At 31.6% G+C, this 133,452-nt stretch overlaps 1 protein-coding gene across 2 annotated transcripts; it reads right to left on the reverse strand.

Annotated features, from left to right (window-relative positions):
• Positions 1 to 1,490: 1,490 nt before the first annotated feature.
• LOC134720582 (putative uncharacterized protein DDB_G0277255) lies at positions 1,491 to 120,377 on the reverse strand. 2 transcript variants are annotated; one of them, XM_063582916.1, is made up of 16 exons: positions 120,307 to 120,377; positions 117,110 to 117,239; positions 111,546 to 111,728; positions 87,332 to 87,454; positions 63,547 to 66,452; positions 59,109 to 59,234; positions 57,262 to 57,399; positions 50,267 to 50,458; positions 49,655 to 49,747; positions 48,986 to 49,096; positions 47,996 to 48,073; positions 47,126 to 47,240; positions 42,846 to 43,035; positions 8,898 to 8,994; positions 5,046 to 5,192; positions 1,491 to 2,594 (listed from the first exon to the last, which is right to left on the reverse strand). In XM_063582916.1, exons 1-16 carry the CDS (start codon positions 120,352 to 120,354, stop codon positions 2,151 to 2,153), a joined length of 5,121 nt encoding a protein of 1,706 aa, XP_063438986.1. In that variant the 5' UTR covers positions 120,355 to 120,377; the 3' UTR covers positions 1,491 to 2,150. The 2 variants fall into 2 exon arrangements, with proteins under 2 accessions (XP_063438986.1, XP_063438987.1); XM_063582917.1 differs by lacking the exons at positions 87,332 to 87,454; positions 111,546 to 111,728; positions 117,110 to 117,239; positions 120,307 to 120,377 and adding an exon at positions 83,511 to 83,811 and having other exon boundaries at positions 1,492 to 2,594; positions 42,846 to 43,031; positions 47,053 to 47,240.
• Between the last annotated feature and the right edge of the window lie 13,075 nt (positions 120,378 to 133,452).

Below are 133,452 nucleotides of genomic sequence, written 5' to 3' on the forward strand. Positions count from 1 at the left end.
ATAACATGACTTTCCCTCTGGCCAATCAGACAGTACATACCATATTTCTAATTCACCCATTTATTTGTGAATGTCGAGCCGACAAAAACATAGAAAATCCATCGCAGGTCTATAGAGAATTTCATGTAGTTTCTCAGCTCATATTGTCTGGTTTATGAAAATTTTTCAATTCCTTGGTGTTTATTAATTACAGTCTGAGGAACCATTGGTGTTACATGTCAATCAGTACGGAATATTTCTTTACGTTCTATACCTTATCACATGACATAAGATAGTCTGAGAAAATAGTACAAAAATCAATTAAAATTCAATAATTTACCTTTATCTATCTGAAAACAGCAACTTTATAAAATATCAAAGAAGAGATGTTTCTGAAAATATTCTTTTAATATCTATCGATGCATGGTCTTGCACTATTTTCATAAAAGGATTGGTTAGTTTTAATGAAATTTATAAACCATAAAGTTAAAATTACCTTTGGCATATATTTGTCAGATTAAAACAGAGTAAGATGTCGAGTACAGAAAGATTTGTTTCAAACGATAAAGATAGACCTCTTACATATTATATAATTTGTATTCCTTTTATAGCAACGAGGAAGTGCTACCTTAATGTAATCGGATAAATATATCGTTACATCTATAATTAAAATTGAATGAGTTTAATTTAATCCAGTATTGGCCATTAAATTTATCTTAGTTCATCCATTATGATTACATATTGTGCTTTTTAAAATGTCAAAAGCATAAATCAACTATTTTTTTAAATAAATGTAGGCTAATAAAACTGAAAATTAATTGGATGCAACAAATAGAAGGTTGTGAAGTTAAGACGAATTTCGAATTAAAAAAAAAATTCTGTTGTTTTTTGTTTTAATTGTAAAAAATAAAATCACAAAAATAGTCAAACTGAACTCTAGAACAAATCCAAAAAATTTTGTAAAATGTAAAATCTAGTGAATTTAACCAATGGATATATACAAATACAATACAATCCATCGTTACATTGTACCTATAAATAGATCTCCTTCAATACAAGGTATATTTTAGTATTCACTGCACACTGATCAATACTAGCATCCTCTTTCTAACAACAACAAGTTTGACAGGTCATTTTCATCCCAACCGTATATTCAACCCTATTCAATCTCAAAAATAATTATGATAGATATATTTCTCAGGTCCAAAATTACCCAACATTATAAAGTCCGAGATAAATATCTGATAAAATAGGCTGTAATTGTTATAATTATTTATATGCATCAGAATTACAGTAAAACCTGACAGGAAGAAGACAATTTTGTGTAATAAATCCTCTTTATCAGACCTCCGTAATTGTGGCAGTCAATATCACAGGAAAAAACACGACAAAAAACAAAGATAACTTGTTCAGATTTCATATCAGACGGTGCTTTGACTCATTTATAAAAAAAAAACATCAGTTAAACAATGTTTTATACATATTCTTTATATTTCTGTTCATACCTAATATGTTAAGTTTGACCACAGTAAATAATATCTAAAGTCAACCAGCAGTATTCAAATATCTGTGTAAAAATTACAAGGCACTAGACAAAAATACGCTGACCACAGAATGACTAAAATACTGTTCTTTGACCTGATTAACCAGTTACAAATCACAATTCTGTATAAACGTAATACATTGTATATATTTCTGACCTTTCCTATATATTAAGCAACAAAAAAATAACCAATGCATTTTAAAACATAAAGACAAAATTTAGATATTTCATATAATGTTCATATCCTTAAATTTTGTCTGTTTAATTCAGGTTGAAAACAGAGTAATTTGATAATGGCAAAAACTTAAGCATTTCACTTCAAGGAATTAAATCATTTCATAGATGAAAGACATGGACAAATATATAACATTGTATATGTTGTATTAAACATTTCTGGATCAGCTAAACGAATATGTTTAATACTGTCTTACTATTTAAAAGTCTAGATTATGAGAATTCTTCTGATCACCAGGTACATAAATACAGGTAAATACAGTAATTACAATGAATATCTTGTAAAGGATTTACTATGACAAAATGTGACACAAATTATAAATCTATAAATACCCAGGCAAGTGACCAAGAAATACTTATCAAGATGAAAAAAAGTTTCCATGGTAACACATATTTAGCTAAGAAACTGTTGATACCCCTCAGCTCCTGTAAATATGACATCAATCCATATTCTCATGGCTTCTGGTGAGGGCGCCACCATGTAATATGTCCTATCAAATGTCTTAACACAAAACGTCAGTTTATGATTGGGACTTTTAACTGTCCGTAAGTGATCCACGTAAACTTCCTCGATAGCTTGAAAATATATTCCCCCTTTAGCTCTTGTTTCAGTCTTGTCCGTGTAATACACTAACGATCGCTTTACACGATCAAACACAAACCAACGTTTATGCCATGTTTTGAACTTGTTCCCCATTTTATGTAAGAATCCCCGACAACTTGTTGGAGATACAGTCACATGTGGACACATGTCTAAATGATGTCCAGCTGTTTCAATGTGTGTCTTTAAATTAAACTCTGTGTTACGTACTGGTAGATATCTTGTTAATGGCCGAGCCTGAAATAAAAATAGATTTTCAAAAATTTTATACAGGTACAATTTGTATTGCAATACTCCAATTGAAAGAGATATAGTATATATCTGCTGTAGAGATTTTACTTTTTTCTTTTTTTTTCTTTCTATAATTCTTGTGTACCTCATTTGCAAGGATAAAGTAATTTCTTTTTTAAACATGTTCTTAACAAGAATGTGTCCCAAGTACATGGACATCCACATTATCATTTTCTATGATCAGTGGACAGTAAAGATGGGATAAAGTCACTTAATTGGCATTAAAAATTAGAAGATCATTCCATAGGGAACATGTTTATTAAGTTTCAAGTAGATTAGACTTTAACTTCATCAAAAAACTACCTCAACCAAAAACTTTAACCTAAAGCATGAAAGATGGAGGAACGGACAGACAACAAACAGACGGAGGCACAGACCAGAAAACATAATGCCCATAAATGGCGCATAAAAATTATAAGTAATAAATTATTTAGTGCATTCTTAAATGTAAATTGTTCTGGTTGGATAAACTAAGAAGAAATCAAAAAGGGAAATCCAATTTTATATACATTTAGGAAATTTAGGAAATTTAAAATTTTTTGTTTGTACCTGAATTCCAAAATGTATTTGAAATGGATCTCATGTTAACTTGTATTTTAAATCATGTTTTCCCATCTGTTTATCCATATTGTTAAAATTTCAATTGCTCATTTTGCCTGATCATTCTTTAACTAATTTAGTGGAAATTGCTTAGATTACAACAAACTCAAGTATTGTTCAGTTAATTGTAAAAATAAATTTTGAGCAAAAATCAAAGACGAGAGTAATTCCATGTTGATTCAATTAGACAGATTTATACAAATTACAAATTAAAAATAATTTTCTAAGATAAAATCAATAAATTTTAATTAAACCCAATTGAACATGATTACTTTTAATTAATAAAAATTAAAAAAAAATCTTATTAGGTCTGTTTGACTACTCCCACACTAGGATTACCATTGATTTGGCTCTAAGCTGAGCAAAGACAAAGAAACCAACAAAGTTTAATTAAAATCGTTTAGAAGATATAATCATGGGTAGACAACTCTGTCTGACTCTCCAGCCAGGTTAATAAATAAAACATGAAATATCTACTTTTTATAGTGCCATATAAAGATTTACTTGATGACTATGTGAATTATTAATGTTTGATCAGACTTAGCAATTGTGTTTAACATTTCCCATGAGGCTTTGTAACATGATAATGTATCCAATCTGCGTTTTTATATTGAGTTCTCAGAATATATACTACAGTATAGAACCAAGACTGTGCTTCCAGTAATAAAGCCAAATTAACGATAATTTCCTTTGAGAAGTTTTACAGTTAATATCTATTGTATTTTTATCTGGAAAGTTATCATAGTAACACAATGTTAATGTTTTTAACACATGTTTTACATTAAATATTCAAATCTTTTCCTGGTACTTTGTTACACAGACAGTTTATTCACAACTTAATATTGTGAACGAGAGGTCAATGTTCCTGAAATTTTGTGAGAGAAGTTGTGAGTTTCATAATAATTTCATACATAACCAATAAGTTCAAATTAAAGAAAATTCTTCTCACTGCTAAAAAAATTCTTTTAAAAGTTTTGGCTTTGACTAATTTGCCTTTTGCATTATTGAATCTAGGTCACTTTAAAGGGAAAAAAACTTCACCTTTGAAGAAAGTTGTGTAATGAAAATCTGGCTAATTCAAAAACCAACAGAAGTCACAGCTATGACACATTAAAATAGTAAGATGTCAAATTGGTTTTGGCCGTCAATAGTGAGATGTGATATTAGTTTTGATCGTCTGCTCAATATTTTGACTTTAAGGAAATGTATAACATGAGTGTTAACACTTCCTGGTTTAGTTCTTAAGAAGCCGAACAAGGCCTTTACTTAACTTCCCAATGATAACACAACTGTTTCAGATTATTCAAATATGGTTTCCTAATTTGAACACTTCATCATTGATCATTTATCATTAAAGAAAAATTGTGTGTTTTGGTTTAAAAAGAAAATTCACAAAATACTGAATTCCATGATTTAAAGCTCAAAATGGAAATTACCTAATCAAATGGCAAAATCAAAAGCTCAAACACATCAAATGAATAGATTACAACTATCATATTCCTGAATTGGTACAGGCATTTTCTTATGTAGAAAATGGTGAGTTAAACCTGGTTTTAAAAGCTACCCAAACTTCTCACAAGTATGACAGTTACAGCAATTTAAAGTGGTAGTTATCCACCTACTGGTACATGGTAGAGTTTACCAAATATTTTAAGAAAGTGGATTTTAACTTTACTCTTTTCGCTTCTTTAATATTTTGTATGATAACTAAATGACTTGCAACTGTTTACATTTTGTGATTATGCATTGATTTTGGTTATCGTAACACGGGGTCTGTAACTGATTGAAGCAGTATACCTGTTTAACTTGATGATCACGCATCTTAATTTGTTGTTGAACTAATTCTTCTCGTAACATTGTTTCTTCTTGAAGTTTCCTCTCCAACGTTTCTCTCTTTGAACGTTCCTCATGCAGTGCTTGCATTTCTGATTCCCGAAGTCTGACCTGGAAAATAAAAAAGAAAATATAGGTCGATTTTTTTTTATTGTTTAAAAGAGACGCAAACTAAATTAACTTTGACCTCATAACAGCTAGTTTCTAGTCAATGAAATAAGGAGAAATACATGGCTCAAATTTGATATGTTCTGCAAATTAGATGTGTTCTGCGATCTTAAAAACTTGTGTGCTTAAACAACTATCTGATAATGCCAATATTTTTGTAAGGTGGCTATTTAAACAGTTTGCCTAGCTGTTCTATGATTGACATAAGAAAATCTTTTATCAATACTCTGTTGTTTAACGTTAACATGTTGATACAGTAGGTCATGATCTGATATTGAAAGATGATCAATTTAATCATTTCATGAACAGATGTTTTAGAATCTAATTTCTTTTTAAAGAAAAAAAAAGTTAACAATGTAATTGTATGGGGAAGACATTTTTGGAAGAGTGACTTAGTAACATAAAGTCTGTGAACCGTATGCAGGGCAAAAGTCAAATTGACTCTAGAATTGGTAGAAAGTTTAGAATATGAATGAAATATGAGACTTGTGGTTAGCAACTTTTTTGTCAAGCAAGTACCGGATTCAATGAACTAGTGCAATAACTTGACTATTTTGGACAAAATCTAAGATAGGAATAAAATACCTTTTATATTTATGTGACTGAAATACAAATGACTAAGTCTCTAGGAATAATTATAGCTTGTGACCACAGCTGTTTAACCATAGAACATCAGGTTTTATAATGTCAGTCTGTGTCAATTTACTCAACTGTCATCCCTCTTGTAACATGTAAGTTAATTAAAGGTCCAGTCCCTGGGGACTAATTAATGGACTATTGGTAATGTACTGAGAATCACATAGAATGGACAAATCATAAGGTCAGACACTAAAAATATCCATTAATTTCCATAAAATGATGATCTTTATATCAAATATCATCCAATGCAAACTTGACATTCTAATAAAATCTTATTGTAAAATTCTAATAAACATCCCTTTAATAGCAATAAACTTAACTTTAGACAGAATTACTAAGTATATAAACATGCCTTGTTTGATTTGTTTCTCATTTGTAATATGGTGGCCGTATATAGTTAACTTATAATGCGGTATTTGTTTTGCTCATTGTTGAAGGCTGTACAGTAACACATAGCTGTTAATTTCTGTGTCATTTGGTCTCTTGAGAAAAGTTGTCTCATTGACAATCATACCACATCTTCTTTTTTATAAGTATGTTACTACCGAAATAGGGACCAAATTAAAATATAAGGTCCGACTGATGAAACAGGGCTTAAAAGGAGAAATATTTTTGAAAGTGGTCTAATATATCAATTTGAGACTTGATGAAATAGGCATTTGAAAGGAGTAGTCTCCCCTGAAGGAACTATGTTGATAAAACATTGCATGAAAGTCTTTCTGTAATATGATAGGGTCATTTGATAGGAAAACCACCTTAATTTGTGTTAAATTTTAAGTCAGTTCTTTCAGAAAAAAAGACTTTTGGTTATTTCACTATGCCTACAGTCTGGTATGATTTTCAATATATTTATATCCTTGTTGTTTTCAAAATTTTTAACCAACTGGGGAGTTTTTTGTGTTGGCTGCTGAAAATATGACCATAATACAATAGACTCTGAAATGACAATTGTCAATCGTCAACACATTAATAACTTTTTCATGTGGAATTATGTATGTCCTAATTTACTCTGGGAATTTATTTAATAAAAAATAAACGTATCCAGTCACGATGACATTTTGTTAGACTTAGTATAGGGAATACTCATTGAGAGAAATGATGAGAGTGAAACAATGTTTTCCTCTGCTTACTAAATCATCAGAGAGCACACATTAAAATGAGACAGACATATCAAATTTCCCCATCTACAATGGCTGGGACATGATCTTACTAATAAAATTACAATCGTGAAATGTCTCTTCATTTTAATATTAAATCTGTCACCTTGTAGAAAAATAATATTTTTTTTAATTTTAAATCGTGCCTACCATTAACAATTTATTTGTCATTAGTGCCTGTAACAATTTGCTGGAATGATTGTAGGACAAATTGGTTTGTATCCTGTCATCCTTCCATTAAATCTCCAACATTATCAAGTTTACTAGTTATGAACAATTAGCTGATATTGTTCAATCATTGATTTGTGGAGCTATGGAATTCTGATTCTCTAACTGTTAATAAAGGACTGTCAACACTGATGGTAAGATTAACATCTGACAGTTCTCAACATCTTATATGAAAGTGTCATTTACAAAAAATCATTGTACGGGAGGCTATAGGTGACATTTACAAAGGTTCTGATCTCAATAAATTATATGCTCGTTATGTGACATTTTCAAAATAATAATTTTCAACAAGCAGGGAGATAATTATAGCTGAAATTTACATACACACATCCTTACTTTAAGCTTCAGCCAGTTTCATTCTAAGTTTCTAACCCAATCCTTGATCACTGACATTTTCTATTGCCCTAAAGCTGAGCTTGAGCCAGTTTCTTTTCAACTTCCCCTCCCGATTCTCTATCAGTGATTTTCTGTTGCTTTAAGTCTGAGCTTTAGCCAGTAACTTTATGAGTTTCCTAAATGACCCTTTATCAGTGATATGTTCTTGGGATCGAATGCTGATCTTTGGCTAGTAACTTGTCAAAATTCTCCTCTATCAGTGAGATTTTCTCTTGCTCTAAAGCTGAGCTTGAACTAGTTATCTTTCAAGTTCCCTACCTGATTCTTTATCAGTGACATGCTCTTGTGCCCTAATGCTGAGCTTGGGCCAGTTTCTTTTTCTTAGCCATTTTCTTTTCAAGCTTTCTACCTGAATCTCCATCAGTGATATTTTCTCATGCTCTAATGCTGAGCTTAAGCCAGTTACTTTTCATGCTCACTACCTGATCCTTTATTAGTGACATTTTCTCTTGTGCCCTTATACTGAGCTAGGGCAAGTTCCTTTTTTTAGCCAGTTTCTTTTCAAGCTCCCTACCTGATCCTTTATCAGTGACATTTTCTCTTGCTCTAATGCTGAGCTTGAGCCAGTTTCTTCTCTAGCTCCCTAGTCCCTATCCGATTATTTATCAGTGACATTTTTCTTGCTCGAATGCTGAGCTTGAGCCAGTAACTTTAAGAGTTCCCTACCTGATCCTTTATCAGTGACATTTTCTCTTGCTCTAATGCTGAGCTTGAGCCAGTTTCTTCTCTAGCTTCCTAGTCCCTATCCGATTATTTATCAGTGACATTTTTCTTGCTCTAATGCTGAGCTTGAGCCAGTAACTTTACGAGTTCCCTACTTGATCCTTTATCAGTGACATTTTCTCTTATTCTAATGCTGAGCTTGAGCCAGTACCTTTTCATGCTCCCTACTTGATTCTCTATCAGTGAAATTTTCTCTTACTGAGCTTGAAATACTTATCTTTAATAAAACTCTTTCATTACAATGTTATCTTGCTCTAATGTTGAGCTTGAGCCAGTAACTTTCAAGCTTCCTACCTGATCCTTTATCAGTGATATGGTTCTTGTGCTTAAATTCTGAATTTAAACCAGTCACTTTTCAAGTCTCCTACCTAATCCTCTGTCAGTGACACTATCTCTTACTGAGCTTGAACTAGCTATCTTTCAAGTTCCCTATATTATCCTCTATAAGTGACATGACTTAGTGCTCTAATGCTGAGCTTGAACCAGTTACTTTTAAATTTCTTACCTGATCCTCTATCAGCGACATTTTTTCTTGCTGAGCTTGAGCTAGTAATCTTTCAAGTTCCATTAATTTCTCCAAATTATCTTCGCCACTACTTAAACTGAAATAAAGAACATTTATAATTAAGAAGAATAATTAGCCTATTGATTTTACTCCCAGTAAGGATTCTGACAACACTACAACAGAGTTTATTGTCCTTTAATTTGTTTTTAACCATCATCATTACATCTATTTTGAGACTATATATGGAGACAACATGATAATTTTCTGTCAATATAAAATACATCTTGACAAAATAAAGATACCACATATAGCTGTGTTTACAACAGATATTTTCAATAGGAATAAAACAAAGGACCATGTCACAGTATAAATAAGAAGATATGATATATGCTGGTCAATGCTATGGACGTAATAGATAGGTCTTTCATAGATATAAGAAGATGTTGCATAAGTGGCAATGAGAAAATATACTCTCAATCCAAGTCACAATTTGTCAGGCTTATTCAAGGAACACAAAATATTTTAATCTGCAGCGCAATGAGGACATCAAATGGGCAAAGACGTATGTCCTTGATCAAAGGTCACAAAGGTATGGAGCAAGAGGTCCCAGATCAATATACTCTGTGTTTGTTTTTATCAGAGGATTATTTTTAATAAATCTAAATATATTGAATCACTTAGAACACTCTTTATCCAAATCACAATTCAACTAATAGTAAAAGCATGTTTTGATGTTCAGTTAAAAATCAATTTGTTTTGGACGCAGATGTCCTTTAATCTGTAATTAAAGACAAATACAAATAGGTTTTCATGTTCACATTTCAAAAGGTTTCATTCACTTTCCAATGTTCAATTTACATGCAAAACAAGTGGTTCCATTTGCCAAAAGCAAATGAGATAACATTTCTTGGAATTATTATCAGTAGAATAAACAAAGTTAACCACTTCAGGACAAAAAGTAAACGCTTTGTCAACTTCAATTAAATCAAAGCGCGAAAGCGCTGTAAAGGCAGTTAATTACAGGTTGTGTGTATTTCTAGTCCAGTTATATCATTATCTTCCATAGAACAGAGGTGGTTTGTAGTATTTAAGATTTAGAGTTCTTTTGTACCTAGTTCACCTATATCTATAGTCTACTGTTTACAGTATATTTTCTGTGCCTCCCATGAAATGCATTTTTAGCCATGGTCTTGTCAGTTTGCTTTAAATTTATGAGTTTGACTGTCCCTTTTGTGTCTTTCGTCCCTCTTCTTTAGACATATAAGAACTTTTTCTTTTCAATATAAATAGACTATTTTTAATTATTGATTGTATAAGCATATTCTATGACTCCCATAAAAAATAGTTCACAAAGATTGACTAGTCTCTGAACTGTGTGTATAGCAAGAACATCAAGTAACATAATGGTAAATGTACATAGAAACATGTCAACTTTTTTTATGACCATACCTGCCAACTGTCAGTATTTGCAGAGTATTTCCCCCATTGAGCTCGAGGCTCCCAAATGGCAATTTTGTAGAGCAATTTTGTCGACTATTTTAAAGAAAACAATTAATTCAACAATGGCTATGAGCTTGTTAATGCACGAAGAAGCCAAAAACCACATTAGAATATATTTGAAGGAAATCCATGACAAATCGTCCCACTTTTTCACTAACTCGCCCCACTTTAAAAACAAGAGTGTACACACTGAAATGTCTTGCCTTCTTTACTAATCATTGATATTATGTTGATAGTCCTAATAATAAAGCTTTATTACAACTGTCACATAATCTTAACATAAACCTAGAAAACTAAACATTGACCTTTGGACCATGAAAATGAGGTCAAGGTCAGATAAACCATGCCAGGTTGGCATGTACAGCTAACAATTCTTCTATACAACAAATAAAATTGACTTATTGCTTATAGTTTAAGAAAAAAAGACCAAAACACAAAAGCTTAACACTGAGCAATGAACCGTAAAAAATGAGATCAAGGTCAAATAAAACCTGCGCGACTGACATGTAGATCATGAAATATTTCCATACACCAAATATAGTTGACCTATTGCATATAGTATTAGAAAAACAGACCAAAACTCAAAAACTTAACTTTGACCACTGAACCATGAAAATGAGGTCAAGGTCATATGACACCTGCCAGGTAGACCTGTACACCTTACAACCATTCCATACACATTATATAGAAAACCTATTGCAAACAGTATAAGAAAAACAGACCAAAACACAAAACTTAACTATAACCACTAATCCATGAAAATGAGGTCAAGGTCAGATGACACCTGCCAGTTGGACATGTTCACCTTACACTGCTTCCATACACCGAATATACTAGACCTATTGCTAATAGTATCTCAGATATGGACTTGACCACCAAAACTTAACCTTGTTCGCTGATCCATGAAATGAGGTAGAGGTCAAGTGAAAACTGTCTGACGGGCAAGAGGACCTTGCAAGGTATGCACATACCAAATATAGTTATTCTATTACTTATAATAAGAGAGAATTTAACTTTTTTTTCAAGTAGTCACTGAACCATGAAAATGAGGTCAAGGACATTGGACATGTGAATGACGGAAACTTCGTAACATGAGGCAACCATATACAAAGTATGAAGCATCCAGGTCTTCCACCTTCTAAAATATTAAGCTTTTAAGAACTGAGCTAACATCGCCGCCGCCGTAGGATCACTATCCCTATGTCGAGCTTTCTGCGAAAAAAGTCGCAGGCTTGACAAAAAAACTGCCCCAACCTGGATTACCAAATCGCCCCACTTGTGAACTGTGTTAAATCCCGTTAATATTACTCCTGCCAACTGGTCCCACCTAATGGAAATCGGTGAAATCTAGATTAATATATTATTAACCAGGATGAATTTAGTAATGCCAACTCGCCCCACTTATGGAAAAAGATGTTATCCCATTGAATATAAGTTCAATTCCTTATATTGCATTATGATACATTTAACAGGTTTCTTTTTAATTGTTATGCAAATAACTAAGCTTCAAAACTTACAGTTATTCTTCAACAATCAGGTTTTTTTTAGAATTATATATAATTTCAGTATATATCAATAATAGTAATTAAATTAATTTTCGGTTTGTTTGTATTCTGTGTAGATTAGTTTTCATTAAAGTGGTGCGAGTTTTTATTTTTAATTATATATATATTAATCTTAATATTACAGTTTTTTTATAAGTAGGGCGAGTTGGCAGGAGTAATATTAAACATGATTTAACCAATTTCACATGTGGGGCGATTTGATAAATCAGTTTGTGGCGGTTTTTAAAAAAGTGGGGCGATTAACCAGTGGGGCGACTTGTCCTGCTTCCATTTGAAGGCCCCCTTGAAGGTTTTGTATGACTATATGAACCATCTTTCACGTAAAACCCCCATGTGCATTTTGAAAAGTTGTCAGATATGTTTCTTACTCCAGACAAAATCTACCGGTATGAATGAAAAAGAAGTTTCGATTAAGGCTCTGTGGCCATAACAGCTGTCTCATTAGCATTTTAACCACTTCCCATATTTGCAATTAAAACAATAGAAGAAAATTATTCAACGCAATAACAAAACTTACTTGTACATATGAAACACATCTCCTTATTTTCATAAGCATTCCAATAACATGAACAATTGTAATTCAATTCTATATACCAAAGCAAAATGAACTGCACCACTTTCATTCACTAGTATGCATCTTTTGGCAAAATACAAGTTCTTAAATGACACAATATATATTTATTGATAAAAAAAAAAAAATTTAGTATACAACTCTTTCACAGGTATAAAAAAAGCACAGCTGTGTCATAACTTGTGAAATCTGTGCTGAAAACATAAAAATTGATGGTATTTGAGTAATTCCATATGTGAAGCTCAACATTAGCTCGTCAGTTGGTGGTGGACAGTTATAGTTCCTTCCTGCAGGCTTAGGATGAATGACTTTTCAGGAAAACCAATTTCACAAATCAAAACTTTCCTCTAGATTTCTCCTACAATATTCATCCAGTTTAGTTCTTTTGTTTTAATTGAACACCGTCCTGATTTTTAATTTTGCAAACCATTCAGTCTCTTGCTTGCAAATGGTGCATGAAAATAGGATGGGTATGGCAGTAGAAAAGTTTCTTTAATGTGGGTTTGTGCCCTGAAAAAAAGTTTTATAACTTAAGTTTTTTTGAAACTTGTGCGACACACATACCTAAATAACTATAACATAGAAGAGAGCATCATTCGAGTCAATGTTTCGTTCCTGTTTACATTGTCATTGATATTTTTTCAGAAAGCCTCAGGCATAGCTCATATCAGCATGATATACGTACACTATCATTGTACAGCCCAAGTCTTCAGTATATACAATTGTTGCATTCATTCACTCCTGTGTTCAGTCGTTCAAAAATATTTAAACATCAACAAATGAACATGAACTTTAATAAGTACAAGAAAACACTAGAAAAGATACGTACATACAACCCGTGTTTTATAAGTGTATTTGAAAGAGAAATATATCTGGTTAAACGATGTATAAAGGAGAAATATATCTGGTTAAACGATGTATAAAGGAGGAAAAATTGTAGATATTGCATAACGATGCTTTCTACCTAATAGCACGTGGATATGTTTACATATTTAGACTTGACCCAGTATGACCCGTACCTTGTAGGTCACCGCCGTCGTTTAAACACTAGACTACAGTCGTGTATAAGACAATAAAAAGCTTAAGCCTGTACTATTTGTGTGAAGTAAATGTGTTTGTTCTGTACATTTAAATTGTTTTACCTGATAGCAATGTATATCTATCCGTTTTCTTCTCAATTCACTTTGTCAAATTCTTCGAACTACTTCAAAACATACGTAGTACTGCGCCCAGAAGTGAGAAAAATATGAGAAATCCTCGTAAAATAATGCTATCTGCAATCTTATGGAATCCATTTTGTTATATTTATTATACAAAGATAAAAAAAAGTTACGATTAATTATGAATTTGCATATCATTATACGGAACGTTTATGGACTATTTTCCATAGCTGTATGTCGGTCATTTTGGCGGGAAATCATGTACACATACACACGTAGATTGGCTGGTACCCGATCGTAATGTTACACATCACATATATCAAATAGCTAATACCCGGAACGTAGTACCGGGAACCAGGATAATACGTAGACAACATACATAACTGATACCGAAATTGAAAACGCTTTACGGTTTCTCGTTCATAAACCGAATTCCGCTTTGATTTATAGAAGATGCAATATTAATCATGTTCAGTCGACTTTTCATTGTTTTATCAACGTCTGAAAGAATCTTTAGATGTCAAATAACACTCGAAATTGACCCGACTTCTTTCCACACGGAATACACATAATGATAGTTTGTAGTCAGGTTGACTGCTCATAATGCAAAATACACACTAATAACAAGTTCTATAAAACGAACAATACACACTGATCGTTTCTTTAGTCCCCAATGTAAATGAAAGAAACAAAAACCATATCATACCATAAAAAGAAGAGGAGAAATTCGAACATTTCCGGATCTATTTCTGGCAAAAAGACCCCCTGCAAAGATTGCGTATGAAAAGATGAACCTCATGCCTTAAAAGTCAGGCCTTAAAGCACTGCCTTTAAAAAAACTCTCCCTAAAATATTGTCTTGTCTCATAAACAAAAAGAAACCTTGAAAACTTAGATTCCTTTGAAATGCAACCATACAACATTGTGCAACTACCCTGAGACCATTTTTTCTCCTATAACATTTTAAGCCCAGCTAGACAGCCAAATAAAAATAAAATTAAACGTTTAATTGTCCATTAATTGTTTATTTGACAACAGAGCTCCATTATCCATCATTAAATCATGGTAACAAAAGCTCTGTGGAAATAGATACATATATTGTATTAACACAATGGACACTCAGGGACAACTCTCAAAATGCTCCCAGTAAAAACAATTAGTAAATGATGGCATACTATATATAATCAATTCGCTTTTTGTAAATAATTTACTGCAATATCATATCAACTTATTTCATTGTTCTAAGTTCTGAGAGATGTTGATTCATTGCAGCCTAATTATAATTCATTTATCATTCTATGTTTTTTTAAATTTCACAATTAAAGACCATACCTTCTATATTAAAATTGTGTTTTCATTTTAATTACTTTTTTTTTTACCTTAAAATGGTCTTTAGTGAGGCAGGCTATGTGAAAAAGAAATTGTTTTTGTAGGAACTAGTTTACAGACAAGTTTTCCTTATTCAAAGACTTTGTGCTTGATTTTTGGAAAACAACTAAAGCACTCTTTACTGTAAATTTTTTAAATTTTTTTTTTTAAAGTTATAACGGTCTTAAATGGGACAGGCTATTGTTTTTGTTTGGACTGGTTTCAAAATAAATTTCCTTGATCAATGGTTGTGTTTGATTTTTGGGAAACAACAACTGAAGCTCTCAGTATACAAACATGAGGATTTGTAAAGCCTTCCTTTGTCGGTTGTTGTCAGAACTTGTGTAATCTATAACTATCATTCTATAGCCCACAATAACACCTGAGACTACGATCAATAGTATTTGTTTTTTTCCTAGATTTTAAATCTTGTGTATTGATTCTAAATCTAAGTATTAACTACAAATCAGATGCTATAAGTACCAGGTTAAGTAGTATATGACAAAGTATAAACACTGGCAATATAGTGGAATTATAAAATGTGTCAATGCAGCACAATCACTTTTATAATTATCAAGTATTCAAAGAAACTATGATATGATATGAATTCACATGTAGTGATTTTCTAACTTTGATATCAGCATACTATGTTAAGCTATTTATGATACCAATTGGGCCAACAATACTATACTGGTTTGGCCAACATAGGCCAAAACCATGAAAATCTCCAGATTTGGTATGATTGCCAATTAGACAAGTATCTACCCAAAACTGAATGATTAAAACGTAAGTAATCAACTATAGATTATCATATGGCCTTAAAAAATTAGCAAAACCCATGGGCTTGTTGAGCAATCATATTCCGATACCAGTATGTTTTTTGAGTCCTCATACTATGTAACCATTATATCTAAAAAAAAAAAAAAAATGAAAAAAAAAAAATGTGGTATAATTGCCATTAGACAGCTTTCCATCAAAGATAAAATGATATAGTTGTAAGTAACTATAGGTAAATATTTACCCTTCAAGAAGGAGCAAATGTACATTTTGAGACAAATTACTAGTAGTGTACCAGTATACATTGTTGGGTCTACTCATATTATTGTCATTTTACTGACCAATGCATCCATACAATAATTCCATCAAACTTTTTTTCTCCCTGCATATTTTATCATGCCACCTTTTGAAAGATATAGACATGCATGTAACTTTGTGCATCATTAAGAAAAAAATCAACTGCAATGAAAATGTAGCAAAAAGTTAAACAAGTAATTATTAAACAAGCAGTTGAACCAATAATTAGGCAACATGTAGTTGAATCAGTAATTATTCCACATGTAGTTGAACCAATAATTAGTCAACATGTAGTTGAATCAGTAATTATTCCACATATAGTTGAATCAGTAATTTTTCAACATGTTGTTGAACCAGTAATTATTCCACATGTAGTGAATCAGTAATTATTCAACATGAAGTTGAATCAGTAATTATTCAACAAGTAATTGAATCAGTGATTGTTCAACAAGTAGTTAAACCAATTATCATTCAACCAGTAGTTCAACCAGATGGTTTTCAACAAGTGAGACATTATTCAACAATTATCTGAGGTAAATTTAGTTCTGCACTGATCTTAATATACATGTAATTTTCTAGACATCAAGTACACATCAGAAAATGTTTTATCAAAATATTTACATAACTAACACAAAAAAGTCAAGTGAAATTGACAGTATATAATTCTGTCAATATGTTTAAGTGAATTTGATATATAAGCTGTGAAATTTGTGTCACCATACTTTGTATCTTTATATTTTTTTGTATTTCTATTCAAAATACTTAATTGTTGAGTGACCCATTACAATTAGATGTTTTTGAAAGATATAATCATTTCAAAAGTAATTTCTGGGTTAAAATGAAAATAGTGAAAAATAATTCAACGTTATTGCTTATAGTATATTTATTTGCATGTAGTCATAAACAAATTGACTGATTAGAAAAAGAATTTTGAAATTTGAAATCCGATATGGAAACATGTAGCATTTTCTTATATAGCAAAAATGTTCAATGCGGACAAATTAAATTATGACTTTAATGTGACATATAACGGATATGAACGACAAATTAATAAAATGAGCTGAGATGGTGATTCAGTTAACTTTTTACTCTTACAAAAACACAACATTACAGAAAAGAAACCCTGTAAATGAAAATTTAATTAGAAGAATTTGCTGTAGTGTGTGTCTTGAGGGATTTTAGGTTGTTAGTTAGACCATTATATGGAATGACTTTATTTATATGACTGGCTTACGGCAATGAGAAGAAGACAGAGACTAGTTATTCATTGTCGACTAATGAGTTAAAATTCTACGGGAAATCATATGGCAGATACAAAATCTGTGCTTTAATGACATGAGTGTAGTAATATGATGGAATGATAGTAAACCAGAAAATATATCAGGCATATCACACAGACTGTTTCATATTCACAATTTAGCATCAATTTTCGTAATAGTAATAGTATGCTAGGACTGATTTACTGTCGTATGATGAAAACAGCTCTTTCAAATTCAAAGGCAGCAATGTCTTTGAAAAATATGAAATCTGTATTTCAGATGAAAGACAATTGATAAAACAGTAAAAGCTGACCATTAAAACTTGAGCCGTGTCAGATAGAAATCGAACTTATGCAAGTACATGTACAAATGTATATATGTACATGTATCATTTATATGACTTTGATAGATTTTAGAACATTTATTTACAAAATAAAAGATGAATATAGGTCAGTTTTGTAGGGTTCTTACATTTAATCCATTTTCAAAGAGTTACAGAATCTGTCTGCATAGAGATTTTTAAATTGGCACAATGATTTTAAGGAACTCATGATTAAAGAAAATCCACATAAAAATTCAACTTAAATTACTGCATATTCATGGTATAACCCCTTTCAAGTTCAATTCAAAAATCTAAAGAACATTTGTTTTACAGCAAAACATTTGACCAAAAATTTAACAATTTTAGAGTACTTCTTTTCCAAAAATATTGAAAACATATCAAAATCTGACTATTAATCAATTTTAGCTCACTATTACCCAACAAACGATAACAACAGAAGCATGTGCAGCCTCTTTTCTAATCATATACGATTTAAACAATTGAGCAGTCTCTTACATCCCCAAGTTTAGAGAATAGAAAAGTCTGATTGACATAGAATTTAGTTACAATGAAACTTTTTTTTTATATGAGTTACTAGTTAACCATTGTAATGCAGTAGCATTTTGAACTTAAAAGCCTGTGAAAATTTATTAAAGAAATTACTAAAATATGCAGAATGAGTCTATGATTGCTTAAATTGAAGAAAGATGCTGATGTCATCATTTAAAAATTCACTTTTGAAACAAAGATTAATAATCATACCAGACACATATAGAAGTACTGAATTGGAAAGTTATAATTTACTTATTTTTTTTTAGAAGATAAATATTGTGCTTCACCATGGACTTACCCTTGAGGTTCACCATTCATTGGTCTCCCACAGAACCAACAATAATCCAACTGAAAACCTCGCGAATTAAAATATGATGGAACTAATTCCATATCATCTATATCACTTTTACTGTTGAATTCTTGTCGGCTTTTCATTTCTTTTCTAAGTGCCAAGTTTTGAAATAATTGATTAAAATTCTGATTTTCTGGTGAGAGTACAGGCCCTTGTTTTCTCCTATGTTGATGTCTTATAGACGGAGATAATGAATTTTCTGTTTCCATGCAGTCATAGTCTGTATAAGAACCAGCATGACCAGAAGAATTCAATCTTTTATGTAAACAATCATTTTTGTCCAAGGTTACATCAAGGTTAAGCTCCCTCCTTGGTGAGTTTACCACCTGCTTTTTTAAGCAGCTCATTTTCTGTGGTGTTCCATGTTTAGAAGAACTACCACTGCTGATTTTCTGAGGAGTTCCCGGTTTAGAAACACATATTCGTACATTTTTCTGTGGAGTTCTGACCAATGGTGAACCTTGACCACTGTAATTTTCTGTGACCCTAGAGATAGCCATATCTCCTGTACTTTTCACTCTATGATGTGATAGTTTGGAGTCTATAGAAGAAGTTGAATCACTATCATTGGGACTAGATATATCCACAAATCCATCATCTACCGTGTTACTTAAGTTAGACTGATTTTTGTCGGAACTTTTGACATGATGATCTGTCGTGGAACACTTGCTGTTAATTATTTCAATACCTGAATCCCGTTCAATATCTTTAACTCTGTCGTCACGTTGATGTGAGAAAGATACATGTAATTTATCAGTTGATGGAGTAAGACTATATTTATCCCCATACATCAAGTTACTAAAACCTGGCATAGCTGCTTTACCCACATCTCCGACCTGTTGTGAGATACCATTCTTTTTTCTATATTCTGATAAAATTCCACTTAAATCCATTTTTGTTCGATTAGTAGAATTCTAAATTGAGAATTAAAAGCACTAACAATATGTTAAAGCAGGTGCTTATTTCCATTTGCAATTAGATTTCTGTCCATATTTGAAAACTCAATGTAATGAGATATAATGGTACCTGATAGCGTAATCAGGAGTAAATTCTCATCAAATAACAAGTCTTCAAAATACAATTTCTAAGTATTGTAAAATTAATATTGCTCATCATGAATATTTAACTAAAATCAATAGAATATAAATTTTTGGTGAATTATTTTTTGATGAACGAGATGCAGTTAATTATCCTGCAATATAACTGGCAATGCTATTCACTTTACCAGGTAAGATAATCGTAATAGATGCTATTGCTGCATGTAAATATCTAATCGTGACAAAAATAATATCTCCACAAAATAAATATCCTCTTCACAAATAAACAATATTTACACGTCACTAGTTTAACAAATATTTTTTTAATCATCCAATTCTTTTTAATTAAAACTAAGTATGATGAAGAATAAATTGGCAATTGAGTTTTGTAAATTGTAACGATCGTAGGTTACACAAGAGAAGTAGATTTAAATGGAGAAAGTGGTCCAATCAGGTAAACTCGTATAATCAATCCCATTAGTATTATCTATTATTTTTAAAACTTTTCTTTTTACAATTGTAAGAATCAATATCCACTAATATCGTCCAGGATGTTGTCTCTCGGTTTTTATAGCATCCTTCAATTATGAAATGGCTCAACACCTTTTACACGTTTATGACTTGAATGTTTATAATAGTATCATTAACTGTCGACAAACGACACGGTGATATTATTATGGATTTTTCACTGCCGTGTTCTAGCCAAGGGATCATGTTTGAGTTCTAGCAACATAACAATAGTCATATTGTAATGACCACTCACCCCGGGATATAAATCTAAACCCTCGGAGCACTCTTATCCAATCAGATAATATTTTCTATTGTCTTATTGATTGGACAGAAATTAGAAACTTTTTCTGTAATGATAGCCGTGTGATTATTATTAAATTTCACAGTTTGTAACAATTACATGGAAATCATATTTTATCTCAAAATTGGATAGCTTTGTAAAGAATTATGGTTTCTGTATGGTTACTTAATTATAGCAATTCTAGAAATGTGTAGAACTTATTTTTTATGAAAAAAAGTACAGCTGTACCATGTTGTTAAAACCACAAACAATTATTAGCTGCATAAAAAGTTTTTTTTAGTTGCCTGTTGTCTGAGACCAGAACAATGAAAATTTGTGTTGCCTGAGACCAGTCCAATAAAAATTTGTGTTGCCTGAGACCAGTACAATGAAAATTTGTGTTGCCTGAGACCAGTACAATAAAAAATTGTGTTGCCTGAGACCAGTACAATGAAAATTTGTGTTGCCTGAGACCAGTACAATGAAAATTTGTTGCCTGAGACCAGTACAATGAAAATTTGTGTTGCCTGAGACCAGTACAATGAAAATTTGTGTTGCCTGAGACCAGTACAATACAAACTTGTGTTGCCTGAGACCAGTACAATAAAAATTTGTGTTGCCCGAGACCAGTACAATGAAAATTTGTGTTGCCTAGACCAGTACAATACAAACTTGTGTTGCCTGAGACCAGTACAATGAACATTTGTGTTGCCTAGACCATTACAATACAAACTTGTGTTGCCTGAGACCAGTACCATAGATATTTGGGTTGCCTAAGTCCTCAACCATAGATATCCAGTACTGTGAGCAGGTGGTTATCTTGGCTTTATATCTAAACCTTTTTTCTTCATTAGGGAATTTTGTATTGCCAGTATTCAGTCTGTTGGATTCATTGCAACTTTATCAAGACTTGTATTGTTTAGCTTAACTGATGTCATTTAGAAGAACCTAAATAACTTTTCCCATAAAATTTATTCTCTAGAAAAAGGACCCTTCATTTATTTCTAAACATTTTGTGTGAAATGTGAAAAAAATTAACCTAAAAGGTGGGTTTCATTCAAGGTGATTCTCTTGAAAGAATGGCTCCATTTTATCTTGAGGCTATGCAAAGCAGTAAACAGGTGTGACCGTGTGAGAGTGTAGTGATATATACATCAGAATTAACAAATCAGTGCCTATCCTAGAGGTATGGGTTACAATATTGCATGTTAACTTTTACTCACAATTAACCAATCAATGGCTGATAAAATCATTTCTATGTTTAATTTCAAGGTGCATTCAATACTTTAATGCATTTTAAAACAAGTATATCAATGTTTGTAAAAAAAAAGATCAATTATGCAAAAATTTCGATTACCCAAGTGGCAACAACAAGAAGGGGATCAATTATACATTAGAATTTACATATTTTGAATTAATTTTCTGGTTGACATTAATTAAACATTAGCACACTTCACATGACGGTCCGTGACGGGGAAACTATAAACAATACTATCTCTGATACTGTTACATAATAGTTTCCACATGAATGATTTTCTTAGGATATGATATTTGATAAGTCGCATGATGTCCGCGTGAGAGCAGCTTAGAAATGCAACAAACATGATGTGTCCTGGGGTGCATGTGACGTGTTAGAGCATGCAAATAAAGATCAGAATGAGTCAAGAATGATTCTCCTTTATTTTAAAGAAAATATGACTTTAAAAATCTGCCCTAAACACAAAAGTATTTCAATGCTCATTCATTTTATTGTTTTTTATAATTGAATATCTGTCAGTTAAGTTATATCTCAGGTTAACAGAACTGGGAATGAATAAATGAAGGATGAAGAACCAAGCTATGATCATTTAGAAAAGGTCTCTATATAGTCATTATAAGTTTATACAACTGTCCAAACAAATTAAAAACAAAGATTCTAGCTGGAACAGAAGGCACACACTTCCATTAAAAACATGGCAATGTAATAGCAAAGCAGCTCAATGATTAAAGGCTATATAAGTGTGAGAAGGTAACACATGTCACAATGACTATCAGAAAGCCCCGTTGATTATATAATTTCTGCGTACTACTACCACTAATTCTCTTCATGCTCGATGGTATATATTTTATACATTTTCAACTGACTACTACCACTAATTCTCATTATACTGGTTGGTAAATATTTAATATAATTTCTGCTTGGTAGACCACAATACCAACATAGTAGAAAAAATATAGAATTTCTGTTAAACCCTTAGATGTTATAGTAATTCAATGCAAATTGATTCATAAAGGTAATATATTGTGTGCTTTCTTATGAAATATATCATATAACAACTTCCTTATAGTATATATAATCAACAACTAAATGAAAAAGAAGGGTGAATAAAATTGGTATCAAAATTAAGGGTTTTGTATGATCACTAATAAAAAACAAAAACAAAGTTGTTGTTTCAAACAAAACAAGTCTAGATTTCTATTCTATATAAAACTTGAAAACAAACTTCAGGAACCCTCATGTTGTAGTTACTGAGAAAGATAAAGATGCAACGAAAAAAAAATCATTGGAGGGATGGATAGATAGACAGACAGAAGTAAAACAGTATACCTGACTTTTTTTTAAAGCAACAGGTCAATACAGGATACTGTTGTCATAGTATTGAAATAATAGTTTCACTTGAGTTAAATAATAACATGCAAATAAAGGATCTAGTAGTCCCTTATATTGAAATAACAGTCTCAAAGGATATCAAATTAACACGGTATTCCCTAGACCCAAGTTTTGCAGGAGATGAAAATCACAAAACCAATAACCTATTTATTAATACCCTTTAAAAAATATGTTACATTGAGGAAACAGTGGTTTGAAAAGATAAAGCTGGATTTAATAGGATGACATCAATGCAATTAGCTCCAATTAAAGAAAAATTTGAATCATATAATATAACTGACCAAAATAGAATGTCTTTTTTCATTACCGTTTCATATCAGTTTTTCATTAAAGCAATACATAGGTTTAGCATCCATCACGTTTATCTTTTGTGTTTGCTCTATGACGTAAACTGCTCATCAAATGACAGTGTATCAAGTAGATAATTCATGTTAGGTTAAATTATCAGAGTTTTAATGTAGCCAAAAGTATTCTCATAAAAAACATTGATCAAATTACTTTTTAAAATTACAATCAATGTCTAAAAATGGTCTAATTTAGTAGAAAATAAATATTAAAGTCAAAATTATAAATATTTTAGATAGAAATAAGTGATCTTCTTTTCAGGAATTTCTATAAATAAAATTGTAAGACTGTTTATGATGCACTAGATTACTTTTCTGGAATATATCTTATACCATGGACGGGGGTTTTCTCCCTACTTTTCTGGAATATATCTTATACCATGGACGGGGGTTTTCTCCTCACTTTATATTGTGTCCAGTGAATGGCTGCTTATATCAGTTATAATGGGGATAAATATTTCCTTCAGTTTATTATTTAAATGGATGTTTTCTTTGACTTTTAACTTGTATATTGGTGATTTTCTTTCTCTATTATTCTGTGAAATGGTGTTGTTTTGCTCTGTTTTATATTGTGAATAGGTATTTTGAATAATTTGATCCCTTTTTTCCTGCGGATGGTTGTTTTCTTTCACCTGTTATTGTGGTATTCATTTATCACTTTTATATTGTGAATATATGTTCTTTTCCAGTCCAATTATATCTTAATTGTTTGATACTAGAAAGTTTCTTATCGAGTATAGTGCTCATGAACATTTCTGTACAACTTCTAATCAATTTTAGTCATTAAATCTTTTACGTTATTTTTTAATTGCCTTGTAGTTACGTGCATTTGATATTTCCAATTTGATATACATACGGTCAATGGACTTCAACCATTGTAGAACATTTTTTTTATAAATTAATCTTATCTGAATTTTTACAAAGTTAAAACAAGAGTGCACACACTGAAATGTCTCGCCTTCTTTACAAATCATTGATATTACGTTGATAGTCCTAAGTAAGAAGCTTTATTAAAAACTGTCACATAAACTTAACATTAACCAAGATAACTAAACAAAGACCAATGAACCATGAAAATGAGGTCAAGGTCAGATGTACCATGCCAGGCAGACACTTACAGCTAACAATGCTTCCATACAACAAATATTGTTGACCTATTACTTATAGTTTAAGAAAAAAAGACCAAAACACAAAAACTTAACACTGAGCAATGAACCATGAAAATGAGGTCGAGGTCAAATAACACCTGTGTGACTCACATATAGATCATAAAATATTTCCATACACCAAATATAGTTGACCTATGGCATATAGTATTAGATAAAAAGACCAAAACTGAAAAAATTAACTTTGACCACTGAACCTTGAAAATGAGGTCAAGGTCAGATGACATCTGCCGCTAGACATGTACACCTTACAATCATTCCATACAACAAATATAGAAGATCTATTGCACAAAGTAGTAGAAAAACAGACCAAAACACAAAAATCTAACTATAACCACTGAACCATGAAAATGAGGTCAAGGTCAGATGACATCTGCCAGTTGGACATGTACACCTTACAGTCCGTCCATACACTGAATATACTAGCCCTGTTGCTTATAGTATCTGAGATATGGACTTGACCACCAAAACTTAACCTTGTTCACTGATCCATGAAATGAGGTCGAGGTCAAGTGAAAACTGTCTGACAGGGATGAGGACCTTGCAAGGTACGCACATACCAAATATAGTTATCCAATTACTTATAATAAGAGAGAATTTAACATTACAAAAACAAATAACTTTTTTTTCAAGTAGTCACTGAATCAAAAAAATGAGGTCAAGGACATTGGACATGTGACTGACGGAAAGTTCGTAACATGAGGCATCTATATACAAAGTATGAAGCATCCAGGTCTTCTATCTTCTAAAATATAAAGCTTTTAAGAAGTGAGCTAACGCCACCGCCGTAGCCGCCGCCGCCGGATCACTATCCCTATGTCGAGCTTTCTGCAACAAAAGTTGCAGGCTCGACAAAAAACCAAGACAAATATGTCAAGTTTCGAATAATCCTAAATATTTCACCAGTTTTTGAAAAATAAAAATAAAATCTAGCCGAGCCTTGAACCTTAAATATCCTTTTCATCCCCTGCAATAAATTAGAAATGAAAGATCTAAAGTTTTCTCATTGGCAATCATACCACATCTTCTTTTTTATATACTATTTTATGGCAGCTATTAATTTTCAACACCATCATCCCCCTAAAAATCGAAAGTTTGTCCCCTAAAATAATTTCTAAATAAAACCAGACAAATAAATAAAACCTACCTCATGTCTAGGACTTTTACAACGAGGATATTTGAACATAAGTTGTGAAAATAGTGCATCTGTTACAACATCAGACCAATGAAACTTTTACTCTAACGTTAGGTCATGTAAACAATTATTGACTAACGGGGAAACTTTTACTATAACATTAGGTCATGTAAACAATTATTGACTAACGGGGAAATTGGAATGTCGTGACAACTGGTAGACCAACAAAGGTAGTGGGGACAGAAACTATAAATATATGCTCATATGCATATGTAGTATGATACCAGAATTATATGACCATGAACACCCCCATTCTTTAGTCAATTCAGAGCTGTCGTACAAGCAATGTAACAATAATGTTTTTATAAATACCAGTATATAGGGCTACAATTACAACCTGTTACATATGTGATGTTGTCCTTGAAAGATATAATGTAAATTAGAGAATAAAAATATCAAATTGGATTTCTGGTGAACACACATGCTGTCAGTAAGTCTATTGAAGGGGACTGCATTTAAATATTGATTGATTGTTGGTTGCTTTACGCCACATTAGCACAAAAAGGCTATAATAATCATGGCGATGCATTTAAAAAATGATGTGATATGATTGCCAATGAGACAACTCTCCACATGAGCTCAAATGAAACAGAAATTAACAACTATAGGTCACTGTTCAGCCTACAACAATGAGAAAAAGCCTATACGTCATAATCAGCTATAAAAGGCCCACAAATCACCAATGTAGAACAATTCAAACGAGAAAATTAACCTCCCAATTTATGTTCAAATAAACGAACCATTTTAATAGTTTATGTATTCATTCAGCTTGGACCAATATTGGAGGATTGAGAAAATATTATGAATATTTGATGTGGTTTAGCAAACAAGCATAAAGAAAATTTGTACTTGAAGTTTGTGGTTTACCCATGAAATCAACAGAAATTTGTATCCTACTAATTTTGATGAATCTATAGTTTTTACCAATAACAAATTTTTTTTTTTTTTTATTCAACAACAATTTATCACATGCTGTTAATGCGGGGTTCACACATTGCCGATTATTGCTCCCGTTTGAGATCAGACAGCGATACGACACGAAAAGTGAAAAAGTCGGATTAGTATCCTCAATTATCTGGAATGTCCTATTATTGTCTGAACGCAGTCGTTTTAGTTCGTAACAGATTCCTACTGGTCGGGAAGGGTCCGAATAGTTCGGCAAAGCACCCCGACAGTTAGGTGCGTCCCGTAACATTCGGGGAAACTCAGCCGATTTTGTCTAGTCGGATTACAATCGTGCCTATGTCGTGACAGATTCTGCTGTATCGGATCAAATTCCTAACAATGTTCTGTGTATTCGGGACGGTGTCCTGTGGAACGGGAATGATCTGGAGATGTCCCGACAATAACAGAATACAATACGACTGAGACCAGACAAAGCCGTTTGCAATGCGATAGAGCGGACCGTGATAGGATTACTTTCCGACAGTACCTGATCATCCCGATTATGCCGACAGTTTTCGAACGGACAACTTCCGTCAGCGTCGGTTCACTGTCTTGTCACTATCTGATCTCTGTCGGATTACATTCGGTAGAATCGGGACGCAGTCGTGACAGACTCGGTCGAATTTTACCTGGCGAAAGATACAAATCGAATTTCCATCCACGATTCACAGGATCTTGATCAGACTTTTGACAAATTTTAATCGGGAATGGTCCTGTCAAGGACGGCAGTAAAAATCGTGAATGTGTGAACCCAGCTTAACAGATTTCTTCACTGGTACAGCTATTTCAGTAAACAACTTATATCATTTGTTATTAGACTTTTTATATCAAATAAATGAAATTTTTCTTAAAACAATGATGAAGCATAGTTTACTATTTCAAATTTATATATACAGGAGAGAACACATTTCTTCATCAACTTTGCAATTTTTATTAAAGCGAACATTTGTGATTTTTATACATAAAAAAACATAAAGTATTGAAGAAATTCAGGTAAGTATATATAACAGAAACCCCCACAGCAGGTAAGTATATATAACAGAAACCCCGACAGCAGGTAAGTATATATAACAGAAACCCCGACAGCAGGTAAGTATATATAACAGAAACCCCGACAGCATGAAATTGCATCATCAATTTAGGAAACATTTTTAGCAGACTCAATCATTTAAAATAAACATATGCTAAATTGCACAATTCTCAAAGCTATTTATACAATTCTGAACAGATTGTTACTTAAGACTGCTATATTTACAACCCTGAACAGATTGTTACTTAAGACTGAGGATATTTACTAACTTCATCAGATATTTTTTTGGTATATTTGAAATGATTTCAATGTAAAAGTTTTGATATACTGCATAATATATAAAATTGAGAATGGAAAGAAATGGGGAATGTGTCAAAGAGACAGCAACCTGACCATAGAAAAAACATCAGCAGAAGGTCACCAACAGGTGTTCAATGTAGCGAGAAATTCCCACACCCGGAGGCGTCCTTCAGCTGGCCCCTAAACAAATATATACTAGTTCAGTGATAATGACTAATTTTCCAAATCATACACAAAAAACTTAAACTAAAATAATACAAGACTAACAAAGGCCAGAGGCTCCTGACTAATGGGACAGGCGCAAAATTGCGGCAGGGTTAAAATGTTTCTAATATTCAAGATCTTAGTTTTGGTTATATACCATTTTGATAAATATCAATAAAGTCATAAAAGAAAGCATGAATAAAGTATAGCAAATAATTGACAATCAGATGTGACGCCTTTACATTCTATTTACATCATTACTAATCTACTTTTATTTTCAGATATTAATAATGCACCACAGAAGCCATATAAAAATATTTATAACGGGTTTTATTGTTATTAATATTACAATATAACAGGCAGTTAGATCAGAGGGAGATGTGACTCTTGGGACGGCAGATAAAAATGTAGCAGCCAATCAGGATGTTCCAATATTTCAATGGCCGACCTATATTTTCTCAAATTTGAATTTTGACACACAAGAAATGATCAAATGATATTCATGAAATTTAAGATCATAAGAATCAAGATGGGGATCATACAGAATTTTTGTTCAAAATTAATTATATTGATAATTAAATTGAAAATGGAAATGGTGAATTTGGTAAAAGAGACAACAACCAAAGTAAAGAGCAAAAAACAGCCAAATGTGACACATTAGTCTTCAACACTGAGGAAGAACATCTAACAGCTGGCCCCTAAACAAAAATGAGCACTAGTTCAGTGAAAATGGACGAATATTAAATATATAATCAATGAATCTTGATTCATTTATAATAATACAAAAGGAACATACAGAAGCATGATTCTTTGTTAATTTTTTGCGTCAATTTGTTATTTTCTGATTATGTTATCACTTCCAAGTTTCTGTAGACAAAACCTTTTGCCCACAAATGTAGGATAAATTTGTTTAAACCTAATCCAACTTATTTCAATTGAACACTCAATAATAGTATTAATTCTTAACCTTGGGCTTAAAACTTTTTGTTTAAATAACACTTAGTATTGCAAGTCAGTGTGATACATTACAACTTTAAAACTTGTGATTATGAAAATTTATTACCTCATTAATTTAGTTTATTAGGAGGGATAATAATAAAATAAATAGAAATACTCTAGAAACCAAATAAAAGGTCAAAATCAATATGAGAAAATATAAAGGAATAGAATACAGTATCATTATTTTCAAACATTTTAACTATTGTTGAAATATGATTTTATAAATAATCTAAATAAACTGTGCTTATAGTTGATTACTGCCTGTAATAATGAGGGGGGAAAGGAGGGGTCCTGATTCTGAAAACCCGGGATTAAAAACATGAAATAAATTTAAATCCTGACATCCCAAAATTAAAAAAAGAATTGCCAGATTACATAAGGATCAATCCCAAAATCCTCAGCATAAAAACACCCAATCCCGGAGTCTGGATAAAGGTCCTATCCCCCTCAACAATTGTTTTGTCATTAATCAGGCCATTAGTATTTTTAATTGATTTGTTTCACATTTTGTCATGTAAGGGCCTTTTATAGTTATCTACAAGGTTCGGTTTTGGTCATTGATGAAAATAGTACGTGCCCTATGCTTACATTCAAGTCCTCATATGAACTCTGGTCAATAGTTGTCTCATTGGCAATCATACCACAAATTCCTATTTTAATGTTCAAGCAGGAAGTAATGTGTAATAAAATCGGCAAATGCCTTGTACCAAAATAACCCTTTATTACAAGCTTTAAATAGTCAAGACCAGGAAAAAGCAAACAAATGTTCCACTGGCAGAGATTTACTAGTAAGTAGACTGTTGAACCTTAAAGCCAGTGAACACCTACAGAAGAAGTAGACAATTATTGATAAGATGGAACGTGAAAAGAACCATCCTTATTCCTTTAAGTGGAATGATTCAATCAACTGTTTATGATGATGGCTCTGACAATAGAAGGTTTTGTGCCAATAACAGAAGAAAACATTGTTAATTACTGTGACAATCACAGCCTGCGATGATTATAACGAGAAAATAAGTTTCATCAGGTCATCCAAAAGGCTAGTTATTATTAATCAATGGTTACTCAGACGTCTAACTGACCGTGTAAACCGTCTTTATCTGTGTGGTAATCGTGAAGGACAATCAATTATCCAAATGTCAATCTTGTTAATCTTCGGTGAAAGGTACCTACGACAAGTAACACAGGACTTTAGAGAACACTTTGTTTTCATGAATAATTGATAAACTTCTACTAAAAAACAATTTTCTTTACGTCCACATATTTTTTAACTGGAGGCTATGGGATTTACAGAGAATTACAAGAACAGTTATGTCTACTACCACGACATTTTATAAAATATAAATGTGTGATCATTATCTTTCTTAAAATTAAAATAACGAATCTTTGAAACTTTTAGTCCATGTGACGTCAAATTTTAAAGAAAGCAGCACTTTAAATCAAATCTTTATGATACTTAAGTTCCTGGGATGTCAATTTTTGTCAAGTTAATTAAATAAAACCAGCAAATATAAAACTAAAACTAGGTTCCGTAAATTATTTTACGATGAAAATTACATGTTCATGATCACCAACAGTATGAAGTTTGCCACGATGATTTATCTTAAGACCCATCAATCTCGTCAATAAAGCATGTTTTCAAGTGAGTCCTGATTTAATTAACTTTACCAAACATGGATCAAGTGTTTAAATGATTAAATTTAATCCTAAATTCACCATAGAATAAACACATAACAAGTATTAGATAATAGCTTTGGGTTTTGTTGGGATTTAGAATGAACTCTGATTTATCTGCTACTGTGACGTAGCACAATAGTGCAGTGATACTTATAGTCTCTATAAAATAATCTGATTGATTGCTAATAACTTGTTGAACATAGCCAGTGGCAAATATTTCAAGCCAATTTTGGATTATCTGATATAAGAATAAGAATATAAAGAAATTGATTACTATTTTAAAAAGATGTGACTTTTTTTTTTAATTTTGTATTAGATTTGGTATGGGGTTAAAGTTTCAATATGAAAAGTGCTGTGCTGATTCGGCAATTTGATCATTACAATTTTCATCCAAAATAAAAAATATTTTTATGAATGATCTGTCCCCCTTGATCTGTGGACATTGGATTGAAAAGGGGGCTCTAACCATTTAACCATCCTTTGATTTGAAAACTCGGGCATACCATTTAAAAACCATTTGAATTTGAAAGGGGGTAGACCATTAATACCCTTTGAATTGGAAAGGCAGCAGACCATTTAAATATCCCTTGAAATGGAAAGGTGGCAGACCATTTAAAAATCCTTTGCATTGGAAAGGGGACATAATATGACCATTTAACCAACATTTGGTGTCCACATAGCAAACTATTAAAATTGGAGAGGGGGCATTATAAATAAGACCATTTACCCAACCTTTATCTCCACATCAAGTTATGCCATGCCAGTTCTCTATTGATTTTATAAACAGAACGTTAAGTGTCAATAGATTTTTTTACAATTGTCTCTGACAGATTTTTTCATGCCAAGCCACATTACTAAAACTCTTTTCTCAATTAAAAAAATAACATCTTTGACCTTTAATTAAAACTGTCATTTCTCATTAATTATTTATATCTATAGAATATACTGCTCTTCAAAGATCAATCTAAAATAGATTTTTAAATTTGCTCTTAGCATTGCCAACAGAAAGGCTTTCCGTATGGATTTTTGATAGACTTACACAATGGACTGTCAGTAGAAGATTTAACCATTCCTCCTACACACCATCACAACCTTAAGTCACAGACAGCACCAAAATTATACGCAAAACTAATTGATACAAATTATCTCTTGCTTCTAACTTTCAGATAGAATTTAAATTATTTCTTGTTTCTTACTTTCAGACAAAATTCAAATTATTTCCTAAATTCTGAAATTCAAATTTTTTCTACTAACAAGTAGAACTAAAAAAAATCTGTCTTGATTGTTGGTTGCTTAATGTCCAGTGGCAAATGTTTCATGCATTTTCATGATGAGTCTTCCAAAGAACTTATACAATTAAATTTGTATAAAATTTAAATGTTGATTTGGATTTACATTTAAAAGTGTCATTTCCATTAATTATTTATACTACCTATAGATTCCTCTGCTCTTAGAATAATGGTAAATAGATTTTAAATTTGCTCCCTACAACCAAATGGCTTTCTCATAGATTTGATGTATTTTTCAATTAAAAACATACAAAAGGTATAAATATAATATTTATTTTGTTTCTCCTGATTACAAACATGAACTTTAAAATATTTGTTTCATCCTTGTCATTTTGACCTTGGCAAGAACAATTCTTCAATGGAGTTTTTTGTCTCATATCTATACATGTAACCTACAAACTTTTGTCGCATGTGCTGCTTTTGTCATAAAACTTGACTCAGTACCAGAAGTACAGAATTTGAGCTTGGCCAACAAATCCAGTCATTTGATTGGTTGATTTCTGAGTCGGAATACAAGAAAAGTATTTCAAATTATTATGACTGCAAGGCCTGATTATCAATGTGCCTTTTTAACTTTTGTTTACTGATAATCAATATCTATGAACTTTTTGTCTCACAATTATCGTTGTGACCTATGAACTTTGAAAGTCTTTCTGAAAATGTCTCTGAACTGTCCTTGACCTTACTACTTCTGTTTTCATCACCATTCAGCACAATCCTGCAAATCTACGTTCAAGATTTAAACGCTGACAATAGTGATTGTTTTATAAGACAAATCATCTAGCCTCCTACAGGGAACATTTGTCAGACTCTACTAATCCCTAAAACACATTACTGGGCACCACTTTGAGTCTGTTTAAATACGTCAGATAAAGGTTAGATCCAAGTCTGATGATATTTTAATGGCCAGGGTATTAATTAACTTCCATTGTTGTAAGTGAAAATAAATTGAAATTTTCTGACTGAACTGTTTTTAATTGGAATCGGTAAATATGATATTATATAATCAATTAATTAAATTCCTCTTTATTACCTGATACTTCCAGACATCAAAATGAGGTAAATATTGCAAAATCATCGCAAATTTTATTTAAAACTAGAATTGTCAATAATTTAGCCTGTTCACTGTGAATTATCCTGTGAATTGTACATGTAAATCATTTGATATAATCAGCTAAAAATGCATTTTACTTTGCATTTAGTGCCCGATTAGAATCTGACATCCTTAATTTGGGTATTCACACATAATTTACATAAAATCAGACTTGTAAATTATAGCCATTAAATAGAAAAAATAAAAATGTCAACAATCAACTGGTGACCTTAATATCCATGGAGATTGTATATTGGTTACAATACTATAGACCAGGAACCTGTCTAAATGATAGAGATATGAAGAAAGAATACTGTCATGTCTGTTATAAGAAGGTGATCTTTCTATAAAGATTATGACGTAACATGATGTACCTAGGTGGCATGTTATTTATCCAACATTTGATGTCAGAAAGAGGAACTAAAAATAAAAGAGGGACAACTCAAACACATATGATGTATCTTGGTGGCATGTTATCCTTCAACGTTTGATGTATCTGGGTGGCATAGTATGCCTCAAACAATTAAAATATCTTAGTGGAATGGTATGCCTAAAACAATTGTTGTATCTAGGTGGCATGGTATGCTTCAACGTTTGATGTATCTGGGTGGCATGGTATGCCTCAAACAATTGTTGTATCTAGGTGGCATGGTATGCTTCAACATTTGATGTATCTGGGTGGCATGGTATGCCTCAAACAATTGCATTTTTTAGTGGCATGTTTGATGTATCTTGGTAGTATGGTATACCTTTATATTTTGAATTTATAATATTCTGTCCATTATAAGCAGGTGGTCTTTGTTTGCAGAGGTTATCTATTTTTTCAGGAATGATTCAAAAAACCTGTCTACTATGAATAATATCAATTATTTGGTCACAATAAACAGGTGCTCATTAACAAAAAGCACTCAATGCACTTCACCAATCAAATTTTAGTTCTACTTCAAATAGGTAGGTATTTCTTGTAAAATAATATAGCTCCTAGAAAATTCACTCTATATACAAAACCAGGATTAACAGTTGACTACATTTAATTACCTTATAATACAGTAATGAATTATTCATTGGACGGAAGATAATTTACATCGGCAGAATTCCGATGAAGAGTTTTATTGTGTTAAATAGCTAATTACGTACTGAGGTATTGTGATGTGTCTCTAGGGATGGACAAACGGTGGCATATTAACCAATTACAATAGTAGATATATTGATCGCAGAGACTTACTCAAATATACGGCTGCTAAACATTATATTAAATAAGAAAAAAATATAATTTGGTTTAATCGGCATGAAATCCCAATAGATAAAATTTGAAATTTGAAATGTAAAAATATCTTCTATATTCCTATATTTACAATGGATCTTTGCTTTCAGTCTAAACAATGTATTTCCAAATGTATGTCAAAGTAATAGATCACTACAATTAGAAAGTACAAATGAGGTCCTTTGTTGTGTAGGTTATATATATCAGACTTCACAGCAAAAATTGTTGATGTGGTTCATAAGTGTTTCTTATTTCTCGTTTTTTTAAATAGATTAGACCATTGTTTTTTCCCGTTTGAATGGTTTCACACTAGTCATTTTTTGTGGCCCCTTATAGCTTGCTGTTCACTGTGAGCCAAGGCTCCATGTTAAAGACTGTACCTTGACCTATAACGGTTTACTTTTATAAATTGTGACTTTGATGGAGAATTGTCACTCATACCACATCTTCTTATATCTATTTGTTTTCCTATCTATTTACCTATACAAGTCAATTGAATTACACAAATTATGTAACACGTTAACTGTTGTAGGTCTATAACTGTGAAAAATGAAATTTATATCATATCAGAATAGTTTCTTAATTGTACGATACTCGGTCAAGGAATCCACAAGAAAGTCAAACTGTCTAAATCATATAAAAGTCTAAATATAGCTTGCAACAGAAACATTGATCATAAAAGACAATTATCTTCATAAAAATTACTCCTGCTGTTAAAGTCTTGGTTCTACAAGTCTATAAGACTGAGATTCTATAATAGTATCATTATTATTAGGTTTTATTACAAATACTGTCAGGTCAAAATTCTTAACAGTCAATATTGTTTCATATCAAAGTAAAAATAAAAGTGGAAACATTTCCAAGATAAAGAAGAATTAGAGGAGAGTCAACAAATATGGACCAACTATACAAAGTGGGTAAAAGTTAAAACCAATCCCCTTGTTTAAAACACTACATTTAGATGAAATTAAGCAGATGTTTTGTGAACTCTAACACTGTAAACAACGGTATAGTTAGACAAGTATCACTGTTAATACAATAGGGTATGAATAAAGGAAAGAAGGTATACACAAATCTAACAGACATCAGAAAAAAATAGCATAGAAATGAACAATGAAAATGACAAAGAACACATCATGATCAGATGACAGTTCTAAAGCTCTAACAAATGTCAAATGACAAAGAACACATCATGATCAGATGACAGTTCAAAAGCCCTAACAAACATCAAATGACAAAGAACACATCATGATCAGATGACAGTTCAAAAGCCCTAACAAACATCAAATGACAAAGAACACATCATGATCAGATGACAGTTCTAAAGCTCTAACAAATGTCAAATGACAAAGAACACATCATGATCAGATGACAGTTCAAAAGCCCTAACAAACATCAAATGACAAAGAACACATCATGATCAGATGACAGTTCTAAAGCTCTAACAAATGTCAAATGACAAAGAACACATCATGATAAGATGACAGTTCTAAAGCTCTAACAAATGTCAAATGACAAAGAACACATCATGATCAGATGACAGTTCTAAAGCTCTAACAAATGTCAAATGACAAAGAACACATCATGATCAGATGACAGTTCAAAAGCCCTAACAAACATCAAATGACAAAGAACACATCATGATCAGATGACAGTTCTAAAGCCCTAACAAACATCAAATGACAAAGAACACATCATGATCAGATGACAGTTCTAAAGCTCTAACAAATGTCAAATGACAAAGAACACATCATGATCAGATGACAGTTCAAAAGCCCTAACAAACATCAAATGACAAAGAACACATCATGATCAGATGACAGTTCTAAAGCTCTAACAAATGTCAAATGACAAAGAACACATCATGATCAGATGACAGTTCAAAAGCCCTAACAAACATCAAATGACAAAGAACACATCATGATCAGATGACAGTTCTAAAGCTCTAACAAATGTCAAATGACAAAGAACACATCATGATAAGATGACAGTTCTAAAGCTCTAACAAATGTCAAATGACAAAGAACACATCATGATCAGATGACAGTTCTAAAGCTCTAACAAATGTCAAATGACAAAGAACACATCATGATCAGATGACAGTTCAAAAGCCCTAACAAACATCAAATGACAAAGAACACATCATGATCAGATGACAGTTCTAAAGCCCTAACAAACATCAAATGACAAAGAACACATCATGATCAGATGACAGTTCTAAAGCTCTAACAAATGTCAAATGACAAAGAACACATCATGATCAGATGACAGTTCTAAAGCTCTAACAAATGTCAAATGACAAAGAACACATCATGATAAGATGACAGTTCTAAAGCCCTAACAAACATCAAATGACAAAGAACACATCATGATCAGATGACAGTTCAAAAGCCCTAACAAACATCAAATGACAAAGAACACATCATGATCAGATGACAGTTCTAAAGCTCTAACAAATGTCAAATGACAAAGAACACATCATGATCAGATGACAGTTCAAAAGCCCTAACAAACATCAAATGACAAAGAACACATCATGATCAGATGACAGTTCTAAAGCTCTAACAAATGTCAAATGACAAAGAACACATCATGATCAGATGACAGTTCAAAAGCCCTAACAAACATCAAATGACAAAGAACACATCATGATCAGATGACAGTTCTAAAGCCCTAACAAATGTCAAATGACAAAGAACACATCATGATCAGATGACAGTTCTTAAGCTCTAACAAATGTCAAATGACAAAGAACACATCATGATCAGATGACAGTTCTTAAGCTCTAACAAATGTCAAATGACAAAGAACACATCATGATCAGATGACAGTTCTAAAGCTCTAACAAATGTCAAATGACAAAGAACACATCATGATCAGATGACAGTTCTAAAGCTCTAACAAATGTCAAATGACAAAGAACACATCATGATCAGATGACAGTTCTAAAGCTCTAACAAATGTCAAATGACAAAGAACACATCATGATCAGATGACAGTTCTAAAGCTCTAACAAATGTCAAATGACAAAGAACACATCATGATAAGATGACAGTTCTAAAGCTCTAACGAATGTCAAATGACAAAGAACACATCATGATCAGATGACAGTTCTAAAGCTCTAACAAATGTTAAATGACAAAGAACACATCATGATCAGATGACAGTTCAAAAGCCCTAACAAACATCAAATGACAAAGAACACATCATGATCAGATGACAGTTCAAAAGCCCTAACAAACATCAAATGACAAAGAACACATCATGATCAGATGACAGTTCTAAAGCCCTAACAAATGTCAAATGACAAAGAACACATCATGATCAGATGACAGTTCTAAAGCTCTAACAAATGTCAAATGACAAAGAACACATCATGATCAGATGACAGTTCTAAAGCTCTAACAAATGTCAAATGACAAAGAACACATCATGATAAGATGACAGTTCTAAAGCTCTAACAAATGTCAAATGACAAAGAACACATCATGATCAGATGACAGTTCTAAAGCTCTAACAAATGTCAAATGACAAAGAACACATCATGATCAGATGACAGTTCTAAAGCTCTAACAAATGTCAAATGACAAAGAACACATCATGATAAGATGACAGTTCTAAAGCTCTAACAAATGTCAAATGACAAAGAACACATCATGATCAGATGACAGTTCTAAAGCTCTAACGAATGTCAAATGACAAAGAACACATCATGATCAGATGACAGTTCTAAAGCTCTAACAAATGTTAAATGACAAAGAACACATCATGATCAGATGACAGTTCTAAAGCTCTAACAAATGTCAAATGACAAAGAACACATCATGATCAGATGACAGTTCTAAAGCTCTAACAAATGTCAAATGACAAAGAACACATCATGATAAGATGACAGTTCTAAAGCCCTAACAAACATCAAATGACAAAGAACACATCATGATCAGATGACAGTTCTAAAGCTCTAACAAATGTCAAATGACAAAGAACACATCATGATCAGATGACAGTTCTAAAGCCCTAACAAACATCAAATGACAAAGAACACATCATGATCAGATGACAGTTCTAAAGCTCTAACAAATGTTAAATGACAAAGAACACATCATGATCAGATGACAGTTCTAAAGCTCTAACAAATGTCAAATGACAAAGAACACATCATGATAAGATGACAGTTCTAAAGCTCTAACAAATGTCAAATGACAACACAGATAAGCTATTAAAGCAAAGAAGTTAAAAAAACCATTGACAATTAAATCAATCTTTTACCTAAAAACACCTACTATTTGTTCAAAAGCATCTCTAATAAAAGTGGATATATATAACTGTATTGAGAGTTTTACAAATACTTTGCTATCAGTAATTCAGCTAAATAAACACATGTATCATGTCCTTTGAAACTTCTTTTCTCATAAAACTACGTATATGTACAAAAATAACTTAAAAAACTTATATTTAGAATTTTACAAATAATTTGTTATCAGTATTAATTTAGCTAAATAAACACATGTATCATGTCTTTTGAAACTTCTTTTCTCATAAAACTGTGTACATGTTCAAAAATAACTTTAAAAACTTTAACAATCAGATTTCTGTCATCCTACATCTTTAATAGACAGGATTTTTTTAATGATTTTGTTTATCTACTACTAGATCATCTCTACACAAAAACGTTGGCACACTAATTAAAATTTTAAAAGTATTTATGGAAATTTATTTACGTCATTTCTGAAAAAGAAATGTTTATTATGGTATTGTTTTCTGACATTGTGTCACTTAAATAAAATGACTAAAACAGAATATTATATATCTGGCATCTTTATGCATGTTTAATTTTCTGCTATATGTACAGTGGGTTATTGGGACAATTAAACTGTAATTATAGCATACATGTGATGGACTGTGAAACTCAGATCAGGAGATTTGGAAATTTTGGTCAGGAGATTAGAACTCAGATCAGGAGGTTTTTTATCGACATTAATTTTGTCGTAAATGTAACCATATGATGTAGAAATTGTGTTTTTTCTTCAAATTTCCATCAAATTGTAATATGTTTATAGTACCCTTATTGCCTTTCTACTTGAATAAAATAAAATATTAAGAAGAATCTATTTCTTGTTTTGTTTTGTTTTGTTTTTGATAAATGATTGGTCACTGCTTGCAAATAAATCATTATATTTATTTATCTTATCTGTATAGATTTTTATTCATGTCGCCATCTCCTTGTCATTGGTAAATGTATAGACAAATAAGAAAGAAATAAGCTCTACATGTATATTTGCAACATCATAAATTAATTAAAAAAATAACATACACTAACACTAGCTAGTACTGCATGGCTTTTAAGCATTATGAAAGTCATATTTGTAGAAAACTTAAAAAGACTTGAACAGTGTAAAATGTTTTGCTATGTTTTAGCTTACACAATAAAATGTAATCTATACTAACATCTACTAATTAGAACTTTTCTAAATGTACATAGAGAGCCAAGGCTCCGTGTTGAAGGCCGTACTTTAACCTATAATGGTTTACTTTTTAAATTGTTATTTGGATGGAGAGTTGTCTCATTTGCACTCACCCCATATCTTCTTATATCTATATACCAATCATATTGGTTCTAAACAGATTTATAATATAAATTTCAATTTAATCCTTGAAAGGAGGTCTAGATTGCTAAAATAATTTATAAATTTATATTTTTTTATTTGTCCCAAAACATTTAAATTCATTTAATCAACATCCTTTTATGATTATTTGATTAAAATATTAATCATTTATAGTTTTTTTACAATTTACATTTTTAAAAGCAAAATAACTGAAAACAGGATAAAACAAAGGGAAGTAACAAAAAAGTATTTCAATATTCCCAATACACATCGTTTTTATAACACAACGGCAGTTAGCCAGAGGTCAATATCGTCGATTACCAGTATGTTTGACACCCAAGCTGTCAAGTGAAGCCATATAATTATACATCTTCTTTGATGTACAGGTAAAATTTAACACAGGTGTCAATTACACCCGTACAGTAGTAAGAAATGATCAAATATGGGGTCTGAAAATTTTCATTCAAGAAATATTTCATACACGGGAGTTTTTGCTTCTAAACGGGAGGACGGGAGGAGACCCCTGAAAACGGGAGTTTTGTACTCCCGTCGGGAGGTTCACATGTATGTTATAGAAATGAATCTGCCTTTTTAATTGCTTTGGAATTACGTATAACAAACATTAATAGTCAAAAGGTAACTTACGTTGGTTTCATTGGTGTTTGGAAATTTGTATTATTTTCAATAAAAACCTGGCCTATTTTTATACCAAGCTATGTCAGAAGCCTGCTTTATACATACGGAAATAAATTGATACAAACTTATATGAGCTAGAGTTTGAGGTGAGAAAAACTGTCTTAAATCTAAAGGTGAAACTAATAAAGACTTAAAGTCCAATAACCTGTGAACAACTGACTAAAATAGTTTCAACATTGAAAGAGAACTTTTTTTCAATGAATTCAAATATTTCATAAGAAATTTATTATATTTGTTCAAAGCATTCTATTGTTTTTGTATAAAAATGTAGAAAAAATTAAAAGGAAACCCACATGCCTATGACCATTTCAATTTTTAAAAATCATTATTTATTTGGGCATTTCTGATGAAATCTATATATTCCTCTAATATAACAATGTTACATCTCCTTATTCAAGGAGTCAGACTGAGAAGACATAGGAAGGAGGATTTCCATTCAAAAATTTCATTACAAATTCTTTTTTTATTCAATTTAATTTCATTATCTGACTGATATTAGCATCTCACATCCGTTATTGAGGTTTTCTAAAGTTTACATATTTTGAAGAGAACAAACGTACCTAAGGCTTCTTTTCAAAGATCTGAATATTATGCCACAGAACAGAATACTCATTTTCAATTATTTAAAAAATTGTTTGTTTGTAACTTTCCCAATTAAGAATTTTCTATATCTCATATAAATGATTTGAAAAGCACAATAAACCTTAATTGGAATTTTAATTATTTATACCAGGAACTTAAATGTGGTGTCATATATACCATAGTACAAAATATCTATTTAAATTCAGAAAACAATGGAAAACGTTAAAAATTTAATAAATGAGCACATTTCCAACACTAAAAGTTATATAACTGGTAAAATTATCAATTTTAAATATTTATCACTTTGTGTCTATTTGATTGCAAATGACAAAATATTATTGATATAGCTCCGTGACAAAATAAAACATGTACATTTGTTTTCTAATGTTCAATTCAAATAAAGCTGTAAATGTGTAAATTAGAAGTGAATTACGTTCCGTTGCTAATACCCTGGGAAATAAAACTAACTTTAAATGACAATATTTACCAAGGCAACACTATCCATCACGATAAATTGAATAATGCTATAATACATCAGATTTTTAAGACAAAAAAAGCAAAAATCAACATTTTTTCTAATTTATGATCATGATGATTTAGAAACTGTTTACAAATAGCATTTTTTTCCATCAGAAAACAAACAAAGCATTATTTTGTATATACAGTATGGGTCAGTGTCAGATGTGATAAAGTGATATCTGGTAAAGGAAAACACGCCCATTACTGACCAGTCACCACTGTATACCAGATACTGCTGATCATACAAAATTCAATGATGATCAAGTTTAAATGCATATTCCATTCAGATTAAAATTTAAAGGACTGCCTGCTTTTGACCTAAGCATTTCTACACATGTGGGGAAAAAATTGGAAAATTTGATTTTTTTTATTTGAGGATGTTTTGGGTGATGGGCAAGGATAGGACCTCAAAAACATTCATTTCATTGGACTATGTGGTGTGTACTAACAAAAACAGGTAGAAAAGATTGACTGATTGCTAGCAGTTTAAGGCCACTTTCAACACTATTGTGCCATTACATGGCAGTCAGTTTTTATTTGTGGAGGAAGCCTGAGTGGTCAGAAAAAAAACACAGAACATTAGTAGGAATACTGACAATCCCATGATCCTAGTCAATTGAGATTTGAGTCAAGTCTACTAGCCCATTGTGGGATTTGAACTCAAAATGTCAGTGTTCACAGTGATTTAGTATTTCCACTACTTAGACTACTCCGTCACCTAGAGAAAAGACTGTAACATAGCTAACCAGCCAGTGACTATATAGATTGGATTGAATTGAACCTTTTATAATCTTAACCTCCAAATGACATTGAAACAAAGGACAATGGGCATTATCTTACCTCGTTGTTTCTTTCTCTGACGGTGTTTCACAACTACTGGCAACGCTGGAATCTTCTGATTCTAATGAATTAAAACTTTTACAATTGGCCTCTCGTAGTTTGCGTTCTTCCCACTGAGCACGCCCCTCATCAGCAGCCCGCCTTTTTAGTTCCACTAGCCGTTTCTTTTCTTGTTCAATAAGAGTACTGCCTGAAAACATCATTGCGGTATTAAAAACATTTAATCAAGGGAAAAAAACTTGAGAAAAAACCACAATGAAGCATTATCTGGAAAAATATAAACATGTACCAGTATGTATAGATGCATTTTCTCACTGACCTATTTAAACAGTATAAACTTTCTGTCTGTTTATACTAAATAGTTATTTTACTCTCATTTCAAAAATTCATGCCAAATATAGATATCTGCATGCTTTTCTATAAATTTCAAAGTATTTTCATTTATGATTTAAGGGAAAGAACAAATCTAATGTCATTTTTTAAAAAGAGTTAGAAAACTTGTAGAAAACAAAGAAATATAATGAGTTAAGCTATTCATAAATCAATCATACGACGGCAGAGAATAACATCTCAGTGTACTAGTCCAGACTTAAATTATTTGATGCTTAACGGAAATAGGACCAGCTTCAGTTTGTCATTAGATGCTGATGAAGGTGTCAAAAACTCCTGATATATAGTGTCGCATGATTAAATAGAAGCCTTTGTCTACAAATATTAATTAATGTCTTGTATCATGAAATATCAATTTAAGTCATAGTAGTGTTGTAAAAGGTTAAGATCAAGATGTTATTTGAATAAAAGGAGATGTGGGGTATATGTCAATCTACAGAGGACATCTGAAGGTCATCATCTTTTACAGCAGAAAAGTGTTTCAGGTCAAATTAAATTGACCAGAGTCAAGAAAAGTTTAGAATCATTTCAATATAGACTATTAAAGATCAATAGTCTTTTAAAAATGTTTAATATCCATTTGATTGTTAATAGTATGTAAATAGTGTTCTGAGTAAACGTATGTACATTAATCAGTGAAAAACAATGGGCAGCAGATCAAAGTGGATTCCTTTTAACATTAAACAAATTGATAAAAACCAAATTACATCAGATTCAGTAGAGTTTGTGCGAAGGACAGATTAATCATAGATATTTTTGAACGACACTTATCTTAAATAAGTCAATTTAATGGTTCATCAATAAGTCCATTACGTAAGTCAGTACAAATTATCAAAGTCTTTCTTGTTACCGCAAAAATTACATATCGTAAATAAATCGGTAAATGGCGATAAATTGATTCTCTCATCCTTAGATCATATTTCTTTCGTTAATAATCTTAATGCGTAATAACTTATTTCTAAATCAAAGGATTTTCAGCTCAGATTGCATTGCAGGAGATTAAATATATCTTATGTAATATTTCAAATGCTTCAAAATAAATAGTTCGTTAGAAGTGGTATGGCGGAGATAATACATCACTACACGATAAGGAAGGTAGGCTCTGCTAATGAAGAATGTTAATCAATTGACAATTATTTAATTGATCAGCTGTGGGTGTACTCTATTAGTAAACACTTCCTCCATCTTAACTCATTTCTAACACCACAGAATACATTCAGGAAGTGCTATTCTATTATAATTATAACATCTAAATTGGTACTATTGTTAAATAAGTGAACTAAATGCTATTTGAACTATGAAAATTAAAAGGATTGTTCATTTTATGAGATTCATAGAAACTATAAATCATAACACCTCTTTCAACTATCAATTTAATGTCTGCCTAAACTCCTACCAACTTTTTAAAACCCACTTTAATCCTGGTATACTTTTTAAAAATAATTTAAAAAAAAGAAAAGAATTATATTCTTTCATTTTTTATGATACATCACTGTCAAATTAAATATATAATCTAATGTAATGTCGCATGCTCATTCCTCTTTATATATCCATCTATTTTAATGCTTAAATCTTTTTATATCTATATAAAGAGGAGTTTCACTATGCACATGCTCAATTTCCTTTAAAATTACCAAAAAAAATGAAGAGCCAAAAGAAAACCAATTACATTTAAGTGCTTTTCAATGATTATTTCTGCCTCTTCCAAAGCCAATATAAAAACTTTATAGTTAAATCATTCATTAATTCTTATCCAATGAATGTACTTTATTTTAAAAACTTGTTACTCCAAAGCAAAATTTATCCATGCAAGATTAATGAATTATCTAATTATAAAAAGAAACACCATGTACAAAATCAGTCAAATAACATATTAGAGTTGTCTTCTCTTTGTTAATCTATGAAATACTGAGGAAATCTGAATAACAATCTCTGTAAAATAGCTTAAACCAGATTAGAATACTGTAAGTTTATCAATAGTAAAACCATGTTAAAGACAAACATTAAAAAGTTAGGGTGTACCAAATATAAAAGGGTGCGTAAAAATATTACCCAAATCCAAATTAATATGAAATAACAAAATTATAAGTTGAAATCCCCTCCTCCATGATAAAAGAGCGATCTGACTGAAAAACAGCTCCTGTATCTGCCCTTCTTCATACACAGATCTAGCAATGCTCCATACACACTTTCTCTTATAACTATTGTTCTGTCAACCAATGAAAATTCATGTTCTTTTTAAGTTGTAAACAATAGGACAAAAGCTGATGATTCCCTAAGGTCTTTTAAGGACAGTAGAATAGAGAGTTGTTAGTTCCGTGTAAGGTAAGTTTGGACACAGAATCCGTGTTCCGATCAGATTGTGATAAAATAAAACCAAATAGTTAAAGCAGATTATACTGGTACAAACATTTACCTGACTCGGGTAAAACTGCTGAATACCAAAATAAAAACTCATTTTTAATCATTAAACCTTTTTTTTTTGTAATGAATTATTTATCTTGGTATATAACAAGAAAAGCAGTCAAAATTATCACAATACATCTACAGTGTTACTCTCTACTGATATACTTTTATTGTCATAAAATGTGCAGATTCAAAGATGATCAGAAGTGTTTAAAGGCTTATAACTTTGGTATTTTATCCTTTTCCTTATTTCTCATCAACTGAGCATCTACTCTTGTTTACTGTAAATTAGAAACTATAATGTGTGAATTTATTATTGCGATTTTGTCATTTCAGACTAAAATCGATTTAAATTTTTGTGATATTGACAAAAATCCTGTTTAATTCATATAAAAAAAATCAAAATGTAGTGTGATTTTAACTCTGTAGTATTTTTTTCACAATAATTAAAAAAACATCACAATAATGTCAGAAGGTAAACGGAACAAGAAGATAAAAATATCAATAAATATATTTTAAACAGAAATTTGAGCTGTATTGACATGAAATGAAATGCAAAGCCATCCAATTTAAAAAACAGTGTTTTATAAAATTCAGCAAAAAACATAGATCCAAAAGCCATTAAAACTATATCATCTGTGTGTTTGAATCTGTACTGTTATTAGTAACACTATAACAAGCATTGGTACACTGAGAATTTAATTTGTTATCTTATGCTTTTAGTCATGCAATTTTATTTACATTCCAAAATTGATTTTGTAATATTTTCTTCAGTAGTGAAAGTTGTCAGAGTTCATCAAGAGTTATCTCCCATGGGTGAACTATTTTATGTGATGATGAAGTTACTTTTAATCTTACAGTATGGAATAAATCAGGATTAATAATTAAAATATTGATATACATAGGAAGATTACCTTTATTCAATACTAAAAGTACCTACTATGTGTAGATATGGAGAACAAAACAAGACTGCATTATACAATCACCTTGAATAGCTGACCGTGCAAGACGTATCTCAAGGTTGTTAGAAATCCTATATGATCATCAACTTTGAATATTACTTTTTGATTTTAATGGTTCTTAATTAAAATAAGTTCAATGTTCTAGAAGATCAAAATTAAAGAAAAGTAAATGTTTCACACATTGCAAAAAATGATTAAGTTTATTATTTTCCTACATCATAAAATGTGACATTGATTTTAATGAGTGATAAATGTTTCAACAAAAGATGGCAATAATTTTATCACAACTTCAATGCCATTACAACCTTGACAATCAATCAATTCAGGAAATTAATTATTTCATGATCTTTTTTATGAGTGCATTATTATTTTAAAATGATTAGATGGGAGATAACTCAACTAAGGGAGACAACTCTGACAATTTCCTGTATTTCCAGTGTACAATGTACTTGCCTTGTTGCTCTACGAAAAGTGAATGATTTTTCTCTATCTCCAGCATCGTGGCTGATTTCTTTCTCTCACCTTTGGCAGAATTTGTGGGGCTTATTAACCAATTAGTTACTGTAGTTGTTGAACTTGAATGAGAAGATTTTTGAGAGGAGTTCTGGTTGATGTCTGAATAACTGTCGTGTTTTTCCTGTAAATGTAGAAATGTTAAAGTTGTCAAATTAGTGGTTGGAATGTGTTTCTTTTTCAAATAAATATATTTAGGAATAAAACAGTTAGAAAAGATTTTTAAATCATATTACTTATTGACAATCAATTTTAATAAATGTTTAGCATTAACACCACAAAAATAAATTCTTACAATGAAAAAAATGAATAAATTTAAAAATATTTTAAACAACTAAGCTCATTTTTTTCTCTGCATAAAACTTTGCCAATGCAACTGATATTCAGATAATAATTGACTTATTCTTAGGCTTCTCTTTATTTTCAAATCATATATTGCTATGAGGCTTATTTTTCAGAGAAGCCAGGTATTGTATATCTATACATTGAATCAGATTCATTGTAATTGATACATGTATATGCTATTTTGTATAAAACTGATATCCTGTTATATTCGTTGTGTTATAAAAATTCTCACAACAAAATACAAAACTTAAGAAAAATTTAGTACTAAACCTTAAAGCTGCCATGCATGCTTAAAAATTCATTTTAATTACTCGTCAAATAAAATTATCAATCTAACTTCTTTTCAAAGTCTACTGGGTAAACATTATCAGATAAGAATTCTAAATAATATTCTATTATATGATATAAAGTTTGGTTTTTAAAATAATAAATGTCTTCTGATAATTTAAGAAAAACTTCCTCCATACAGAAAACTAATAAACATAATTAGAAGAAACAATAAGAAATAAAATATTTGTCCTTGACATTTAATACCTCGTCAGATAAGATGTCTTCTGCTGTTTTTGTCTGTGTTTTTATTGTCTTCTTCAACTCACTTAATTTTGTATTCTCCTGAAAACAAACTCCAAAACTAAACAAAAAATTCCCTAATCTAATGGAATAAAATAATATAGGTTAAACAAAAAACATTCCATAATATAAAATAAGTCAAACAGAAATAATAAAAGCACTAAAATAATTAAAATATTAAAATATTATAACTGAAATACTGCGGTATAAAATAAATAAAATTAACCAACATTTCAACAGTCATTTTCATTAGTTATAAAATTAGCTGGGGACTTTCTATACTAACAGCACGGTCACTTGTAATGATGTCTATAAAATTGTCAGACTGATCTCGGCTGTAGCTGATGTCACGTGACCTTATAGCAAATCATTTCACATTCTCGTGTTTTCTTCATACTTTATATGTTCAAGTTTAACAAAAAATCGTTTTTATGAAACTTTATACATCTTGTCATTGCAAAATGCTGTTTTTCTAATTACTAATTCATCATTCTTTCAAAATCTTATATTTTTTGTCATCGTAAATGGCTATTATTCAGATTTTGTATTAACAAATAATAATAATTATATAACAACAATGTACTGTGAAATACGCAAATAGCTACTAGCATCATATATCAAAGATATGAAACTAAGTTTATAGTTGGGTGCTAGCTCTCAAGGGGCGGCGTTGTGAATTAATTAAAATCAACAGAGATGAGTCTCGTTTGTATAGAAAGTCCCTGCCCGGTATATGTATATATTCTACCATATAACTGCATTGATGAAATATTTCTCTACTCAAGAGAGTTAAATTTTAAAATGACCATTGAAATGCAGGATGGCATAAATAATCAAGTTCTACAAAATAAAACCAAGTCTATGGGCAACAGATAAAGCAAAAAAGCTTAAATCTAAATGACACCATAACAACAACCATGTGACTATATCATGTGGCCAGATCATGTGACAAACCTTCTTTAGTTGTTCTACTAAGACCAGTCGACTTTGTTCCAGATTTTCTATGTCCTTTCTTACACTGGATAACATGTCATGTTGTTGTGAGTCAATCTGCTGCAAACGATTCTGAAAAAAACCAATAAGATTAATGGTCAATCGTTACAGCTATTGTAAACTTTGTTCTATGTTTTTCCATGTTTATTTCATACTTGGCAGTTCTACCAGAAAGGTATTAGAATAAACATAACATCTATATAACTGTATTCCTTATTTTGTTATTCTCTTTACCAATCTATAATAAAAGTTCACAGTAAGTTTTTCTTCATAAATTTAACCAATTTTCATCCATAGACAATATCTAAAGGGAGATAACTCAAAAATTCTTAATGATCAATGTCTATAATAAGAATTTCTAGTTTTATATCCCCTCAGGAGTTTATTCATTATAACATGAAACTTCTAGCCTGTTTTATAACTGTCCAAAAGGTTTTTTATATTAAACAATATTTTTTTTACTCCTTCTCTTTTAACTTATACATGTAACTTCTAATCTCCTTATATTTTTAACACCAAAAAGTTTCAAACTGTAACTTCTGACCACTTGACTTTACATTTATATGGCACCAGAAGTTTAAACATATAATTTTTAATACTTCTAGTTTTATAAAACAAGTATTTTCTAACCTCTCTTGATTTATATCTCTCCAGAAGTTTATTTTGGTCAGTCATTAACTTTTTTTGTAATTTCTCTTTCTCTTCCTCATATCTTGCCTCAGACTGAAAAATAAAACTAAACAATAAGAACTTTCCTCCAAATACAAATACTCCACAAATACATGTACAAGAAAATATCATAAACCAAATATTTCTTTTAATTCTAACAAGAATAATTCGGTCCCTTCCTGTGATGGACTCCCCCCCCATCCCGCCCCCCATTCAGGTGGGCCTCAACTCTTTATAAGAAAAAAAAAAGACCTAGAATTTATCTAAGCGAGACAACTAAGTAATCAGCTGATAGCTTTATGTTATCTAGACACTAAATTCAGATATTATTGCATGTATTCATTATTTCATGGCAGACCTACAATGTGAGAGTAATAATTGTAATGAAAGAACAAGACTTGAGAATGTGGATTCCTATTGTTGCAATACTCAGCCAGTTATATTACTCTCAATGATAAAAACCTTAGGTAAATCCAAAACTAATTCTGAATGATTAAATGATGATTTTCCATAGACTTCGCTATTAGGCTTATTAAAGCCTTCATAGAAATCTGAATAATAATGAAAGTTTACCTCAAGCTGTTTGAATTCTAGATCATCAAAATCTTTATGTTTCTGTTCAATTGATTCCTGTTCCCTGTCGAACTGTTCCTTAATCTTTTCTTTCTCCCTGTCATGACAACTACCCAACATTTGTTCTGTTTCAAAGTGTTTCTTTTCAAGGTCAAATAATTCTTCTTGTTTCTTGTCCATTATTTCTATTTCCTAAAAAAGAAAAGTATAATATTTTTCATCTTTATCAGATACTCAATGATTAAGTGTGTAATGCAGTGACATGACTGAGATCAACTAAGATCATCATTCAGATTCAGTTATATAAACCCAGTCACAATACATAGTATAGCCTATCTAAAAACACATCAAAATATTCAATATCCTGAATATAAAGAAGTACAATATAATTTTAGTGCATTAAGTTCACACATTAGTATTTTATCCTGAATATATAATTGATTTTTTCTTAGAACCACATCCCTGAAATATCATTTATGCACTCTCATGAAGGTTTTGTTAATAAGTCATGTAAAAAATCCAGCTTATATTTTTAATCAAGTATTAAAAGTTGAAATTTTGTCATATCCAACTTCAGTGAACCAGTAATTTAGCCCAATTAAACTGCCATCTAAATCCAATTTTAGCCATTTCAATTGTGTTTTTTAGGATTTGCCACTGACAAAATGAATTTTTGTTTTAATTCTAAATAATAAATTTTTCTAACTACAATTGCTGTTTGAATAAGAAAACAAAAGCACTTCAATCAGAAAGTTTACACTCTGCATGTATAAGATTATTCTACACCCTACATCTCTTCCTTATTTATAATTATTGTATTAAATTGTTTTTGAAGGCCAATTCTCCACTACTTCAGAAAGAAATGGGAATCCTATACTTGTATCATTTTTTCTATGTATAAAACATCATCCAGATAAGTACAAACTTAAAGAGGAGTTCTTCATATTCCAATGTTAATATCTTTTACAAGAACCAAAATTAATATGTAAAGAGACTCTTGAATTCATTTTTTTTTTTATCTATTTAAGGGCATATCCAACAGTTTATTTCTGACGGTGAGAATTTTTTCCCTTTAAGATATTTTATTCCTCAATTGACAGAGAATCAAATTTTGCCCAAAAAAATATATGTTGTCGATTTCGTTTTTGTAAAAAATGCTGCTGAAAAATTGAACATTTTTGGAATTTTGGAGTAAAAAACGTTTTTTATTTAAAAAATTTAAATATGATTTTTTAATCAAAATATACTTATATGATTGGGCTCAAATTGAAGCAAAATAATTCAAGGTGGTTAGAAAAATCTAACTTGACCATTTAAAGAATTAATTCTTACTCAAATAAAGCCAAAAACGTCATGGTTACCCCCAAAAACGGTAAGAAATGAGCATTTGAAATGCACATTTTAGATTTTTTTAAATATTTCTAACGGTGTCGATTTGACCAAAGTAAGATATGTTATTCTTTGAAAAAAATGGAACGTCATAACGTTTTGAAAAATATTTGTCACCGTATTCGTTTTTGAGAAAAATCGAGTAATATCATACTGTTTACTCAATCCCTTCCGTAAGCCTCACAAATTGCGCCAAAAATAAGACGTTTCGGAACGTAACGTTATAGTTCCCGCTAATTTTTCATAGGCAGTGCGACGGTGTTGCAGACAAATGTATTTTTACACTGTGACTTTGTTGGATAGTTGTCTCGACAGCAGTCATGTCGCCTCTTCTTCTTTATAATGGACCAGTATATGAACGAGATAATAATTCAGTAAGCTCTACTAAAGTGTTCGTCAAAATCGCCGGGTGTGAAACATGCAAACCATTAACCCGAATAATTCAGTCGTTATATTCCGCTGATCTACGATTACTACCTAGCAAGTAGGAGAGATCGATTACGGAGAGGTACTGAATTATTCGGTTTAGCAAACCATGGAATAACAAACTATTAAAATAGTCCCCGGCTATCGTATACGGTATTTCATCCCTCTTTTACAACAAACGAATTACACGTTAGAAGTGATTAGTCCGTTTCTGTGTGTCGGTCTATAGTACAAAGCAGGGTTAATTTTCATATTATATTTACATTTGATGTTTTTCATTTAATATGCCACTTGACGTCCGTCGTCATTATTTATTTTACCGTTACTTTACTAAGAAGTGTTTGTCTTACACTGATTTACATTACATTGTCTATATAATTTCACATATCGAAATCAATAAAGAGAACGTGAAATTTTGCAACCAAACACTTGTCTAAAATCTCACCCACTCCGTATTATATATTCCTGTTTCAGTTTTGGCTTTTTCTCTTTACAGGCTTCTAGCTATAACAAAAATCTGTAGGTTGACTCTTAGTGTTTTGAATTATATGTGTCGTTGGTTTGCTGACGTATTAATGTATACCTTTAAAATCTTTATCATTAAATATGGATCGATTGGGTATAGAAATATTCCGTCTCTGGACTGCTCCTGTCCGACAGTTACGTGTATATATTTGCTAAAATTGGGTGCGGCCGTTTAGCTGCTCGGATGTATAAATTTGCAGCCTCATTTAGTCGAAATAAAAATGTCGTAATATCAGATGCATAGAGTAAGGAGAGTTTCGCGCTATCTATACGCTAAAATACCATCTAAATAAATGATTGAAGGGATAAAGGAACTTCGAATAAAATCTATAAACAACAACAAAGGTCACATGAAAATTGAAGTTGCGCCTAATGCAGTTGTAGATGAAAACATACTTTGATGAACAAAACAGATCAGTTTGACATTAACTTGAGCATAAACAAAACGACCGAAAAATGTTGAATGTTAAAATAAATGGTGGACATTTTTTCGTGTGTTTTTGCTTTTATGACATATTTACTATAATTTATATAAGTATATGAAATTGAAACTATGACAGCATTTTTTTCACCTAAAAGAGCCTGACTGCCGTGGTTTTACGCTTCAATATAAGAGTTATTGCATATACATGTGTATACACAATGGAAATTGTTTTCTGTTCTACTGCCCTCTACATAGTTTGGCTGTATACAATGTAACCACTGATGTAGACTACTAGAGTGGAGCGCTCATATTCGCCGTGGACACAATTACGCCGTTTTATAATTTTAAGGTGTAAAAACTTCAAAGGATGGTTGAAATGGAAGAAATATGCCGATAAATTATATTTTTAAAACAAATATGGTTATTTTTGAAAATGAGACATAATTTCGGAACTAACCGCAAAGGACCGAAAAACGGACATCGATTTACAGCCAATTTCCTGAATGAAAAAAAAATTCAAAGAAATATTTCTTAGTTATTTTCTTGACTGATTGCCCAAAAGTTTTTTACACCTTTCAAATGTCTGCTATTCATCTATAATGAAATTTATTTGATAAATATTGTTTAAAGCTGCAGTTATTTGGTTTAAAATAGATATGCAAAAACGGCGAATATGTGTCCCCCGTTGACAAAAAATCAGGAAATTTCAAACACCCTTTAATCACACTTTTCAGATGATTTTTCTCAAAACAAACACGTTTTCAAGCTAAGAATAATTTGCATTTGAAGTTATCTTCATATAGAAATATCAGTATACTTCAAAAACATAAAGACCTGAACATAAAATGAAGAAAACATGGAAAGATATGGCGAAATTGAGCACCCCACTCTATATTATTATTAATTATTCAAAAAAGTGAATTCAAAGAGAAAGATGCGGAAAGAAATTCTAAAATTTTCGTTTTGAAATAAGATATAAAATAAAAATAAAAAACCAAAACTGGAACACTGTTTGAGACAATTATCAGTTGAGAACTAATGATTATGCATCACTATATGAAACTGATGAATTGATTGCTGCCGTGCTCCAGTGGCAAATATATCACGCATATCTACGACGAGGCGAGAGTGGATCGATTGATACATTATCAAGATATAAAGAGTGTACTAGCGGTAAAACGTATGCCGTACTAGATAAAGTTGAATAATGATCAAAATCGTGAGTAAAGCTATTAGCCCCCCCCCTCCCCATTTTGAATTATGGTATTTTGTCAAAGGCTGTTTTTTCCCATCATGTTATGAACCTGCTGACTGAAAAGGGCGTGTCTAATTAATAAAGACACCTACACTGGTGTTTTTTGTGGGTTTTTTTTATATTATATTTGTTTCCTCATACATAAGTAAACACCAACATCGTCAGATATTTTCTACTTGTATGTCAGTGTATATATTACAATGTTTTCCTATTTCAATATTTTTTTATTACTGTGTCATCTTTTGTTTTACATTGTTTACCGGTTAAAGTTCATATTCATTTAAAGAGCTACTGTATATCTATTAGCACTTCAACGCAAAGCTAGATGCATGATAAATGCTATTTTACGCCGTATTTATTTTTTCTCAAACCTTTTTTTTTCATCTTTCTCAAGTAAAACCAAACTTTAAGTTTTCTATCCTGAATGACAAAATCTCGGAAAAAGTTGATAAAGAACTAATTACAATTTGTGTTACTTTCTTATGCAATAATAAATCATTATGCATTTGCTCTCGTTGTTTTCTACTGTATTGAAGATAATTTAATAAAACGGAAACTTCAGTGAGTATGGTCTAGTGATGATTAAGATAATTGCAGTTCTTTTATAATAGACCAAATGGACAAAGATATCTTTTAGTTTTGAATTCTAGTTCTGCTAATATTCTGTCTGATTTTTTTGCCGATTCCCGCCGTGCCATTTCCAATGAGGAAAGAAACCGCTCTTTCCAAACGGCCATTATGACGTCGTTGAAACACCGTGAAATTACGGGAAACAATAGACGACGTTTATGTTTGTTATTACCTCCCCTGAAACTGTTGGATATGCCCTTAAGCTATCCTCTGTCAGTTTATTATGAATCACAACTTTAAGTGTTCCAATGACATAAACTTCTACTTGCTTGTATGTATAATTTGACAAAACCCCGTAAAACAAGCTTCCAAAATGTCCATGATTCAATTAGTTTGTACAATAAAGTTTAAATTACAGTAAAGCCAAGTGGAATGTAAGGGCCTTTTTTTGTTCATCTAGTGTAAGATCAATGCATTGGGATATCATCATTTCTTAATAAATGGCAGGAAATATCATATAGTCATGAACTTATGGAAAATTAATTGAATTCATGCAAAATGCTATTAAAAATAATAAATGTACCTATATAAAACCAAACCTGACTGATTTACATAAATTATTAATCACCTGTTAATCTATGAGTCAAACTATTTATTAAATTTTATGTTAACTTAACATGCACATGCAAAGTACTTTAAATCATGATCAAAACTTAGTAGTGGTCACACCAGTTCAACCACTCATTTTACGGACCCCGAGAAGTGATTGGACCTGCCTCCTAGGCTAGTTTTGAAGAGCAATCTATGAACACTGGCACCATAGCAATCAAGCAAATTTAAACTGGTACCCATTTCAATCTTCAAAAGCTGGTTGTTCCCATAGCAATCTATGAAAACTGGTACCCATAGCAAGCTATCAATACAGGTACCCATATCAATCTATCAAAACTGGTACCCATAAGAATCTTCAAAATGAATGTTCCCATAGCAATCTACCAATACTGGTACCCATGGCAATCTTCCAAAGCGAGTTGTTCCCATAGCAATCTATGAAAACTGGTACCTGTAGCAAGCTATCAATACTGGTACCCATATCAATCTATGAAAACTGGTACCCATAGCAATCTATCAAATCTGGCACTATGAATGTAAGAACTTTAAAAGTGGTATGCATGCAGGAAGGGTGAATAAATGGATACATTACTATAAAGAATACAAACTATCTGAAATATCAAAACATGCTACTTAAAATACAATATGACTAAATTATAGATCCAGTAGAAAGTTTTGTCTTCCCTGTTCATTTACTATTGCTTTTTGTATTATTTTTTGGGGTCAAAATACCTAAGCAGCTGTATGGGGTTTGTTCATTGTTGAAAGCAGTACAGTGACCTATAGTTGTTAATTTCTGTGCCACTCAGTCTCTTGTTGAGAGTTGTCTCATTGGCAATCATATCACATTTTCACATCTATGATATTTTTTTATATTATATCATACATTTCATGTTCATTTATATAATGATCAATCTTGTAACCAGCTGAAATATTTCAATGTACAATTTTTCTATGTTTACTTGATATTCAGTCTAAGAAATTGCTAAAAAATATACAAGACAAATGAAAAACCCATAAAATAAAATTAAGCTGACAAGCATTAAATTATTCACACTTGTAATTCTGAAAAACAACTTAGTTTTGATCTGACAACATAAAAAAGACAATTAATTACATATGCATGACATGATTTAGGGAGAAGTAGGACAAGGAATAAACACATTGACCATGCATGTAACAATAACTTCATGTGCATTACAAAATGCTATACTGACCAGTAATAAAACCTGTCCAATAGTAATTTATAACATATATTTCTCAGCTATAAAAAACTTATCAAGTGTAATATGTTATTTTACTTGTAAATAACACTGTATAGAATTGTTTGTTATTACATAACTTGAATGACAGTAAGGTGACGACATTCCATTATAATTTATTTCCTGAATTTTTTGTTTGTATTGTACAGGTGAAAATAAAGTCCCTTTCACAAAAGTTTAGAGAGGCAAATATTCAGGTGAGATTTTTTGTAAATCTTTCTGGTTAAAAGATGATAATGATATTTGATTAATTGATTGTTTGTAGCTTAATGTCAAGTGACAATTATTTCATGCATGTTTATTTAGATATTTGAAGGATTGCAACTCCTATGGAATGCTGAACTCCAAGATGAAACTGATATTTCAACTAAAAAGCTCCATTTTTTTTCTATATGTCCCTGTCAGTATAACAAGTGCCCTCCACTTAAGCCTATTTTTTACCAGTTTAGTCTGTTGAAACTTCAGAACATGTGTACTTTTTACTCTAACAGTAAGATTTCATTTCTGTTTTGAATTTATAGAATTTACCTACTTTTTCTCTTTCTTTAGCTGATCTTTCTATGAGTTCTGCCTGTTGAAGTTTCAAAGCATTAATTCTGTCTTGCTCTTGTTGTAACTCCTCCATTTCTGTGTTATGCTCCCCCTCAAGTAAAGCTCGCTCCATCTCCAACTAAATAATCATACAAATCAAAGTTAAAACTATTTTTTCAACACAGTTGCACAGTCATGAATGTCATTCTTGCTCAATTTGTTAGTTTAACATATTTAATTATAGACGATTGGGAAACAAGTTATGCAACTTATAATAATCCCTGTTCACTTTGCGGGTGCGAGCGCTGCCTTGTAATCTACAAGGGTGTCTTTAACGTGCAAGAGATATGGCTCTCTCTTAACATGGGTCAGCAATTAATCCTCCCCTTCCTACGGACTTTCATCATTTCCTTGTGACCATACTCGCAAATGGTGTCAAGGGAGGGCCAATAATTAAGTTCCTATAATTTTCATCCCAGACAGGAATCAAACCAGGAACCTTTGTGTTAGTAGTCCGATTTTTTTTTTACATTAAATCATTTTTGTAGTTCCATAGCTTATATTTTAGTGTTAGAGGACATAATCTATTTTTAAACATTTAGAATAGTTCTCTATAGTTAAGTATCCCAAGTGAGTTTTCAGACTTTATTGCCACATGTTTTTTGTTTCATCATGTTTCTATGGTGGTATTCATTTCTCAAATGATTTGTACATGAGTTATAGACAAACTTAATCTTTCTTTTCCAGTGATCCTGTTGGGGTGGTCAGATTTCAGAATAATCTTGGACTATTATTCATTTTTTTACATAAATAAGGCCGTTAGTTTTCTCGTTTGAATTGTTTTACATTGTCTTATCGGGGCCTTTTTTAGCTGACTATATGCGGTATGGGCTTTGCTCATTGTTGAAGGCCGTACAGTGACCTATAATTGTTAATGTTTGTGTCATTTTGGTCTTTTGTGGATAGTTGTCTCATTGGCAATCATACCACATCTTCTTTTTTTATATTGCAAGGATAGCAGAAATTGCTGGTTTCAATGTTAAAATCGTAACAACAGTATTAGTGATGAATCAAAAGAATTAAAAGTTTAATACATTTACATGCTTGCTTGATATATTCTTGCTGATAAAGTCTGTTTCAAAAAACAAAACTGTGGGTTTTTTTGGGGGTGGGGGTAAAAATGTGAAATAAAATTAACTTGTCATTAAAACTATTTTATGCATACAAAGCATTATGATAATTGTTCAGTTGAAACTAAATTGTTGTAAGACATTATTGTAGAGTATTTTCGAGTATCAGGTCCTGTCCATGATATAAAAAATATTAGGCAGTAAGATCAAAGGGAAAATGTACAAATTGCTGATAAAGATGATAAAGAAAGATGACAGATGTAAAGTAATACTAATAGTTTATACGATCTAGATTCCCTATGAACCTTAGTATGTCTCATTATAAGGACATAAAGACTGCTCTTTATTGAACATTTCTCAAACTTTATATCTGAACTTTAAAATTTAGAAAATTATTAAGAAACTTTAAAACTCCTTCAAGCAGTCGATTTCTAGCTTTCTTTACTCTCTTTTTTTTTTTTTGGGGGGGGGGGGGGGGGGGGGGAAGACTCTTTTGGTCATAAAACTCTCAAGTTTTCAAGTGTCAAAACAACCTTAGCATACATGTGATTCTTCTGGCGGGAGTTAAAATCTCCAGCTTTTCAAACCCTCTTCCATCCCTCCCAATAAAAGTTTATTTTTCAAATTTCGTGTCTGATTGTTCCTAATGATGTTAAATCCAGAAAAGCAAATGGAGTGGACCATTTTAGAAATTTCCTTTTTCCTTTTAAAGCCATACCTCTCTAATGGCTTCATTCTCTTGTGTTTCTATTTCCACAATTTGTTGTTTTAACGAGGCAATATTCTTTATAAGTTCAGCTTTGGTATGTTTCAGTTTATCTAACTGCAGGCTTGTACTGGACTCCTGCAAAAAAGGAAAAAAATCTTTTAAACTATATGATTGGATTAACCTTCAAGGATTTAAAACATAATATGGTTATTTATGATTTGTTGCAGGTAAATCAATGTCTTTTAGATATTTGTTTTTATTAGCAATCATACCACATCTTCTAGACTTAATTTCACATGAACATCCCCCCCTTTTTTTTTATGATAACCAAGTTTCCTTTACTACAGTATATAATCTGAATTGAAGTTAGTATGCATAACCTAGAGAAAAAACACTTTTCAAAGCAGACTTATTATTGACTTAAAAAAGGTAGACATTTAAACATTAAAAACAGAAGGCCTTTTTAAAATCTTAATGAAGGATCAATGAAATTATCAAAAACCTTCCATTGATAAAAAATTAAAATGTAAACTTACTATACAACAGCATATGACATTGTAAACCCTGTATAACTTGTATTTTCCCATTTTATGACCCCTGTGTAGAGGTGTTAACCATTGTTCTGAGCACATCAGTGTCAGATACTGTCAAAAACACACTTATTACACTGACATAGTTTGAAGTTGTTAACAAGTATTTATCATTTTTTACAGAGTAGGTGCCACATAATTATTATAGACAGAGTTAACATGTACAAACAGTTATTTCCTGGATGATGGGTGGTAATAAGGCCAAATTATAAATCCTAGTTTCACTCATTCAAGTGTAAGAAATGAAGACATTTCACTTTGTTATAAAGTATTGACAGAGGAAGTATATCAAATTTATGCATTTATTTGAATTTCGAAGGAACAAACCCATGAAACTTGTAGTTAGAAAAGCAACCCAATGACAAACAGTTCTGCAGCTAGTCATAAATGACCTTCACCTCTTGTTATATTTCTAAAAAGTTTAGAGATTATAGAAAACTTTTAAATTGTAAATTTTCCAGTTTATTTCTGATGTCACACTGCTTATGTTATTACTTCACTGTAAAAGTAAATTGTTCAATAATTCCAATGACCTAGGGTCAACTTGCTTAACTGGCGTAATTGGCTCAACTTATTCATAAAAAGGAATTTGAATTGGTCTATTGGTTTGTCTCAAAATAAATGCTGATACTTGTAACATATATATAGAAAGTATTCTGTGAATGCAGTAAGGATTAAAAGTGCTTCTTTGTTATAAATAGGACTGGTAGCAAAACTCCTTAAACTATGATTCTTCTTCATTTTATATAAGACCTACACTCATTTTGTCTATTAAGTTAATAAAATTTGTTCATGTAAGCCTTAAGTGGGTGGGTGTCTTTCAGAAAAATAAGATAGTTAAAATATCTTTATTTGAATGACTTTTCACATATAATGCTTTGCTAAGAATAAGGTGGTGCAGTAAAAATAGGCTCAGAAATTTGTTCATCATGTTCACAACTTCACGTAAGCCTTAAATGGGCATCTTTCTAACAAGCAAAAAATAAAGTAAACAAATCTTTATTTATTTGATTTTCATCATAATACTTAGCTAAAAATGAGGTAGTCGATGGAACAGTCAAATCTGTTATATCTATATGTCATGCAAATAAGTTGTTCAGTGTTTTTTGGGGGTGGGGGAGGGGAGGGGGGCTATTTAATATTTCAGACTTGGTTTTGAAGTTTAAAAAGTGAACTATGCAAATCATTAATTATAGAAAACTCATTTTCGCAACAAAATCAAAACTACTTGTGGACAAAATTCAGTAATTATCCAAAACTTAATACAATTATTTTCCTTGATTTTTGCAGTCAATTAATAGAAAAATTAGAAGATGTGGTATGATTGCCAATGAGACAGCTATCCACCAAAGTTTAAATGAACTAGATGTAAACAATTATATGCAATCATGCTTCATCATTGAGCTCTCAACTGTTTACTTTTACAATTTATAAATATAGAAAACTTTATTTTGATGTAAAATATTTGTATTTATGTCATAACTTACTATTAATGGTAAAGTTGTTCTCTATTTCAGACAAATACTTTATTAAGTATAGATAAAGTTATAATTTCTAGAGACAACCAATCCTAAAGTTCACTTAATACAAACAATATTTTCTTCTTATCATAACACTTGTCACTTATAAATTAAAAACAAACATACAACCAAAAACAAAACAAGAATTTCACCATTATCTACCCAGTAATGATTGTTCTAAAAGAGTAAGATGTCAACGTCTTTCTATAATCATGATAATTAAGAGGAAATTAATTGTAAAAGTTAAAATACATACCATTTTTGGAAATTCCACTCATTTATGAATTAGACGCTTAGTTCAAAGAATCGGCCATTAAAAGATAAACCAAAATTTGATAATATGTTATACAGGTAAACCCAGGTAAAAATATGTTGACGGATCAACTTAAAACATAAATATCTAATTCAGACAATTTAACCGTCAAACGTAGATGACCCAGTGTATTACGATCATTGACTATTTAACTTAAAGATCAAGGTTTTAGTACAATGACTTCCCCTTATCATAGTGTCTCTATTTAATGATTTTTTTCTTTGATGTTAAGCATGTCATAGTTTTTCGGAAGTCAAAGTTATTATATCATACGAAAAAAAAATTGTACCACTCCTTTTTTCATTTAAAATTTATACATGTATTATCATAAAATACACATTGCACATTATAAACTTATAAAGAAGACAGAAGTAAGAAACCAGTTTAAAATTTTAATTTTTATTCTTTTTCATCCCTATTAAGCGAACCTTAACACTTGAAAGAAAGATGTAACTTCCCTTATAACATACTACTTAAAATTAGTCAACACTCAAGTATTTTACAAACTTTAAAAAATATTTTAAGTGAATTTTAAATTCAGTTTTACTTACTTGAAGTTAAAATTTGATATTCCGTGATTAAATTAGATCAGAAAACATGCACCTATCTATTGACATATGCTTTTGGTAACAGACGTAATTTTGTTTATGAGCAATGGTGTTGTTTTTTGTACAGGTTTTTGACATCTTTTACCTGTTGTAATATATGACTTTTATATAATTACATAATATTGATGAATATGAAAAGACTTTTTAATTGGTTAAAATCAGTTTTTTTTTATTTTCTATTGACTAATACCCATCCTGACCATTTGTTTTATGTCACAACTATGTGTGGTTTGCTTGTATACTGCTGATTATCAATTAAAATTCAATTAGAACAATACTTTTCCTAAATATGTAATATATAAGTTGGTACCATCCCTTATTGGGTATAATTAAAATTTAATCAATGGTCACTCAGGTATTATTTACATTTCACCTTTCATTCACTGGTATGGTTATCCAAAAGTTAGTCCTCAAGATGTGCATTTTATGTCTATGACTTTTATGTACTAATACAGGGCCAGTTAAATTGAACACACAATAATTAATAGTTAGCTAATTGACATATTTACAAGATGGGGACAGAATGATCAGCATCTCAACCTACTTGATTTTTAGAACACTTTTTAATTGATAATTTATGTTTCTTCACAGAAGAACCTTAAGTATTATTACTAACTACTAATGAAGTTCAATGTTCAAAGCATCTGGAATCACTCAGACACTGATCCAGTGTTATGCCATGGTTCATGCAAAAAGGTTATGGATGTTATAAATGTTCTGGATGTTATAAATGTTCACTTACATTTTCAAATTTAATAATTCAACTCTTCTGCAACATTACTACCTATCATGAAACCCAGGTGAAAAATTGAATTTGACTTGATTTCAGAGTCATAAACCACTGAATGCCTGTGACCACTTTACCTTCCCCTCCTTATTTTGTTAAAAGAAAATTACAAAAAAAAAGCGAACATAACTACATGAAACTTAACACAAATACCATAAAGATTCATCTGAATTAACAATTTGAATATCAATCTGAGAGGAAAATTATTAATATCAAACATTTATAAACTTTGTTATTTCGTTACCAACATTGGTTCTCTAAATTGATGAAATTGTTCTGTGAACTTAAAAATATTCTTATCAATTCTTTGAAATAAATATTTCTATTAAATTAATTAAATTTATCCAAAGAGTTTTAAAATATAACATCAATTTAAAATTTGGATTCTCATATAAGATAAACATGGTAAAGACGAAGAAGGTCCTTTTCTCCATGTTTTCAAAACTAAGGAAGGAAATTTACAATTTTGTGAGGGGGGGGGGGGGTGTCTTCAATAACCTTGACTATTGGGATCCCCTTCCTTAGGAGGCAATTGCTTAACATATCTAAGGTGCATGCTAGACCTTCTTAGCATTATTCTAAGGAAGATTTTGAAAGATTAAACAAAACATGTATAACTTTAACCTTACCATACTAGAATCTGATCTCAGACGTTCTCTACTTTTGGAAACTGGAGCCTCATTATTTACTGGTGTCAGCCTGTCGTCTGACTTCTTACTTCCTGTTGATCCTCCAGATAATCTGGATCTCGAAAATGATTGGTCCATTTCAATGGAATTACTTTCTGGGGACTGATATCCATTTACCATTCTAGTATTTGTTACTGAATTATTCCTACATTGAAGATTTTCATATATTCCATAACTCTGATTGGTCACATTATTTCTCTGGTTATCATATGACTCATCAATGAAAGCAATTCCATGATTCTGATTGGTCACATTATTTCTCTGGTTGTCATATGACTCATCAATGAAAGAATTTCCAAGATTCTGATTGGCCAAAATATTTCTCTGGTTATCATATGAATCATCAATAAAAGCCATTCCATTTACTGCAGAATTGAAATAATCAAATGAGTTTTGAACACTTTGAGTTTGTTCTGTAGGAGACGTGAGTAATTCATTAGACTTGTCATCTGCCTTAAAATGACGTCGAGTAACTTGAGGACTTTTGCTGCCCATGCGGGGTGAAAGACGTGGACTTTGTAATGGAGATCCTCCTAGAGAGTTTTCTTTGTTACGATTTAATTCTGGTCGACGTTTAATAGTTCCAGTATCTTCAGAATTGGTTCCACTTGTCGATTCTTCTTCTGAGTTTGAAGAATTTGAACTACATCGTCTCATTTGGAAACCATGCGCCACATCTTTATGAGGATTATTTGGTGAATTCAGCATTGCTAATGAACCATTGGTTTTTATTTTTGTCATAGATCCTCTATATTCAGATTTATCTTTTCTGTCTAAAGAATGAACTTCTTTTGTGAAGTCATGAAAACTAGGTAATTGATTTGGTCTTTGAACCTGTGAGATTTTGAATGAATTTTCATCAAATCTTGGAGACTGATTCTCACTTGATACAGTACAATGCTTAGGACTAGCATCGTCAGAGACATACATTTCTTTTTTATTTGACATCACTTGTAAATCTGAATTTGAATTTTCCTGAGAGTTATTTCCCTTGGTCAGTGGCAAGTTATGCCCCTTAAATTGTTGTTGTCCAGCATGACTACTATCCATTGTTGACATACTGTATGAAGGTTGTACAACATTTGAAGAAAAAGAAACAGATTTTGCAGAATCAACAAAATCATTTTCATAGTCTGGAGGTGAAAATCTTTTTGAGGAGTTTTCTTTTATTGATCTATTTCCTAATGGAAGCCCTCCATTGTAATTTGAGGTAACAGCACCAGAAAAGTTATCCTGATCCCCAATATTTGTTGGTGTCTTTGACCGTACTTGATTAGTCCATTGTTTAGACATCGTCACAGGGGTACTTTGTTGTATCAGATCATTATGAGCAGAAGTAGAAAATGTATCAAAACTTTTTGTCATGACAGGTTTTGGTGACACAGGAGGAGGTGTTCCTTTAGATGGAGTTACAGCATTACTTGTGTAAGAATTGTATGGTCCATTCATCATAGGAGACACATTACTTATAGTGTGTGGAGATTTCACTTGAGAAGAAGATGATGTATATGTTGGAGAATAAGTGTTAGAAAATGTCTGATGACCAACATGAGAAGACACTGGATAAGAGGCAGTAAAGGACTCTTGTTTATGTGTTGAATGAGAGTACTGCTGTCCAACCCCATAAGCTAGACTGTCTTTAGGCAATGTTTGTTTCTCCACTTCAGATGATATGTTATTTCTTTCTAAAAACTTTTGCATTGAAAAGGCAGTAGTTTTAGGTTTTGGACTTTCTTGCACAACTCTTTCATCTTCTATTTGTTTTTCATAATCAGCACACATGTTTAAAATTTCTTCCAATCTTTGTTTTTCTATTTTCTCTTGCTCTTGTTCTTTCTTTCTCTCTTCCACATTTTCACGATGTTTCATTGTTAAATCTTGTTGACTGGCAGTTAATTCGTCAAAATTAAAGTCAATACCATCAAAGGTGTTTCTATTACTAACTACGTCACACGTTCCAAGGAAGTCACCATTTATAATGCTCTCGGCCAAGAGGTCAGCATCAGTGGCGTTTCTCACTCTTGATGTTGCAGATTCAGTAAAATTGAAAGGTTTTTTCTCCTTTTGTTTAGGAGTAATGGCAACACTGTTGAGTGGAGATCTAGAATTCGGTGAATTACCTTTACTTCCAGCAGGAGATATATGAACAGTTTTGTCACTGGATAATTTTGGAGAATCAGAATTCCACGATAATGTTGCTCCACTACTGACACTTGTTAATGAGCTAGAACTTGTACTTCCTGTACTTGGCACACGCTCAGTTGTACTTTCTGTACTTGGCACACGCTCAGTTGTAGATTTCCCACATAAGAAACTAGCAGGCACTCGTGTGGTTACAGTTTCACGAGTGAAAACTTTTTCACCTGCATGAGACGAAACACCTGATGAACTATTATGTCTCCTAGTTAAAGTATTTACTGGTGACCCTTGGTAAGGAGTATCAGGTGGCATAACTCGCATAGGAGATTTTACTGTTGGTGAAGTTCTATTATGCGAAATAAGTTCAAATTTTGACACTTTGTCAAGAAATTCGGTATCATCACCGTTATTAGTTACTAAAGTTTTTGGTGAATTTTGTTTTGGCACATTTTCATAGAATGAATGTTTTGGTGATTTTTCAATTACAGATTGTTTCGGTGACTTTTCTGAATATGAATGGTTTGGAGATCTCTCAGAATATGACTGGTTTGGTGATTTATTCAAGTATGGAGGTTTAGGTGATGAACATGAATTATTTGAAGAACGGTCCAGGTATTTCTGTTTGTCTGAACCAGATGATGATCGTTTCTGTACATTAGCAGCAGCGTCAGATATCACTTGCATATACTCCGGATTCACATCCAGTTCTGAAAAATAAAGATATTAAAATTAAATAAAAAGTCTTGCCATTTGATTATCTTTTTGTACTTTTAAAAGTTCTATAGATTATGATAGATATGGATTATACTAAATTCTGTTTTTTTGTGAATGTGTGTGTATGATTGCTGTCTTACTATCGTTAATTGTAAAATCTTTCAATATTAAATTTACCATGTGCAATATTTGATTACTGTTTATATATTAAGTAAAAATTCAAAATAACTGTTAAAACATCCATCCTTCCAGTACCTTCTATGCAGTTTGAAGAATCCCCAAATCAAGAGAAATGTTTATCACAGTTTTAACTGTATTTCGTTTCTATAATGCTATTGAAGTGTTATTTGTGCAAAAATTTGTTCATAAATTGTTAAGTTTCTTGAAAACAACTTACTAGCAAACTTTTAACTGATTTTATTGAATGATATTTGTTTTAATCTTAATCTATAATTGTATTGTCATGTCAAATGTTTAAGTCCTTCAGGACCCTTAATTAAAAAAAAATATTCTTCAGACTTCTGCAAAACCATAAAAATGTGTGACCCAACATAACAAAAATTCTCATTTAATTCATTAAAGTGTCAAACAAAAGTTCTGAACCATCCTTTTCTTCACAATTTATACATCTGGAATATAATCTGACAACTTGTTTGACTTTTAATTTGTACCAGAAATCCTAATAGAGTTATCTCTCTTGGTTCACAGATCAGAAATCAGAAAATATCTTATGAAAGAAAGCTCCAATTTGAACATATAAAATACATAAGTGTGAAATTAGGAGACAGTAATTAGAATAAAAATTAAAATGACATTTACTGTTATGAAATAACAATCATGTACTTATTGACAAAAACTCTAAATACAATCATGACCAGGGGCATGGAGACAACATTTCATGTTTTACATAGAAAAAAATGCAAAATGTTCATTTTTTCTTCTTCTGCAAGCTATCAAAAGATAAGACTTACATATAAAAGTCTTTTATAGTTTTGACCTAGTAACATACTTCATTTTTTGTATGACACAAATACAACTTTTAACTTTCAATAACATGACCTACCTGAAATTCTCTACAGTTTTTTAAAATACCGATTGCCCCCGCAAATTACATATTTAACTTCTCAGTCCAAACAAAACAAATACTTATATTGATTTTTTACAAATCTAATAAAAAATGGGAATGTTTGAAAGCCTATGTTTACATTGATAAATGTCTGTGCCCTGTAATTGTCGGTAATAACATAGATCTAAATGTAATAGCCAAGTTTTTGACACCTAAATCACATGAATTGTAATAGCTTGTCAAACTGATTTAAAACATTTGACATGTGCTTTAAACATACATTGAACTATGGGCAATCAATTTCAAATATAAAATCACAGCTTTCACATTGGTCTTTTGAAGTACAACTTATTCCACAAATTTACAAACCTTAAGTTCTCTTATCCAAACGATAGTAAAAGCTTTTTATTCCTATCCTAAGGATGTATTCTCACTAAAATTTGATATGCCTTTATACGAAAAGATGAAAATATCTAACTAGTGCAATATATTTCCATTATAGAAATAAAAATTATTTGAAACAAATTCAAGAAATTTCAGGACATTTGTGATTTACATGCACGATAATAAATTAATCAAGAAGATGCGGTATGAGTGCCAATGAGACAACTCTCCATCTAAGTCACAATTTGTAAAAGTAAACCATTATAAGTCAAAGTACAGTCTTCAAAACAGAGCCTTGGCTCAAACCAAACAGCAAGCTATAAAGAGCCACAAAAATGACTAGTGTAAAACCATTATACTGGGAAAACCAAGAGTCTAATCTATTTAAAAAGAAGAAAAAGAGAAACACATATCAACTACATAAACAAAGGAAAACTACTGAACATAATATTCCTGACTTAGGAATGGTGCATCAAATGCAGCAGGTTTACACATTTTAATAAATACCAACCTTCAACCTTACCCAAAACAATAGTGTAAAATCACAACATCAAATAATACCTGTATTTGTGTCTACTGGACAATGTGCAACAGATACAAACATGTTATAAAAGTGCTTCAACAGTATGTATAAGCAGCAGCTTGACTATTAAACACATTATATATACTATGGATTAATTTAGTTTTTGTTGGTACAAATTTCCATTGGTTGAAGTAAAAAATTTGAGTGGAACGACTTAATTTTTGCAAGGACTATCATACTAACATGTATAACAGTCCCAGATTTGAGTAAAATTGTGAATAAAAGCTTTTAGGTTTGTGCAATTTATTTAATTCCTGGTTCACATAATTGTACTCCATATAAATTATTAACTATGAATTCATATGTCTTCAGTCAAACTTTCTGCTAAACCTTTCACATCAGATATTAACCAATATCTTTACAAATATGAATTGTTATCCACTTTTTATGCATAAATCTAATATAAAATAGATTCACCTTAATATATTCATTGATGGGTTTCCATGTTCAAATCCCATCTACTTAACATTAAACTCCTATATAACCAGAAGTTGATGACAGATGAAAACATCAAGTCCCCTGCTTCTGTAGGTATACTCATCCAACCATATGTGAAGGGATTTATCAGTTATTTGTGGAAAGTTAGGGCACATTGTGCAATTTAGTTTCCTCTAAACCATTTTATTATATACTTATACATACTGTGGATTCTTTTATTTTTCGTGGGTATAATTTTTCGGGGATTGTGGAAAATTTGCAGTTTCGTTAAAAATAGATTTCATGGTTTTGTAAATCTTATCATGCATGCATAAAAAGCCTACAGAAAAATTGTAATTCCTTGAACTTTGAATACAACTGTTTGGATGAACCAACAAAACCCACAAAATTGATATCCAACGAATAATAATGAATCCACAGTAGTCAAACAAGTGGACAAACTTATACCTATGAGACTCAAAATGTATGCAGGAGAGTAAACATTATCCCCATGTTGCGCCCCTGAAGCTGAACATTTATGGGTTTTAGATTGGTCATATGATGACACTTAACAAACAATTTATTTGTGATAAAAACTGGACTGTCCATTCATCTGTCATTAAATACACCTGACCACAATTAAAGAGATAACCACATGTAAGAAAATACATACAACTCTTAAATCAATTTATAAACTAGTTACCTCAGGGGGTCATGACAAACAAAAATCATTCTTAAATACCAAAAAAATAGGATAGTATACACTATTCAATATTCCAATATATAAATATACAAAAAACATAATAACCACACAAGGTTATCAGCTATGTATTCAACCATGCATGTTGAAAGTTTATAAAGTTATGGAAATGGGTCAAAGACTCAAATGGCCGGTTTTCAATACTTGTGGTTTGCAAATTGAAAGGCTATATATGAAGTAATTACAATAAAATTTTAAATGCTTAACATGCTCATGGGAGCATCCCTTTTAATATAATATGGAGAGGTGATTCTTCTACAATTTACTAAGAAACTCTACTGACTACCAATAGAAACAAGTCTAAGCAGAAAATGAGCATACATTGGTAACCAAAAAATGTGCTGCACTTTCTAATAAACATGTTGCATCCATCAGCATGCCACAAATCAGCGCTTTCTTGTGAACTTTCAATAACTTCAACAACTTATGACCTTTCAATTAACAGACTACAGGCAGGGGCGGATACAGCCATTTAAAAAAAGGGGGGGTCCAGCTATATGTCCCCATTCAAATGCATTGATCGTAAAAAAAAAAGGGGGGTCCAACCCCTGGAACCCTCCCCCTGGATTCGCCATAAAGAGGTACTCTGTGTACCTCTTATTTTAGAAAGACTAAGTACAATTACATTTATTTTCTTACTATTATACCCTTGTCTGATTTGCAAAATTCAAGACCTCCAAGTTACAATATTTTTATTCAGTTTTAAAGTTTTCAGCATAAAATAAACACTGTAAAATTGTTTATTATATTTCTTAATCTATGTTTATCCTACTACATGAATTTCCGCAACAGCTGTTGCCAATTGACTGGCAAAATAACTTCAATCATTTTGTAGTTTAGACTGTTTACAAAAGGAAATGTGAGCTCCCGATTTCAGTTGAAACAGTTATAACAATTATATGCTTTCCTTGTTCTTAATGATTCCGCTTTAGGCAAACAAATCACATTAAATTAGTTGCTGGCCCTAATCTTCTTTTCTTTATAAAAATAAGAAGATAAGGTATGATTGCCAATGAGGCAATTCCCCACCATGGAACTGTAATGACATAGAGGTTCCATGCCATAATCATTTTAATGCAATATATAAATTTCTTGAGAAAAGTAAATGAAGCAATCGAAACATTTATAAATATACAAATCATAATAATAAAACACTTCACAGCTTTAACTTGCAATGAAATCACATTTGATAATTTCAAAATTTTAAAGATACAGCAAAATTGCAATAACCAATGTCTGACTGAATAAGTATGTTACGAAAATTCCTTAAGTTCTGAGATGTAACTTTTGCAGATTTATTTATTTGTTTGCAGCTTCAATTCTGACAGATAGCAACAAAAAGTTAAAGGCTATTGACATCTTTGAATTGATGTTTAGGAAGCAGTAAAGCAGGAAACCAGCCAACACAGCTGGTTAAATGAGTTGTCTCTCCTGATAACTGACAACAGCTGATCAAACTAACATCTATTTGTCATAAGATAATTATTTTTGTGTATTTGGATGAAAGATCTTTTGTTTTGACATAAAAGAACCTCTGGCTGTTGGTATATTATGGTGATTTGTTAAGTAAATAAGCGTTACTCATTGGGAAGACTTGCACAACTGCTCTTGAGGAAAATACAAAAAAGGTTTATAGAAGATGTGGCAAATCCAAGGTGAACATTGTGCATATCTCGTTTACTAACTAAAGTCTAATAAACTCCACAACAAACTTAATGTAAATGAACAAATATTTAATTATTTTCACGTTGTCCTACACTGTTAAAATGACAGTCTTACAGCTTAGGGTGCATTGGCAAATATTATAAACATTTTTGAAACTATCACAAATTTCCAATAATTGAATAGCTAAGATTGACAAGAGAAGTTTTTCTATCAAACCAGCCACAGAAGGACAGTCTCTGGGAGTTGTTTTGATAATTCTTTAAAGTGAAGAGCATTGAACTTTGTACTCAACCTGCAGATGTTTTCCTTTAACTGGTAAAATATGCTTTCAAAAGTATTTTGATTATGCCAAAGTCTTGAAAACAAGACAATAAATGTTCCAAAAGACTATAAATCAGACTTGATTCTCCTGTCCTATGCCTCTTAAAAATTACAAAGAGATACAAGATATGATTTTCAAAAGAAATCCTACATGTTCTTTTCATTAAGACTACAAAGTAAAATACTCATCAATTTTAAATGTGTATACAGTACAGTAGACAAACTGATCTACAACCCCTGAAGCAACAAACTTATCCAGCAGTTCACCTCTGATGCTTGACCAATAAAAAACATGGTTGGATTAACATGCCAAGATTTTGACACATCTTTCTTACATGCTTCATTTAGTTTGGTGTACCCTTGCACCATATTGTCAAAATAATAATGTATATATATATTGCCAAAACATACATCTCCTAAGTGTGAATAAAATTATGTAGGGCACAGCAACCTACTGACTAGAAGAGAAACAAATCCAACAAACAAGAGAAAAACTAGAAAATCAAAAAGGACAAAAATGTTTATTTACTTACTATCCTTTCTAAATGGCAGTTCATTTGGAATTTTATCATGCAAGATGTGAAAAAAGATTTACGAGAAATCTATTCCATAGGTTGATCAACATCTAAGGTGAAAAAATGAACAGTCAATGGAACAAAGGCATGTGTAGGTCTGTAATTTTGCTTTGAAATCAGTCACAATTTGCAGATTCTATTAAACATATAATGTATATACAAACAAAGCAATCCAAGTTTTTTTCACCTTTAGATAAAAATAATAGAATAACAGACTAAAACCTTAATTTCCTTGTAATCAAGCTATAGAATATAGTTATCCCTACAAGTTTATCTACCAGATCAACCGGTCTCCCTGTGTTATAATTACTGGTTTCCTACTTTTAATGTTCGTCGTTTAGTATTAATTTTACAAAATTACAGAGAAAATAGGATCAAGGGGGTCCATTTATGCTGAACTCAATAAACTAGAAGTACAAATTATTTCAGGCAAAAACAAAAGACGGATGAAAGATTTAGGTTATATGTCTTTTTATCAAAGAATTATTCTAAACTTTATCACATATATTTGGTACATCAAATAATGCCCTCATCCTTTCTCCTCAAATAAAATGTTTCCTATCTTTAGTTTGAAAAATGTCAACAATTCCCCAATGGCCTTATTACTTTACACAACCTGTTTTTTTATTTAATTTCTGTTTTCCCCACATCTCATTAATGAATAAATTGACTAAGGTATAAATCTTTAAAATCAAGTTTACAACTGCAAAGCAGTATAGAGGCAGTAAGCAGCCTTGTGTACAATATTGAATAATTAAACAGATTATTGTTAATTACTGTACATTCAAATTACAGGGTATATCCAGGAGGCTTTGCACTATTACTATACCAATAGCTTACAAAACACAAGCACACAGAGATCAAAGGTAGTTTGTGTGTAATATATGATGTTAACACAGTATGTCTTTAGTCTGTTTGATGCATGGTTCACAATCAAACAGTAGGTCCTACATCTGCAAGCATTTGTGGTATACACTGGTCTGGTTTCACTGAAAATTTCCTCATCAGTATAATTTATCATCTTCTTTAAAAAGCCAGGTACAAGTGGAATACAAAAATAGAAGTACATGTATTAAGGGATTGAAGGGTAAGTTTCCCCACCCCTAATTCTAATGTCTCCCCACCACCTATATTCTGATCACAACCTGTTATCTGTATAAGTCTAAACTTGTTACGCTATAAATAGTATAGCAGTCTATCATTATAAAATAGGGTCCAGATAGAACTTCAGAGTTATGACAGTACAAGAGTAGATACAGCCAATACGTTCCAAATATATATCCCTATTCACATGCATTGATCTTCAAAAGTTCCAGGGCGTTCCAACCTCTTGAAAAACACCCCTCCCACTTTTGGATTTGCCACTTCAAAAAGAGAAGCCATGAAGAATCACAAAGAGACTAAGATGATTGAATGTTATATTCAATGGTTCCTCAAACTTATGTGACTTTGAATGTCAAGCTATTAAACATACCCTGTTAACTGTTTCCAAAGCAGTTATCTTTCATGGACTTAAGACTCAAAAAGGAAATAATAGACATGGTGATTCAGAGCATGGAAAATATAAAAGATTTTATGGACACTATATCTTGTCATTTCAAACCATAACATGAAATGTCAGTGTGCTCAAAATTATACCTTATTTAAATGTTGTCCACAGAGGGTTGAAGTGTTACGACCTTTAATTAAGGTCAAATATATATAAAATTATGTTAGGTATAGTTCTGAGCACAATGACCTGTCTCGTAATGGTTTCAAATGACAAGATAAAGCCTCCATAAAGTATATCATTTAATAAGCATAATATTTTTTTAATCAGTTTATATACTTTTTTAAAGCACTATATACAACTCTGCTGTAATTAAATATAGATAGTATTCATGCTCAGTCACCATATAAGTATGCAGAATCTGATAACCTTAAAGGACTTTGTTTAAAATAACACATTTCATATTCAGACCTAAATATAGAATTACACAAAACAATTTTATATCTCATCTTCCATAGCTTTGTTTTGGTTATTTCATATATGACCAGCAGTTTCAAAGCCTTTTTTTTTTAATAATTGCAGTTTCAATCAGACAGACAGACAAGACAAAGACAGACAGAGTTCCAGTAAAGGGTTGTTTATATGTTTATATAAGTTCAGTTAGTCACTGTTTCTCTCTAAACTTTTGACCCTAAATATTATTAAGTCTTATAATACAATTTGAATATGTTCTTAAATATTTTAAAATTGTCTTTTCAGATGGTGTAACAGAGGGTAACCTAGCTTTACTTATAAGATTGAACTCCATAATCTTTCCCAGGGAACCTTGAATGACCTTTACTCTGATGTGAGGTATTCGCTGGTGTCCCTATAAATGCTCAGGATCAATGCCTTGTAAGTCCCACACCTGGAGTTAACATCTGACCTTGTCGTATTGTATGTTCCTAATACCCCCACTATAATTATAAGAGATTTGCATTATTATGTGATGTGTGAGGCAATTAAATAGGAATAATTTCCTTCAAGACATCTGACATGTGGTCTTTATATTAAATGTCTAAAGACAAAATTGTGACATGTACTGTCAACTGCTATACAATGGTGTAAAGTCTTTAGTTTTGTTACCTTTTCTTTTATATAATAGTGCTGGATTATAAAAACTTTAGTTTTGACAAAGACAACTAGTGTTTAAAAGTCTTTAGTTTTGTAGTCTTTCGAAGTCATTTCTTTTATATATATGTCCGGGATTATAAAGACCCTCTTCCTTGTTGTCTCATCTAAAAAGGCCATCCTTTATATCATCTTCACTAAATTATTATCTTTATTTGTATGCAAAATATACATTATAAATTCTTTTGATAAAGCTTTGCTACAAAACTTTATAAAGTATTTCAAAATTTGCAGACTGATATGAGCAAAGGAACACTAAACCTACTATACTAATCCTTATAGATTACCGTTGTTCATCTCAACAAGATTGAATATCTCACTTGAGCCTGTACAGCGAAACTGAGAAAAGCAATCAAGTTGAGATGACCAATGATAACCTGTTTATTGCTATTTTACCTAGGACAAGGTTGTCATTTTCATGTCAATTTCATTGACAATGCCACAAGCCCCTTTAGTTTCTAGCGACAATTTTTCATATCACTCTAGTCCGCTGAGAAAGGAAATTATTAGTCAGCAAGATCTAAGGAAAATTTCGTAAAATAGCGATACATTAGTTTATAGTCATTTGCTTGAAAATAGAATGCATATTTCAGGACAATAATACATATTCTGATAGAAAGTCTCAAAGTATATAGGAAACGTCTCACAGATTCCTTACAAAAAAGTCAGCAGTAGAATTCAAGATATCTTTTTTTCTATTTCTTCAAATGATTCTTTTTAATATTAGTGTTTTTGGGTTGTTTTTTGTGCATAATTTAACATTAATGTTAAGTTGGTATTTAAACACCTCTCCATTTAATATCTTCAAACAAAATATCAACAAAACTAAACCACAACTATAAATTTTACCAGACAAGAATGCTGGGTTGGCGTTTGTGGGAGTAAAGACCCTGAAATAATGTTGTAAATATCAACATAGCAGGGGGTCATTAAAGGGATCCAAAAGGAATATATTGTGACAGTAAAAAGCAATGTTTAAATCAATTGAAGCCTTCATTTGTAAAGTTAATGCATCCATATATCTTCCACAGAAAGATCTTGATTGCAGGTCAAATTACAATTTTTGAACTGTTTTCCATATAAAACCTCATCATGAAAACACAATTTACCATTTATTATAAAAAAAAACAATTCTGACTTTAATCTACAATGATCAGGTATCACTTACATATCTGTGATGTTACATTACTAATAAAAGTAACAATATCATTTCCATATGTTTGCATGGACTTCTATTCATGATATTATGAAGAATGTTTTTAGAAATACTGACACACCCGTGGACACACCAAAACTGAACAAATCTGACATTAGAAAAAATCATTGTAATAAAATTGAGAATGGAAATTCAGAAAGTGTCAAATGGACAACAACCCGACCGAATAGCAGACAACAGCCACTACTTGCAAGAGAATCAAGCACTTGGAGACAGGCTTCAGCTGCGCACAAATCATTGGGGGATCCAGGGGGGTTACCCCCCTTTTTTTGGACAATCAATTCATTTGAATGGGAACATGTAGCTGGAACCCCCCCCCCTCCTTTTTGTCCTGGGTTGGGAACCCCACCTTTTTAAAATGGCTGGATCTGCCACTGCAAATAGACTAATCAATGCCACAAAGAAGTACCACCACTTGGTTTTGCAAAGAAAAATTGCTATAACTTTTGAACAGACAATATAAAATATGTTTTGTCAGCTTAACAGAACAGAAAGGTCTATAAATGACCTAGGTGTAACTCAAAGTATAATATGGATTAACATAAGATAGATTGTTTGTCCCTGGTTTAATGTATGTTTTTGTAAAACTTGGTCAGCCTTTGAAAACTTTCGCAGTCCTTTTAGGTCCCATGTTAACAAGGATAAGCTTCCCGTTTATAACAAGTGTTCACCTTATTTACATTCAAATGTACTTCCATAGTTCAATAGAAATATCTTGAAGAAAAACATGTCACCAAGTTTGAATTTTTTTCCGTTTGAATTTTTTTCCACCATTATATAAATATTTTTCTTAAATTCTTTTCTTTCAAAAAAATGCTGCAAATTTTAATCCTGACAGATTTCATTTTCTTAAAATATGTGCAAACATTGTCTTGATCCTTTAACATATTGTATTACAAATTGTATTTAAGGTCTTTCCTCTCCGCGAGGAAAGACCTTATTGTTTTTCGCATGTTTTTTTTTTTTTTTTTTTTTTTTCATCCAGCATTTGTTTGACATGGCCTCCCCTCGTTTCTATTTGAGTTATCAAAACCAAATATGGACAATCGGTAGACCTCATTATGAAGTATTACCAGATGAGGCTGTGTAGGATTTTATCATCCCCTTTAGAAGTTATCTCCCTTTTATTGATTTTTTTCAACATGGCCCCCCCTCGTTGTTTTTAAAGATATCATGATCTTATTTGGACAATAGGTACATCTCATCATGATGTATTACCATATGAGGCTGCATAGAATTTCATCATCCCCTTTGAGAGTTATTTCCCCTTGAAACAATTTCTTTCCTTTGCTCATTTCTCAAAAAATGTTAGAGATAGAATCGATTTGAAAACGGCAACATGTACAGGAACAGATGGCAATGTTAATGAACATATACAATCATTTTGTTATTAACCCTTATAAGGAGTTATTCCCCTTGAAAATTTGTATACAATTTTAGAAAAAATCTATTTCAAGAACTGGAAGTCGTAGAGACTTGGGACCTTCACCAATAATCTTTAATTCATGTGACCTTCAATATGCACCCAAAGTCAAAGGTCACAGAGTGCAAAAAAAAATTATGCTGCAATTTCAAGCTTACATATTAGGAAAACGATAAGACTTTGCTGCCTACATACAGCGTATAAAATGTTCCTCTCGACGAACTCTACATTTTATATAATAAGCCCAAAAATGTCCGACCGTCTGTTCAAAAGTTACAACGGGATGATTATTAAAAGTATAGTATTTTGTGTATATCTTTTTAAAGGTAACAGATATCAACCTACTATAAACTGAAAAGATGATCAGTAATTCAAGACCTTCAATTTGAAGTCAATGTCAGGTCATGATGAAATTTCACCTTGCCCTTCACATTATACTATGACCTTGACCTTGTGATATTTGAAAGGTCAAGTGGTCTTGAGTTGAATGGTGATAGTCCGATGTCTCTACGACTTCCGGTTCTCAAGTTTGGTATTGCATCATATATTTGATGATTAATTGTGACCTTGGTGAACATTGAAATTGTCCCAATTCTTTTTCTATGATGTTGTCCTTTAACTGTAGATCATTTACCATTTAACAGATTTGAGATATCTGCTGTCGTTTTAGAGATAATGCAGTTTGAAATTTTGCGAGCGGCGGCATGTATTTCTGAATCAACAACAGCTTACCACTTAAAATGTTTAAGAAATTGAAGAGGTTGGCATAGTTATATGTTTGACCAAATACCAAAAACATTCCATGGGAAAAAACACAAAAAAAATCATTTTGAAATTTTTATGTTTTGCATTAACTTTGTAAGTTTCATAACTTCTATTTATATCGTTGATATTGCATCATTATTTGCACTTTGTCAAATGGGGTCATCTGATATATCAAATTGAAGGTCTTAATAAACTCTACTTAAAAATGAAAATTTTAAACACCCTTTTCATCCCAGGGGGACGGGTGGGGTCATTTAGTGCAAAAAATTAAATTTCTCAGATGGTAAGGTTGTTGCATATCAAATGAAAGAGCATAAAGTGTACATTTCAAATTTCAAATTGACGTCTCCAAAAAAATAGGTTGGATGGGGTTATTGAGTGCAAAAAATAAATTTTCTTTTACGATAGGGTTGTTGTATATCAAATGAAAGGTCATGATGTGTACATTTGATATATCAAATTCCCGACCTTCAAAAATTACTTGGATAGGGTTATTAAGTGCAAAAATCAAACTTTCTTGAACAACGCGTTGTCGCATATCAAAAGAAAGCTCATCTACACTGTGTTGCATATATCATACTTCCAATCTCAAAAATGTAGGCGGATGAGGTCATTATGTGTAAAAAGCGAAAAGTTTCAGAAGGTTTGCTTGTCGTATATCAAACGAAAGGTCGTACAAAGTACATTACGAAAACATCACTTTTACAGGAAAGACCTTTCAATTGTTTTACAAACAATTGAGATACTAGTTTAAAGCTTCTTTTGTAAGTTAACACCCCTGAGCTTAGCAGATTAAATATTTGATCAAGGGTAGCAAACGTTAGGGAGTTGACTAAATAAAAAGACAGATTTGTTACCATAAATAAAAGGATGAGCACCAGAATTGTCAGATCAAACAGGACTACAAAACGTTATTGTTAATATTGTGACTTCTGTCCTGGTTTAACCTTATAATTCTAATGCATCATTTGTCAGACCTACTTCGATGAAAAACTATCAGATTAAATTGAACAGAAGGGATTTTGAGCGTAATTTTGTAGCCTGTGAATGAATAGAATTTGTCTTTTTTTATAGTAATGCAAGATTTTGTAAAGGACTTGAGCAATTATATAAAGATTAATATCAGAGCAAATTTCAAGAAATAAATGACATTTTCAAGATTTGCCTCATAATAAAATTTCTTTACAGTTGCCTCTTACATTATTTGTTAATCAACTGTTGATATTTCTTATTAACTCATTCTTCAAAATTATTTTAGAATAAGTAATGGGGAACAATAGTTAGTCCAAAAAATGCTTCTCATCAACCTATATCCCTAAATTTTTAATACTCATATTCATAGGGACAATACAGCTGTCTTCTACTATATGGGAATAATATTAACACATAATGGCAAGTCTTAAAATGGCTGAGCTGTGAAATTAGAGGATGAAGCAACTCAGAATCCAGCAACAACAAACTTACAAAAAACACCATGTGCTTATACCTTGACCTCTCTATGACCTTTGTAGATTTGTGTCACTAGGTTACTATCTCATTCATGAATATCCATCACTTCCTGTTATTGTAAGATAAAGATGATTGACAATAAATGTCTTATGTTTGAATAATATATTGCTTCCTAGGTAACTTTTCATGAAGATATGGATTACAATACATATAAAAAAGATGTGGTTTGATTGCCAATGAGAAAACTCTCCACAAGAAATCAAATGACAGAGAAATTAACATCTATAGGTGACCATTGTTATTATTAACCGTCTTCAATAATGAGAAAAGCCTATACTGCATAGTCAGTTATAAAAGCCTGAAATGACAAATGTAAAACAATTCAAATGCGAAAACAAATGGCCTAATTTATGAACAAAAGTGGTACAGTAATCAACCCTTTAACTAGTTCTTGTTTTTAATAATTGGAAGAAAGGAAAAATTGGAAATGAGACAACTTTTCACAAGAGACCAAATAACATAATGTGAGTAATCATAGGGTAGGTAACTTTTCATGAAGTTATCGATTACAATACCTATAAAAAAGATGTGGTTTGATTGCCAATGAGAAAACTCTCCACAAGAAATCAAATGACAGAGAAATTAACATCTATAGGTGACCATTGTTATTATTAACCGTCTTCAATAATGAGAAAAGCCTATACTGCATAGTCAGCTATAAAAGCCTGAAATGACAAATGTAAAACAACTCAAATGAGAAAACTAACGGCCTAATTTATGAACAAAAAAGGTACAATATTCAACCCCTTAACTAGTTCTTATTTCTTATTAATTGGAAGAAAGGAAAAATTGGAAATGAGACAACTTTTCACAAGGGACCAATTAACATAAAAGTTGGGCAAATGAATTGTAGGGTAGGTCACTGTAAGGTCTTTATAAATGAGCATATCCAATACTTCATAACATTGCTATGTACTCAGTTCTTGAATCTTACTATGTTCATATTTTCTGTTAGTTAAAAACTGTCCTTAATTCTTCACTTTAACCATGTTATAGTTTTCCTGCTAGTAAAAAACCTAATACTCAGATCTTATTTGTCATCAACATAAGATCTTTAAATCCCCTGCATTTTAGACTGTATGAACTTGCTGGCAGCCTGATTCTACCCAGTAATTAAATGATATGTATTGTACAGAATTGTAAGCATAACTGTTAAAAGTCTCTACTTGTAATCCATCTTATTCTCTTAGCCTTTAATCTGACAAAGGATAATACACTACATGTATACAGTTACAAATCACATGACAATAGAAACCGTGTTACGCTCTTTTATTTCCGATTTTTAAAATTCAAATTTTCTTTGTCATAAAAAACAATAATAATAAAGGATATCACAAATACCCTCATTGTAGTATTAAATATTTAAATTTTGACATTTTCATTTATTCTGTAGGCTATATAAATTTGACACTATTGATAAGTATCAGACAAGGTGATAAATTATCTCCCTTATTATATAATACTTCATATCACAATGATATACACGCTGTGATGTGCAAGGATGAATAGTCTCTGTGTTATTGTGGTACGGTATTCAAACCCTAAACTAGTAGTCCTACTAGATAAATAGTAAATTGAAGAAGATTAAGTATGGTACTCTATCTAATTCATGTAATCCATCTCAAAGATCGTCAGGTAAAGGAACAAAGATACAAATTACGTGACACAATATATTAAATCTGATGAAGATTCAAACTGATAAAATAACTCCCCACATGTAATCTGCACATTCTATACAAATTTTTCTATAGAAAAATTAGTACAGAAAAGTCCTGTGCCAGTGTTACCTCAATATTTGTTTACAATTAGGTTTTAATTGGCAAAAAAGAATATTTACATCACAAATAAAAGAGCATTGATAAAACTTAAAAAAAAAAAAAATTGTTTAATAGGCATCTGACATTTTTTAACCACGATATAAACACCACCGACCGAACTTATACAACATGAATAATGACAAAGGGATAATTTAATCTGCCTTCTGTACTAATTTCATGCATAACAAAGGACGTTTAAATAATTATATTAAAGGTGTTAAATTTACATTAATAATTACAACACAAAGTTCTTTGATAGATTTCTTATTTGGCCCCATCAGAAATTAATAATGGAAAGTCAATATTTATTAATAATATTGTCACACCCTTCAATATTTGATCTCTCTATTGCCCCTTAAGGTATTTATTCTAAATACATTATTATAAACAAGATATTTTGGGGTCCTAAGGGGCTATATATGGTTATATTAGATTGTGATCTTTACATAAAAGTTGATTTAACAAAGTAGAAATTGTTATGACACTAGTCATTCATGTAACACGGCACTGTTCTCGTTACACATGTAACAAGGCAGTATAAACAGTTATGTACTAGTAACACAAACATTAGGGAATGTCTCTCGTCTTGAATTTTCATAATATTACATCATTTAGAATAGTATACACCATAGCACATTATACTAGACCTATATTATTTTTCTTTCTTGGTTTTATTGTTTTCTTAGGTTGCTGTCTCACTAAAATTAACACACCCTCCCCCCCAAAAATGTATTCATATTAACCAATGAAGGCTGCAATACTTTTTTCTGCTTGTCTTCTCTTCATATTCAAAACTTCCCTATATCAAAATTCTCTAATTATCTAGGCTTCTATTAGATTTGAAAAACTTGGAAAATGAAGTGTTAGTTGTCATTTCAGAGATAAAACAACAAAATATTGATATGACATCACCAACCAACACTCTAAGAGTGCAATTAGACAGCAATTCAACAAAAAAGGGTAGAAAATTGGCCAGTATATATTAACAAAATTGCTAGCCAAATAAATATAAGACATAAAAGAGTAATACAACAAAGTTAGGAAAAGAAATGTTTGTCCTACAGAAAACAAGATACATGGGGTACATTTTAGACAATTCAGCAATCCAACAATAAAAGATATTGACTGCATGTTGATGACAAAGAGTTCCAACACATGGCATCACAAACTGGAGTTCAAATTAGTCTGGTCATCCATGGTCTAGTTAAGATTTGAAAAGTATATAGTTTAAGATGGGACAAAACCCTCATATCATTGTGTTCAAATTAGGATTATAGCTGTTCTGCACTACTTGAAAAAGCATTCAAAAATAAGATGAAAGCTTCCATAGAACCACTTCATTCAGTTATTTAATACTGTTGAAAGCCCTTTTATACCCAATATGGCTTAACTAAGGCCTTCGATCACAAAACTAGAATACCACACAACTAGATAAATCCTTATAGATACTGAGTATACATCACAAGGAAATCAAAGACTTGTTTTTCTTTATAATCTAACATTGATATATTTTGACTATTCATGTGTTTCTGCTCTATAAAGGCCTGGGTCGTATGATATCTTTGTAAGGTTATATCTACATTATAAATCTACAAAACTTAATCCCTAAAATATTTATAGATTAAAGTTTAGGCATGTAGTTCTGACTGAACTCTAAGTGTACATATTTGTAAATTAACTTTGAAAGGTAATTTAAATAAAATAGTAAGTTTTAAGAGTTGTCTTTTTACAAGTTTTCGTTAAACTTTTCATTAAATTGTTTCAAAATTGTAATATTACAAATCTCTTTGATATATACACCACATATTGAGGTACATTTGAACACACCTGTAGATTAACGAGGTACAGGTATGACAAACAAACTATACTTAAGGTAAAAAAATTATCTTACCTGATTTTGGAGGTTCCATGATAAAAATATAGTATCCAGAAAAAAATTGGGGGATGCAAAACTATGTTATAAAATCCATGAATGATTGCAGGTATACACAGGTAAAAATCAGGTTACTAAATGTTTATGATACACTTCAATACACCGGAGGCTCACCAGGGGTTGTTTTTTAATGAGAACTTTAAACTTTAATAATGTTTGATGAAAACCATGTCATCAAGAAATAATGTATTCATTTCATTAATTATCTAAACTATTTTGTGTAATGTATACTGTACAAATACAAGGTAAAGATAGACAGGTTTTTTATCACTATTCATTTGATATGTAAATGTAAACAGAATATTTTAAATTCAATTTTGGTTAAGTAATCTATGATGTAATATCAGTAGATTTCTATTCTGGTAGTCATAAGGTCATATTTATTACTCAAATGCATTATTTATTCTGCTACCCAAACTTTAAAGAGACAGCCATTTAAATTCCATTTCAATTTTGATTTTTTAAATTCGTTGTAAGAATTTCTTCAATGAAATGATTTTTTTAATTTATGTGTTTTTATTATTAAATTTTATAAAAGTACACTACTCTTTTCAAACCATGATTTATTATCTTTTTATAATTTTAAGTTTTAAAAATTTGAAAGTTATTCCTCTATGACAAGTATTATTTTTGATACATTTATTTTCAACATTTTTTATACGACCGCAAATTTTGAAAAAATTTTCGTCGTATATTGCTATCACGTTGGCGTCGTCGTCGTCGTCGTCGTCCGAATACTTTTAGTTTTCGCACTCTAACTTTAGTAAAAGTGAATAGAAATCTATGAAATTTTAACACAAGGTTTGTGACCATAAAAGGAAGGTTGGTATTGATTTTGGGAGTTTTGGTCCCAACATTTTAGGAATTAGGGGCCAAAAAGGGCCCAAATAAGCATTTTCTTGGTTTTCGCACTATAACTTTAGTTTAAGTTAATAGAAATCTATGAAATTTTGACACAAGGTTGATGACCACAAAAGAAAGGTTGGGATTGATTTTGGGAGTTTTGGTTTCAACAGTTTAGGAATTAGGGGCCAAAAAAGGGCCCAAATAAGCATTATTCTGGGTTTTCGCACAATAACTTTAGTTTAAGTAAATAGAAATCAATGAAATTTAAACATAATGTTTATGACCACAAAAGGAAGATTGGTATTGATTTTGGGAGTTTAGGTCCCAACAGTTTAGGAATTAGGGGCCAAAAATGGACCCAAATAAGCATTTTTCATGGTTTTCGCACCATAACGTTAGTATAAGTAAATAGAAATCTATGAAATTTAAACACAAGGTTAATGACCATAAAAGGAAAGTTGGTATTGATTTTGGGAGTTTTGGTCCCAACAGTTTAGGAAAAAGGGGCCCAAAGGGTCCAAAATTAAACTTTGTTTGATTTCATCAAAATTGAATAATTGGGGTTCTTTGATTTGCTGAATCTAACTGTGTATGTAGATTCTTAACTTTTGGTCCCGTTTTCAAATTGGTCTACATTAAGGTCCAAAGGGTCCAAAATTAAACTTAGTTTGATTTTAACAAAAATTGAATCCTTGGGGTTCTTTGATATGCTGAATCTAAAAATGAACTTAGATTTTTTATTATTGGCCCAGTTTTCAAGTTGGCCCAAATCGGGGTCCAAAATTAAACTTTTTTGATTTCATCAAAAATTGAATAAATGGGGTTCTTTGATATGCCAAATCTAACTGTGTATGTAGATTCTTCATTTTTGGTCCCGTTTTCAAATTGGCCTACATTAAGGTCCAAAGAGTCCAAAATTAAACTAAGTTTGATTTTAACAAAAATTAAATTCTTGGGCCTCTTTGATATGCTGAATCTAAACATGTACTTAGATTTTTGATTATAGGCCCAGTTTTCAAGTTGGTCCAAATCAGGATCTAAAATTATTATATTAAGTATTGTGGAATAGCAAGTCTTTTCAATTGCACAGTATTGTGCAATGGCAAGAAATATCTAATTTCACAATATTGTGAAATAGCAAATTTTTTTTTAATTAGAGTTATCTTTCTTTGTCCAAAATAGTAAGCAAGAAATATCTTATTGCAAGAATTTTTTTTAATTGGAGTTATCTTTCTTTGTCCAGAATCAACTTAAATCTTTGTTATATACAATATACAATGTATATTCACTTTTTACTACCAACTGATAAATTTAAATAATCTTTACCATTCAGTGATAACAAGCAGTTTTTTTACATTTTATTTACAGTTTATTTTATGATGTATTTAAATGAGTAGTTATTGTTGCAAACTCCATTAGAATATTTTAATTGAGATTAGTTTTGGAATAAGGGAAAGGGGGATGTGATTAAAAAATTGGGTTCAATTTTTCTCATTTGAAATTTCATAAATAAAAAGAAAATTTCTTCAAACATTATTTTGAGAGGATTAATATTGAACAGCATAGTGAATTGCTCTAAGAGAAAACAAAAATTTTAAGTTCATTAGAACACATTCATTCTGTGTCAGAAACCTATGCTGTGTCAACTATTTAATCACAATCCAAATTTAGAGCTGAATCCAGCTTGAATGTTGTGTCCATACTTGCCCCAACCGTTCAGGGTTCAACCTCTGCGGTTGTATAAAGCTACGCCCTGCGAAGCATCTGGTTTTATTATTATAAAATGGTACCAAAGTTTTTCAAAAGCTAATGTCATACAGCTTAGTATCTTTAGGGATGAAACAGTCTTTATAATCCTTTATAGGTAACATACAGAAAGCCATGGTAAAACACAGAAACAGAATAAAATGCTCCTCTGGGCGCAGCTTGATACGACTGCAGAGGTCAAACCCTGAACAGTTGTGGCAAGTATGGACACAACATTCAAGCTTGATACAGCTCTGAATTTGGATTGTGATTAAATAGTTGACACAGCATAGGTTTCAGACACAGAATGAATGTGTTCTAAGAACTTAAAAATTTAATAATTTGGACATTTACCTTTTATGGTCCAATATCCAAAACCTAAATACATGGTTAGATTCAGCATAAATTTTCTGCAACAGTAGATAAACTACTTAAAAAAGACTAATTTTTGCAAGAGTTATCTCCCCTTTCAATGTTAATTTCCATAGGAAATTAAAATGCTGATTTTGAGTTTTCCTCAAGTTAGATTTTATGGGACTTTTTTCTGTGTATATGGTCCGAGAACACAATTAATTCGTAGTGCATTTCTTTTAGAACATAAATGAAAATAAAAAAAATCCCACCTGCGCTTTCTCAAAGAAACTTTTACAGTGTGTTGTACTACTTTTGGGACAAATTATATCAAATTTATAGAAAACTTCATCGACTCTAACTCAAAATATGGACAATTTTATGTTTAGGGCGTCTTGAAATCTTTTGACAGCTTCCAAAGTGCTCTTTTTCAACCTTTTTCAGCTGGACCAAATCACTACTTTCCTTTAAAATTCTGGATCCAAATTTTTTTACAGTGTAATTTCATCCCCCTACTTGCAATTTGAGGCATTGAACATAGAGAAATAAATTTGGAAGAGGTATAAAAATTAATGGCAAGTAACCCACTGTCAACACTAGGGACTATATTTGTGAACAACGAAAATCAAGGGACGACAATGGTGGTCTCGGACCATATAAAGGACATAATGCTATAGATTAGAACGAAAACATCTTCTGTTGCAATTAGTTTTAGGTTAAATCTTAGTTTGACTGGACTATTAGACCAATCAACAACTGAGGCCCCCTTCTCTTTTTATTGAAGACTGATCTAATATCTTTAATTGTTTACAAAGTTCAGTGACTATAAAACAAACCTTGAAGAAAGTCAATTGGAGCACAGGAGATTCTACAGTTTGGCAATGCTTCTTTGATCTTCTTGGCCTCTTGTGGATGGTTAAATCTAAAGTAGTTTGAACGTCCTAAACACAGCATACATCCTAAAATTAGATAAATATAACATGAATTTGTGGTGAAATAACCATAATGTATACATTTATATATATATTCTACATGAAACAAAAATAATTCTACATGAAACGAAAATAAAGATAAAAAGTAACAGGCAATAAATTAATCATGATTTTTGAATGTGGTGAAAATATTCACAAGGAATTACTTGGCTGAAAATAAAAAGGGATTTGGGATATACATCAAACAGACAGCAACCTTACCAATCAGCTGTATCTGTATCATGTTTATTATATACTGATAGACCAAATTATTTCAATAACTGATGCACAAAAATATATACTTCTACAAATTAAACCAAGAGCTTCAAGTGGTGATACTCAAATCATCCCTTCGTTAATCTTACAGTAGCATCACGAGTTGGTTGACCATTAAGAAATATCTGTTTCACAGGTGACAACAGATATGTTCCAACTGTACAATCTTTCCCCTTTTTCCCAAATGGAATCTAAACTATTTATCACCAATGGTTTGAACAACACAATACATGCTACATGTGAAGCAAGAGTTTTTGGATGGTTTTTTATCCATACCCAAAGCTTTCTGGTAAAAGTTCCTTACTGCTTATCTACTGTCATAACGTCATTTACATTGTATACTTACTCAAACTCATTCATGTTTGCTCACATTGCAAATTTTAGTAGTATATCCCGACAAGAAGTTACATTGTATCAACCATAGAATCAAAACCAGTCTTTTTAAGTTACATATAAGCACACTTGCTTCTTACACAAAACCTTTATATACAAAAATAAACAGCTCAAACAAATCTTTGGTGTAGACAGCAAGTCCATTGAGAAACTGAAGTTACAGCCGATATATGGTTCCCTGTTTGATGTTCAAAGTAAACAAACCAGTAGAAATTTGTAAGTTTATCTAGACAACTAGTCCTTGTTATAATTACGTTTTAATTAACATAGTTCTTATATCCTCCACTTAACTTTGTTTTTGTTTAAGATTCTGCAAAGAAAGTTTTTTCTTTCATGTGTGTGGAATAATTATTTTCCTATTAACTCCTTTTCATGATCTTGTTTTTTTTAAACACCAGATGTAAAAAATAAAACCTAAACCTTGTTGATAGCAAAGTAATAAAACTTTCAGAAAAGAATCTTAGATATATCTAAAGTACCACAGGAGTGGTGGCTTTCTGGATTAAATGGTAAAGAAAATTGATATAAAAAAAGAAGATGTGGTATGATTCCCAATGAGACAACATTCCACAAGAGACCAAAATGACTCTGAAATTAACAACTATAGGCACTAAGATTTAATTAGAATGAATAAGGAAAGAAAAATTTATAAGGTACCCATCTTATTTGTTTGTCATCAAAAGGCAAAGAAGTTTCTGATCTTCTTTTTGAAGACTGAATTAAGAACGAACAATAGATAAGACTTGGAACATATCCTCTGAATCATTCATGCCAACATCAAGCCTCAGAAATGCTCATAATTATACATTAAAGAATCAAATATGTGGAAACCATGGAAGTATTATATGGTCAATATAAAATTTCATTAACTTATTACTTAGGACAATAAAGGATATCATACTTGTTTTTAATAGATAATTTACTGCTATGAACATGATGAAGGGGTCTTATCTACTAGTTTTATCTCCCATAGAACTCAAATGGATGTTTAAGTGACCACTGGCTAGTCACTGTTTATTTACAAATTCATAGTGAATGATAAGTGATGTTAACAGTAATAATTTATCTTTTATAACCTGCTGATAGATGGTCAATTGGACAGTCAAATCATGTAAAAATCAACAATTTTAAACATTTTTTTAATTAATGTTTAACCCTTTTATATTAGTTCAAAGACAAGAAATATACAAGAGTTCACATTAACAATACTTTAATTAGAAGGATAGAATTCAACTGTCTATCCTAAAAGAAGAGGAAAAAGAAGAAAAAGAAAAAGAAGAGATTATTTTACTCCAATTAAGGGCACCAAAACATAAACATTTGAAATGGCAATAACATTATTAAAACAAATAACATTCAATAAAATCAAGGATTATATTTAACTGTCTTAAGAAAATATTTTAGCAGCTAAATTATAAAAATTAAATTTTATAAAAAGGGAGACAACTGCAATTCTATTAAAAGTTTAATTTGTGTATACCAATTCTGTAACCTAAATAATTCAGTCTTTATATTTAGCTCCACTACATTGGTGACACTATAACCTGAAGGCCTAGTCAATTGAAAATCGTCGATTAATTATAAGGGATAAGCTCTGGATTTATCTTTATCAATATCATTGAGTTTTTATATGGTTGGCTCGCTAAGCAGTAGAGCACAAATCTAAATCTTTGTTTTCACCAACATGTTTTTTTAATATAAAGAGTTCAGGTCCTTGTGAGTGTGGGAGAGTCCATCATTATAGGGAGGGACTGAATTAATTGGCTAAACCCATTTTGTGGTGTGAAACACATAATATCAAAGTACCACCAAAAAATCTATACTGTGGTCAGGTATAAACGCACCATAATTCTGCCATAAACAATAGAGCTGACAAATATGTGATGTCCACACCAACCGCAAGCTATAAAGGGCCCTAACGGTTTAGTCTATATAAAAACAAGAGGCAAAAAAACACATATGAACCACATCAACAAACGACAGATTCCTGACTTAGGACAGGTGCAAACAACTGCAGCAGGTTTAAACATTTTAATGGTACCAAACCTTCACCCTTATCTGAAACAATAGCGTAATATCACAACATAGAAAGACACACTGTAAATTTTAACTCTCACCATACATATTAAAGCTTATCTTGGTATGCATTTAAAAAACTATTTCATCTCATTTTCACCATGCATAATACATCTTTTCTTTGATGCCCTGTTTAAAAAGTTGAGACAAAGGCTAGTGAGAGAAAAAAACTATGCTAAAGGAAAGCAACCCCACCTCTTCACACAAATCTGATATCAGTATAACTTATCTGTGTATTGCAGGTTATGGAGCATGGTTAATAGCTCTTTCATTCTAATTATCAAATATTTAATTTGTCTAAATTCACTTATTTTGAAAGTAAAAATAATTCTAAAATGCTTACTTTTATATACTTCTCTTAAAAATACATGTTTGTGAACACAAACATGTAAACTTATGAATATTTACATACAGAAAAAAACAAACCTATAAATTTTCATTTTGCAACAGCTTACCAAAAACTGGGTCAATATCTGCAGGAAAAAAGTCTACATAATTGTTTTATCTGATTAAAGAACAAAGGGGTCAGATAAATGCAATTTTGTGAGAGGGGCATAAAGTTTACAAAGTATCTAACTCACCAGACTGTCTTTTCTTTTTTTCCATTTACATAATAGTTCACATAAAAACAAATGTCTCCATGTAACTATTTTCAGTAAAAGTTTTTACATTTCTAATCCATATTCTCATAGAAAAGTTTATCAACATAAGTATTCTTCCTATTCTATAACTATTAAATATCCACTAATGTATTCTAATGTTTAATTTCCCAGTGATAATATTATTCCGTTTTTCACCAATAACTGCTAAATCACAATACACAATTTTAACATCTATAATTGTATAACGAGTCCAGGATTGTATACATCTGTTACAACACTAAATTTATCTCTAATTTTCTCTTTTTATCAATATTTTGTTATCCTAACTTGAAATAGGCAAATTATTCCAATTAATTTAATAGGCAGTAAGATAAGAGTCTGAGTTATTAAGATTGTTAAAGCATTCATTGTTGTGATGAAGATTAATAAAACACTAAGATGATTTCAACTATTCTTATCTATTTATCATGGAGGAAATAATTCTCTCTGCAGGAGTTAAGACTATTTACGGGGCTCATTAAAGGGAGATTATCACCTACAGTGCCAATGTCACCACTTCGCTTTCCCTTTGATCTATCAGGGCTATTTATAGCTTCTTCTAAAACCCATTAGTGAATACTGTTTTTTCCCGATTTACCATCATCACATTTGCAATAATGTAAATTCAAAAGTTTATGTGTGCATTTTTTAATGTGGGCGGAATGTGTGATTATTTATAACGATTTCAGTAAATGTTGCATACAAAAAATGCAATCAAATTTTAAAATGCAATGTATAGATATTCCTTTGCAATTTTGGCAATAAAAACATATATCGTTTTTCTGATTTCCATTTTAGTTCACATCAAAATAAATGTCACCAGTACAAGATTTACCTTTCTATTACTAGTAAATCCAATATTCTCATAGGAAAGTTTACCAACAACCCATATTTCTGTCTCCTATAGATGTTTAATATACACCTAATATATTCTAAAGTTTAATTTTCAGTCTTGTATATAGATAAATTAAAGTCTTATGTTTCTTATAAGCATTATGATGACAATCTGTGGGGCCGTAAATCATATTTTAAACCATAGTTTCCCCAGCTTTATATATGAGCGATGACATTGCAAGCAGTACTTTCACAGGTATTAAAATGTGACCATATTTTATTGTGTCTTCATTGTTTAAGAACTTAAATAAAATGTCTATGCGATATTAATCAACAGTTCCTAAAATTATGACCTAAATACACAGTCTCTCACAAGCCTTTTAACTGTAGCAAATTCTTTGCTAAATTCCCAGCAATGTAAATGTAAGTCACAGTGATCTAGTGTGGCAACAGTTTTGACTGTTATTAATCAGTGCAACAGAAACATGTAGGTCACATTGAATCAATTATTGTAAACTGCGGTCTTTATAAATAAAATAAGGTGTTGTAAAATAAACACAAGAATGCACACGCTAAAATGTATTGCCTTCTTTCCTTTACTAATCATTGATATTATCTTGATAGTCCTTAATATAAAGCTAAATTACAATGTTCACATAAACTTTAATCATCAACCAAGAAAACTAAGCATTGAACAATGGACCATAAAAATGAGGTTAATGTCAGATGAACCATGCAATTTTTCCATACAACAAATATAGTTGACCTATTGCTTATAGTTTAAGACAATAGACCAAAATACAAAAACTTAACACAGAGCAATGAACTATAAAAATGAGGTCAAGGTCAAATAAAACCTGTGCAACTGACATGTTGATCATAAAATATTTCCATACACCGATATAGTTGATCTATATTGCATATAATAAAAAAAAAGACCAAAACTCAAAAACTTAACTCTGACCACTGAACCATGAAAATGTGGTCAAGGACATTGGACATGTGACTGACGGAAACTTTGTAGCATGTGGCATCCATATACAAAGCATGAAGCATCCAGGTCTCCAACCTTCTAAAATATAAAGCTTTGAAGAAGTTAGCTAAGGCCGCCATTGCCACCAGATCACTATCCCTCTGTCAAGCTTTCTGCGACAAAAGTCGGAGGCCCGACAAAAACCAACACAGCAAGGTCAAATATAAGAGAATCTAAATTTCCTAAATCTTTACTGGTTTTCCATATTTGCACAATTTTGAGTGAATAGTCAATCTATATGGTAAACACATTAGGTACAGATGTTCAATGGCTGATTGTCATTGATTTAATTGAGCCTAACTTTACAGAATTGACACTTCAGATAATACCCATTATTACATACTTAGGACTTGTAACATAGGGGGATGACTGCACAATATTATATCTTCTGTGACTACTGGGAAAACAATTAACACAGTTATCATACACAAGTTATAAACACAATTTATTCTTATTTTTGTAAGTGGAAGATAGAAATGCAATTCATCCCCTTATTTTTGTAAGTATTTTTGTATATGAAAAGAGCTCAATTAGAAGATCAGATGTTTGGTCGATTGGTGATTCCAATATTAATTGTCAATAGAGAAATAGGCCACACACAAGGCAAATTAAACCAAATTATTAGATAGTAATAATTGACTGAAAATAATTAACTATGTTACACAATATAAAGTATGAGTTTGACCGAATACTAAAGTTTATCTGAAACCAACAGCACAAAATAATTTTAAAGACCATATAAATCTATGTAATCTGGAATGGTAATTTCTAAATGGATGAACATTAAAAACTTGTCACTGTATTTCCATATATCCTGAATTACAGGCTCCTGACTTGGGACATACAAAAACAGAGTATGGGAGGATTAACAAGTTTGAAGGCCCCCCCCCTCTAGCATAGGACATTGGTGTAACACTACAATATTAGAATTGCCAATACAGTTGTGAAAACTTCTAGTTCTTCATCCTTTTGATATCATGTACTTCTGTTTTTGCCTGATACAAGGAAATGCTTTTCTCTATTTATGATGGGTCTCTAACCAAAATCTATTGGAGGTGTACTGATTGATACTATGTCTGGAAGAGCATGGCTGTTAGTTGTCTTCTTGGTATTTGTGTTGTTTTGGCTGCTCTCTTATTTACATATATAACATATCTCCTCTTGTTCATATGTACAGGATTTTAGAAAAATACCATAAATAATCTCAGTATATAATTTCTATGAAGATTGAACAAGAATATAATATAAAATATCTGATGACGTCCATGATCATACATATTTTCATGTTTGTCTTGGTAACATTCAAACATTTGGATTTTACACCAATAAAATGATTTGATTTGATTTTACATATTTGTTGAATGCCTTGCTATTTCTAAATTCTTACATTTCTCCATTTTTCTAAAATTGAAGCCAATCCAGAAACAACAGACACTTTTAATCAATCTGTAGAACCACTTACTATTCTTGTTTAAATTAAATCAACTTGCAAAAATAATAACTTAGCTGAGGCTGATTGTAAAGGGGAGGTAACTCTGTAATTGCAAACTTGTGTTATTGATACTTATAGAAAATTGAACATTATGTTGATATGGCAACTGGAGAGAAAGTAATTTTACAACTCATTAAGAATCTAATTGACATGATGCATCTTCAGTCATCTTATTCTCACATTTTTTAGACACATGCTATAATGTATATCCTGAACGGTAGACAGTTAAACACCCTAATTACCCTATATAATGTTTTCTCTAATAATTCCATCACATCCCATTAATGAGGAACAAGCATTGTTTCCCTACCTGTAATTTCAATTTAGAGAATTCTGCCATTTCCAACACAAAAAATCTCAACCTACATCCTGAATTTGTATCACTACTTTACCATTGTTAACACTTTGGGAGTGACAAAAATGATTCTTTGCCAATATCACATTGCCAACTGTGTTACCTATTTAACATACTAGGTCATCTAATTAGAGATAGTATTTATAGAAAAGGTATCAACAGTAAACAAACCCACCAATAAGAGTAAAAACTCAGACCAAGGGAAAGGCTTGAATCTCAGAGTCTTTAGTATTGTGTATGAGTTTCAAAAAGTTTGAATGAGGAAATCTTAAAATTCAGAATGAGGAAACAAAAATGGGATAGGAGGGAGGATGGAAGGAAGGATCCAATGGAAACACTTAATGCCCCTTTTGCCTAGCAGCTGAGGCTTAAAGTCATTCTTGAGCATGGAAGGCACTAACTATGTGACATGAAAAAGTTGTCAATTACCATGACAACTTGGGCCATTAGGGCAATGCATGACATGCTAAAGATCTGCTCAGGTGAAAGTACAATACTGGTCGTGACAAAAAGGACATTTAAAGTGTGACACACTCATGATTTTTTCAGGGAAATATTAAATAATTAACTTCACTATTAGGCCAGTCTAGGCAAGTTAATGATTGACACATATAAATATCTCGATACTATGGACTCCTAGAGGCAAGGCTAGACAATTCAGTACAACTAAGGCAAACATTTTGAGCTACAAGAGGATAAAAATTACAGTAAACCAACTTTTTTTCGCGGATACTTTATTTCGCGTTTAGCCTTTACTAGCTCTTTTCGCGACCATTTAATTTCGCTATTTTCAAATTTGTTTACGTAGTTGAATAAGGAAAGATCCGTTATTTACATATTCGCGACAATTAATTATCGCGTTATTTTCCTACTCGTGAAAGTTGCGAAAATAGATCCCTCGCGAAAATAAGTTGGGTTACAGTATATGACTCTTATATTTGAGACAGCATTTATTTTCAAAATAGCAAACCATAGAAATCCAGAACCCTCAACATTTCAAAATTAACAGACTCAACATCTAAATAAATTACCAATGGGTCATTTGCAAAATGAAAGTGAAGTAATATAAACAGGCAGGTCTATTAGTGAGCGAACTCATTTATTCTTTAAAGACTTTTGATCAGTACTAGCAAATGCCTTCACTTAAACATCAAACCTGATCAAAAGATTTAATATTACTTACATAGACTGCAACAGCTGTAGCCTGTATACCTGTGTACACATGTTTTATGAATGAAAATGTTCAGGTGATAGCTACATAGAGTCTACAGACCTATAGGAGAAATCTATAAAGAAATCACAAGTATTTATGTCAGAAAACTTTTAAAATGGAATAAAACTTAGGAAATATTAAGGTACAAAGGCTATCTACCCTCATTAACATCATTCATAAAACAATTAACTTCTTCCAGAGTAAACAAAGATCTGACTGAATGCCAAATCAGTAGGAAGTAGAAAGAGAGAACAACAACTTCCCATTATACCTTTAATTGTGATGACAGACACAGTAATTAGTATTATTACTTTAATATATGATTAATTACCAGGTAATTCTTAGGATTGTGCTATTCTAACCCAATGTTCTTTCCACTTACATGATACACGAAAGTCTCATACTCTCTTTCAAGTCCAATACATGTACAAGATGTCTTCCTGTATTATTGTTTGTTTTGATTATAAAAGTGCAAACTTGGAAGTACTTTTTCATAACTGAATCCTTTGTTGACAGTACTTGATATGAAAGGAAAACTTTCCTCTATCATAGAACCATAGAGGTCAAGATTAGGAGATCCCTTGCCCTGTGAGACAGATATACTAGTATACACATTATATAGATTCTACAAAACACCCGTACCCTAGTTTGAACCAATACTCAATGTTATTCATTAAAGAAACTGATACTGAACATTGATCCTAATCAAAATTGAAATATGGCTTGGGTAGCTCTTATCTATCTTTAAGATACTTTTGAAAATAAAAAGAAAGCTGAAATGTCTTACCTGCTTTACTTCTCATCATTGAATTTCATATCCCATACTGAATATAGAATCTGAGAAACAGACTGAATTTCAAATATAAACATTCATCAATGAACCATAAAAATGAGGTCCAGATCAGATGAACAAGGTCAGATAAACCCCATACCATCATTCATAACAAACATTCCATAATCCAATTAAATGATCTATTGCTAATAGTATCTGATGAATCAAGACATAAAACTTCACTGTTGTTAATGACAGTTGCATTTAACATAAGTTACAGTGACCTACTTTGTATGCAATGTTTACAGATTCTAGTAAATGCTTTCTAAATGAAATGTGAGCATACTGGCTCAAAGGACATATTATGACCTCTTGACATTAAACTGGTTAAAGCCAATGTATTCAAAATAACTAAAACTAGAGGCTCTAAAGAGCCTGTGTCGCTCACCTTGGTCTATGTGAATATTAAACAAAGGAAGCAGATGGATTCATGACAAAATTGTGTTTTGGTGATAGTGATGTGTTTGTACATCTTACTTTACTTAACAGTCTTGCTGCTTACAATTATCTCTATCTATAATGAACTTGGCCCAGTAGTTTCTGTGGAATATGTTAATTACAATTTACAAATTTTATGAAAATTGTTAAAAATTGACTATAAAGGACAATAACTCCTTAGGGGGTCAATTGACCATTTCGGTCACGTTGACTTATTTGTAAATCTTACTTTGCTGAACATTATTGCTGTTTACAGTTTATCTTTATCTATAATAATATTCAAAATAACCAAAAACAGCAAAATTTCCTTAAAATTACCAATTCAGGGGCAGCAACCCAACAACAGGTTGTCTGAAAATTACAGGGCAGATAGATCTTGATCTGATAAACAATTATACCCCATGTCAGATTTGCTCTAAATGCTTTGGTTTTTGGGTTAAAAGCCAAAAACTGCATTTTACCCGTATGTTCTATTTTTAGCCATGGCGGCCATCTTGGTTGGTTGACCGGGTCACACCACACATTTTTTAAACTAGATACCCCAAAGATGATTGTTGCCAAGTTTAGATTAATTTTGCCAAGTAGTTTCAGAGGAGAAGATTTTTGTAAAAGATAACTAAGATTTAAGAAAAATGGTTAAAATTTGACTATAAAGGACAATAACTCCTGAAGGAGGCAACTGACTATTTTGGACATTTGACTTATTTGTAAATCTTACTTTGCTGAACATTATTGCTGTTTACAGTTTATCTCTATCTATAATAATATTCAAGATAATAACCAAAAAAATCAAAATTTCCTTAAAATTACAAATTCAGGGGCAGCAACCCAACAACGGGTTGTTCGATTCTTCTGAAAATTTCAGAACAGATAGATCGTCACCTTATGAACAATTTTACCCCCGTGTCAGATTTGCTCTAAATGATTTGGTTTTTGAGTTATAAGCCAAAAACTGCATTTTACCCCTATGTTCTATTTTAAGCTGTGGCAGCCATCTTGGTTGGTTGACCGGGTCACGCCACACATTTTTTAAACTAGATACCACAATGATGATTGTGGCCAAGTTTGATTTAATTTGGCCAAGTAGTTTCAGAGGAGAATATTTTTGTAAAAAGATCACTAAGATTTACGAAAAATAGATAAAAATTGACTATAAAGGGCAATAACTCTTGAAGGGGTCAACTGACCATTTTGGACATTTGATTTATTTGTAAATCTTACTTTGCTGAACATTATTGCTGTTTACAGTTTATCTCTATCTATAATAATATTCAAGATAATAACCAAAAACATTAAAATTTCCTTAAAATTACAAATTCAGGGGCAGCAACCCAACAACGGGTTGTTCGATTCGTCTGAAAATTACAGGGCAGAAAGATCTTGATCTGATATACAATTTGACCCCATGTCAGATTTGCTCTAAATGCTTTGGTTTTTGAGTTATAAGCCAAAAACTGCATTTTACCCCTATGTTCTATTTTTAGCCGTGGCGGCCATCTTGAATGGTTGACTGGGTCACGCCACACATTTTTTAAACTAGATACCCCAATGATGATTGTGGCCAAGTTTGGTATAATTTGGCTCTGTAGTTTCAGAGAAGAAGATTTTTCTAAAAGCTAACGACGACGGATGACGACGCCGGACGCGGACGCCGGACGCCAAGTGATGGGAAAAGCTCACTTGGCCCTTTGGGCCAGGTGAGCTAAAAAGCAACAGATATGTAAAATAATGATATAACATTGATAATGGAAATGGGGAATATGTCAAAGAGACAACAACTTGACCATAGAGCAGACAACAGCCAAAGGCCAAAAACAGAGAGAGAGGAAATCGTGCACCAAGAGTTTGGCTTCAGCTGGCTCTTAAACAAAAATGTGTACTAGTTCAGTGAAAAAGGACGTCATACTAAATTACAAAAAATATAAAACATTTATTTTAGCATTCGAAATACATACCTAGTGGCATTGTTTAGTTTATGAAAACTTATGATGTTTTTTTACATGTACAAATCAATGTGATGTAAACCTTGAACAATGCTCAGGTGAATAGAAAATTGAATAAAACTCAACATTAAAATCAAGTGATTTAAAACAAATGTATGTTTTCCATTACCTAACATTACCAATCAACATTCATGTCAAGTTTTTCTAAATCCAACAGTACTAAATTTTCATCAAAATTGAAAGCAGTATTATAAATATTTGTTTTTTTTCAGCCTTAGTTCATTCTGTAAATCTTCACATCTGGAATCTGGGGAGGATGCTATATAAAATCCAGGTGTGAACAAAACTGTATTCAAGCTCTAATTATTTACCTTACAGCAAACACATGTGTAAAGTTTCCTCTATAATTTAACTGTTTAGATTTTTTGCAATGTTAAGAACATTAATCTTGTACAAAAGATTAATCTATATTTTTTAAGATTGCTTTACAGTGTATTTATGTATTTATACTCAATTATGTTCATTATGATTCTAAGAACCATATTCCATAAAGATTAAATTATCATCTCTTTTTGCACTATAAAGCTTTATTGTCAGTACAGAGGACTACCACTTATTGATAGCTCCATTGCTTTCTATTTAAAATTTCTTCATTTTCAAGCAGTCTTAATTTATAAAAGATCAAATATCAGTGATGGCTCCAGGATAGGTGGTATAGGGTGTGCAGCCCCTTTTAACTGCCAAAAAAAATATATAACAAGAACAAAGAAATGTCGCACCTGCTTTACTGAACATTGATTTTATGTTAAGATAAAAGTTTTACTACAAGTATCATATAAACTTAACATTTGTAAAGATCCATGACAATGAGGTCAAGGTCAGATAAATCCTGTCAGACAGGCATGAACATCTTAGAGTTATTCCATGCACAAAATGTGGCTAACCTATTAATTGTTTAAGGTAATTGTAAAACAGACCAAAACATAGAAAAAATTAAGAGTATATCAACCAGACAGACAGGAAGACACCAAAACTGAACAATTACCAATGAACCATGAAAATGAGGTCAAGATCAGACGAAACCTGTCAGACTGACATGCCCCCCTTACAATCCTTCTCTGAGAAATTCACCTAATCAAATAACTTTTACTTTAACCCTAATCAGTCAAAAAATACCCAACAATGATCCCAATTCCTTCATAGCTTTCATTTGCCTTGGTACTAAAAATAACAATATATTCTTTATATTTGACAGTTAATTCTGGTTGGAAACTATTTTGTTTTAAATATCATAGGCGGATCCAGGGGGGGGCTGGGGGGCCTGGGCCCCCCCACCCCCTTTCGTTGGAAAATTTGGTTGATTATATAGGGAATCACTGAAGCATGACTGGAGCGGGCCCCCTCTTAGGTCAGTCAGAGGGCCCCCCTTAGGAAAAGTTCTGGATCCGCCACTGAATATCATAATTGTTTTACTTTTTCATAATGCTATAAATTTACATTAGTGTTTATTTTTGTTGGAACAATCAATTTAAGAAAACAATATCTATATTCAACATCAGCTGTTTTATCTTATCAAATTTTCAAATCTCATTAAATATCTGCATTTCTGTATCTTCCTGTATATTTTCTTTACCTATTCCATGGAATTTATATTTGATGAATAAAAGGATTACATAATGTACAAATGATGACGAAAGTATAGAAACTTACATGAGGCTGTTTAGATTTTGTCTCATTTGAAAAAAATCCCGAAATCTTACCAGACAATATCAAAAGGGGATCAATATCACTTATCAGAAGAATTTAATTATTTTACCAAAAAGCCAATAGATTTCCTATAAAATACCGCCAAAAATAATACAGCTACCCAGTCTGATGATATGAATAGGAAAACATAACTCTATAATCAGATAACATCAGTACTGCATTTGTTATCCTCAATAATTTTTCTTTGATGATTTTTGAACAAAAAGAATAATTATCCACATGTTGCTTTGTAAAACTTATTGTTGATAATGCCAAGAGCAGGTCCAGAATTTTTCTGTAAAATGTTTTATACAATAAACCAAGGCAAGCCCTTATCCAGGTTTTCTCTGAGGATTTGCTGATTGCTTTTGTTCGTTTTGTTTGTTTTGTTTATTTTGTTTGTTTGTTTATTTTGTTTTTTGTTTATTTGTTTTTTTGAGGGGGGTCACGACAGTGTGTAATTACAAAGTAGAACATCAGTCTGAATACATATATACACACTGGCACAGAAATTAAAATCTTCCTGTGTCCCTTTTTTTCAAATCAAATGAAATATAAAAATCTATGAAAAAAGGGGGGATTGTAACTTCTACAGAAAATGTTCATCAACAAGAGTGCCATGACTTGGTTTGAACTTATGGTCTTTATTTTAAATTTTCTGTTCATGAACCAATCAGGGGAAAGATGATGAGGACTCCTTTATCAAACTTAAGAATTCCATAAGAAAGTAAAATATATAAAGGTAATACTATTTCTATCATCAATATGTGAAAATGTTTAAGAAATATTTTGTGTATGGGAATGTCATGGTGCCCATCAAAGGCAATTAATTGGATCAATAAACATTATTATTGTTAATTCTTACACAATTCCCACCATGTTGTTAGGATGCAGACATTTTTGTGTCTATTTCCCATCAGGCCTAGCGACAGTACTGGATACACATTGTCACCTGAGTATGTAACATATTTGGAATATATATGTCTATACAATTACATGTCTGTCTATGATTTATGTGACTATTTTATAACATTTATACCTCTTCAGTGTTTAATTACCTAATTTAGTAGCATCATAAGTTGAGAGTTATAAGATTTAATTGATGCTGATCATGAGATCGTCATATTTTGAAGATGCCTGTCTCAACATGAGCACAGGGAAAGACGCTTTCTGTGGCAGATAGGAGTTTACCCAACCAATTTCTAAACTATGTTTGAATATTCTCTAATGAAATTTTGAGCCCTCTCCTTGACGACACTTTAAAACAAAACCCTGCTATTTTTTCTATTGTTTATAAACATAAGTTATTTTGAAGGAAATCTTGAGGATACTTCATGAAAAAATATCCTTTTTCTTTTCTCAGATGCTCTTTTATATGACATGATGGCTATTGTGTAATGAATGCTATGTTACATACCCATCAGAGTTGAAAAGATCTAATGAGATGAAGGAGGGGGGAAGGGGATGGGGTGCTCTACTATATGACATAATTGTAGGAACAGCTATTGTGTAATGAATGCAATATTACACATCCATCAAAGTTGAGTCGGAATCTAATGAGATATGGGTGTGGGGTAGTTAAATTCCCAAACTTTCTTGAGCATTTATCATTTTAGATTTTTTAACAATGGACAAAGAGTGAGATTAATCATTGCGATGTCATGAAAGGCAGCATATAAACTATGTTATAAAACTTTAAAATACAAGTTTATATTTTTGCTTAATCGATCTTATCACATTTTAGCAATAAAAACATTGCAAAATTTTATGATATATCAGTTTATGAAGAAATAGACATCAAATTAAAAACACAAAATAGAAAGAAATAAAAGTATATTCTAAATGCAAAAGATAACAGCTATTTTTTTTTAAATCAAACATTTGTTCTTCTTCCTTCAGGGGTAGTTTCCAACCAAGGATAAAGGGGACCCCATTCCAATGCATTGATCATCCAAAAAGAAGGGGGGGTTCCAAAACCAGAACATCCCCCCTTTTGGATCCACCACTGTTCCTTGATAAGATAATATATTTGGACCTTGTTAACCCATTAGATATAAATTATATATTATATCATAGGAGTCTTATTAATATGATCTAATATACGTATCTCATTTGTTTTGAAAATTATAATTAGTTTTCTGTATAAGAATATCAAACTTGGTGAATACATTTGTATTTTACTTTTTTTTTACATGCATATTTAATTTGATAATTAGATTCCTAAATTATATAACAGATATCATGTTAAAGAGTACAGTTGTAACACATTATATAAATATACCTTAGAATAGATACAGTTTATGTCTGAGGCAATGTTTTGTACTTCAGATAATGTTCAATCATGTTTTCTAATTATATCAATTTACTGGTAAAGTCTAATTAGAACTTAAAAAATAGATAATTGTTCTTACCACAATTTGGATCTTGGTGACAGAATTCTGCCTGGGCCGTCACTTGGAATTGAGAATCCATGGTAAATCCAAAAACCAGAGAAATATCACATGTTATTATTATCCTGTGCAACTCATCATAACTGAGGGGGGTTAGTCAAAAAGATGAATCTTCATTGGGGCACCCAATGGGGGAATTTTGATATAAACATTAATTAGTTCCACAGTTTATCTGATTATGTAAAACATTCCAAGACTGATAAGGACCTGCTTTTATCATGATGTATGTTATTTTTATAAAAGTTAGGTTATTTATAATTTTGTTTACATTTCTAAACCCCATTAACCAAAGCCTATGGATAAAAAGTATTATCATTTTTCATTTTGTATTTATGAGGTTTTTGTGACCTTGTTTCTTGTAAGGAATGCTTGCCTTTAAGATCAAGGATTAAGTTATTTCTTTATTTATTATGGGCAATTTACATTTTTCATTAGGCCTACAACATAGTCTAAAAATAAAAAATCTTATTTGTTGTTATTACTGTTTACTTATGAGGTTGAATTGACCATGTCCCATTTTAGCCTTAAGATGAAAAACTCCTTTTTGTACAGTCCAATTTATCATTTTTGATACATGAGGATTCTGTAACCATGCTCTATTTTATTTATTTTGAAGTCAAATAATGATAGCCTTTAGATGAAGAAATTTCTTTTTAAGTTTTTTTATAATTCCAAATTTATCATTTTGTATACATCTTTTTTTGGGGACATTTGGTCAGAAACGAAAGCTTCCAGATGAGAAAATTTTTCTTCTTTAAATACAGTTGAAAATACAGAAATTAGGTAGTTACAGTACATGTGGCAACATCCCTAACTCAGAATCAAAAATACATCAACAGAAAAGGGGCTTTTATTGATATTCTTCATTTTGAAAACACAATTGAGATCAGAGACAATATAGAGACATAAAAAGATGTGGTGTGAGTGCCAATGAGACAACTCTCCATCCAAGTCACATCTTAAAAAAGTAAACCATTATAGGTCAAGGTAAGGCCTTGGCTCACATTGAACAACAAGCTATAAAGGGCCCAAAAATTACTAGTGTAAAACCATTCAAACGGGAAAACCAATGGTCTAATCTATATAAAAAAAATTGTAAGGGTTCCGCGGAACCCAGTGTCTCGCCTTCTTTTGCTGTAAATTGCTGGCACAACAAAATTGAGGGGAAAAGTCAATAAAAACATTCCGCTTGATACTATCTTTTGATTGTAAGAAGCTTCTGTCTAAGTTTGGTAAAAATCCAGGATAGTTTATGAATCTAATGAATGTTTTAAAAACTTTAACTGCAGACTGGATGTAATGTAATGACAGGTACAAAATATTAAGCAAATTTCCTCCTAGATACTAGCTTTTGATCATAAACAAGCTTCTGTCCAAGTTTGGTACAAATTAAAAATAGTATAAAAAAGTTATCAAAATTTTAAAAAATTTAATCACAGAGTAAATGTGTTGCTGGCAGAAATCTAAGTCCATACACCTTATCGCTATTTGTCCGCCATTGCTAGATATCACACAGGTTCCCGTAAAATGTTGACGTCATAAAACAAAATATCTGACGCCACAATGGAAACGTGATTGTTGTTGACCTCAAAAGTTCAAGAGGCTGGGTCAGCTGGGATAAGCGATAAGGTGTATTTAAAGTAGAATACAGAACTAGAGGCTCTAAAGAGCCTGTGTCGCTCACCTTGGTCTATGTGAATATTAAACAAAGGAAGCAGATTGAAAATTGACTACAAAGGTCAATAACTCCTACAGGGGTCAATTGACCATTTCGTTCATGTTGACTTATTTGTAGATCTTACTTTGCTGAACATTATTGCTGTTAACAGTTTACCTATATCTATAATAATATTCAATATAATAACCAAAAACAGCAAAATTTCCTTAAAATTACCAATTCAGGGGCCGCAACCCCAAAAACAGGTTGTCCAATTCATCTGAAAATTTCAGGGCAGATAGATCTTGACCTGATTAACAATTTTACTTCATGTCAGATTTTCTCTAAATTATTTGGTTTTTGAGTTATAAGCCAAAAACTGCATTTTACCCCTATGTTCTATTTTTAGCCGTGGCGGCCATCTTGGTTTGATGGCCAGGTCACGCCACACATTTTTTAAACAAGAAACCCCAAAGATGATTGTGGCCAAGTTTGGATCAATTTGGCACAGCAGTTTCAGAGAAGAAGATTTTAGTAAAAGATATATAAAATTTACGAAAAAATGGTTAAAAATTGACTTTAAAGGGCAATAACTCCTAAAGAGGTCAACTGACCATTTTGGTCATGTTGACTTATTTGTAAATCTGACCTTGCTGAACATTATTGCTGTTTACAGTTTACCTATATCTATAATAATATTCAATAAAATAACCAAAAACAGCAAAATTTCCTTCAAATTACCAATTCAGGGGCCGCAACCCCAAAACAGGTTGTCCAATTCATCTGAAAATTTCAGGGCAGATAGATCTTGACCTGATTAACAATTTTACTTCATGTCAGATTTTCTCTAAATTATTTGGTTTTTGAGTTATAAGCCAAAAACTGCATTTTACCCCTATGTTCTATTTTTAGCCGTGGCGGCCATCTTGGTTTGATGGCCAGGTCACGCCACACATTTTTTAAACAAGAAACCCCAAAGATGATTGTGGCCAAGTTTGGATCAATTTGGCACAGCAGTTTCAGAGAAGAAGATTTTAGTAAAAGATATATAAAATTTACGAAAAAATGGTTAAAAATTGACTTTAAAGGGCAATAACTCCTAAAGAGGTCAACTGACCATTTTGGTCATGTTGACTTATTAGTAAATCTGACCTTGCTGAACATTATTGCTGTTTACAGTTTACCTATATCTATAATAATATTCAATAAAATAACCAAAAACAGCAAAATTTCCTTCAAATTACCAATTCAGGGGCCGCAACCCCAAAACAGGTTGTCCAATTCATCTGAAAATTTCAGGGCAGATAGATCTTCACCTGATTAACAATTTTACCCAATGTCAGATTTGCTCTAAATGCTTTGGTTTTTGAGTTATAAGCCAAAAACTGCATTTTACCCCTATGTTCTATTTATAGCCATGGCGGTCATCTTGGTTAGTTGGCGGGGTCACCGGACACAATTTTTAAACTAGATATCCCAATGATGATTGTGGCCAAGTTTCAAATAATTTGGCCCAGCAGTTTCAGAAGAGAAGATTTTTCTAAAAGATTACTAAGATTTACGAAAAATGGTTAAAAATTGACTATAAAGGGCAATAACTCCTAAAGAGGTCAACTGATCATTTTGGTCATGTTGACTTATTTGTAGATCTTACTTTGCTGAACATTATTGCCTTTACAGTTTATCTCTATCTGAAATAATATTCAAGATAATAACCAAAAACAACAAAATTTCCTTAAAATAACCAATTCAGGGGCAGCAACCTAACAACAGAATGTCAGATTCATCTGAAAATTTCGGGGCAGATAGATCTTCACCTGATTAACAATATTACCCCATGTCAGATTTGCCCTAAATGCTTTGGTTTTTGAGTTATAAGCCAAAAACTGCATTTTACCCCTATGTTCTATTTATAGCCATGGAAGCCATCTTGGTTAGTTGGCGGGGTCACCGGACACAAATTTTAAACTAGATACCCCAATGATGATTGTGGCCAAGTTTGGTTAAATTTGGCCCAGTAGTTTCAGAGGAGAAGATTTTTGTAAAAGTTAACGCAGGACGACGACGACGGACGACGACGACGGACGACGACGACGGACGCCGGACGCAAAGTGATGAGAAAAGCTCACTTGGCCCTTCGGGCCAGGTGAGCTAAAAATGGATTTATTGTTTTACAAAATTTACTTCTGGATACTATCTTATGATCATAAAAAAGCTCTGGAGTGAATGTAATGTTTTCCCGCATAAACTAAGTCCATTTATAAGTAAAATATGGAAAAATGGAATTTTATTTTTCAAAATTTACTTCTGGATACTATCTTATGATCATAAACAAGCTTCTGTCCAAGTTTCGTAGAAATCCAGTATGGTTTAAGAAAGTTATTAAAATTTCAAAAACTTTAACCACAGAGTGAATATTTGTGGACGCCGATGACGCCGCCGACGAAATGTAGGATCGCTTAGTCTCGCTTTTTCTACTAAAGTCTAAGGCTCTACAAAAATGAGAAACAAGAAACACGTATAAATTACATAAACAAACGACAACTACTGTACATCAGATTCCTGACTTAGGACATACATGTTTCTGTTAAGATTGAGGCTTGATGATATGTATCAGCATACATTGAAATTGAAATTGTATTTTAGATTGGAGGTGACTAAGCTAATGTGCATTTGTTTATCTTAACAGAAGTCAGAATATGCTTTAAAAAATTATGTTTTACTTTCAGATCTTAATTCATATCTGATTTAGTTGATTCATGTATCAAGCTATCTACTTGAGGTATTAATAATTGGGAAACAGGAAAAAAACTGATTTAATGTTCAATAGATATGTTGTTGAATTTTCTGCATTTTTTTTTAAATTACAGCATTACTTCGAATACAAATTGGTTGCAACATTTTTTTGGAAAGCTTTCTTACCAGTATTCTCAACAATACGATGCAAGTATTGTTTTCTGTCCAGTACTGGCAAAATGAGTAACAAAAATATTGAGTTCATTGAACATATTTGAAAATTCAAAGCATGGCAAACAGGAAGTTGATGTCAACCACATCTATAAAGCTGCAGTGAGGCTTACCTATAAGTTACCTCTTCTATAAACCTATCAAGTTCAGGATTATGCCTTCATTGATACCTTACATTCACAACATGAGGTTCACCAATTGGATACCTCTACAATATACCTATCAAGTTCAGGATTATGACCTCATTGATACCTTACATTCACAACATGAGGTTTACCTATTAGATACCTCTACAATATACCTATAAAGTTCAGGATTATGACCTCATTGATACCTTACATTCACAACAAGGGATTTACCTATTAGATACCTCTACAATATACCTATATAGTTCAGGATTATGACCTCATTGATACCTTACATTCACAACATGAGGTTTACCTATTAGATACCTCTACAATATACCTATATAGTTCAGGATTATGACCTCATTGATACCTTACATTCACAACATGAGGTTTACCTATTAGATACCTCTACAATATACCTATAAAGTTCAGGATTATGACCTCATTGATACCTTACATTCACAACATGAGGTTCACCAATTGGATACCTCTACAATATACCTATCAAGTTCAGGATTATGACCTCATTGATACCTTACATTCACAACATGAGACTTACCTTTTAGATACCTCTACAATATACCTATATAGTTCAGGATTATGACCTCATTGATACCTTACATTCACAACATGAGGTTTACCTATTAGATACCTCTACAATATACCTATATAGTTCAGGATTATGACCTCATTGATACCTTACATTCACAACATGAGGTTTACCTATTAGATACCTCTACAATATACCTATAAAGTTCAGGATTATGACCTCATTGATACCTTACATTCACAACAAGGGATTTACCTATTAGATACCTCTACAATATACCTATATAGTTCAGGATTATGACCTCATTGATACCTTACATTCACAACATGAGGTTTACCTATTAGATACCTCTACAATATACCTATATAGTTCAGGATTATGACCTCATTGATACCTTACATTCACAACATGAGGTTTACCTATTAGATACCTCTACAATATACCTATAAAGTTCAGGATTATGACCTCATTGATACCTTACATTCACAACAAGGGATTTACCTATTAGATACCTCTACAATATACCTATATAGTTCAGGATTATGACCTCATTGATACCTTACATTCACAACATGAGGTTTACCTATTAGATACCTCTACAATATACCTATAAAGTTCAGGATTATGACCTCATCAATACCTTACATTCACATGAGATTGACCTATTAGATACCTCTTCAATAAATCTATGAAGTTCAGGATTATGAACTCATTGCTACCATACATTCACAACCTGAGGTTTACCTATTTCAAAACCTTTTCAAAATACCTAAAAGGTTCTGGACTAGAGTCATGGATACCTTACATTCACAAAATGATGTTTACCTATTAGATACCTCTTTAATATACCTATAAAGGATTATGACTTCATCAATGCAATGGGAGGTGTACCTGTTGGATACCTCTTCAATATACCTATAAGATTCAGGATTATGACCTCATCGATACCTTACATTCACAACATGAGGTTTACCTATTGATACCTCTTAAAAATACCTATAGTATAAAGTTCAGGATTAGGATCTCATTAATGCAATGGGAGGTGTACCTATTGGATACCTCTTCAATATACCTATAAAGTTCAGGATTATGACCTCATCAATACATTACATTCACAACATGAGGTTTAACTTAAAGATACCTCTTCAATAAACCTATAAAGTTTAGGATAATGACCTCATCGATACCTTACATTCACAACAGGGGAGTTTGTTTGTCACCTCAACAGATAACTGGATTATGTCATGATGTTACATCATACACAGCTGTTTACTGGAATTCTACACAAGATAGATACCTGGCAGATATACAATTCTCTTATAGATGCACTGTTTACATTACAGTGAAAGTGCAAAGATTTTTATTCAAAATATTTTAGTTTATAAATAATTTTGAGATAAAAGTTGTAAAGCGATATGTATTATCATTTTTAAAAGATAATATCTGTTAAGAGGTGGCACAATTGGTTTAAAAAAAAATGGAATACCTATTTTAATTTTTCCAAATTTGTAAACCGATGAGACATAATAGAATAGCAGGTTTTATCGCTGAGGAAAACATTTCCCAAGAATCACTACCTTTTCATTTTGGTATTTTGTTTTCTGCTACCTAAGCACTTTACTAAAAGATAAATGTTAACGGTTTAGTTCTCTATATTGTTATTACTATTTTATTTGTTTTCTGTACAGTCAAATTATTCATTGGTTCTCCAAGAAGTTTACATTTCCTATTGAAAGAACTTCTTAGAGAACAATTTATTTGTAATAATAATTCAATGGGACAGTACCTTTTTAGATTCTGCTTGAGTGAAAAATATCATAATTTTAGATCATTTTTAAGAGATACATAATCCCACAAAATTATTTGTTTTCAAATAAAAAAAAATCCCCAAATCTAAAAGTTTGTTTTGTAGAATACCATGTTAAGCATTGTCTGATAGTTTTGATAATTAGACCAACACCATGAACACAGTGAATCTATTGATCAAGTATTAACAACTGTTGTAATTAATTATTCGATCAGCGCTGGATGATAAATGATGAGTCTCTGATAGACATAACAAATAAAAACTTATTTCAAATTATCTTAGCCATGTGTAAAATGAAACTAGAATTGTTGATAGACGTCCAAGATTCTGAATAAAAGGTTTTTAATCATCTAAACCATTATACTCATACATCAAAGATTGAAAGTATTCTGTAAGTGATTCTATATACTGAACAGACATGTTTACTGTAATGACTGCTAAAATCTTAACTCTTTTTGCAATTTATGGTCAAGATGACCTAAGGGAGATAACTCAACACAACACATTGTTTTATCTCGTGCAAATTTACTTCATTTGTTAAAAATTGAGAATGATTGATTGATTGTTGGTTGCTTTACGCCTATGGAATGGAATTGGGGAATGTGTCAAAGAAACAACAATCAGACCATAGAGCAGAAAACAGCGGAAGGCCAACAATGGGTCTTCATCACAGCGAGAAAATCCTGCACCTGGACGTGGGCTTCAGATGGCTCCTAAACAAAAGTGTATACTTATTCAAAGATAATGAGCGTCATATCAAAATCCAATATATAAATGAACTAAAATTCAAATCCCACAAGACTAACAACCTGACTTGGGACAGGTGCAAAAAAAAAATAGGTTAATCTACATACAGGTAACTGTGAAGCTGTAACTTTTCTTATTGAAATACGAGTCTGAAATGATGAACTTCCGACAGGAGAGAATCATTAATCAACTGTTTTACAATTACTTTTGTAATGTAAAAAACTTGGCAAAATAAAGTGATAAAGTGATTATTGCTACCACTAAGATAAATGTGATATTAAATGTACTGTGAACAGAAACTGATTCTATAACAAAACCCCCATCAGTTATGGTAATTATCACTCAAGAATTTTCAAAATTTTAAATGCAAGGCTGCTAATATTTTTAAGTTATAAAATATTCTGTTAGAAGCTAGTTTATTAGACAGAGCGTTTCCCTGTGATGTGACTATCAAAATATCTTGTAAATATCCTATATCAAAATATCTTGTAAATATCCTACCCTGAGTAAGTCTGGTAGGCTCACAGACAAGATGCTGATCTATGAAGCAGAGCTTAGCCAATGGAGTCAATGTCACCACTCCATGTATATTGTCTATATAACAATGGTCATCCTCAACACCTGTCCCCTGTATAATAAGGTCTGGTAGTACCTCAGCATCAACGGTCCCTATATCTGTTCTACCTGGAAGAAAAATCAAATTGGGAATGAAATTTTTAGACCCTGTTGCCTGCTGGCATTTACCCTAAGTCTGAAAGGAACAGTAATCCTGATTCGTCCTGGACTTTTTAGTAGGAAATATCTGTGAATCTTATTGTACTCTTTAGTGCTCCTAAGCCTTTTGTTGGAATGAAAGTAAATCACTAATTGGGTTATAAGAATGTTTTTTATTACCCTGCACTTAGACACTTGCTTAATACTATCAACTTTTCACTTGGGAAATGGTTCATTAATCAAAAAAAATATTTTTGAAAGTTCTGTATGGAGTAATCAAATCTTGTCAAATTATTTTTCATTAAAGAGTAATTGCATAAATATTGATGAACTTTATACTTTTGTAAAATATAAATAGTACTCCTGAGCTCATCATCATGTAATATAAAAATCTACTTGGGGAAAATATTTATCAATAGCCCTCTAATTATCAATTTTCCCTCTTTTACTATTAAACCGAGATAGCCCCTGTTGTTAATTTAACCTGTCTTATGATTGGATGAGTTTTCTTACAATTATGTAGTGGTATAATTATTGACCGCTATGTTTGAAGGATATGTTTCTTACCATTATGTAGTGGTATAATTATTGACCGCTATGTTTGAAAGATGTTTCTTACCATTATGTAGTGGTATAATTATTGACCGCTATGTTTGAAGGATATGTTTCTTACCATTATGTAGTGGTATAATTATTGACCGCTATGTTTGAAGGATATGTTTCTTACCATTATGTAGTGGTATAATTATTGACCGCTATGTTTGAAGGATATGTTTCTTACCATTATGTAGTGGTATAATTATTGACCGCTATGTTTGAAGGATGTTTCTTACCATTATGTAGTGGTATAATTATTGACCGCTATGTTTGAAAGATGTTTCTTACCATTATGTAGTGGTATAATTATTGACCGCTATGTTTGAAGGATATGTTTCTTACCATTATGTAGGGGTATAATTATTGACCGCTATGTTTGAAGGATATGTTTCTTACCATTATGTAGTGGTATAATTATTGACCGCTATGTTTGAAGGATATGTTTCTTACCATTATGTAGTGGTATAATTATTGACCGCTATGTTTGAAAGATGTTTCTTACCATTATGTAGTGGTATAATTATTGACCGCTATGTTTGAAAGATGTTTCTTACCATTATGTAGTGGTATAATTATTGACCGCTATGTTTGAAGGATATGTTTCTTACCATTATGTAGTGGTATAATTATTGACCGCTATGTTTGAAAGATGTTTCTTACCATTATGTAGTGGTATTATTATTGACCGCTATGTTTGAAGGATATGTTTCTTACCATTATGTAGTGGTATAATTATTGACCGCTATGTTTGAAAGATGTTTCTTACCATTATGTAGTGGTATAATTATTGACCGCTATGTTTGAAAGATGTTTCTTACCATTATGTAGTGGTATAATTATTGACCGCTATGTTTGAAAGATGTTTCTTACCATTATGTAGTGGTATAATTATTGACCGCTATGTTTGAAGGATATGTTTCTTACCATTATGTAGTGGTATAATTATTGACCGCTATGTTTGAAGGATATGTTTCTTACCATTATGTAGTGGTATAATTATTGACCGCTATGTTTGAAAGATGTTTCTTACCATTATGTAGTGGTATAATTATTGACCGCTATGTTTGAAGGATATGTTTCTTACCATTATGTAGTGGTATAATTATTGACCGCTATGTTTGAAGGATATGTTTCTTACCATTATGTAGTGGTATAATTATTGACCGCTATGTTTGAAGGATATGTTTCTTACCATTATGTAGTGGTATAATTATTGACCGCTATGTTTGAAGGATATGTTTCTTACCATTATGTAGTGGTATAATTATTGACCGCTATGTTTGAAGGATATGTTTCTTACCATTATGTAGTGGTATAATTATTGACCGCTATGTTTGAAAGATGTTTCTTACCATTATGTAGTGGTATAATTATTGACCGCTATGTTTGAAAGATGTTTCTTACCATTATGTAGTGGTATAATTATTGACCGCTATGTTTGAAGGATATGTTTCTTACCATTATGTAGTGGTATAATTATTGACCGCTATGTTTGAAGGATATGTTTCTTACCATTATGTAGTGGTATAATTATTGACCGCTATGTTTGAAGGATATGTTTCTTACCATTATGTAGTGGTATAATTATTGACCGCTATGTTTGAAAGATGTTTCTTACCATTATGTAGTGGTATAATTATTGACCGCTATGTTTGAAAGATGTTTCTTACCATTATGTAGTGGTATAATTATTGACCGCTATGTTTGAAGGATATGTTTCTTACCATTATGTAGTGGTATAATTATTGACCGCTATGTTTGAAAGATGTTTCTTACCATTATGTAGTGGTATAATTATTGACCGCTATGTTTGAAGGATATGTTTCTTACCATTATGTAGTGGTATAATTATTGACCGCTATGTTTGAAGGATATGTTTCTTACCATTATGTAGTGGTATAATTATTGACCGCTATGTTTGAAGGATATGTTTCTTACCATTATGTAGTGGTATAATTATTGACCGCTATGTTTGAAGGATATGTTTCTTACCATTATGTAGTGGTATAATTATTGACCGCTATGTTTGAAAGATGTTTCTTACCATTATGTAGTGGTATAATTATTGACCGCTATGTTTGAAGGATATGTTTCTTACCATTATGTAGTGGTATAATTATTGACCGCTATGTTTGAAGGATATGTTTCTTACCATTATGTAGTGGTATTATTATTGACCGCTATGTTTGAAGGATATGTTTCTTACCATTATGTAGTGGTATAATTATTGACCGCTATGTTTGAAAGATGTTTCTTACCATTATGTAGTGGTATAATTATTGACCGCTATGTTTGAAAGATGTTTCTTACCATTATGTAGTGGTATAATTATTGACCGCTATGTTTGAAAGATGTTTCTTACCATTATGTAGTGGTATAATTATTGACCGCTATGTTTGAAGGATATGTTTCTTACCATTATGTAGTGGTATAATTATTGACCGCTATGTTTGAAGGATATGTTTCTTACCATTATGTAGTGGTATAATTATTGACCGCTATGTTTGAAAGATGTTTCTTACCATTATGTAGTGGTATAATTATTGACCGCTATGTTTGAAGGATATGTTTCTTACCATTATGTAGTGGTATAATTATTGACCGCTATGTTTGAAGGATATGTTTCTTACCATTATGTAGTGGTATAATTATTGACCGCTATGTTTGAAGGATATGTTTCTTACCATTATGTAGTGGTATAATTATTGACCGCTATGTTTGAAGGATATGTTTCTTACCATTATGTAGTGGTATAATTATTGACCGCTATGTTTGAAGGATATGTTTCTTACCATTATGTAGTGGTATAATTATTGACCGCTATGTTTGAAAGATGTTTCTTACCATTATGTAGTGGTATAATTATTGACCGCTATGTTTGAAAGATGTTTCTTACCATTATGTAGTGGTATAATTATTGACCGCTATGTTTGAAGGATATGTTTCTTACCATTATGTAGTGGTATAATTATTGACCGCTATGTTTGAAGGATATGTTTCTTACCATTATGTAGTGGTATAATTATTGACCGCTATGTTTGAAGGATATGTTTCTTACCATTATGTAGTGGTATAATTATTGACCGCTATGTTTGAAAGATGTTTCTTACCATTATGTAGTGGTATAATTATTGACCGCTATGTTTGAAAGATGTTTCTTACCATTATGTAGTGGTATAATTATTGACCGCTATGTTTGAAGGATATGTTTCTTACCATTATGTAGTGGTATAATTATTGACCGCTATGTTTGAAAGATGTTTCTTACCATTATGTAGTGGTATAATTATTGACCGCTATGTTTGAAGGATATGTTTCTTACCATTATGTAGTGGTATAATTATTGACCGCTATGTTTGAAGGATATGTTTCTTACCATTATGTAGTGGTATAATTATTGACCGCTATGTTTGAAGGATATGTTTCTTACCATTATGTAGTGGTATAATTATTGACCGCTATGTTTGAAGGATATGTTTCTTACCATTATGTAGTGGTATAATTATTGACCGCTATGTTTGAAAGATGTTTCTTACCATTATGTAGTGGTATAATTATTGACCGCTATGTTTGAAAGATGTTTCTTACCATTATGTAGTGGTATAATTATTGACCGCTATGTTTGAAAGATGTTTCTTACCATTATGTAGTGGTATAATTATTGACCGCTATGTTTGAAGGATATGTTTCTTACCATTATGTAGTGGTATAATTAGTGACCGCTATGTTTGAAGGATATGTTTCTTACCATTATGTAGTGGTATAATTATTGACCGCTATGTTTGAAAGATGTTTCTTACCATTATGTAGTGGTATAATTATTGACCGCTTTGTTTGAAAGATGTTTCTTACCATTATGTAGTGGTATAATTATTGACCGCTATGTTTGAAAGATGTTTCTTACCATTATGTAGTGGTATAATTATTGACCGCTATGTTTGAAGGATATGTTTCTTACCATTATGTAGGGGTATAATTATTGACCGCTATGTTTGAAGGATATGTTTCTTACCATTATGTAGTGGTATAATTATTGACCGCTATGTTTGAAGGATATGTTTCTTACCATTATGTAGTGGTATAATTATTGACCGCTATGTTTGAAAGATGTTTCTTACCATTATGTAGTGGTATAATTATTGACCGCTATGTTTGAAAGATGTTTCTTACCATTATGTAGTGGTATAATTATTGACCGCTATGTTTGAAAGATGTTTCTTACCATTATGTAGTGGTATAATAATTGACCACTATGTTTGAAGGATATGTTTCTTACCATTATGTAGTGGTATAATTATTGACCGCTATGTTTGAAGGATATGTTTCTTACCATTATGTAGTGGTATAATTATTGACCGCTATGTTTGAAGGATATGTTTCTTACCATTATGTAGTGGTATAATTATTGACCGCTATGTTTGAAAGATGTTTCTTACCATTATGTAGTGGTATAATTATTGACCGCTATGTTTGAAGGATATGTTTCTTACCATTATGTAGTGGTATAATTATTGACCGCTATGTTTGAAGGATATGTTTCTTACCATTATGTAGTGGTATAATTATTGACCGCTATGTTTGAAAGATGTTTCTTACCATTATGTAGTGGTATAATTATTGACCGCTATGTTTGAAGGATATGTTTCTTACCATTATGTAGTGGTATAATTATTGACCGCTATGTTTGAAAGATGTTTCTTACCATTATGTAGTGGTATAATTATTGACCGCTATGTTTGAAAGATGTTTCTTACCATTATGTAGTGGTATAATAGTGACCGCTGTTGACAGTCGACCACTCCCCAAACTGACCAAGTGAGGTTTATCAGCATGTACTTTAACTGTGCTGTCAGGGTCACTAAGTCTTACATCTTCCTGTCTACACTGAAACATAAACATAGAACCATCAGTAAAGTTTTAACTTTGACCTCCACTGATCTTAAAAAGTTATACCTCTCATTAAGACATGACTATCAATTACATGCCCATTGAGGTGGTAATTTCTGATAGATTCAAACAAAAACAAACAAAAGTAAAAACAAACAAATACACAGAGACACGTATAAGAGACACATATTTTATATCTACATTGCATGGAGGACTTTATGATAAAAGACAACTCTTGTCATGGCACAGTTATAGTTATTGTGTCAAGATGATCTATCAATTTATAACAATGTGGTATTAAACATTTTAATGACTATAGTTTTTATGTTGTTTGAAAACTAATCATTAATACTCTATGGCAACTCCCAAGATGAGGATCAGCAATAAAATAACTGCTCCTTTTATATATCATTAATTCCCTGTATAACTTGGGCATATCTCTGATGTACAGACCTCCATACCCAATTTCCCCGTTGTAATTTGCTCAGATGAAAGATTGATGTATCAGTATTATTGTTTTATCTATGAATAAATTGGTATTTTCTATTTTCATTAATAAGATAATTAAATCAATAATTGATAGCCAGACTGGTAAAACTGTTATCTAGGTTTTTCTAAGGGTTCCTGAAAATGTATGATAAGTAGGGTACGATGTGTGCCAACTGTTAAGTACATCAATAAATATATGATTAATGTTATAATTAACATGGAAACCCTTTTTACAGCTGGTTTCAGTTTTTATGAAGCAATAAATCATTTCTTTTTTATAAGATAAACTGTTTATGAATTATGTAAACTTTGTCTATACAATAAACATCCTATGAGAGTTTCTCTATAATGTTATATAAACACAGGAAAGTCCAAGAGCAATAACTCTTGTGTTTTTATACCTTACATTCTAAAATTATGTTTATATTACAAATTGATTATATACATACATGACATACTTAGTTATTTAAAATCTGTTTAATTTACTTCATAAGATGTGACTGTAAGCATACCAAGAGATGTTAGATAATCAATTATAAACAAGAGGCTCTCAAGAGCCTGAATCGCTCACCTTAATTCTTTTGGTTAAATCTCTCATCAATGATTATTTTGGCTTTTCAATTTATATAAATGTTTTTTGGATCGTCCTATTTTCTTCAAAAGCCAAAAAAAAAATCATTTTCTCCTATGTTCTATTTTAGCCATAGTAGCTATGTTTCTTGACATACAAGGAAATAAAATATAAAATTTATACTAGATACTCTGAAACTCATTTAGTCTAAGTTTGGCTGTAATTGATACAGCAGTTTCAAAGGAGAAGATTTTTTAAAGTAAGTCAACATGATGAACAAATTGTGAAAAAAGTCTTTAAAGGGCAATAACTCCTTAAGGGGACAATTGACAATTTTGGTCAAATTGACTTAATTGAAGATCTTACTTTGCTGAACATTATTGCTGTTTACAGTTTATTTCTATCTATAATTATATTCAAGATAATAAACAAAAACAGCAAAATTTCCTTAAAATTATCAATTCAGGGGCAGCAACCCAACAACAGGTTGTCTGATTCATCTGAAAATTTCAGGGCAGATAGATCTTGACCTGATAAACAATAATACCCACGTCAGATTTGCTCTAAATGCTTCGGTTTTTGAGTTATAAGCCAAAAACTGCATTTGACCCCTATGTTCTATTTTTAGCAATGGCGACCATGTTTGTCGATAGATCAAAACTTCGGATACAATTTATAAATTAGATACCCTAAGGAACATTCAGTTAAAGTTTGAAAGTATTTGACCCAGTAGTTTCAGAGGAGAAGATTCTTGAAATAGTTTACGACGACAGACGACGACAGACAACGGACGACAGACGACAGACAACAGACGACAGACGACGGACGACGACGGACGCCAAGTGATGGCATAAGCTTACTTGTCCCTTCGGGACAGGTGAGCTAAAAAGAAGATGTGGTATGATTGCCAATGAGACAACTCTCCACAAGAGACCAAATGACAAAGAAATTAACAACTAAAGGTCACTGTACGGCCTTCAACAATGAGCGAACCCATTAGGCTTAGTCAGCTAAAAAGGCCGAAGAATGAAAAATTTAAAACAATTCAAACGAGAAAACTCTTATGTACAAAAAAAGAATGAAAAACAAATATGTAACACATCAACAAACGACAACCACTGAATTACAGGCTCCTGACTTGGGACAGGCACATACATACAGAATGTAACAGGGTTAAACCTGTTAGCAGGATCTCAACCCTCCCCTAACCTTGAACATCTATGATAACTGAGAGGATTCAGTAATTGTAACTAAACAGACTACCCCCCCCCCCCCCCCCTCTTCCTTCTATTGCATAATCCACTCATCAGAATATGCACACTGTATCAATCAGTAAACCAATTAAGGTGGTACCCAACACCTTGACTTATATTAATTAGGCTCGTTTAATTTTCATAATATTTTGAAAAAATGTTCACTTTGACCCTTTGAAAAAAATATGAAAATTTCAAAAAATTTGAACCAACCACTTTATCAGAAAAATTTTGTTGGTTATATAGCAATTTGACAAACACTAATTCTGATCATTGAGAAGCTTATTATTTCCTCAACAAAACTTTGTGATTAAAACGTTCAGTTATCTCCCTGTAGTGTTAGGTATCACCTAAACAAATTTATTTAGACATTGTATGAGAGAGGGGATTCAATAATTATCATTAAACAGAGTAAATTCGTCCTTCTAATTTGGTATATACTTTTCTGAAAAGTTAATCTGTGTACTAAGTTTCAAGTTGCAGTACAACAACTTTATGATCTACTACATAGACTACAAGGGGCTGATCCAGGATATTTTTAGGTTGGGGAGGGGGATATTCTTTATTAAGCTGAGGACAACCCATGCTTTGCAAATTTTGATCCACCTCTGACTAAGTTATGAAGTACTGTTTGACAGCTAGACAGGGCAATCCCTATATGTTCACACAAAACTTTGTTTCTGGGGTATAATAAGCCTGAACTATGTTCCCATCATATCAACCAATATTTGATATCTGTCCCCTTACTCACATTAGGAAATCCATTATAATATCTTGGTAGGTTGCCTAGACTCATCATAGTTGATGTCTTAGGTCCATGAATATCCTCACTAGATATCTTAATCCCATTTCATGTTCTCACAAAGCATCTTAAGGTACATGTTACAACTTCATCTGGTATCTGAGGTCCATATTACAATGTCACTTTTTTTGGGGTTAAAACACTCACTGAAAATATAAACATACATGTTAACAGTCCAAGTTATCAAATCTTCATCACAGTGTCCTTCAATATTAGTATTAATATATTCAAATTACATAACTGTTAAACTATAGCTTAAACATCCCAATGCAAGAGTAAAAATACTTTTAAGATAGAATCTATAATATATCACAATGCATAAAACCTATTAGCCGTACCACATATCGTAGACTTGACTACACTCAACTACCTCTGAATATACAATGTACGTGTAAAAACTGGTTAGTATCCTTATAGTGGTATGTCAATAACTGTCATAATCTGCATATTTCACTTTCAATAAGAATTTCAAGGCTCCAATATAATTAAAAGGTATCCGTTTTGAGTGAACTTTTAATTTTCCATAAAAATAATGTTAATATAACAAGCATGATGAACAATCATGACATCGACCAACATAAACTGCTGTAGTCAAATTTAAAAGTTTTCCCGTGTTCAATTAAATAGTAATTTCTACAACGAATATTAACAATAATGTTTACTTATGCAGCATGCACATTTCACTGCAAATCACTACAATGGTATTATCATAAAACCTTGGTCTATATAACAGGTCGTTTTGTCACTGCTATTAATTTCCAATCTTCTAGACTCGAAGTACATGTAAAGTGTAAATCTCCTGTATAAATCTCCAACCTGACGTTAGAAATGAAACTGCACTAATCATTTTCAAACAGTTGAATGCTATAATAGTCCACCTGACTTTAAAAATGAAACTGTACTACTATAATTTCCTAACAGTCGATTGCTATAATAGTCCATATGTTTACTAATAAAGCGCTCAGCTGATTAACCATGTTAACACTACCACTTTCAAAACAATAGCTCTATCAATACACAATAATAGATAATTAGTTAACTATGTTGATCACAGCCAGTCTTTGTAGATAAATCATATTTTAACAGGCCAGCAAGTCAAACATTTAGGTATTGATTTGTCAATTGTGATACAAGTAGCCATGGTCGTGTTATTTAGATAAGCATTTGCAGAATATCTAAAGGAAAGTTAAGATTTGTCAGTGCATCGTAATTAAAACAAACATGCAATAAATGTTTCCAAGTTTCAGTAAAAAAATTAGATGCGCTCTGTCTGATTGCCAATGAGACAATCCTATGTCAGAACAAATGATGTAAAAGTGAATCTTCTATACTCTTAAACGAGAAGACCTGATTTTGGGTGTCGCTTCTCTTCCTTTCACAATAAATCAATCATCATGCCTTTGTGTCCTATAGGTAACATGCATATTCGCATTTGTCATCCATTCTTATCATTATTTAGATTGAGTTATTTTGGGAGAAAAACGTCAAAAAAAGAGTCCGGATATGATTCCGTCATCAGACTGACTCTTAGTCATAGATAAGACTTCCGGTTTGAAACATGCACAAATACAACCAATCGTATGATAGATAACAAAAATGAAAAATAGATAAACCAATCAGAGCGTTCTCCGTAAAATGGTCTTTAGATCGCAAGAACCCCAACTATTTTATCTCCTTAGAAAGGACAACTATTTTTCGCGTTTATCTACATGAAAACTACGATATCACTACTTTAATATATAGAGACTCTCTGTATTCTGTCTACTTTTTTATGTGACACAAGTACAACCAATCGTAGAGCGTTCTCCATATCATGGTGTTTAGATCGTAAGAATCACAACTATTATATCTCTTTAGAGGGGACAAATATTTTTCGCTTTATCTACATGTAAACTACGATTACACTACTTTAGTATATAGAGACTCTCTGTATTCTGTCAGGGAATTTCTATGTTAGTATAGAAAGTCCCTGATTGTGTTTACTGTTTTCTTTAAAATGTTTACCATTTAAGGGGTCATACCACTTGCGTATATATTAAAATAAGCAAAACATCCTCAACTTTATCTAAAACTACCTCGACCAAAAACTTTAACCTAAAGTGGGACAGACAGACGAGACGGACGGACGTACGACCGGACGGACGAACGAACGCACAGTTGCACAGACTAGAAAACATAATACCCATAATTGGAGCATAAACATTAATTGTAAAAAGGGAAAATAGGGATTAAGCAAAAATGAAAGTAAGGTAGAGATTAGAGGGAGGCAGGACTATTTTTAGGGCATCGGGATCGGGTGTTTTTAAGCTCAGAATATGGGGATTGATCCTCATGGGATCCGGGAATATATTTTTCGATTTCGGGATATGAATTTCTTTAAATTCTGCATCTCGGGATTTCGGGATCAGGACCCCTCCGACAACCCCTCATATTAGCCTTAGTCGGTATTAGTCATTCATGTATACATGATTAAAATCCTATCATTGGTATGTTAATAAGGCTCCAAAAAAAGCAGTCAGTCTGACGGATTGTCATAAAAGCAATAATGGTCTATATATAAGCAGTTACATTTATTTCGTGTTTGAACAGTGCAAAATTTTAATTTACTTTGACTTCAACCAAAAGATCGGACTTTGGAAAAAGAGAGAGGACTTCTGATACCTTTTATATTATTCTCCATACACAATATCTTTTACAAAAAATCATCCTACAACAGTTCACAAGCTGTATATGCCCGCGATTTCGCGGGTGTCTTCTAGTAACTATAGGTCACTGTACCACATTCAAGAATGAGCAAAACCCCTAGCTACTACAAAGTAAGCAAAAAATGGCCCAGAAATTACAAATCAAATGAGAATCATACTGATAGATTGATATGTCCAGTTACACATATTTCATGCATAATCAGAATAACAAATTGGGTTGATCTTGAACCTTTCACCATCTTGGATTGTAAAATAGCTGAACACATTTGGTCCAAATCTTCAATGAAATATGCAAAATACTAGACAGGAATGAACATCATTTATGTAAAGACCATTCATCTAAATAGTGAAAAATATATGATTAATCTTATTATTTAAATGTATTTACAAATACAGAATAATTTGTGACTTATTTCCTTTTTTTAAACTAAGCAATAAAAGGGGAGGTAAAAACTTTTTTATTTGGAACACCAAAAGTGTCTCTCCTCTACAAAATAATCACATGATTGGTGCAGAATTCAAATACAAAGTTGTAGAGCATAAGAAAAATGTTTTTTGTTGATTCATAAATTTTAAACTTTCTATATCAGGGGAGATAACTTAGATTTTTTAAAAGGAATTTGCTGTTAAATTACCCTGTTTTGTTAATAGCAATAAAAAAAACAATATAGACAATATAGTGACCCCAATATTCTTTTCATTTTCTGAAGCATGTAATGAACTGCAGAACTTTTTTGCAAAATTGAGAATGGAAATGGAGAATGTGCCTTTTGTGCACTCTTAATCTTAATTTTGTCTAAAACTGTTTTAATTAAAATACCACCAACGACAAAATTAATCAAAAGATACTATAAAATGCCTGGATTTATGTACTTAATTTGAAAAACCTAATCATCAAACTCTCAATTATACAGAACTCAATACAAAACCTTGTGAGAGTTAACAAGAAAAGCATGAACTAAAGTTTTCTATGGATGAAATCAAAAGCAAATATTTTATCAGTTCTACTGCATTTGAATCTTAAAAGCAGATAAGAGTTGTCTGTTTAATCTGCATAAGTGAATTGGTACACATTTTGAAAAGAGGATAAAAGTTATTTTAGAAAAACATGTTAACAAGTTTTCTAATCATATTGTTACAAAATCTTTAATTTGATTTGCACTAAATACTGTGGATTCATTTTTTTTGTGGATACCAATTTTAGTGGTTTGAGAAAAGCTTGTATAATCGTGGATATCTAATTTTGTGGTTTTGGCAAAGCCTGCATACATTCCTTTAGAAAATTTGTAATTCTTTTAACATTTTCAATTTGTGGTTCCCCTGTACCCACAAAATCCACGAAAATTGGTATCCAACAAATATTAATAAATCCACAGTAATAGAATTGAATTATGATAGAACAATAGTTGTGGAAGTGAAGAAATATGGAGACAATCATTTCATTCAGATACATTAAAATAGGTATTAGTCAGGGAAGCAAAACAAGGAAAATATGCAAAAATATCTCACAGTAACAAGTACAACTTAATACAATGATTTTATATTTCTTTTACAGTTCTGAGTTGTTCTACCATATATAATATACAATAACAATGCATGCAAGAGGGATGAAAGATACCAGAAGGACAGTCAAACACATAGATCGAAAATAAACTGACAACGCCATGGCTACAAAAGAAAAGGACAAACAGACAAATAATTAGTACACAAGACACAACATAGAAAACTAAAGACTAAGCAACATGAAACCCACCAAAAACTGGAGGTGATGTAAGGTGCTCCTAAAGTACTAGCTAAGAAAATATAAAGGACATCGTTTGTTGACATGGTGACAATAACCTGATAGTAAAGAACTCGCAAAATATTTACAGTTATACATTGGTTTCAAATATCATAAAGCAAACAAAAACTAATAGTTTCAATTCTAATGTCTGCAGTAACAACCTAATGATTCAGCTTTTTTGTAAAATAAAATTGGTTTTATTTGAATTAGGATGGTTTTAATAAAGTTTCAAATTACACTTAAAAGTGCAATATAAATGAAAATAAACAATGATTTAATTGAGAGTTATTTAGGGTGTATAATGTTACATTGTAGAAAACATCATAAAGCAGACAAAGAATATCAAGGGTCATCAACATCTGATTTAATCAAAAAAACGCCTGGGAAAAATCAGAAAATTTAACTACTTAATTTTGATTGATGCATGTAGTAATATAACAACTACTTTAACTGTATACCATGTATTGAAATATTCTTTAGCTTAAAGAGTCAGAGCTTCAGTGGGAAACCCACCTTCCAGATCATATGATTTTTTTTTTTTAATACTTAAAAGCTACACACAAAATGTAAAAATAAATCTCAGTATTTTGATAAAAGTCAATCCCTTCACTTCATAATATGATTTTTTTTGCCTCATGCTAGTGTGCGCAAATCTTTTAAACCCTATTATGTTTACTTCTGTATCAACAAATTTCCTGAATTCATTTAAATAGTTAAACTTGCAGAATGAGTGCCAACTAAATAGGCAAAAGTATTTATTCAAAATCTGGCATACAATGCAACTGAAGAAAACATTTCTTTTCTTTCGTTTCTTTAAAAATGTTAATCAACAATCTTTAAAATAAATAAAAACACCAAAATAAAATTGTAAATCCTTAGAGATAGTGTTTTTTTTTCTTTTCTTGAAACAACCTCAATTAATAGAAATTGAATAAGATATCTGATAAAAATGACATATATAAAATACCTCAGGTTATGAACACGAGTGCATACATCCACATGAAATTTTATACTCGAAAATGACTTCAATGAACAATTAATAAGAAATAACTACATACATGTATCATAAGTAATTCTATATATTTAGACTGAATGAAGTATCTTGACAATTCAATGTTCAACAAAAGTCACGAATTCTTGTAATCCTTAATATTTGTAAAGAGCTTCCTAATAACTTAACATTCCAATATTTATTTCACAAGACAATTCTAATTTCAAGTTTTCCACTTCTTTAATACCATGTTTACTTGCATGGCTTTTTAGTATAATATTATATTGGAGAAATGAAGTATTGGACTTAGGTAAAGGGACTATGGAAATTTACTAATGGACAGGAATTTCAACAAAATTGTTCTAAAACTTTTATAAATAAAACAATATGGGAAACAACTACCACAACTGATGATTTAAACTGGAATTCTATATGTATATTTTTTATTTAATATAAAACAGAGATTCACTTTTTATCAATACAGCAAAATATCAAAATTTAAAATAAATATTTTCAAATGAATATTTTTGTCCAGAAAAGAGTTCAAAACTTTCACTTACCATGCCAAATATTCAAACTAAGTTTTAAATCCTTCTCAACACAGATTCCTTATCCCACTGCTGATAACACATTCCATAAAACACTCAATTCACCCAGGACAAAACTTCAAAAATATGTCACATAATTTCTCATAAAATCAATACTTCTGACAACTCTACTAAAATTTTCTTTTTAATCATCAATAGATTTATATTTAAAAGATCCAACAAGTGTTAGTAATTCCTTAAAATATAAATGTTGATTTTTCATTGACCAGTCAAATCACAATAAATATCTCTGACAATGTGGTCAAGTAATCGGTCAATTACAATACACATCCCTGACAATCAGTGGTCAAGTTCTATTAATTACTGTTAATTAGCATGTGTTGATAAGGTAGGTTTATCATACATCTGTTCTGTCAGAGAGAGGTACAGTATGTCTAATTACTTTTATCAAAAGGAGGCTGGGATAGAGAGGATTTAATCTACTTGATTGTGTCAGTGAAGAAAGGATTATTACACCTTTTATCAAATTGAGGCTGCATTGGAGGGAATTCTTAGTGGAGGTTCTCTTTAAGAAAGATATATCCAGTATGCTTATTATTCATAAATCTGGACTCTAGTAGACTTTCACCATATTGAGGCTTCATTGGAGATGGCACTTAGTTGAGGTTCTCTATACGAAAGATATATTCTGAATACTTCTTCATATATTTATATCTAATAGACTTTCATCAATTTCAGACTATGGTCGATAGGAACAATTTATCTTCAGGGAGTAACAGAAATTAAAGAATATCTATTCAACTGTAGGCTTGTTATCAAATAAAGGTTCCACCTATTTATTTGTATTGCTGAGAACTGCACGACTTATTACGCATAGTATCTCATAATCATCAGACTAATTTTTTAAATGAGGATACCATTGAGTGGGTATTATGTAACATTATGAAAAAGTTAGTCCTGAAAGGTTATGTCTCTTGAAAAATTAACAATTAAGTGGACCTTGAGGTCATAGGGTGAAGGTAATTTACAATGGTATCCTTAACTGTACCACAAAACCAACAAGACTTTAGAGAAAATCAAACTACACTCCCTATGACAAAAAATATGGTTTACTGTTACCTTTAATGAGGTTTTTCATAAGGGACAGGCCCTTAATAAGTATATTGCTATTCTTTGAATATCAATTGTCGCAGATCACATGGATACCAAGTAAACCACAAATTAGGTTGTTCCACAAATTACAATTTTTTAAAAGGTTTATATTCAGACTTTGGCAAAACCAAGAAATCAAATACATGTTTCCACGAAAATGTAAATTTTCCTCAATCCACAAAAATTTGTGCCCGCCAAAACTATAAATCATTGAGATGGGAGTCATCTCTGTGGGCCCCACTGTGAATAATGTGATGTAAAAATTTGTATCTTTACAATAGGACATGGGGTTGTCAACTGAAACCAAAGTTTTTGACCTTGACCTTTGGCCTTAGAAGCTGTACATACATTAAGACACACTCTTTGGTGTTCGTTAATTTACATGTCAAGTATTAACTTTGAAATCATAACAGTTCTGAAGATATAGAGTGTACACAATCTTTACCAATGAACATTAGGTTGTCAACTAAAACCAAGGTCTTTAACCTTGACATTTGACCTAGAAAGTTGTAATTACATTATGACACAGCCTTTGGTGTTAGGTAATATACATGTCAAGTATAAAATATGAATTTACAAAGGTTCTCTAGATATAGAGCTGACACAATGTGTTACTGGTAGACAGACAGATGAACTGACGGACAGACGGAAGGATAGACTGATCACTATAGGGCAACCACCATTTGAAGTTTGAAGGGGCCCTAATAAGTTAATCCACAGAAAATAGTTTTCCCTTCTACAGAGATAAAAGTGAATTGGACTAAAAATCTCCAACAATAATATTGATATTTACAGTTATAATAACTGATTATTTAACCAAACATTCACATAGACTATAAATTAATTTACATACTATGATAAAGCCTCTTTCCAGGTGTTTACTTTGATGTCTTATAATATCTAATTAAAGATTACCTGAAGTGTTATATAAGTAAAACTTCAAAAGATTTGTATAAAACATGGAGAAAGGTTGGGTCATGTGTTATGGGAATTGTTAAGAATGTCTGGAACAGTATGAAGAGAGGTGAAGTGGTCCAATGGGAATAAAATGTCTGCCAGTGTCTGAAACCAAGATATAATAACATTAATAGTGTACTAGTAGTGAAATAACTACCTCTCATATTTTCTTATAGGTCTAATGGGAATCTGATTGAATATCATTGATATACGTAAGATCTGATCTATATTGTAATATTTTGATACAGATATATGAAAGTGACATTAAAAATCAATCTCAATGAGAAAAGAAAGGAAATCTTCTTATATAAATCTGGTTGCCCTTAAGGATGTTAGCTTCTCTGTTTTTAAATAACAAGCTTTTTTAAAGTTGGTTATACATTTTAATAGTATATGAGGCAACTAAAAAAGCAGAAAAAATTAAGAGTGCTTATTTACTAGAAACAAGCCATTGAATATTTGATGGGAAATGATTCTCTCCCTGACAAAATTGCCTTCTACTCAGTCTGCACACAGGTAGAGGTGCCATCTACCAAGTCTGAACACAGGCAACATTGCTTTTTGCTCAGTCTGAACTCAGGCAAAGTTGCCATCTACTCAGTCTGAACACAGGCAACATTGCTTTTTGCTCAAGTCTGAACTCAGGCAAAGTTGCCATCTACTCAGTCTGAACACAGGCAACATTGCTTTTTGATCAGTCTGAATTCAGGCAAAGTTGCCATCTACTCAGTCTGAACACAGGCAACATTGCTTTTTGCTCAGTCTGAACTCAGGCAAAGTTGCCATTTACTCAGTCTGAACACATGTAACATTGCTTTTTTCTCAGTCTGAACACAAGCAAAGTTGCCATCTACTCAGTTTGCACACGGGCAACATTAATTTTTGCTCTTTATGAACACATGCAAAGTTGCTATCTACTCAGTCTGAACACAGACAAAGTTACCATCTGCTCAGTCTATACATTGACATCTACTCAGTCTGAACCCCAGCAAAGTTGCCATATACTCATTCTAAACACAGCCAAAGTTGCTATCTACTCATTCTGAACACAGACAAAGTTGCCATCTACTCATTCTGAACACAGGCAAAGTTGCCATCTACTCATTCTGAACACAGGCAAAGTTGCCATCTACTCATTCTGAACACAGACAAAAGTTGTCATCTTCTCATTCTGAACACAGGCAAAGTTGCCATCTACTCATTCTGAACACAGGAAAAGTTGTCATCTACTCATTCTGAACACAGACAAAGTTGCCATCTACTCAGTATAAACACCGGCAAAGTTGCCATCTACTCATTCTGAACACAGACAAATTTGCTATCTACTCGTTCTGAACACAGGCAAAGTTTCCATCTACTCATTCTGAACATAGGCAAAGTTTCCATCTACTCATTCTGAACACAGGCAAAGTTTCCATCTACTCATTCTGCACACAGGCAAAGTTGCTATCTACTCAGTATAAACACTGACAAAGTTGCCATTTACTCAATTTGAAACTTCTCAAGTCAAAATTTTGATCAAATGAAAATAGCATCTACCTTTAGAAGACAAAAGTACATTTACTCTTTAAATATTATTAAAACCTTCCTATCTTCTAATAAACTTGATTCAACATTTCAAAGCTCACAACTTTTATTAGTTCTGTGAGCTACTGTTAAATTATATCCAGTGATTATAAACTCACCAGACAAGAGGCAGTTACACTTCTAGCTTCACTCATGTGGAACCAGTTTCCTTTTCATTCTACAAAATCGTTCATCCATGACCAATTCATATCTAATTGATTCATTATATTATCTGAAAAATGATATAAAATGAATGAATGAGAAGATTTTTATAAATGTAATAAAAATATTAACAGATGTTTTATCTGTACAGAATTTTTGGTTATTACGAAACATGTGAAGAAACTCAGTGAATCATAAACCAGCACTAATAGACTCTTATTAGATAAGTTGGAGTGCATGAACGTTTAATGTATGAACTACTAGCAAATATCAAACATTTGTTTTTTAAATTTCAATTTGGATTTAAAATTTATGTAATTTTTTTCAGGGGGGAAAGGGCAACTGTATGTAGAGATGTATGATTTGTGTTCCAGATATTCAGAAAAACTTTATTGGCAACAGCCAATGTTTAAAGTTATCCAATCAAGTATGAGGCAATAAACAAAATCAATCTAATTTAATTTTAGGGTTGATTTTTAATTAGTTTGCCAAAAGTATGATACAGTTTTAATAAGTCTACTATCTCCTCAATTTGCGTAATTTTTTCTTTCTTTTTATAGTTTTTTAATAAAGATACTCTAGATAAATAATGAAGATATTAAATATATCACAAGAATTCCTCTTGACATCTAAATTTTAAAAGGAGCCTTCAATTGGAGCTTAATATTTTGTGCAGTTATACTATCAATACATATATAGTTACAGTACTATTTATGACCATCTATATAGAACAAAGTCAACAGGAAGTCACTAAAGACAAATAGACACCTTACTATGTTGTAATACTGACACCGAGTCAACTAAGGCCACACCAAGAAATTCTGACCTCAGTCAAGACAGAAAGTCACTAAAGACAAATAGACACCTTACTATGTTAAAATACTGACACCTAGTCAACTTAGGCCATACCAAGAAATTCTGACCTCAGTCAAGACAGAAAGTCACTAAAGACAAATAGACACCTTACTATGTTGTAATACTGACACCTAGTCAACTTAGGCCACAACAAGAAATTTTGACCTCAGTCAATACAGGGAAATTTTGTTAAGTCAAAGCAATCTCAATCTTGCTTGGCTCCTGCAGTCATAAATTCAGAGCATGATTATCATACTCAGATTCAAATCAACCAATCAAAACACTTGATTTGGTGACACGATCACTTTGTACACTGAGTACTAAGTAAAGGTTTATGACATTGTTGCAGAGTTTCTAGATAATCATTTATATAGCTCTATGTTTAAAACTTCACAATGTTGGTGCTTTCCATTAAAACTGCTACTGAAAATAGACTTAGTTTAAACATCTGGGTACACAGAATGAGATGCACAACTTCAACGTTTATACAAACATTCTAAAAGTTTGAAGATTTAAGGTTAAAAGCTGTAGGAAATAAGGTATCTGCTATACCAGTTAACAATTTCTTTGCTTGAAATACTTATACTATAGGCCATAATTAGTTACACTTTGTACTGTAAAAAATACAAAATACAAACTCCATGGAATTTTTTTTTTAAATAAGGCAGTAGTCAAATGGCAAAATCAAAAACTCAACCACATCAAACTATATGTCAAACATGAATTGATGGTAGCTTTCTTGTTTTTCATCCAATTATGGAACAGAGAAGATTTTTTTTAAGAATAAGGTGAAGGTAGCACCAAGACAGTCACACTATGTGACCTTGACATTAAAGTAGAACCTTTATCTCTGGTCAAACACCTTATCTGCCTATTTAATTGGTTTGGCAGAGATTCACTTGAATTAGTGATATTATTTTGACTACCTAGATGTCTATCAGTTAAATCGTGAGTTAACCTTTTTCACTTTATCTAATTTAAGTAATTTGACATGTTTATTTGTAGAGAATTACAACATGTTTATCTTATTATAACATCAGTAGTATTGTTTACATCTGACATTTCAAACATCGTAGAATTGTGAAAATAAACTTTAACTTCATAAATGATACAAAAAATAAGGCTGTAATAAATAAAATTCTCAAAGAACCACTTTCAAATATTTGTCTCCCTTTTTTTGCTCTTTACAACCTATTGAACAAAGATAAAATTATCCAATTATTTTTACAAAGTGAAATGCAAATTTTTATATATAACCAGACATTCTAGAAATTTAAAATCTGCCAGAGGAGTTGATAACACACAGCAGATACTCATTGTCCCTGACCAATCTGGACATCTATCCACCCAACATTTACTTTACTGTAAGCCAGAAGTACACTACTGGAATATGATCTTTACCTTCATTATTTTGAATCAAGTTAATATTTCTACAAAAACATTTTTTTGTGTATTTCATGTTTTATTATAACAGTAATGATAAAAAAAACAAAGCAACAAAATCTTCATTGACTTCATTCAAATTTGCTACACAATGGTGAGGTGCATTTAGAGGGAGCAGGGACCCAGGCTGCCCCTTAGTGGGAAGCAAATAGATGATTATATAGGGAATCATCGAAGCATGACCAGAGCTAGCGCCTCTATGGCAGTCAGAGGGCCCCGAATAATAAAATTATTGGATCTGCCACTGAAAGATGTCAATATAATTAGCTTATTGTTGAAGGGTCAGGTACTTTTTCTGCCATTTCTATGACCACTATTGACTCTTATTCTTTACTAGGATAGTTAATGTTGGAAATAAAAATAATGATTATCAATTGATGAACTATTTTTTCACTAAATTGGCAAATAAACTCAAACCAATAACCCCAAAATATAACCAAAACTGATGAGTTCACCGTGTTATGAAGGAAAGACTCATTATTAAATTATTGTTCACCTATAATTTCTGCTACCATCTTTAGATTGGCATGTGTTGTGGTACTATCTGTTTATATCATTACAAGGTGTTAGGTAAATTAAAATATAATTACTTGATTCTGATTTATGGTACTATGTAAATAAACAAACTGTTCTTATCCAAACTTTAAAGCATGTGTGTGTTTTCCTTCATGCAACCAGCTGATAACAAAAAACATGTATCTAGTGATGGTCTACAGGGAGAAAACTATTGATTGTGTATTAAATGGTAGCACCTAAGAAATAAACAAGGGGCTTCTTACTTATTAATTACAAAAAAAAAGAGAATCTTCAGCTGATAACAAAATGTATGTATCTAGAGATAGTCAACAGGGGGAACTCTATTAATTGGGTATTTAAGGGTAGCACCTAAGAAATAAACATCTTTTGATGGTCTCATGGGGTTACTTATTAAGG

Source organism: Mytilus trossulus, chromosome 6 (genome assembly GCF_036588685.1).
Source record: "Mytilus trossulus isolate FHL-02 chromosome 6, PNRI_Mtr1.1.1.hap1, whole genome shotgun sequence".
Taxonomy (NCBI): domain Eukaryota; kingdom Metazoa; phylum Mollusca; class Bivalvia; order Mytilida; family Mytilidae; genus Mytilus; species Mytilus trossulus.

Bases quoted from the DNA above. Each gene is read 5' to 3' on its own strand.
- LOC134720582 (XM_063582916.1), bottom strand. From the start codon at position 120,354: ATGATGAGTCTAGGCAACCTACCAAGATATTATAATGGATTTCCTAAT. The intron at 117,240-120,306 runs GTGAGTAAGGGG...TTTATGTTTCAG, and splicing joins ATTATAATGGATTTCCTAAT to TGTAGACAGGAAGATGTAAG. The intron at 43,036-47,125 runs GTGAGAGAAAGA...TGATGTTTTCAG, and splicing joins CCCCACAAATTCTGCCAAAG to GCAGTACTCTTATTGAACAA.